Raw genomic sequence first — 139508 nt, 5'->3', positions numbered from 1 at the left:
ATCTCGCGGTTCGTGGGTTCGATCCCCAGGTCGGGCTCCATGGTGACAGCTTGGAGCCTGGAGCAAACTAAAGAAATTACTAACGAGCTATTTCCCTTCATTTTTTTTTTTGTGCCAAGTCTTCAAAAATCCGATGTGCATTTACTCACTCACTGTACACGTCTTCTCAGTCCCGTCACCCCTCCGGGCTCTGTAGTGGCCGTTCCCATGGCTGCTGCCTCGGACAGAGCAGACCCGAGCATTTCACAAAAAGGACGTGTCTATCGCGTGTGAACTATGAAAACCCTGTATGAATAACACGCATGCAGATAACATCCCATCCTTCCCAGCACACCGACAAACCAACAGAAGTGTAGTTCATCCGTATTATGAATTTGCACACGGCGTTAAAATGAACGACGTGTCCCCTATTTCCGACAGGAAGAGATGCCTCTGGGATATTAAAGCAAATTAGGGTACAGTGTGTCCATCATAGGATCTCAAACTCTGTGTGGGGGGGGGGGCGGGAAGGAAGAGACTCACAGGTCAAACAATACGGTCACAGGGGTGACCTCTCGAATGTAGGAACGGGAGGGACGGACAGGAGGAAAGATTCTCACTCTTTATTCTGTTTATGTGCACATCACTTAATCTTTTCTGCTCGTTTCTGTTGTTTATGCTGATCGAAGGAAAATCACGGTGAATTCCTTAAGGTCATCCAGACTCTGTCTCTCGCGCCCCCTCCCCCTGCAAGACAGCAGGTTCCGTGGGCCTGGCTGGGACAGTGGACAGCCAAGCTCGTGGGGACAGGTTCCCGGTCTCCTGCTCAGCCATCCCCCACCCCCGTCCCCACACCACCCCAGGAATTGGGTTCCTTTTGGAGCCAGCCAGACAACTGAGAGCCACAGACACCTAAAAAATTCAGATAATTCTTCTCTGAGGGTCACCTAAATATCAGACACCAAGCCGGCATAGAGAAAGAAAAGTGGGGTGATACAGTTCCTGCCGAGGGGAGCCAGCTCTGGACACGGTACAGGAGGGGCGCGGAAGACCCCCGCTTTCGCACAGACGGTGGGGAGGACGAGGGAGAGCGAGACCCGGGGGGGGAGGGGCTCTGTGATCTGCAGAGAAAGGCTGGGCTCGGTGCTCCAGGCTCCGTACTGGGTGACCTTGGGCGTGTCCCCCCCCTCCAGGTCTCCGTTCTCTCCTCTGAAAATGAGAACAGCTCCTGGAAAGGATGGGGCTGAAGGGAAGGAAGAAGGCAGAGCACGGGGCACAGCGACGGAGTCTGTCCTGAGGCCGCCACGAGAAGCCACCTGTCCGGGGCCAGCAGCAGCCCCCACAGGAAGAAACTCGGACAGGACTCCAACCCCCCTGCGACTGCAGCCCCCCAGAGCCTGAGTGACAGGCACCTGGTTGAGCCCAGCCAGCCCCCAGAAAGGATTTTTGTTGTCTTCCGCCCCATCGTTTTGGATGGTTGATTACAGGATAAGGGATGTAGCTTTAAATACACACTGGAAAGAAAATGTGACAACGCAGAGATGTAAGTAGGGGTGGGGGACAGCAGCGGACAATTACAACAGGGACGTAGGGAGAGGTGGGGGGGGGTGCTGAGGACCCGGTTGTTAATGAGCAGCCCCCGTTGGGCTCCAGCCACGTTCCCGTGTGAGAACACAGGGCCCAATGTTCCCGCAGTTCGACATTTTTCAGGTGAAAACAGAAACGCAGGGGTGCCTGGGTGGCTCAGTCCGTTGAGCGTCCGACTTCAGCTCAGGTCACGATCTCACAGTTCGTGGGTTCCAGCCCCGCATCGGGCTCTGTGCGGACAGCTCAGAGCCAGGAGCCTGCTTTGGATTCTGTGTCTCCCTCTCTCTCTGCACCCCCCCTTGCTCTCTCTCTTACTCTCTCTCTCAAAAATAAACATTAAAAAAAAAAACACAGAAATCCAGACATTTATGAAAAATATCCACATTTTGAAATGTTAACAAATGGTTTCAAACCATTCTAAACCTGACCGAGACAATACTGCGTGTTTGAATTTGGCCTTCAGGCCACCAGCTGTCAGTCTCTCGTGAGGCAAACTGGAATGACTACTGTCTGCCTGGCACCTTCTTTTCTGGGGGACCCCCCCTCACCCCACCCACATGGCCGTAATACAGCTCCCGGACCTCTCGTTCACTGTTGGTGGGTCCAGGAGGGCGCCTCTGACCCACGATGGTTTCATCAGAGTTCTTACCTGCAATGTCTTAAGCAAAACTGAGAAGATCCTTCGTCCCCACCGTGGAAGAAAACACAAGAAAGGCAGGTCGGGAAACACTGTAGTGGTGACCTCCACGTGCCAGAAGTCACTTTCCTACGACAAAGATGTCCCAAACAGAAGCAGAGAGAGTCCGAAGGGCAGCTGAGTCCTGCCCGGGGTTGGGGGCTGATTCTTCTCCTTGTTGGGGAGAAACCCCCATACGTGGGGGAGGAGACCCTACGTAGCCCACAGGAGAATGTCATCACAGGTGCTCTGTGCAAACTTGCCGGAAGGAGCAAGCCAGGCGCCCCCCCAGAGTGTTCTTTTTGTCTGTTTGTTTAATGTTGATTTATATTTGAGAGAGAGAGACAGAGAGAGCGCGCGAGCAGGGGAGGGGCAGAGAGAGAGGGAGACACAGAATCCAAAGCGGGCTCCAGGCTCTGAGCTGTCAGCACAGAGCCCGACGCGGGGCTAGAACTCACGGACCGCGAGATCATGACCTGAGCCGAAGTCAGACGCTTAACCGACCGAGCCACCCAGGCGCCCCCGGTGGTATTTTCGATAGCCGCCAACCTTACCGGGCATAGCTTTCGGGCTGTGAATCAGCATCGGCCTTCAAGGCAGGTTCTTGTTGGTGCAAATTAGCTATACCTGGTTTGTTATACCCGACCGCATGGCGGCTTCCAACTTTCTTCTCCTGAAGCTTATAGGAAATAATTGTTGTTCTGTTTACCGATTGGGGGAGGGGGAGTGGCAGCTGTTTTGTGGACAGACTGAATGCTTCCAAGTAAATACGATCCGTTATTAGGGTTTTTTAAACCTAGCTTTATGGAGCATTATAGTAAGGAGGAAACAATGTTTATGAACGCCTTTTGTAAAGAACGAAAATCTATTTAAGCGTGAAGGAATGTTATTATGAAACAGTCTGTGTAGAGGACATGCCAAGTGAGGGATTCGTTCATTCACTCACTCATTCATTCATTCAACAAATATCTGTGAGTGCATGGCACCACTCAGCAAAATAGGGGCGCCTGGGTGGCTCAGTCGGTTAAGCTTCGTCCGACTTCGGCTCAGGTCATGATCTCATGCTCCATGAGTCCGAGCCCCTGCGAGGCGCCGGGAAGTGACCCTGCGACACCACCCCCCCTCAGAGCCAGGGGGTGGCAGCCGGAGAGGCCGGGAGGACAGAGCCTCCCCTCTCCCTATGCAGCTGAGAAGGTAGAGAGTGGGAGGCAGCAGGGGCACGGGTATCGGAACGGGTAGCGGGAGAACCGGGGCCTCATCCTGAGTGGGCTGCTCTTGGACATCACTGGAGAAGCACGTTAAGACATCCAAGCCAAAACGCTGAGCAAGCAGTCGGATGTGGCTCGCTCTCCTTTGGGCCCCAGGACAGGAATTCCTGACCTTCGAGGGCGCCCAGGAGCCCTACACGGCCCAGCGAAGACCACGGGCACCGCTATCGGGGGAGCTATCCCGGAAGTCACGGGAGAGAAAGCCACACAAACCAAAGTAAGACGCTTGAGCTACGGGGTTCCTTGAATCAACTTGAAACGCCTGATTTAACCTTCCTGCAGAAAGAGCCTCAAGACCGGGTAGATCACACACACAGAGTCCAGCAAGGCAGGCGAGCACGCCATCTGAACCTGGGTCATGCAGTGTGGGTATGTTACTCTTCCCGCTGCATCAGCCAGCCAGGCAGTGGGGTTACGAATCCCGGGGCTGAGAATGCTCAAAGCCCCTCCACGGAGAGCCTGGAGCCCACTCACAGAGACACGGACAAGCGCGGCGGGTCACAAGTAGCCTGCTGAACAGACAAGCGTTTTACCTGCAATTCTTGGGCAGCGCCGATGGGGCCACAACGGGAGCATGTGAGCACCAAGGGGCAAACCCGGAAATGGAACGATCACGTCTTTCGATTTGGTTACTCTCTAATTATTTGACTTGTTCCATCACAGAGCCCAGTTATTCTATTTACCTTCGCCATACCTAAGATTCTCCCCTATGCCTCGCAACCTACCTGCCTGCTCAACGTCAAGTGTCTTAAGCTACTAGCTTGCTTCTTCTCCATGCGGACCACGCTTCATGAGTTTCATCGGTCCTGTTCATTTTTCGCGTCCGCCCTACCAGAACTGAGTATTCTCAGATACAGCACGTAGGACTACAATGTTTTATTTTTATTATTTATGTTTTTAAGTAGGCTCCACGCCCACGTGGGGCTCGAACTCACGCCCCTGAGGTCAAGCGTCCCACGCTCTTCCAATCCAGCCAGCCAGGTGCCCCAGCTACTGTGATGTTTTATATGGCTACAATAAAATGCATAGGATTATAATAAAATAAAATGAAACTAAAATATAAAATAAGATAAAATACAAAGTAAAATAAAATCACAAAATAGGATTGAAACAGAAACGTAAAAACAGTTCTATAGCAGCAGGTCCTCTAATGATGGCAACTTCGAGCGGCGAGGAGCCTACCTGCCAGGTGCGCGAAAACACCTGCGAGGTGAATCCGTGCACCCGATTCGCGATGCGGTGCTGGCGCCGGTCCGCTTGGGCCCCGGAGCTCGGGGACAGTCCCCAGGGCACTGGGGAGCTCTTACTAGCAGGGGGACCGGGGCAGAGCTCGCGGCGGAAGCAGGCCAGCCCCTCCACCCCGGGGGCGGACGTCCTGGAAGGCGGAGCGAGCTCCACGCCCCGCCCCTTGCCCGCAGCCTCCGCCCTCCGGGCAGGCGCAGCCGCCGGCGCAGGGGAAACACCGCCCCTCCCGCCCGCAGAGGGCGCGCGCGGCGGGGAGGGGGAGGGGGGGGGGAAGGCGTGCCCCGAAGACGCGTGCGCGGCGGCCCCGCCCCGAGGACGCGTGCGCGGGGAGGCGTGCCCGAGGAAGCGCGCGCGTTGGCCCCGCCCCGAGGACGCGTGCGCGGGGGGCGTGCCCGTGGCGCGGCGTCAGCAGTCCGGCGGGGAGCGGCGGAGGCGGCGTGGTCGGCGGCGGCTCGGGGCGCTCGGGCGCCTGCGGGGAGCGGGGAGCGGGCGGCGGCGGGTGTAGGTCGCGGCGCGGGGCTCCCGGAGCGGCGGCGGCGGTGCGCGGGGACGATGGCGGCGTCCTCGGACAAGCTCTACCGGGTCGAGTACGCCAAGAGCGGGCGCGCGTCCTGCAAGAAATGCAGCGAGAGCATCCCCAAGGACTCGCTGCGCATGGCCATCATGGTGCAGGTGCGCGCGGCGCTTTGTGCGCGCCGTTGGGGGGGCTCCGGAGGGGGAGGGGGACCCGAGGGGGAGGGGCTGCCCGCAGGGGCCCGCCCGCCCGCGAAAGCCTGCCCCGGGGCGGGGCAGGCGGTGCCCTCCGCTCTGCAGAGCTGGGGGCCGCGGTAGCTCTGCTTCGGGGTCGTGGGGGGGGGGGGGGGGGTTCCTCGTCTCCCTGCCATCCGCCGGGGGAATGCACGCGTGGGCTTTTGGAGCCGGTTCGGTTCTGACCCACCTCGTGCTGGAAGGTTTTTGTCCTCCGTTGGTGACGGCGACTGGCGTGTAAGGATTCGTTTAATCTGGTTTTCGGTGTCGTTTCAACACTCGCTCACTCTCGGTTTTTTTCTTAATTGTGCAAAACTATGCGAGTCCGTGTCCTTTCCGGAAACTGCATTCACTTTTGGCCTCATTCGTGGTTTGAAATCGTATTTCCCCCAAACTTTCCACGTTCACAGGCGCGCTCTCTTTCTGAGGCCTTTCCAGCTGTTTCGTTTGAGTAAGAGTGGCTGCAGGGGTGCCCCTAGCCCCTCGAGGCTTCTGGGCACGTGGGGGATGCCCCCGGGGTGTATGACCTAAGGCCCCTGCCACGGCGTGGTTGGGTGGGGGAGCTCCCAAGTCCCCCGGCCCCCAATATGCTGGTTGTCCCTGCCCTCCTCCCCTTCTCCCCTCCAACATGAACCTTCTGGTAGCTGTATTCAGTGCTCACGGTCCAGGTAACTTGATTTTCCTTCCCTGCAGTGAGGCGGCAGCGTGTTTTAGGAACAACCAGATAGTCTTCACTGGGTTTTCAGTACTTAACCAGTTGGAGAAGGGTGGGTACGTCCTGATAGAGGCTGTGTTGTCATCGGACCCTCAGGGCCTGCCGCCCCACGCGTAAGCATTCAGTGAACACGGAGCATCACCGGGTTAGGTCCTAGGGGCAAAGGGAGAGACCCCCACCCCACCCCCTTCCTTGGCAGTCACCAGTTTGGTTAAGCCAAAGATGACTGGTAAACAAACAGTGCCTCGTTGGGGCGCGTACCACCCCAGAGGGCTGTGCACCAGCATGGAGTGCCTGGGTCGGAGCTTGGTCAGCATTTCTTACGCACAGAAGGGGCAGGAAGTTGAGACTGAAAAAGCAGACGAGGCCTGCTGTTTGGAAAGCATTATCTCCCACGGCGGCTCTCTGATCTTAAACCTGAATGTAGGGGCTGCCTGATCTTAAGCTTCCTCCCATAACGGTGTTAACTACATGGGAATTAACATTTTACAAACAATCAAAAGAAGAAGCTCCCTCACAAGCAAAGGGGCTCTTGGGAGATCTGGGGGTTTGAAGAAGAAATTTACATCTCCGGAAGAAATTTACATCTCTAGCGGTTACTAAGGCTAGATAAGATTCCTTATTTCCTAATTGTGTATATAAGCAGCAAAGTAAAAGTAAAATCTGTACCTGTGGGTTTTTGTCACCAGCAGTAATACTAACATAGATATTTTTATATCACTTTACGTTTGTTGGGGATCTCTCAAAATAACCCGTTATGCTCATCAGTATTCAAAGTTACTGCAGTTGGGAGAGTAGGTGCTAAGTCTTGTTATTTAATGCTTTAAAGCTCACTGTATCCCACTGAATTTCTGTGTTTTGATGATTACTTCAGCCTAATCGGTTTCTCTTGTGAGCCCGTGTGGTCCATTTTGCGTGTTTAAATTTCACTCCGAGAAAAGGACATTCGTAGGCTTCTCTAGTCAGCCAGAGAGGACCCTGTCCTATGGGAAGGACAGACCGAAGACCTTAGGACAGCCAGTGTAAAGCTTGAGCAACGCTGTTGGGTACAAAGGAGGGTTCCTGCGTCTGGGGGAGTGGGGCGTGGCCCTGCGGAGGAACTGATTCCTGGACCAAATAAAATTTAGCATTCTGGGCCCTTGATGGCGAAAGAAATAATTATTAAATGTAAGTGGTTTTCTGGGACTGTAACTGGGGGTGGAGTTTTAATTCAGAATGGAAAGTCTGGTCTAGTAGGCCGAGCTGGTGGAGGTCAGAAAGAAAGAAGTCATTCTTCTCCCACTTGGATTTCAATACTTTTCTTTTCCATTTGTATGGGAGGATTGTTATCAGATACCCGATACCTTAGGTGGTGGGCCCTGAGACGAGCTCCCGGGGATCCACTGGGCCTCTCAGCCATCGGGGAGGGGGGGGTGCTTTGGGCAGGGAAAGGGCTGTGCCGGGCTCCTCGTCCTGCGTTGGGCTGGAGCAAACCGCGGGTCACACACGCTGTGTCGTTCTGTGCTGTGCGTGGGGTGGCGGGCAGCACTCTGGCCTGCAATGTGCAGATGGAAGCAGAGGGGCCCGGTGAGGACCTTGGTACTCGGGAGGTGCTCAGTGTTTTCTGGGTACACAGATGCTGCCTCTCAGGGCTGCCAAGTGGAAGCACCGTCTGGTGACCTTGTTCTGGTTCCCTTCCTGCCGTGTCCTCATCAGTCCCAAGTTCTAGGGTGAAGCCTTGCTTAGATTAGGGGTCCTTTCTCTCAGGGGAGAATGGGAGCCCCCACAAACCCCCTCTCCCCTCAAGCTAGTGCTGTGAGCACACCCTTGGGCTGCACCTCTCGGTCACTCCACACTGCGTCGGTAGTTGGGACACGGCCCCCAGACCAAGGTTAGGGGGCAGGTGTGGGGCCCCACCAGAGCCGGGGAAAAAATGCCACGCGTGTTCCGGTGCGGGGCGAAGGCACTGGGCCACCTGCCTCTTTTGCGTGAATGTGACCCAGCATTGCAGGGGAGGATAGACAAGGGGCCCCAGGGCCCGAGGAGCTACGCGGAAGCCACTGCGATGTGCAGGCACGGTGGCCGGACGCTTCTGGGTGTGTCGGCTACTTTGGTGGAGCCTTGAGACCCAGAACACAACACAAGTCCGTTCTCCAGGGCCTTTTGTTGGGTTTGGAGGCCGTCTCTTCCTTAGCAGGAATTCTCCCTGCCCTCCTCGGTCTCCCCTCCGGACGTGAGGTGTTCCTACCTGGTGCAGGACAGGGGCATTGACCGAATACTCACCCTGACCTGCGGGGAGCTGGGGAGAAGCCTTCTGGGGGCCTGAGGAGGTGGGGGCCTACCGAGTAGGGCCGTGGGGCATCTGGGCCCAGAGGACAGCGATGTGCTGCACACAAGGCTGCTTGCTCCAGAGCCCTTGGCGTGCCCTGGTGAGAACCTTCTGTCTGAATCTGTGACGCTGTGAGGCCACTCCCCCGGGGTGGGGGGTGGGGGGCTGCTTGGGAGAACTTGTCTCTGCTTTTCCAGAATATTTCCCCTGTCCGACAGCTTCATCCGAAAATTTCTACGTGGTATTTATTTTTGATGCTGTTTCATTTTTTTTTTTTCCACCCGCATGGCATTTGGCTTTATCTTCTATAAGAGCAGGTGGTTGGGGCCTCCCTCACTTTGGTCAGAACCGTTTGTGCGTTTTTAGGTAGCTCTTCCTGCCGAGCGAATGGCGTGGCGGGAGGACCTTAGTGTCGGGTTCGAGCGGGGCTGAGGCACTTGCCACCTGTGTGCCGCTCCCCCCAGACATCTGCGAGACAGGGGTGCCGCCTCTACCCAGAGGACGACAGCCTGTGCACGGCGCCAGGGACCCAGTAAATGCCAGCGTTAGTCCCGCTCTGCCTGGCCCCCGTCCACACCCGCTCCGTCAGGCCGGACAGCTCGGGCTCCGGGGCAGGGGGCCTGATGCTGTCGCGTCGCTCTGGGACGCCCGGAGCCCGAAGCATCGGGAAGCCACCGCGAGCAGGGAAGCGGTTTCCCCGTGACCGGATCTGCAGTTCCCTCATACTGAAGGCCGGGGGGGGGGGGGGGGGGGCGGGGGCAGGGGCTTCTGTCCCCTGATCCTCCCTCAGAGAAGTCCGTTCATTCCACTCCCCTCGCTGCGCCTGCTGGCAGCCTGACACTGTTTCCTGACACATTTTCCCTCCTTTGCGCACGATCTGCGACTTGTTCTCATTATTCCAACTGCAGAGGTGCTAGAAGAGCCCTTTCTGGGCCACACGGGCCCTTTGAGTCCAGGCCTGAGTGGGGTGGCAGCTGGCTTCCCCGGCAGGCACGGAGAGGTGGGGTCAGGTCGCAGAGCGGGGTCCCTCATCCAGAGAGTACAGCCTCAGCACCGAAAGGCAGCAGTCTTCCAGGCGGTTCGGGAGCACCTCCAGAGATGCCGCGTTTCCCACTTTGTGTGTGATGTGGAGAACGTGGCACGGCTGTCCTCCTTTTTAAGAACAGGAGCCTCGGCTGCTGAGGCCTGGGCGTCGGCGGGGTCGGCTGCTGGCTCACCTCCCTCTCTGCTTCTCTCCTAGTCGCCCATGTTCGATGGAAAAGTCCCCCACTGGTACCACTTCTCCTGCTTCTGGAAGGTCGGCCACTCCATCCGGCACCCTGACGTAGAGGTGGATGGGTTCTCCGAGCTCAGGTGGGACGACCAGCAGAAAGTCAAGAAGACCGCAGAGGCTGGAGGGGTGACAGGTGCGTACGGACCAGGAAGGCAGCGGGTCTGGTCCCCCAGCCCCAACTCAGGAGCTTCCCCGGGACCTTTTCTGAGAGAGGAAAGAATTGAGCCCTTTAGCTGCTCCCCACCCCACCCCCGCCCCCCCTCCTTTTCAGACGTGCGTGTGTGGAGAACAGGATGCCAGTGTGTTATTTCAGGGGCACTTTGGTGACTTGGGATTGTCCTGTGACGGGGTATTTAACTTTTCACGATGCTGGAAATGGAGCTTTTCTTTTTGGGGTGTGTGTGTGTGTGTGTTTAAGATTTTAAGTAATCTGTATATCCATCATGGGTCCCGAACCCACCCACAACCTCGAGGTCAAGAGTCACATGCTTGGCGACTGAGCCAGCCAGCCTCCCGGGAAAGGTAGCTTTTTCTTTTCTCGTTGCCATTTTGTTTCTCATCGGCCTTTTTTTTTAGCGCGGGTTTAGGTTTGCAGCAAAGTTACGCAGGGGTGCAGAGCGTTCCCGTTGACCTCTTGTGCCCGCGTGTTGGCCACAGCCTCTCCCTCTGTCTCCTCCAGAGTGGTGCTTCCGTTACAACTGGTGACCCTACGTTGACACCTCGCTATCACCCAAAGTCCATAGTCTACATCAAGAGCTCACTCACTGGTGATGTGCATTTTATGGGTCTGGACGGTGTACAGTTGGCCCTTAGCATGGGTTTGAACCGTGCAGGCCCACTTGTACGTGGATCTTTCTCGATACATTTAGTATGGTACCATAAACGTTTTTCCTTTTCCGTAACCGCTTCCTTTTTTTTTTTTTTTTTTTTTTTTTTTTTTTTTTTAAATTATTTTTGAGAGAGAACTCATGACCCGGGGAGGGGCAGAGAGAGATGGGGAGAGAGAATCCCAAGCAGGCTCCTCCCTGTCAGCCCCGGGCTTGAATTCAGGAGCCGTCACTATGAAATCACGACAGGAGCCGAAATCAAGAGTCGAATCTCAACCGACTGAGCTGCCCAGGCACCCCCTGTATGGTTTTCTTAATAACGTGCTCTCGTGTGTGGTTTACTTTATTGTGAGGACGGTATTTAATAGGCACAAATCCGCGGAAGACTAGGTGTTGATCAACTGTTGGCTAGGAGCAGTAGGCTGTTGGTAGTTACCTTTCGGGGAGAATCAAAAGTTACGGGTTTTCAGTGCACGAGGAGGTCCGCGCCCCAACTCCCGCGTTGTTCAAGTGTAAGTGTTGGAATCACACAGTATGTAGTCTTTTCAGGTTGGCCTCTTTCACTCTGAAACGTGCATTTCAGGGGTGCCTGGGTGGCTCAGTGGTTAAACGCCTGCCTTTGGCTCAGGTCGTGATCTCACGGTTCGTGGGTTCGATGCCCACCTTGGGCTCTGTGCTGACAGCTGGGAGCCCGGAGCCTGCTTCAGATTCTGTGTCTCCCTCTCTCTCTGCCCCGCCCCTGCTCGTGCTTTGTCCCTCTGTCTCAAAAACAAATAAACGTTTCAAAAAGAGAAAGAAAAGTATGTTTCAGGGGCACCTGGGTGGCCCAGTCGTTAAGCGTCAAGCGCTTGATTTTTGGCTCGTGTGCCCACGCGTGCGCACGCTTTCTCTAAGTAAACATTAAAAAAAATGTGCGTTTCAGATTCTGCCATGTCTCTTCATGGCTTGATAGCCCATTTCTTCTTAGCGCTGGATAATACTCTGTTGTCTGCACGGACCGTGGGTTGTCCGCTCGCCTGCACAAGGACATCTTGGTTGTTTCCAGGTTTGAGAAACCACAAAACCACTGTAAACGTCCACGTGCAGTTGTCTGTGCGGACGTGTCTTCAGCTCGTTTGGGTAAATAACCAGGGAGCGTGATTCCTGCATGATACGGTGAAAGTCTGTTTACTTTTGTAAGAAGCCAGCAAGCCCTCCCGGGGCGGCTGCAGCATTCTGCATGCCACCGGCAGCGAGGGGGTGACTCCTCCCCAGTCCTCAGGGGTGTCCCTGCTGTGGGTCAGGCCCGTTCTGATGGGTGCGGAGAGGGGTCCTGTTTTAATTTGCAGTCCCCTGGCTCCGTGACGCAGAGCATGTCATCCTGAGCTCCTTGCTATCTGCAGCTCTGCTCCCGTGAGGACGCTGGATATTTCCCCCTTTGTCATTTGTCCTGTGATCATTGGGTTTTAGAGTTCTTCGTAGATCCAGGAGAGCCGTCATCTGTCAGCGGTCTTCTGCAGACCTCTCGTCCCGGCTTGCCTTCTCTCATCCTCTTGACGTTGTCACAGGGCAGAAGTTTCCGGTTTTAGGAAGTCCGGCTAGTTAACGATTCTTTCTTTTCCGGGTCGTGTTATGGTGTTGCATGGGAACGCCATCGCCATGCCAAGGTCAGCTAGATTTCTCTCCCGTGTCCTGTGCTGGGACAGAACAATCCTGCCCTGATTCGTGTCTGTTCTCCGGGTACGTCTTTTACACTTCAGTCTGCGGTCCGTTTTAGGTTAAGTTTTGTAAAGGGTGCAGAGTGCCTGCATGGATTTTCGTGTGCTGCTGTCCGTTATTCCAGCACCACTCGTTGAAAATTCTTTTTTTGTTTGGTTTTGTGTTTTTTTATTTTGAGGTGGGGGAGGGGGAGGTGTGAGAGGGAGAGAGAGATCCAAGCAGGCTGTCGCTGACGGGGCAGGTGCGGGGCTTGAACTCATGAGCCGCGAGGTGATGACCTGAGCCGAAATCAAGAGCCAGACGCTTCAGCAACTGAGCCACCCAGGCGCCCTGAAGATTGGTTTTTCTCCCGTATGTCACCTTTGCCCCTTGGTCAGACATCAGTCGACGGCGGATGTGTTGCTGATCTGTGTGCTGCTCTGTTTAGCGGTCTGTCCTCCCAGCCCCACGCCGTCTCCGTGGCCGTAGCTGGACCCTAAGTCCTGAGGTCAGATGCTGTCTGTCCTCTGACTTTTTCACCTCCAGGATCGTGTGGGCCGTTCCGGGTCTTCCGCGTAAACTCGAGTCTGCTTGTTGATACCACAAACCTAACTTGCTTCAGACGCCTTTGAACCTGAAATCGTTTCCCATCACTTGTCGGAAGTCTCCCCCGACTGCGCTCTTCTGTCTCTGCTTTCCTAACCCGGCCCTTCTCCGTTGAACCCGGTCTTGTGACTCTGGGCCTCGGCGGACGCCGGCCACCTTCCTCTCCCCGCGCCGGTGCCGGGCTCTCCCGTCCTTCCCGCGCCGCAGCCCGTGTGTCTCCAGTTGGCACTGGTCTGCGGGAAGCTGGGAGGCCCGGGACCCGGCTCAGACTCCAGAATGAGAGTAACGGCAAGTTTACGTGATTTGGTAATAGGAAAGGGCACAGTAAGTTTGTTATAAATGTGTTTCGCTTGTGAAGTCATCAAGCCCCACGTTGGGCTCTGCTCTGACAGCACGGAGCCTGCTTGGGATTCTCTCTCAAAATAAACTTAAGAAAAACCAAAAAGACAAGCCTACAGTCTGACAAAACATCTTTAAAAAGGAGGAAAGAAAAGTTTCTGTTCAAATGTCGATTCATGTGTGTTAACGTTATTTCTTCCCTGCAGAAATGGGATTCTCCCCCAAGTGCATCCGTATTAAATGCTTAGTTTTGTGTGTGTGGTGACACACACACGGCATAATATCTACATCTTAGCGACCCGTAAGGGTCCGTTTCGGCAACGTCGGTATATTCACGCAGTGGTTCGGTCATCACCCCCCGTGGCCTCCAGAACTAATTTATCTTCCCAAACCGAAACTCCATACCCATCTGCAGCACCTGCCGTGTCCCCCCTCCCCCCCACAGCCTCTGGCAACCGCGGTTCTTTCTGTCTGAATTTGGCCACTCCGGTGCCTCGTGGGAGTGGAACCACACACTTGGCGTGTGTCCTCAGAGTCCACGTTGTAGCAGGGGTCAGAACTGCCCGCCTTTTTAAGGCCGCATCCGTACTGTGGACGGACCACGTTTTGTGAATCTGTTCACCCACCGATGGACATTTCGGTCGTTTTCACCCTTTGGCGGTCGTGACTCACGTTGAGGCAAACATCGGTGCACAAATACCTGTTCCAGACCCCGCTTGCTGTTCTCTCAGTACGTGCCCAGAAGCGGGTTTGCGGGGTCACACAGTAATTCTGTGTTAGATTTTTGTGTAACTGCCACACTGTCTTCCACACGGGCCGCGCGATTCTACAGCCTTGCCAGCAGCACACGGGTTTCCAATTTCCCGACACCCTCACCAGCACTTTGTTGTCCGGGGTTTTGTGTCTGTGTGTATGGTTTTTGTTTCTCCTGATCATCCTAAGGCATGAAGTGTTATCTCCTGCGGTTTTGATCTGCATTTTCCTAGTGATCAGTGATGACCTACGTTTTATTTATTTAAAAAAAAATTTTTTTAATGTTTATTCTCGAGAGAGAGAGAGAGAGCGCGCGTGCGAGTGGGGGAGGGCGGGGGGGGGGGCGGGTCACAGAGATTTCGAAGCAGGCTCCAGGCTCCGAGCGGTCAGCACAGAGCCAGTCACGGGCCTCGAACCCGTGAGATCATGACCTGAGCCGAAGTCGGACGCTTAACCGACTGAGCCACCCAGGCGTCCCTAATGACCTACATTTTATAATTCGGCATTTATTTTCCATGTTGAGAGTCATAAGGTTCCATCGTTATTTTGTGAAGGTGTGCGGTATTTGTTTATTGAAGGTTTGCTAAAGTTTGTGCACCGTTCAAGACCCTTGACACGTTGACGTCATGGCACCCTCACAGCAGCCCCGAGTCAGTTTTCATAGACGAGGCACTGAGAGGTGAGGTAACTGGGCTAAGGTCATGCCAAGAGTGCAAGAACCAGGTTCAAGTCCAGCCACGGGTTTTCAGCCGTCGCGCTGCATTGCGGATTGAGCCGCTGCGAGTTCTCGTACAGCCGGGGCACCTGTCCGGTTCTCTCATTCTGACAAGTGGGATTCCCGCTCGAAGCAGTGACCTGATCTGAGGCCCTGGACGCCCGCATCGCTTAGACACGTGCATTTGTGTGCCTGCCTCCACCTCCTCACCCTCGAGGATTTCATTGCTTTGTGCTCCTGGTAGGGGTGGGACACCTTGTCGTGCGTGTTTATCAGCAGTTTCGTTAACTTGGTGTCTGTGTCCTTGCCTCGTCTTTTAGGGCATTTTGTCTTTTTTTAAGTGAAACGGAATGTACTAATTCTTTATCAAGATCTTTTTAAGACAAAGATTTCCTTTTTTAGTTTATTTATTTTGAGAGAGAGCACGTCACGACTAGGGGAGGGGCAGAGAGGGCAAAGAGAATCCCAAGCAGGCTCCGGGCTGTCAGCCCAAAGCCCAATGTGGGGCTCAAACTCATGACCCGTAGGATCGTGACCTGAGCCAAAACCAAGAGCCAGATGCTTAACTGACTGCGCCCCCCCCCCAGGCGCCCCACAAAGATTTTTTTTAAGTACGCTCTACCCCTGACGTGGGGCTCGAACTCATGACCCTGTGATCAAGCCAGCTGGGTGCTCCTGGACGTTTCTCTTTGAAGCATATTTCTGTGTTTTGCCACATGGAAGCCTCATCCTGTTTGAAATGTCCTGTAGCCCTGTCTGCTCAGTCTCTGGTTTTGGTCTTATTCTTCACTTATTCACCTGGAATTTTTAAAATAATTTACATGCAGTTCAGGGAGTTTTGACAGATGCGTGCCCCTTGTAACATACACCCCATCGAGGTCGGGAACATTTCTGTTCCCCCAGAAAGTTCCCCTGTGCCCTCTCTCACCCTCCCCACCTGGGTAACCACTGCTCTGATCTCAGTCCCCACGGATGAAGTTTGTGTGACTTAGGATGTCCGAAGAAGGGGGAGAGAACGTGCTCCCAGAAGCCCCTTCCCCACAGCATGGCACCTGTGAGCCTCCTCGGGTTGGCCGTGTGGTCAGTTCGTGCCCCGGATTGCCCAGGGGTGCTCCCAGGAAGGAGCACCGTCTGTTCCGCATTCTTTTGTTGCGGGCTTTGGGCTGTTGCAGGTACGGCTGCCGTTAACATTTGTGTCCAGGTGTCTGTGTAACACAAGCTTCTGTTTCTCCGGGCGACGACCTGGGAGTGGAGCGGGGGTTCACTCAGTAGGTGTGGGCGACGGTCCTCCCGAGTTGGCCCCCCCTCCCCCCGCCCGAGGGATGTGAGCGTTTTGGCTCGTCCACGGCCTCGCCCACACTTGGCCCCATCATTCTCTGGGGTCTTAGCCACTGACGGGTGTATAGTGAGACCTTGTGGTTTTAACTCGCCTTTGTCTCTTTGCTGAGTTGTAAGAGTTCTTAGAATATTCTAGAGGCAGGTCCTTTATTAGATGGAAATAACACGTGAATACCTTTTTCCATTCTGGGGCCTGGCTTTTTGTTTAATCACTGACGTTTTATGAAGAGCAGTCGTTGATTTTCTTCTTTTTTGGTTTGTGCTTTTGCCTCCTGAGACACGTTTACCTGTTCACAGATCGCGAAGATAACTCCGTTAAGTTTCTTGGGAAATTCCGTAGCTCTAGCGTTCACACTTGGTTTCTTGATCCGTGCGAACCGAACGTTCGTGTCGGGTGTGAGGAAGGGGTGGTTTTGTGCGTGTTCCGTGTGGATACTGTTTTGTGCCCACGCCAGTTGTGAAAAGTCTTCTTTGTTAAAACCAGCTGGCTGCGTAACTGTAGGTCCGTCTGGACTCGGGCCCCTCGGCGGGGTGTCTTCATCCGCGGCCTCAATTCCTAGTTTCACGGGACGTCGTGAAATCGCAAAGTGAGTCCTGCAGCTTTGTCCTTTTTCAATACTGTGTTCACCTCTCTGGGTCCTTTGTAGTCCCTTACAAATTTTGTGGCAAACGGGTCGATTTCTTGCCCAAGGACACTTGCTAGGATTTTGAGTAGCATCACTTGGAATCTGTGGATCGAATTGGATTGACGTCCTGGTATATTAATAAATTGAGCCAGTCCGTAAACGTGAGGTATCTCTCCGTTTACTTGAGTCCTCGTTCATTTCGGCAGCCTCCTAATGCTTTCAGCGTAGAGGGTTTGGGTGTCTTGTAAATCCGTGTTTAAGCATTTTATGTGTTTAAATGCCACTTAAACAGACGCGTGGCTTACTTTTCTTCTCTAATAGGTTTATGTGTATTTAGAAACGTTTTATATACTGGCCTTCGGTTTTGCAAATTTGCTCAATCCACTTAATGGTAGGAGTCGTTTTTTTGTATATTCCCAAGGATATCGTGCACGTGCAATCACGTCACGTACAGGTAGAGGTGGCTTTACTGGTGCACCTTCTGGCTCTTTCTTTTGCGCGAACGCACTCGCTAGAGCCTCCGGTTCAATGCTGCTTAGACGTGGTGGGAGAAGACAGCCCGTCTTGTTCTCGGTCTTAGGAGAGAAACATCCAGTCTTGGAATTCCTCTTAAGGAAGAATCTGCCTTGGTCCCGCATCCCTGGCCGTTTATCCCCGAGACTTCTTACTGCGCGATGGCAGCTTGCCCCGTGACTCCGAAATGCCGCCTTCACTGTGTTTCTTACATGTCCTTGTGTCCTTCTGTGTCGAGAGACTCCCTTTAATCCCAGCACGTAATTCTGATAAACAGAAGTGTAACGGAAACCAGAAGGTGGGCCTGGAATTTAGCACGCCGTGTGGCTTTCCTGATAAGCGCGCAGGAAGCGCTTTGCCGCTTGCGGGAGGGCCCAGAGGCGCCAGGGCCGGGAGGTGAGCCGGCACCAGCCGGAGAGCCCGTCCGGGGAAGGGCTGCGTCTCTTGCCAGAAAAGCCGCTCTGTTCGCCAGCCGCCGCTGGAAGCAGACGTGGGTGGGGGGGCCGGTCGTCCCGCCCGAAGCCCGAGGTGGCCCGTGGACGAGGCCCCCCTGAGGCTGACGGGAGCGTGGCTGTGTTCCATCCTCCAGGCAAAGGCCAGGATGCAGGCGGCGGCAAGGCGGAGAAGACGCTGGCCGACTTCGCGGCAGAATACGCCAAGTCCAGCAGAAGCACGTGCAAGGGCTGCATGGAGAAGATCGAGAAGGTGGGCACCGGGGCTGGGGCCGCCCGGGTTCTGGCGTCGGCGTGGCGTGGGGCTCGAGGAAGTGTCGAGAAAGCGTGGGGTTCGGCGCAAGCTCGGCCCTGGCGGTCGGACGTGCCGCGGAGACCGCACGGGCGTGGGCTCGTAAGCCCGGCCCGCGCGGCCACGTGGCATTCCGGCTCGTGGGTTTATTGCCAGTCCCGCGGGCCCTTCCTGGGGACGGACACGGTCCGGGGTGGGCGGAATTGCTGGGAGGTGCTCCGAGGCCCGCTCTGCTCGCGTCTGCTCCGGGCCGGGAGGACGTTCTTGGCGTCAGCATGTCCTCCAGGGCCCGGGTGGGTGGGCAGGGAGACGGCCGGCGGGAGCTGGCCCCATTTGAGACGGGACTGCTGAGGGCGCCTGGGTGGCTCCGTCGGGTGAGCGCCTGACTTCGGCTCAGGTCGTGACCTAGCAGTTTGAAAGTTGGAGTCCTGCGTCGGGCTCTGTGCTGACAGCTGGAGCCTGGAGCCTGCTTCGGATTCTCTCTCTCTCTCTCTCTCTCTCTCTGTCTCTCTCTCTCTCCCTCCCTCTCTCTCTCTCTCTCTCTCTCCCTCCCTCCCTCTCTCTCTCTCCCTCTCTCTCTCTCCCTCTCACTCTCTCCCTCTCCCTCTCTCCCTCTCCCTCTCTCCCTCTCCCTCTCTCCCTCTCCCTCTCTCCCTCTCCCTCTCTCCCTCTCCCTCTCTCCCTCTCCCTCTCTCCCTCTCCCTCTCTCCCTCTCCCTCTCTCCCTCTCCCTCTCTCCCTCTCCCTCTCTCCCTCTCCCTCTCTCTCTCTCTCTCTCCCTCCCTCTCTCCCTCTCTCTCTCTCTCTCCCTCTCCCCTTCTCTTTCTCTCCGTCTCTCTCTCTCCCTCTCTCTCTCCCTCTCTTTCTCTCCCTCTCTCCCTCTCCCTCTCTCCTTCCCTCCCCCTTCTTTGCTCACACTTGTTTCCCTTCCTCTCTCAAAAATTAATAAACATTAAAAAAAATTTTTTTTAATAAATAAAAATAAAATGGGGCTGCCGAGGCTCGGGGTAACGCACAGTCCTCGGTGGCAGAAAGCATTCAGACCTCACAGCGCCCCTGGCGTGGACCCGAGGCCCCGCCGGCCCTCGTCACCCCAGGCCCCTGGGTCACCGTCCCTCTTCTTGGGGACGTGTGCGGTTTTTCCTGCAGGGCCAGATTCGCTTGTCCAAGAAGATGCTGGACCCGGAGAAGCCCCAGCTGGGCATGATCGACCGCTGGTACCACCCAGACTGCTTTGTCAAGAACAGGGAGGAGCTGGGCTTCCGGCCCGAGTTCAGTGCTGGCCAGCTGAAGGGCTTCGGCCTCCTCACCCCGGAGGATAAAGAGACCCTGAAGAAGCAGCTCCCGGGAGTGAAGAGTGAAGGGTGGGTGTGGGGCCGTGGGAGGCGCAGGGGAGGGGGGCTCGGGATGATGGGCGGGGGCAGAGGACACGGGACGTGCAGGGCGCGCCTCGCACGGGTCTGCTCCACAGACACCTGGGACCCTCTAGCCCTCCGCCCCCGCCCCGGCCCAAGAGAGGAAGGCTCTCCCGCCTAGGCCAGCCACCACGTTTCCTGTGACCCTCGCACGGCCCGCTCCCCGTCCCCGCGGCATCTGCGCCTGTGGACGTGGCCCAGCGTGTCTGGGTCTGATGATGGTGCCGGGAGGGGGGAGCAGATGGCACGTCCTGGTTCCGCGCCGGGAGCGGTGTGGGCTTCCCGTGGTGCCGGCGTCGGGACGGTAAGCCTGTCCCTGCCGACCCTGGTGGCGCTCGCCCTTGCCCGTTCCCTCTGCTGGTCCCTGGCCGTGGCTGTGAGGATGGGGGTGACCCTGACCTCCCGTCATCGAGCCGCTGTCCTGCGCCGTCTGGGGTCGTAACACACAAGTTCGTTGGGCAGCACATGCAGCCGTGGAGTGTGTGAGAAAGGTGGGAAATCGGGGGTCAGTAGTCCTCAGGACAGGGGCGCCTGGGGGGCTCGGTCACTTGAGCATCTGACTTCCGCTCGGGTCACGATCTCACAGTTCGTGGGTTCGAGCCCCGCGTCGGGCTCTGGGCTGACAGCTCGGAGCCTGGAGCCTGCTTCCGATTCTGGGTCTCCCTCCCTCTCTCTGCCCTCCCCCCTCTTATGCTCTGCCCTTCTCTCAAAAATAAACATTAAAAAAAAAAAAAGTTAGGGGCGCCTGGGTGGCGCAGTCGGTTAAGCGTCCGACTTCAGCCAGGTCACGATCTCGCGGTCCGTGAGTTCGAGCCCCGCGTCGGGCTCTGGGCTGATGGCTCAGAGCCTGGAGCCTGTTTCCGATTCTGTGTCTCCCTCTCTCTCTGCCCCTCCCCCGTTCATGCTCTGTCTCTCTCTGTCCCAAAAATAAATAAACGTTAAAAAAAAAAAAAAGTTAAAGGACAGAATATCCACCTTGAAAGCTTTCCTACTAAAAAAGTCTGGTACAGGGGCGCCTGGGTGGCTCAGTCAGTTAAGCGTCCGACTTCAGCCAGGTCACGATCTCGCGTTCCGTGGGTTCGAGCCCTGTGTCAGGCTCTGGGCTGATGGCTCAGAGCCTGGAGCCTGTTTCCGATTCTGTGTCTCCCTCTCTCTCTGCCCCTCCCCCGTTCATGCTCTGTCTCTCTCTGTCCCACAAATAAACGTTGAAAAAAAGTTTTTTTTAAAGAAAAAAAAAAAGTCTGGTACAGGGGCGCCTGGGTGGCTCGGTCAGTTAAGCGTTCGACTTTGGCTCAGGTCGTGATTTCATAGTTTGTGGGTTCGAGCTCCTCAGGTCACGATCTCCCAGTTCAGAGGTTCGAGCCCCGTGTCAGGGTGTGTGCTGACAGCTCAGAGCCTGGAGGCTGCTTCGGATTCTGTGTCTCCCTCTCTCTCTGCCCCGCCCCCACTCACACTCTGTCTCTCTCCCTCAAAAACGAACAAAACAAAAATTAAAGAAGTTCTCAGGACAGTGCAGCTCGTGGTGTGGGCAGGGATGCCAAGCTCACATTTACTCTGTATCGCCACCTGGCCTCGACCGAGCCCTTTTGGTTCATCAGGCACTGTGCTGGGCGGGGGGGGGAGGGGGGTCGTGTAGCCATCAGCACAGCCCCGGGAGTGGGTGGTATCCCCTGCTTCGTAGATGACAGAAAGTGCAAGGCTTTGAACTCAGGTCTGGGACAGCTGAAACTTAGCCACTGGGACTGCTCTGTTTTAGGGGGCTGATGGCGACCCCCTGTGCCTCCTTCAAGTCCGGTGACTGGTGACCAGCCACGATGGACCAGTTAGCGGTGCCGAGACCCCATTTGGGGTTTGAGTGGCAGTGCAGTCCCACCTCTGAGAACAACCTGATGGCCTTAGGAGCAGCCCTAAGGCTCAGCCCCTGGCACAAGACATCAGATGGGGCCTGAGCCCTGGGTCCTTTACCAGCTGTTCCCAGGCCCTGGGGTACTTGCAGCAGCAGAGTTCACCGTAAGGTGCATGAGGCCAGTTGCCAGTACCCCCCGGGCCTCCTGCGAGCGCCCGAGGGCAGTGAGTGAGCTGTGCTGTGATCGCGGCCGGCACGTGGCGTTACAGGGACGTGGAGGTCCCGCGTCCCCCGAGTTGCTGGGTTCCAGGGCTCTGATGGCTCTCCTTCGTCCCGTGTCTCTTTCAGAAAGAGGAAAGGCGACGAGGTGGATGGGATGGATGAAGTGGCCAAGAAGAAATCTAAAAAGGAAAAGGACAAAGATAGTAAGCTCGAGAAGGCCCTCAAGGTGAGCTCCGAGCCGGGCGCCCGCACTCATCATTCTCCATTCTCTTCCCTCGTTCCAGGGATGTGTGCGTCCCGCTTCACGAGACCGCCAGGATTCCGCCACCCCTCACAGTTGTTAACAGCACGGCTTCCCCCCGGGGTCTCTTCCCTCCCCGCGCGGGACACGGCGCTGTGCGCACTGGACCCGGGGCCGCTGGCGAACGTTGCGGGTCGAGCGCCCGGCCCGGACAAGTGGCTGGAAGAGACACTCGCTCCCTGGTTCTTGAATGAACACCTCTTGTGTACGAGAGGGGTAGAAGGCGTGCCGTGAAAGGGGCAGGAACCACCTGTTAACTCCGTAGCCGTTGGCAGATTTAGCTCTGTGTTGATTATGCGTGTGTTGAATCAGAGTAAAAATTATTGATGAGAAAATGCTGGGTGTTCGGGGAAACCAGGGGGAACTGTCAGTCCCGTTGTGGGAACGTGATTTCATGAGCTGTCCGCTCAGCTCTGCTCCGCGCGTTTTTCCGTCCTGCCGGTGCGAGAAAGATTAGAAGCGGCGTCTGATCTGGTTCCAGCCGCTTGATGAAAATCACCGGTTCGGTGCGATTGTCGATCGGTGAAACGATGTCTGTCGTGCGTGCATCCGGACGCGGTAGAGTTGGTTTTATTTCGCATTTGCCCCCGGTGGGTTTGGCGCTTTCTTGAGTGCAGTCAGAGGGAAATCCGAACGTTCCCCAGCAGCCCCAGCCTCCGCGTCCTGGGCCAAGGAGGTGACGCAGTTCCTGCTTCCTCTGATGACGCTCATGCCCTCGTGTCCGTGGCTGGAGACACCGTTCTGGTGGCGCAGGGAGGGCAGGGACGGGAAAGCTGAGAGCAGGCGCTGATGTGTGTGGGAACACTTTGCCGGTTGAATTAAAATCTTCCTCGCTTGGGGGGGCGCCTGGCTGGCTCGGGAGAGCATGTGATCTCGGGGTCGTGAGTTTGAGCCCCGCGTTGGATGGAGAGATTGCTTAAAGATAAAATCTTAAAAGGGGGGAGAAAAAGACAGTTAAAGTTCTCACTTGGTGCAGAGAGCGTCCCCGTGGGGCGGGAGGGGCCGGCATTTTCACCTCTGGTTTGCAGGGGTGCGGTCTGCGGCCAAGAGGTGAACAGTTTGCCCGTGGCCCTAGCAGGGAGGAGGCTCGCCCCGAGCGCCCTGATGTAGGTAGGCTGGTGCCATCCTGGGCAGGGTGGTGGTGAGGATAAGCGAGATGTGGAGCGTAGGCACTGCGTGAATACGGCCCCTGAGACTGAAAACTCCATCTCCCGAGCATAGGTCTGTTCTGTGCGATCCACTCGCCATCAAGGTGAGCGGGGGTGCTCGTCCCTACTCACCTCCGGGTGGGAGAACACCCACCCCCGTCGTCCCTGAGGCGTGAATGTCGAGGCGGGGGGTGAGCCTGCCGCGCCCCGGCTCTTCCCCAAGGGAGTCGGTCCACGGGGGGCTGGTTCCAGGGACGGCTCCGGGTAGAAGCTGGATTCTCGGAGCGGGGCCGGGGCACTCCCCTGTTGCTGACGCCCGCTTGGAGGCGCGGCTCCGCTGATGCGCCAGGATGCCGCCGAGACCGAGCAGGGTGGGGGCCCCCGGTTGGGTCTCTGGATGGAGCCGGTCGCTCAGCCGCCTGGCTGTCGTCCGCAGGCCCAGAACGAGCTGATCTGGAACATCAAGGACGAGCTAAAGAAAGCGTGTTCGACAAATGACTTAAAAGAGCTGCTCATCTTCAACAAGCAGCAAGTGCCCTCCGGGGAGTCGGCGGTGAGCTGCGCTCTGCTGAGTGACCTCGGGGCAGCGGGGGGGGGGGGGGGGGGGGGGGGGGGTGGCCACCGTCCACATGGCCACCGTTTCCAGGGCCGTGAAGACTTCTATACGTCACTCCGCATCTAGGGTTTTGGGGAGACTGGAGTGGCCGTGTGTCTGTCTGCCTTGTGCATTCACACCACACACTTTGGCCCAGGTGCCCGGGGCCTCCAGGTGTTGGGGGAGTGGAGCCGCTTCGTTCCCCTGGTTTCCCCGCTGGCCCTGGGGACGCCCTGGCCCTCCCTTTACTCCTCAGCCACCCAGGGGCGGGGACTGCGGCACGTCACGTGGACACAGCAGTCCGAGCTCCGCCGGGAGCCGGGGGGGGGGGGGGGGGGGGGGAGCCCTCCTCTCTGACCCGCTTCTTGCCGGCTTCAGATCTTGGACCGAGTGGCCGACGGCATGGTGTTCGGGGCCCTCCTTCCCTGCGAGGAATGCTCGGGCCAGCTGGTCTTCAAGAGCGACGCCTACTACTGTACCGGGGACGTCACTGCCTGGACCAAGTGTATGGTCAAGACACAGACACCCAGCCGGAAGGAGTGGGTGACTCCAAAGGTAAGGGGGGTGGTTCCAGGAGCTTAGCCAGAAAAACAGCCTCACCCCCGTCTGGGCTTGTCCACACCACACGTCCCCACGACTGGAGTACAGCGTTCCCCAGGCTCCCTCACGGCAAGGTCGTCCTCGCGGTCTGAACGCAAGATGGCATTGTCAGGTCCATACGTTTGCAGACTCCCAAGTCTTCTAACGGGAGGACAGTTCTGTCCGATAGTGTAAAACCCTCCTGCCAAGATACCTGCCGATGCGGTGCTGCCTCTTTGCTGGGCGCTGTTCTGGACACGGGGGGGGGGGGGGGGCGGGGGGGATGGCAGATGCGTGGACGAGAGTTCCTTTTCCCGAGGCCACGTTCTTGTCTTAGTGCTGGGGGGGGGGGGGGGGTTGGGTCCAGAGTTCAAGTATCTCCTCTCGGTCTTGGTTGGTTGTTTGTTTTAATGGAGCTGCATGTCCTCGATGCAAAAAACTCATCTGGGGCCCTCGGCTGGGACTCCCTATACCCGCAGACCCGCGCGAGCTGGCGCCCGGCCGCTGGGGCAGAGCAGTGGCGCCGCCTCTGCCGGGGACTGGGCTTCGAGCCAGGTCGGCTCATCTCGCTGCTGTGCGCACAGAGGCCCGTGGGTGGACTCCGGAACCGTCCCCCGCACCCACGGCCCCCCGAGCGCCGCTCGCCCCTCCCCTGCCGTGGTTACAGCCCCGCCCCGCCCCGCTCTGTCCTGTGTACTCGCTCTCGAGCGATTGCTCGAAATCAACTCTGACCTCATCGTTTCTTGCACCCTTAAAACCTTCCGGTGACTCCACAGGTCACGTGAAGCATTTTCCCGGTTTTTCTGAGTGTGCAAGTACCGCACACCCGCCTGTGGTCTTCGTGTTCCCTTCGCCGTCTTTGAGGAAACAATAAGGCCGTAAGGGCAGGAACTAGTTTGTGCTTTATATGCCAGTTGCGCGGCATTTGTGTATTTCTTTTAAGTTTATTTAATTCGGGAGAGACAGAGACCCCTTGAGTGGAGGAGGGGCAGAGAGAGAGAATCCCGGGCAGACTCCACACTGTCAGCACAGAGCCGCTGCGGGACCTGAACTTGGAGCCGTGAGGTCACGACCGGAGCCAAAATCCCGTGTCTTACTCTTAACTAAAAATCCAGTGTCTTACTCTTAACTAACGGAGGCGCCCCTCTGTCTCTATTTTTGGAGGGTTAGTTTTCGAAGCCACCTGCACGTGTAAGACGTGTTTTCAGGCCGACGGTACCTGCCGCCTGTGCGGAGTCACAGAGTCACGGAGCCGAGTGAGACCGCAGCCCGAGGGCCGCGGCCAGAGTCGAGGGCACCTCCGTAGCTCGGCCCTCCGGGGTTGCCCAGGACCCGCCTGGCTCCGTGGGCCTTCTGCGGCCTCTCCGCTGCCCTTGTCCCCCTCGAGTACCGTTCCCCCCGCCCCCGCACACACACGCGCTTCCACGAAGTCTTCAGCCCCCGGCAGTGGGGAACCGAGCACGCCACGTTCCCCGAGCCCCACAGCGCGCCGGCCACGAGGCTTTGCGTGCGCCCTGCTTTCTCGGCCCTGGCTGCCTAAGCGGGTCACTGCCTCCGAGGAGCCCGCCCTCCCAGAGCTCCTGTGTGGGTCACGTTGGCCTCGGTGGTAGAGCTCAGCTCCTGTGTTAAAGTTCCCCTTCAGGCATCTGGCCCAGTCAAGACCGACCTTCTTGCTCGGCGGGAGAAACGGTCTTTAGAACGTCGCTGTGAGACGTGGCATGCCGGGTGCCCAGTGTGTGGGAGGCGGTCTGCGTCCTCTCTTGTCCGCGGGCGTTCACTGAACCCGGGGGTAGCAGGGACGGGCCTTGAGCGAGTGACGCAGGAGCACGGCCGCTGTAAGTCGCCCGGGATGGAGACGGACCTTGCTTGGGACAGGATCCGTGGGGACACCGTCATCGGGCTCTCTGTGGCCACGGTCCCTTCTCTTGTTTTTTAGTATGTATTTTGAGAGAGTGCGCGGGGGAGGGGCACAGAGAGAGTCCCAAGCAGGCTCCGTACTGTCAGCTCGGTGCCCGACTCAGAGCTCGATACCGCGAACCGTGAGATTGATCATGACCTGAGCCAACGTCAAAAGTCCAATGCTCAACCCCCTGAGCCCCCCCTCCCCGGGTGCCCCGGCCTCGTTCCTTCCTAGGAAGGGAGAGGAATTGCCTGATTTCCTCTCGGGAAGTAATCTCTTTCCCAGTGTGGACAGTCCCCATAGGCTTTCCGTCGGGAGAGGGGCATGTGACCCTTGAGGGGCCACTTGAGGGTGAGGCTCCAGCAGTGGGCCCCCCCACCACATGGTCAGCTGACGGGGGAGGGGTTCGTGTTTCGTGTTTTATTTAAGGAAACCGCTTACGGCGTCCACGTGGCAGCTTTATCATCCACGTGGAAGCGCCAGAAACCAGTGCCATATTTGCCATAACTGTGTACTTCGTGCCGGAAGCCTCACGGCTCCTAGGTTGCTCCTTGCTGCGAGAGGGGGAAAAAAAATTGCTTTGTTTAGACGAACCGAATCCCCTTTGTTCTGTCGGGTGGTTGTTTCAACGTTTATTTATTTTTGGGACAGAGAGAGACAGAGCATGAACGGGGGAGGGGCAGAGAGAGAGGGAGACACAGAATCGGAAACAGGCTCCAGGCTCCGAGCCATCAGCCCAGAGCCTGACGCGGGGCTCGAACTCCCGGACCGCGAGATCGTGACCTGGCTGAAGTTGGACGCTTAACCGACTGCGCCACCCAGGCGCCCGTCGGGTGGTTGTTTCAAGGGAGAACCGGTTTCTTAGCTGAACCTTACGTGATTTCAGGAATTCCGAGAAATCTCTTATCTCAAAAAACTGAAGATCAAAAAACAGGACCGAATATTTCCACCCGAGACCGGAGCCCCGGCACCGGCACCCCCACCCTCTGCGGCCTCGGCGCCCACTGGCGTGAACAGCTCCGCCCCGTCAGGTACAGCCGGGGCAGCCTCGGGGAGGGTCCCCGGGTCCCCTGGGTACCGTGCCGGCCTGCTCCCCTTCGCCCAAGGGGGACGCTCGGGAGGGGCACCCTAGGGAGGGCCGGGCCAGCACCGCCTTGCACAACCACCCCAACCCTGTTGGGGCTTCCCGTTCTGGGGTCCGTGCCGGATACCCGAAGCGTGGGAGGGTTACTTCCCTCGGTGTCGCGCGGGCCGAGCTTTGAGTGACCATCCTTGACGGGGCTGCTTCGTCCCATGGGGTTAGTGAGTGTCGTGTAAGAAGCTGCGGTTTCAGACATGAGGTGGGAAAAGCAGAAAAGTAGTTGGGGGCCCACGTGGTCCCACCGCCAGCCTCCTGGGCCCTTGTCCCCGCACAGCCTCGCCAGTCTGCCCGGGGGGGGGGGGGGGGGGTGCCAGTGTCCTGTGGCTGCCCCCCTTGCCTTGTGTTCTATCCTCTGCTTCCCTGCCGGCCCTGGGCCTCTGCCTTCATGGACTCTGCCCTTGGGGGATGCTGACCAGAGGGGAGCCCGGGCTGTCCTGTCCCGTCCCCCCCGTCCCCCCGTCCCCCCCCTGGGACCTTGCCGCCTGACGACAGCATCCCTTCCAGATAAGCCGCTGTCCAACATGAAGATCTTGACTCTGGGGAAGCTGTCCCGGAACAAGGATGAGATGAAGGCCATGATCGAGAAACTCGGGGGAAAGCTGACGGGCACGGCCAGCAAGGCATCCCTGTGCATCAGCACCAAAAGTGAGTTCGATCCTGATGTGGGACGGGTGTGCACGCACCTCCTGAGGCTTTGGGAACGGTGGTGAGGTGGCGCGGGGAGCAGGGAGGGGTGAGGTGCAGGGCCGCATGGGGCACTCCGAGTTGGCTCTTTTTGCTCAGCACTGTTGTCGAGGTGCTTTGTGGAGGGAAGCCAGCCTGGGTACTTGGCGAAGCTGGCATGGGGTCATGTGCATGTTTGCGGGCCTTCTGTCCCGGCCGTGGGCTGCCGGCTGCTCTTTGCCGGCCTGGGACCCTCCCCTGGGGGACTCTGATGGCCTCGGTGCAGCCCCGGCCGCTGTCAGCTCCTAGTAATGACCGCTCAGATAGGCTCGGATTTGAGAGCGAGGCTGGGACGGCGCTGAACGACGGGGGCTGCCCCTCGAGAGCAGGAGAGGTTCTCGTCCGTCCACCGGCTGGAAGCCCGGGGAAATGGGGTGTCCTGAGTGAAAGAACGAGGTAAAGGCTCGGAAGTCTCGACGAAAGGGAGGCGAGCAATTCGCCTGGTCAGCGGTTCAAGATTAGGGTCTAAGGTGCTCGCTGAACTGGGAGAAGAGTGGGTGAAGAAGGGATAACGCTCGAAAGTACTGAACGGAAGTCACCGAACTGCAGGAGGCCATATCTGAACAGAAAGGTAGCTCGCGGGCTCGACGTCTGAGTCCGTGAAGCAGACAGGACCGTGGAGCTCAGAGCGGCGGAAAGAAAGGAAAACCAGGAAAGATGGCGTGAGGGACGGCAGAGTGGCATCAGAGGGACTCAGTGCACATTAGAGGCTCCCAGAAGGAGACCGAGAGAAAGGGACAGAGATCTTTTTGTGAGTAGGCTTCTTGCCCAGCGCGGAGCCCAGTGTGGGGCTTGGATTCGAGAGCCGGATGCGTAACTGGCTAATTCGCCCAGATGCCCCGAAAGAGGGGGAAATCTTTCTCGAAGGAATAATGGCTGAAAACTTCTCCGATCAGGGGAAGGAAACCGACATCCAGACCAGAGGGTCCAGAGACGAATCCAGAGAGACCCACACCGAGACTCATTCTAGTTAACGTGGCAGAAGTTAAAGACAGGATGCTAGAAGCTTCCAGAGAGAGCATTTGGTGTGCAGGGGAGCCCCGTGGGATCCTCAGCTCCTACCTAGGGCAGTACAGACGCACGGGTTCCCTGTCGAAACCCGAGGGGTGTTTTTCGCAGAAATGGAGCAGATGGTCCTAAAATTTGTGTGGAACCACCAAGGACCCCAGAGAGCCAGAGCAGTCTTGAGAGAAGGACGAAACTGGAGGCATCGCGCTCCTCGCTTTCCGGCTGTCCCGCGTGGTACGGAGCTGGAGGAAGCAAAACCACGCAGGGCCGGCCTGAAACCTCACAGAGGTCGGTCAGCGGAGCAGACCGGGGAGCCAAGCGGTAAACCTGGCGTAAAGGGTCGATTCACCTACAGCAGAGGAGCCGAGACGACCCAGCGGGAAAGCTGGATCCCTAGCTCGCCCCGCTCACAAAAATCTCCGAGTGGATTACAGATCCGGCTTCCCTCACCTCCGTCTTGTTCGATTGCCCGTCTTCTCCACTTCTCTGTTCAAGTCGGGAGAAACGGCCGAGGCGTTAGCGGGACGCAGACGGCAGCGCGTTTTTACGGTGTCGTGAGGCCCGAGGCCATAAAAGTCTTCGAAGAAAACCCAGGCGGTGAGCTCGGGTCTTGGCTCGGCCTTGGCGACGGTTCTCTCCCACCTGACACCAAACGCAGAAACGAACCAGCGGGACTAGTGGAACTGAAAGGCCCCTGTGGGTACGGGAAACCGGGACGGAATACGGGGGCCCCCGCGGAACAGGGGAAGTGACCCGAGTCCCGCGTGCGGCCCGGTGCGTGGCGGTGCGCTGGGTGATGCGCTGGGGGAGGGCGGCCCGGCAGAGGCGGGCTCGGGGTTCCTTGCCCGGTTGTGGCGCTGCCGACCGCGCAGCAGGCGGCCCCGGCCCCGAGCGCTAGGCGACGAGGACGGGGCCACGGTGCCCGTGTCGGAGGCTCGGGCTCCGTCGACCGTGGCGTCGTGCGTGTCCCCGCTGACGCCTCGGCTGTCTCTCCCCCGACTTGAACAGAGGAGGTGGAGAAGATGAGCAAGAAGATGGAGGAGGTGAGGGAAGCCGGCGTCCGCGTGGTATCTGAGGACTTCCTCCAGGACGCATCCGCCTCCACCAGCAGCCTGCAGGATTTGCTCTTGGCCCACGTCCTGGCCCCCTGGGGGGCCGACGTGAAGGCGGAGCCCGTGGAGGCCGCGGCCCCCAAAGGGAAGTCGGGGGTCGCACTGCCCAAGAAGAGCAAGGGCCCCGCCAAGGAGGAAGGTGAGGCTTCCCCGGCCCCTGGGTGCCCTCGCCCCCATCCCCGCCCCCACCCCTCGCCCCGCCCCGCCCTGCCCCTGCCGCCTCCCAGGCACTTTTTATTCGTGCTTGAACCTGTATGTCCCTTTCCAAGGCGTCAACAAATCTGAGAAGAGAATGAAGTTAACCCTTAAAGGTGGCGCCGCCGTCGATCCCGATTCTGGTGAGCGTGAGCGAGCAGGCGGGAGGCCGGGAGGCCGGGCTGGGCCACGTGGCGCCTGGGCCCTCCTGTCTCCTCGGGCTCCCCCGATCCTGAGGACACCTGTGTTTCACGGGGAGCCTCCTGAAGGCGGTGGGTGTGAACCCCACACCCGCAGACCCTCTTCTCCCCGCGCGCTTCAGCCCCTCGGAGAGAAAAGCAGGCGCCTCCCCTCCATGACAGGTCTGGAACATTCTGCGCACGTCCTGGAGAAAGGCGGGAAGGTGTTCAGCGCCACCCTTGGCCTGGTGGACATCGTGAAGGGAACCAACTCCTATTACAAGCTGCAGCTGTTGGAGGACGACAAGGAAAGCAGGTGTGTCCCGGGGACGGGACAGAGGCCCTGCGGGGGCTGCGGAGCCAGCCTCCTCGCCGAGAGCGCTGGTGTGGCTGGGCCTTCGGTGGGAGGGAAGCCACCTTCGCCCCAGACGGCCTGGCCCCCCAGCGTCCGGCCCCCGACTTCGGGGCACGAGCTGGCACTGCATCTCCCAAGACTTCTCACAGCCCCCCAAAGATTCCCGAGTCCTGATCCCTTCACGTGCGCTTGAAGGCTTCTTGAAGCAGGTGAGGTTGGGCAAGAACCGAACCCGCTCCTTTTTTTTTTTTTCTCAAGGTTCATTTATTTTGAGAGAAAGAGCCGGGTGCGTGCAGGGGAGGGGCAGAGAGGGACAGAGAGAGGCCCAGGCAGCGTCCTTGCTGTCCACGCAGAGCCTGACAAGGGGCTCGAACTCACGAACTGTGCGATCGCGACCCGAGCCGAAACCAAGGTTCGGACGTGCAACCGGCTGAGCCCCCAGGCGCCCCGCGAACTTCCTTGTATCGTGTTCCTTGAAACCCCTGGTTCCTCTCGGGGGTCAGCTTCACCGTCCTTGCTGGCACATGGACGCCGTTGACCCCCGGCGCTCCAGGGGGCCTGGAAGCTTTGCTGGTTGGGAGGCAGGCCCTGTGATCACAGCGACCCCGGGCCAGTTCAGCCAGCCCCTAGTGCATCTTGGCCGGCATCTGTCTGGCGGCCCGAGGGCTCGGCGTCTCCCCGTCGTTCCCGCTTTCATCAGAGCGCTCACCCACCAAGTGAATCCCAAAGTGACCCTGAGAGAGACCAGTGGGCTCCTTAGATTTTCTGAAGAGATGAGCCCCACGTCACGTGGCTTCCCACCTCCCCTGGTGGACGTGTTTTCTGGTGGCCCAGATTCACTGGGGCTCACAGTGAAGGGGCCACGTGGGCTGTTGGGTCGGGACGGCTTTTCAGGACAGCTCAGTATAGCGCCTCCCAAGCGTTTCCAGGGAAAGAAACGGAGCAGAGGATGAATTTCTCTGCCTTTGGGCCACAGCCCAGAAAACTGCCGGGAAGCCCCAAGTTTTCTTTGAATTCTTTGGTTTTACTTTGAAAGCGCATACAAATCTGGCGTTTGGGGTTCTGATTACGTCTTTGTATGTCGTGAAGTAAAAGTTAGGTCACGTGTTCTTTCCCCTGAGGATAGTTAAGTCCCCCAGAGGTAAGCGGCGCACCTAGGGGACCCAGTGCCGTGTACCCCGGTTGACGTGGAAACGGAGAGGGGTGGTCAGGTCTGTAGGCTCGGCCGGCTTGCCCCCGTCATCCCCACGTGCCGTCCCATCCGAGCCCAGCGGTCCCAGTGTCTCGGGCGCGTCGGCAGCGGTTGCATCTGTCGAGCCGCAGGACTCCCCGACAGAGCTTGTTGTGTTTCTCTCAGGAGCAAAACCGGGCGTTTTATGTAAACGTTGGTAAAGCCCGGGGCTTGCTCCACAAGCTTGGCTGCCAGATGCAAGTGTTTAGACTTCTGATTCTCAGTTGCATACAACATAAAGGTGCTCTGTTGTAATAGTTCCCTTTACTTCTCCGTGTCGTTTTGCGCCCAAGCAGGACGGACGGCAGGGAAGGGGAGACCCCTGAGTGTGAGTGGCTGACCCACAGGTCTGTCTGATTTCCCCCCCACCCCCCACCCCCGCCCCAGGTACTGGATATTCAGGTCCTGGGGCCGCGTGGGCACCGTGATTGGCAGCAACAAGCTGGAGCAGGTGCCGTCCAAGGACGGTGCCATCGAGCACTTTATGAAATTATACGAGGAGAAGACCGGCAACGCCTGGCAGGCCAAAACCTTCACGAAGTTTCCCAAAAAGTTCTACCCTCTGGAGATCGACTACGGCCAGGTAATTGCGGAAGGTCCGGCGCCGTCTGGTTGTAGCGAGAGGGAGGGACGCCCCGGGCGGGTGGCATCGTCACTGGGGAGTGCTGCTGGACGCTCAGAGTGAACACCGGCCCTTCCCAAACGATCAAGAGGGGGGAGCGCTCCCCAACGGAACGACGCGGCCAACGTCACGTGGAGAGCAGAACCACACGAAGTCGTCGCCAGGAAACGCCAAAAGCCTTACGAGCGTGAGCGCAGCACGCTTACCAGCGCGGAGGGCTTGTGCGGCACCCCGAGTGGGACCGGCCCCCAGGAACGGGAGGTCGGGGCAGCGCGCGCAGACGGGCGGACCGCAGAGGAATCGGACGGGTCGGGGCATGCGGTCGAGTTAGTAGACACGGAAGAAGCATCTGCTAAAACCTAGCAGCCGTTCACAGGTGAAATGCACGCCCTCGAGGGTGAGGTGGAGCTTAGGTGAGGACCCTGTGCCACCGTGGAGATTGCGGGTGTGGCTTCTGTCGCGTGACCTGGCTTAGGTTCCAGGTAGAGTTAAAGTGACAGTGACTTGGGCTCTGCTGGGTCACGGTTTGGGCCCCACGTTATCTCCTGACGGTTTCTGTCGTGTGTTGGTAGCTCACCTGTTCGGTCACCGGAGAGTCTTCTGTTGTGCCTTGCTGGGTAGTTTGTGGACATCTGGACCTTCGTTCTGGCAAAATGCCTTACCCTGTTTTTTATGCAGAAATCTGTTACGCTTGACCCTTGGCCAGCGTGGGGGTCGGGGGGCACAGCGCAGTCTGCCAGTGCGGTCATGGATCCACGTGAAGTTTGTTTGTGTTTATTTTGAGAGAGAGAGAGAGAACCTGCCCTCGCACGCGGGGGAGGGGTAGAGGGGGGAGACAATCCCAAGCAGGCTCCGCTCTGTCAGCGCACGCAGAGCCCAGCATGGGGTCCGAACCCACAAACTGTGAGATCGTGACCCGAGCTGAGATCAGGCGTCAGACACTTGACCGACTTGACCACCCAGGCACCCCAAGGGTCAGCTGCACTTTTAAAGGAAAGACGTTTCTTTTCACAGAAGGAAAGATTTATGGATAAGTAGAGATTTTGATTCCCAGCCTTTGAGGCCTGAAGTGTCTCAGATGGGAGCTCTCTAGCTTAGAGAGTGCCGTGAGCTCTCACCATTAAAAATAGAATTTATCGAAGCCTGGCAGGCTCAGTCTGTGGGGCATGTGACTCTTGGGGTTATGAGTTCGAGCCTCACGTTGAGTGTGGAGATTACAATCAAATATCTTTATTAGAATTAAACTGGTGTGTCGCGTTGAGGTTGAGATCGCAGAGATCGTCTGGCTCGGCAGTGCCCCCTACTGGTTAATTTTCCTGGTTTCAAAAATACATTTTAGAAATTTTTGAGAATGACGAAGATACAAAAAAAATCACGATCGCCCAGAATTAAGTGCAGTTAAGATCACGGTGTATGTCTTCCGTGCTCCCCTCCCTCCATGGGCACTTGTCCCCACCAGAAAATTGGAGCCTTGCCTTGCCAGCTGTGCTGAGACCACCCGCTCCTTCCCTGGACAGACCTGGAGCGTTTCCCCGCTGTCCAGATGCGCGACCACGTTGTACCTGTCTCAGTAGCTGCGTTTTGTTTGTTTCATTTAGAGAGAAAGGGAAGGTCGCATGGGGGAAGGGGGGGGGGCAGGGAGAGCAAGCGGGGGAGGACAAAGAGAGAGAGGGGATCCCAAGAGAGAGAATCCCAAGCAGGCTCCAGGCTGGCAGCGTAGAGCCCAGTGTGGGGCTGAATCCCACGACCTTGAGATCATGACCTGAGCAGAGATCAAGAGTCAGACGCTTCACCGACTGAGCCACCCAGGCACACTGCCCCCCACCCCCGCCAGTAGCGACGTTTTAAAAAGCAAAAAGAAACTGTAAAACTAATTTTAGTGCTTTATTTTCCTTTTGTTTTTCTTCCTTTTTTCTTTTGAAACTAAAGTTCTGAAATTCGCTGTATTTTTAGCCCTTGCAGCCTGTCTCAGCTCCGACTGAGTACATTTCAGAGCCAGCAGCTACTGAACGAGGCCGCGCTGATCTAGAGCAGCATCTGTTGAGGCCGCGCAGGTGGTCAGAGGTCACGGTTCATAGGCTGCGAATCGCCTGTAACTGCGCGAACGTTTACATAAACGTTTCTGTGGTTGTTCCCGTCGGTGGCGGAGGCACCGGGTTACGGAGTAAATGCAGATAAATAAGGCTTCTAACGCGTGGCCGGTTTGCTTTCTGGTGAAGTTAACGAGTGCACGAAGCGTGGATCCGCCGTGTGTGGACAGCAGCGGCCGGGAGCAGGAACACGACGCGGATGACGCGGATTCCAGGATCCGTGTCCGGTGCCAGTTAGGCTCACTCAGATACTAGGGACACCGTGACGGACAGGGCGCGGTCCCTGCCCTCATTCGAAAGCGCCGAGCGTTCAGGCGCTCTCCGTGCAGCGTGGTGTTGACTTAGCCCGGGTCCTCCAGGCTTTGTGCGGGAGTAAAGCTTTGTGCCCTTAGCTTCTCGGGAAGTGCGATCCCAGGGAGCGGGGGTGAGGCGGGGAGGGCGGAGGGTTCATGCAGGAGTGGGTCTGCGAGCGTGATCCTCTGGGACTGCGTGGGAGGCTGTAGGCGCTCAGCCCTGGGGTTCGGCAGCGTAAGGGGGGGAGGAGCACTGGTCCGGTGTCCCCTTGGTCTGTGGCGGGCCCTGGGCAGGTTCTCGGGTAGGAGGTGACGAGTAGGAAGGGGTGAGGGCACCAGGGGGGCGCGTGTGCCTGCGGGTCAGGGTGCGCGGAGCTGGGTGCCGCCGCGGGGGTCGGAGGAAGGGTCTAGAGCGGCCGTAGGGACTTAGGGGCGCTTGGGGGGCGTCCGATCGCAGTGCTCCCGCTGCGGCCCTCCCCACGCCGTGGTTTCCGTGCCCTTGGTGCTTGGATCCCGCCACCTCTCTCTGCGGCTCGGGCGCCACCGCCGCTCCTCTTGGCTTGTCGCCTGGGATCTCTCACCGGTCCTCTTCCCTCCAGGACGAAGAGGCGGTAAAGAAGCTGACGGTGAACCCCGGCACCAAGTCCAAGCTCCCCAAGCCGGTGCAGGACCTCATTACGATGATCTTCGACGTGGAGAGCATGAAGAAAGCCATGGTGGAATACGAGGTGACCGCGCCTTTCTTTGATCTGCGCTTTGCCCCTGGCGCTGGGAGTGTGACGCCCGGTCGGAGCTCGCAGGCTGGTACGCAGGGGCTGGCGCGGGGCCCCGGAGCGTTCGTGTCGGGAGCCCGATCCTCAGCCCGAGGCCGACACGGGGCCGCTGGCGCTCCTGAGAAGATGGTTGACTTGCTGTGAGGCCTGTGGTATGTAGGGAGCCGGCCCTGGGCCCCGTCCCCTCGCGCCAGGCCCCTCGATGCCGAGCACGCTTGTCCTGCAAGCCCGGGGTGCGTCTGCTTACGGCGAAAGAATCGGGCAGTACTGAGGAGGCTGGAGAACTTTCTGCGGGGGCCACGGGACAGAGCTCCTCCTGTTTTCAAGAAGAGGGCAGGGGTGGGTTTGCCGTGTTCCCGCTGCCCGGGGCAGGGCCGGGGGCTCTGAGGGTGCGGCCGGGTGTCCCCGTTCGTTCTCCAGCCTGGCTCTGCTTTGCCCCGGGGGTGAGCGCGGATCCCCTTGTGGGGCTCGGCCCAGCGGCTGTTCGAGAACGCGTCTCGTTCTCCTGGAGGTTCCTTGGTGGGTTTGCCAGCGGCCGGGCTGTGCCATCCCGTTCCCGTAGACCCCCGAGCCGCCTTCTGTCAGGATGGCCAGCCAGCGTGGGGCTTGGGGACAGGCTCACGGGGTCGGGGGTGCATGAGGAGTAGCGAGGAGGCGCCCAGGGAAGAGGGTCTTGTCTCCGTTTGTTTAATGTTTTAAAAGAAGCGCCCCGTGGGTCATTTCTGGCTCCCTGTGCTCTGGTTCGTGGGATTTCTCGACTCCGGGCGGAACAGGCGTCTCCCTGGGCAAAGCCGGTTTGGGGCTGGCTTTCTCTCACACGGGAGACTCAGTTTCTCAGGAAGAGCAGGGCCCCTGGTGGGGAGAGAGCCCGTGGGGAGTGTGTGGGGAGTGGGGGGCCCGCACGGGATAGGGTCTCAGGTAGATGGGAAAACGTGGCGGCCTGGGAGCTCTGTCCCGGCGGGCCCGCCTTCGTGTCCCCTGTGGCTCGCTGTCCCGGCCGGGTCGGTAGGGCTGGGCCCCTGGTTTCTCTCGTCCCCACGGCCGGGGTGGAGGTTTTGAGGGGTGCAGGCCAGGAGACCGGTCTCTTCAGATGAGCACCAGGGCCCCACGGTCGGGGTGCCGCTCGCTTCAGAGAACCGGCCCCCCTCGGAGCCACTTTCCTCAGCGGCTTCCAGCCCCCGTTTCTGGTCGGACCGGAGATGCTGCGTTCAGTCCCATGCCCTGTGCTGGCCTCGGGGTAGATCGCCCACCTTCTCCCCCAGACCCAGCTCCGGCTGCTCAACCTCCCGGAAACTGGCCCCACCCCTACCAGGGTGGAGGGGAGAGAAGCGTGTGCCACGGGGGAAGGCCATTACTGGCCGCCGTGGCCGCCGCCCCACTTGTGCCTGGCACGTCCTCGTACCCCGTTAGTCACCGCGGGGGCTCCGTTCCTGGGATGCCCGCTCGGCCCCACGGGCTCAGGTGGGACCTGGGGACTCGGAAGGGTTCGGGACGCGGGAGCAAGGAGCACGGGCCCAGTGTCTCACAGGCGGGGGGGGGGGGGTGCCCTCTGAGGAGTGTGGTCCCTCATACAGACGGGAGAGCGGGGCCAAGGGCAGGTGCGTCCCTAGATGTGGGCCCTGTGGAGCCGCGTCCCCGGTCTTTCCACGACAGCTCAACACCTGTCGGTCATTCCCAAGGCGGTGTGAGCGGGAGTGGTATTGCTGGAAAAGCGTGTGACCTTTCGGGGTAACTGACGAAAAGGGACAGCGTCAATTCGAACATAAACGCGTATGCTCAGAAGCATGTGCTTTGGGAAAAACATCTTCGCCGCTTTACGTTCCCACTCAGCTGGGAGCAGCCTTAGCCGTGCGGGGGGACCTCCTCCTCCCGACGGGGATTGGTGGGGGTCGCGGGGGCCGGGGGCACCTCATGCGGGCTCTGCCTGCAGCGAGCGAGATCCTTCTCACACGCAGACCCCGGGTGCGGGCGGGGCCGCGAGCTGTAGCGCTGGGTCCCCGATCTCCCGGGAAGACGGGGCGCTTGCCCACCGTCCCGTCTCCACCGCTGAGCGGCTTTCGGAGGGAAAACGCCCCCTGTGTCCTCAGATTGACCTTCAGAAGATGCCCTTGGGGAAGCTGAGCAAGAGGCAGATCCAGGCGGCCTATTCCATCCTCGGCGAGGTCCAGCAGGTAGGCAGGGCCTCCCAGGCCTCTGCACCCCGCCTAGCAACGTCCCACGCCGCGGCGCACGGGGCTTAGGTTTCTTCAGATAAGCGTCACAAGCGTCTGCTACGTGCCAGAGGTGGGTGCGAGACTAATGAGTTAGCCGTGTTTTCAGTGATGGCATACGTAAGTCTAGAAACCGGATTAGGTGTTTGGTTCTCCCGCCTCATAAAAATGACCTGATTTTGTGTGCGCTTCGGAGTCAGGCTGAAATTGGGGGCGCCTGGCTGGCTCAGTCGTGGAGCGTGCGACTCTTGATCTCGGGGTCGTGAGTAGAAGCGCCAGGTTGGGTATAGAGATCACGAGGTCGCTGAAAATCCTAAAAAGAAACGAGAAGTTGAAATTGTTTTGCGGTTGCTAGGAAACCATCAACCAGAGAGCGAAATGTTTTCTCCGTTTCGTTCGTGCTCATTGGACATCACCCCTCCTGGTCCCCGGTCCCTCCCTGTGTGCCCTGATGGGCCGGGTGCAGGCCTGGCCTGTGAGGGAAGAGCACCGGGAAGCTCAAGTCGGACCCCAAGGGCGGAAAGTGCTGGAAAAGAGCCCTTGAACCGGAGCCCGTCAATCCAGCTAGCAGCTGCGCCTTAGCCCTGCTAAGGGCTTTCCTTGTCGCCCGCCGGCTGGGACGTGAAAGCGTTTGCTGTTCCAGAACCCCCGGTGGAAAGGCTGGGATGCCCTGCCCCCCCCCTCCCCCCCCCCCCCCCCCCCCCCCCCCCCCCCCCCCCCCCAAGCAGAGCGAACTACAGACAGAAACATTAGGAATCGGGGAAGCCTGTGTCCCAGTGAGAAGCACACGTGCGGCCTGGGGCCTTGCGGGGGCCACATCGTCGCCCCTTTGCCGCCCGTGCCCCCCCTGCCGTGTCTGCCGAGTGTCCCAGTGGTCCAGCTCCTCCGTGTCTGCATTTATTGAGCACTTCCTGCATACGGGGCTCTAGTTGGCATTGCGGCAGTAGGGGAGCTAAGCCTTTCTGCATCTGGACCTCCGGGTGTGATAGAAACGAGTCCCTGCCTTAAAGCTGAAGGTCGGTGGGTAACAGGTTTGCCAGAGTTCATAGCGGTGGGGTCTTTCCCTTCAGCGTTTTATAGTGTAAAAATCCCAGGCGTTTCAGAAAGAGGAGTGTCTCGGGGGTGCCCGTGAGGTCGTCACCTGGCCGCTCCCGTTGACATCTCACGTGACGGTGGGGTGTGACAGGTCCACGGGTGCACAGTTCTTCCTAGAAACGGAAATTCACGTGGGGAGGGGTCCTGTGCTCAGGGTGGAGTGGCACCAACTCTAGCTGGTCTTGGAAATTTCCGGGCCACTCCGGAGCCGGCTCGGACCTGCCGCATGCGGGGCCCTGCCAGCTGCCGCCTCAGTCCGTGTCCCCTCTGTTCCGTCCCCTGAAGGCGGTGTCCCAGGGCAGCAGTGATTCCCAGATCCTGGATCTCTCCAATCGCTTCTACACCCTGATCCCCCACGACTTTGGGATGAAGAAGCCTCCGCTCCTGAACAACGCGGACAGCGTGCAGGTAGCTCGCGGGTCCCGGCGGGGGCCCCGGGTCCGCTGGGCGCGGATGCACCTGGGTGTCACTCCCTGCCGCCGCTCCTCCGTGTCGTGACCCCTGAGGGCCGGGGGCAGTGCCGGGAGGACCTCGGGGCCCTCGCTTCAAAGTGGGATTTCTTCCCACGTCAGTGGAGACAGACCCCAGGCAAAACAGATGGGCTTTCTGCCCTGGCTGCGCCACGCGGGGCTGGCGGCAGGAGCCGCGGGGCAGGACAGCCTCTCCTGACAGCATCGCTCCCCTGCTTTCCCTCCCTGCCTCAGGGAGCCGGCCCCCGGTCCCCACCTGTCCCCACCTGTCCCCACCTGTCCCCACCTGTCCCCACCTGTCCCCACCTGTCCCCACCTGTCCGTGTGCGGGGTTGGAAATGCGTTCTCACCGCAGGCTTGTAGCTTCCGGCCGTCCCCTCCCCCGGGGAGCAAGCCGCCCCCACCCCACCCCCGGCATCCCGGAGGGTCCTCGGTAGTGTTCACTGAGCGGCGGGTGGGTGACAGGCTGTCCCCCCACACACACACCCAGCTGGAAGGTCCCCCCACCCTGGTGCCAGCCCGACGTGTGCCTTCTGTTCCTCCAGGCCAAGGTGGAGATGCTGGACAACCTGCTGGACATCGAAGTGGCCTACAGCCTGCTCAGGGGTGGCTCGGACGATAGCAGCAAGGACCCCATCGATGTCAACTATGAGAAGCTCAAGACTGACATCAAGGTAACAGCCCCCCTCTGGCACACCTGACCGCTGTCCCCGGGGAGCGGCGGGCCCTGAAGCAGATGGCCGGTGGCCCGTACGGAACCGTGGGGCAGCTCACCTGTAAACAGGCACCTTGGTGGCCGGGCAGCCTTCCCGGCCAGGGCCTCTGCTATAGGATTTTGAGGGGCCTTCCAGAAAGTTCCTTCTTCCTCAGTCTAGAGAGGATCTGTTTTGGACGTTTGCGTGGTGTGAATCCCAGAAGGTGCAGAAGGTGACGGCAGCCGTGACAAACGTACGGTGCCGGGTCCGTGCTCTGGGGCCGAGGGACTGTGCCGCAGGCCCCTCAACTTTCGGGGGGCCGGGGCTTGGGCAGAAGAAGTCCCCCTGCCTCGGGCCCGGCAGGGTTGTAAGTGTGAGCCTGGAACAGGGTGTTTACGTCCCTGAAAAGAGCGTTTGCTTCCCGCTTGGGACAAAACGCGTCTGTAGGGCCAGGTAGAACAAGCCACCAAACGCCCCTCGATGGGTCCCGGGGGCACCTTCTTGACCGTAATGCTGTGGGCCTGGTTCTTGGTGTGGGACTCGTTCTCTATTTTAATTAAGCGGAGGGAACCAGAGTTCCTAGAACACCCAGCCTTTCCCACGGCGCGTGTTTGAAGCCGTGTGTGGCGCCTCGTATGTGGCCGTTACTCCGTCGGGGGCTCTCCGGGGTCTCCCTCGCTCTGATTCCAAGACACGACGTTCTAGGTGGTGGACAGAGACTCCGAGGAAGCGGAGACCATCAGGAAATACGTGAAGAACACTCACGCGACCACGCACAACGCCTACGACCTGGAAGTTGTTGACGTAAGAACCTCTCCCTCCCCCGCCACTCCCTCCAGCGTGGGCCTGGGTGGGAAAGAATCGTTGACTTCGCCTCGAGTAACGGGAGGAAGCGACTCGTTTGTCGAGCAGGGACAGTAGTGGTCTCACGGTTGAGGGTGGCTTCTTCCTCTTTTCCTGTTTTGTTTCTTTTTTTATTCGTTTTCTGTCCCAAAGCCAAGTTTGGGAATCGGGAAGTTGTATCAGACACGCATGGAGGGTCCGCTGTGGGCTCCCGTGCCGCCCGTCCCCACCCCACCGAACCACCTGTCCTGCCGGAACGGGCCGCGCCCTCCGGCGGGGGGGAGGGGGGGGAGACAGTGGCCGGTAGATGTGTGTTAGGCGGAGTAACAAGTGGCGTCCGTCTCCTCGGGCAGATTTTTAAGATCGAGCGTGAAGGCGAGAGCCAGCGCTATAAGCCGTTCAAGCAGCTGCGGAACCGGCGGCTGCTGTGGCACGGATCCAGGACCACCAACTTCGCCGGGATCCTGTCGCAGGGGCTCCGCATCGCCCCGCCTGAAGCGCCCGTGGTACGTGCCTGGCCCGGGGCGCGGGGGCGGGGCCTCGTTGAAGGGTGGGCTCGGGCTCCGCCACGGCCGACAGGTGGCCATTGCCAGACCCTGAGCCCCGCGTTTGACTCTCGGGAGGAGGTGAGAGTAACGGCCGACGTTATGAGGCGTTGACACGCGCCAGGCACTGAGCTGAACGCGCACAGACTCGTTGGGCTTTCACGAGAGCCCCGTGAGGTTCTTGCCCGGTTCAGAGGAGAGGAGAGGGGAGTCCCGAGGATATGTAGCGGCCCCGTGTCCCTGGTGCCTGGCCCCGGTCGGCGGTGCTCCGGATGTCGGCTGGCAGGTTTCAGTGTCCCTTTTCCAACCCTCCAGACCGGCTACATGTTTGGTAAAGGGATCTACTTCGCCGACATGGTGTCCAAGAGCGCCAACTACTGCCACACGTCCCAGGGAGACCCCATAGGCCTGATCCTGCTGGGAGAAGTTGCCCTTGGAAACATGTGAGTGAGCCTGGCCTCGGGCGGGTCTCAGAACTCCCTTGGCCACCGCGACGGGGGGACCGGTTCTGGCCGAGTGAACTAGGGAGGCCCAGGAGCGCCTCACAAAACCCAGGATCGGGGATCCAGCCTGGCCTCGGGAACCGGCAGCGCCCACCTTCCTGTGCCCCGAGAAGCCGGGCCGGCTCGCACAGACGATGGTCACCCCGTAGCGCGCACACGCCCCACCGGTGTTTAGATTTTCCGTCCAAGTCCATCCCAGTTTCAAGTTCCCCGCAGAGAAAATCTGGTGGGTCCCGTGTGGGTCGGGCGTCAGCCTTGATCCTGCGATGTCACACGGAAAGCAGGGTTCGGTAATGAGCTGGGGGCCTGGGGATCGTGGCCCGGGCAGAGAAGCCTCGAGAGCGGCCGGCCGCGGCTCTAGACAGACCCTCTCCTTCGTAGTGGCCCCGGAGCCGTGGTCGCGGACGCAGTCGATGCACGAAGAGCACACCCTCGCTTTCTGAAGCCGGGCTGGGAGGGAGCTCCGGCGGCGAGGGCGCGCTGGGTTCTCGGGGCGCTTGTCGGTTCTCACGTGGCTTCCCGCCGGTCAGACTGTTGGGGTGGGAGCCCTCGGGCCGTGGAGGCCGCTGACACTGACCTCTCCTGAACAGGTACGAGCTGAAGCATGCCGCGCATATCAGCAAGTTACCCAAGGGCAAGCACAGCGTCAAAGGTAGGGTGGCTCAGAAACTGCCCCAGGCGCCTGGGACACCACCGGGAGGGCGCTTTCTCCCCCCAGAAGGCTGTGTTCCCGTAGCTTGTTGTAGAAACTCCGCTCATGCTCTGTGGCTGGCGTCGCAGACGGCAAAGGAGGGTCTTGGCGCGGGCCGCAGCAGGCAGGGGCATTGGGTTCTGACCTGGCTCCGCTGCGGCTCGAGAGCGTCTCGTGACCTCTCCACGCAGTGGGGCTTGGGGCGTCTTGGATCGCGCGGCTCACGGCCCCTGATGATTTGGGGGCTCCACCTGCCAGGCGGAAGTGACTGCAGTTCTGCTCAGCAGAAAGAGGATCCCGGGGGGTGGGGGGGCTGTTCTTGAACTCAGTAAGGCTCGGGCCCCGGGAACGTGGCGTGTAACCTACAGGCTTCTCTATCCAGAAGAAGGACAGAGCGCGGAATTTGCCTGTGGCTTTAAAACGGACGCGTAGACCCAACATAACACGGACCGCCTCTCCTGGAAACATTTTCCGCCTCTGTCCTCACAATCCGTATCACTCCGGCCTTCTCTGCAGGTTTGGGCAAGACGACCCCCGACCCTTCAGCCAGCATCACCATGGATGGCGTAGAAGTTCCCCTTGGGACGGGGATCCCGTCGGGCGTTAATGATACCTGTCTGCTGTATAACGAGTATCCTTTTCCGCGTGGGCCGTGGGCCACGCTGTCCACGCAGGGGCAGCAGTCCCTCGCGCGCCCAGCGTCCCGGGCGCAGCCTGACGGAGACCCCGGCCGACATGCCTTCGGCGGCCTGCCCTGGGGGAGAGAGCGGGCGCTCCGCGTCCGGGGGGCCTGGTCTGCGGGGTGTGACCTTGGCGGCCGCGGGTGCTCGCTCCGTCGTGAGACCGTGTGCTCCTTGACGCGCCCCCTCCAGGTACATTGTGTACGACGTCGCTCAGGTAAATCTGAAGTACCTGCTGAAGCTCAAGTTCAACTTCAAGACGTCCCTGTGGTGAGCCCGGGGACGTGTGGCCGAGGCGCAGCCGGGGGCGGGGGCCGGTGCGCCCCCGCTCGGCGGCCGAGAGCGCGAACCTTCCTAAATCCCCTCAGAAAGGATTCTCTGTGAGCGTTTGGTCACGTGTGAAACGATGTTCCTAGCTTTTCAAACCCCTTGTTTGTGTGGGTCTGGGGGTGGGACGGGCGGTGGGGTCCTGCCAGCCAGAAGCCGGGTGGCGACAGCTGACGAGACACGAGAGGCTGGGGCCGGGTGTTCGTCCAGACTAGTCCCGCGGGAAGAGCCAGGCCCGGTCAGAACGTCTGCCTTACTGGTTTCCCCAGGGGAGGAAAGAATAATCTTCCGTCACTTCTAAGCGTCTGCCTTTAGTTCGGGTTTTGGAAAAATGTTAAGCGTTTATTTTGAGGTAAAAATAAAAACTAATTTCATACTACTTAGATTTTCTTTATTTTGCATCAATTCCCTTTTTTTTTTTTAGACCTTTCTCCCCCCTTCCCCGCCCCCCCCGTGTGTGAGTTCTGTGGGGAGACCAGGAGGAGGGAGATCAACGATTTCTTCTTATACTTAGACCAAAAAAAAAAAAAAAAGTGCTTTCCTTTTCTAGAGACACGCGGACAGGGAAGCTCTTAGAATCTGTAGCGTAGAGGGGCCTGGGGGGCTCGGTCGGTGAAGCGTCCGCCTTCAGCTCAGGTCATGATCTCACCGTTCGTGAGTTTGAGCCCCATGTGGGGCTCTGTGCGGACAGCTCGGAGCCTGGAACCTGCTTCGGATTCTGCGTCTCCTCCTCTCTCCGTCCCTCCCCTGTTCGTGCTCTCTCTCTCTCTCTCTCTCTCTCTCTCTCTCAAAAATAAATAAACATTAAAAATAGAGCGTAGCGACTTAACAGCTGCATTTGAAATTCCCAAGCCTCCCGCAACAGCCCGTCTGGCGAGTGGAGACTATCGCTGACACCCCCAAGGGCTCGTCGTAACTCTCAAAGCGGGACCAGCTTCTGCGTTTGTGTCCGCGCGTTTGGTCTCATTCTGGCTACAGTCTGGTTACTGTTCACGGTACAAGGTCCGCGAAGACCGGAGGGGACTTGGTGCCTGTGTCCGTGGGACCCCGGAACGGCCCGGGCGGTGCCCCATCCAAGTGGCCGAAGAGCAAACCCCAGACGTCGGAAGGCGGCTTGCTTTCTCTGGCGGTGGACCCGTCGCGGGGCGGGATGTGCTGGCGGCTTGAGGCTCCGACCCGAGGGGCGTGCGGAAGTGATGCGGGGGAGGCGGAGGGCCGTGACACGCGGACCTCCGACGGAAGGAGAACGGGGAGTGGGCGGCGCGGGGACCGCGGTCTGAAACCTTGGGTCAGACACGGGGTCTGGTGAGGGAGACCATGCAGGGGTCCCCCGGTGTCCTCCGCGACGGCAGAGACGCGAAGCAGGTGTTCCCGGAGCTGAGCTACACGGAGCCACGGTAATGGGCTGGGTGTGGCCGGGGCTGTGTCCCACGGTAGCCGCGGTCGTGACTCCACACGGTTACCTGAGGGCCACGTGAACAAGTCAACTTGATAACAGTAGAGTCCTCGACCAGCCGAAAGCCCTCGGCGCCTTTGACCAGAGGCCCGCTGCCGATGAGAGCCATTCAGTCAGGCCCGGCTTCCTGGATCCCGACTGTTCTGTGTCCTCGGCACCCCGGGCGGCCCAGGGAAAGGCAGCTTTACCCTCAGCCCTTGATGGGACAAAGTAGTTTCAGGCTGGAGTGACTGCTCAAGGGGTTCCCTGTAATCAGCACTGGTGGTTTGTTGTTTTTTTTTTTAAGGGGACGTTAGGTCTGATAGGATTTATTTATTTTTAACGTTTGGGAGAGACAGAGCAGAAGCAGGAGAGAGGCAGAGAGAGGGAGACCCAGAATCCGAAGCAGGCTCCAGGCTCCGAGCTGTCGGCACAGAGCCCGACGCGGGGCTCGAACTCACGAACTGTGAGATCGTGACCTGAGCCGAAGTCGGACGTTAACCCACGGAGCCCCCCAGGCGCCCCGGTCATAACTGACGTCTTCAAGAGATTTGCGTTTCGGAATTCACGTTTTTTTCTGCAAGGGAACCTGCTGTGTTCTCCGCTATTTATAGTTTGGGTGTCTTTCCTCCCTTAGAAAACAGGTCCCAACCCAGGGTGGAGCTAAGTGCATCCCGGTGGTTAAGCCTTTCACAGAAACCCAAGCGAACAGGTGCGGCGCCGGGCCTCTGCCCTCTGCGCTGCCCTCTGCCTGCAGCGGGGAGCCGTGCACACGAGCTCGGCTCACCGGCCCGACCACGCCGGTCCACCCGGTGGCGTGTGCACGCACGCTCTGGCCCTCGAGGCCTGTCCCTGCAGGGTGTCGGCCGGTGGATTCGCGGTGGCGGTTCTGCCTTGCTGCACTTGGGGGGTCGCCCCGCCGGCGTCCCAGAGCCCAAGGACCGTCCCCTGAGGGAGAGGACACCCTCCCGCCAAGTCTGCCAACCCTCACGCTGCAGCCCGCCCCCGCCGCCTCCTCCCCACATCGAGTGTCGCCGTTGAGGCTTTCGTCTCGGGAGTGGCTTCTCTTGCACCTGCCAGGTTCGTCCCGTTAACACTGCGGCATCACCCACGTTCCTGAGGGGCTTCTGTTCCCAAGGCCCCTTCCCTTAAATTCTCTGTCAATTCTCAAAAGGTTAGAGTTTGCACGTTTTCTTAAGCAATGGTATTTCCACCATTTGCAGGCAAGACCTTCAAATGGCAGGTTTAGGGAGGTCTGCCAATTAACCGCACCCCACAGTTTGCCCTTTTTCCTGGCTGAGGACCAGTCTGTAAAGTGGGTAATCTGGGGGCACCTGGGTGGCTCCGTCGGTAAGGCGTCCGACTCTTGGTTTCGGCTCAGGTCATGATCTCACGGTTCGTGGGATCGAGCCCCACGTCGGGCTCTGTGCTGACGGTGCAGAGCCTGCTTGGGATTCTCTCCCTCTCTGCCCTTCCCCTGCCCATGCTCTCTCCCTCTCTGTCCCCCCCCTCTCTCTCACACACACACTCTCAAATACACTTAAAAAAAAAAAAGTGATGGGGCGCCTGGGTAGCTCAGCTGCTTAAGTGTCTGACTTCGGCTGAGGTCATGATCTCCCAGTTTGTGGGTTTGAGCCCCACGTCGGGCTCTGCGCTGACAGCTCGGAGCCTGGAGCCTGCTTCGGATTCTGTGTCTCCCTCTCTGTGCCCCTCCCCCACTCATGCTCTGTCTCTCTCAAAACTAAACATGAAAAAAAATGAATAACAATAAAAACGGGCTCCTGTCTGTTGGTATCTATAAATGTTTAGGTAGGTCTGTCTGTAACCCCGGATTCCTCACCTCCTAGCTCAATGCATTTTCAACTCAGGACCTTTGGAGAACCAGTGACAGGTTCCATGTGGGGAAACGGAGGCAGGACTCCAGGTGCACTCCTGGGGGTCGCCTGAGCCATGGCCCCAGTCTGGCCCTTTAACCAAGTCTTTCTCCCTCATTGACCAAAAAAGATGACTCGAGCCATTCAGAATCCCTGAACTTTTTTGGTACCTACCTCTTCGAGTTGTTTAAGATTTTATTAAAAAAAAAAAAAATTTTTCTTTTTAAGTTGACTCTACACCCAACGTGAGGCTCGAACTCACAACCCTGAGGTCAAAAGTCTGACGCTCCACCGACACAGCCAGCCGGGCGCCCCCTTTGAGTTGTTTTGAGAATGGGTGTGCTGATCCCTGCGAAAGATTCGGTGTGGTTCCTGACCCTGATGCGCCCTCAGTGCGTCTCCGCCGTTACCGCTGAAATCCCAGCCCAGGTCTGGCCGCGGCGAGTCCACGCAGGAAGCTCCGGAGGGAAGAGGGGAAGCCGGGGACCAGGACAAAGACACCAGCCCTTGTGCTTCGTAGGGGGGACTTGGACGGTCTTGGGAGGAAGAGCCCAAGGCTGTGAAGGGGCCACGGGCGCCCCTTCCATCCGTCACGAAGCCTCGCCGTGACCCTGGCCCTCCCGCTCCGCGTGGCCGCGACCCCGGCCTTCCCGCTCCGCCTGGCACCGTCCCCGTCTGCCTCCCCGCATCCACCTTGACTGACGGGACCAGTCCCCGCCACTGGCCTCACCAGGCCGGCCCCGCTTCCAGGAGGCAGGCCCTGCCAGGGCTCAGAATAGCCCAGCCGCCGCCTCAGCAGATGGCCGGGCTAATTTTAGCCGTGTGGTGCTCACCCGGGGACCCGGCCGGGCTTTGGAGATTTGAATAAGCCGGCGCGCCGCTTTGCTCTGCAGACGGCAGCAAAGCTTTGAGTTGTTGTGACCCGCGTGTCCGCCCAGCACTTTCCCGGCATCCCAGAAAGACGGTCTTTGCGGGATTCTGTTTGCTCTGAGCCAACAAGAGCCCGAACTACAGAGCCAGCGGGCAGGGAGGCCCGTGGGGCGCTGGGGACGAGCCTGGAGCCCGAGCGCCGGTGGGGGCGCGGGGGTGGGAAGCAGGGTCCTGCCTCGCTGTGCCCGCTAACAGGCAGGCGGCGGGGTCCTCGGTCGGTGTCCTGGGCGCGCAGGCTCTCTCGGCCAAAGGAAAGAAGAAAGCCGATTCTCTAGCCCCCCACCCCCACCCCCTACCCCCGGTTCCTTCTCTGGGCCACATCTGGCCGATGGGCTGCGTTTTCCGGCCGCGGAAGGACCGACCAGGAAGAAATCGGCCACAGGTGGCAGCAAGGACCCGGTGACAACCTAGTGTGGAGTCGGCAGCTGTGGAAACTGAGGCTCAAGGAAGTAGCAGACTCTGCCCGGGGTCCCCACGCAGGTCAGAACGGAGCTGTTTTGGGGCACCTGCGGGGGCTCAGTCGGTTAAGCGTCCGGCTCTTGATTTCGGCTCAGGTCACGATCCCACGGTTCGTGGGTTCGAGGCCCGCGTTAGCGCGGAGCCTGCTTGAGATCGTCTCTCTCCCTCTCCACCCCTCCCCCTGCCCAAGATAAGTAAACGTAAAAAAAAAGAATTGAGCTGGTTTTTCCAGCATGATGTTCCTCACAAGTCCCCTTCGGACGGACCCCCTGCCCCCCCACCCCCCACTCCCAGAGGGTGAAGAGCCAGCCCCGTGTGGCCTGGAGGCCTGCGTCGCGGCTGCCTCGGCCCCTCTCTCGGCCGATGACTAGCCGCTGGAGAACGGTGAGGACAGAGCCAATGACAGGAGAGTGAGGAGCCCGGGATCTGGTCCGCGGCCTCCTCCGCTGGGTCCGTGAGCTCCTAGAAGGTGCTTCGCGGTCATCGGTGCTGGGGTTCTAATTCGGCTCTGTTCTCTGGGCTTTCCCTTCACGCTGGCCACGCGGCCGACAGCAGGGAAGGAGACAGTCGCCCCCTCATCGTTCTCTTTCTCCCGAAAAAAGGAAAAAAGAGACTTTTTTCCCTTGGTCCCCGGGGACTGATAGGCCAGGTCGGGCCACACGCCCGAGCCCCAGCCGCAAGGGAGGTGGATGTGGGGTGTCGGGCATCAGCAGCCTGTTTGGGCCGAGGCGGGCCCCTCCAGCAAGGACCAAGGCGGCGCACGGGGGCGGAGGGGGCGCAGAGGCGTGGGTTCGGGCCCACGTCCTCTGGGACTTCTCTGGACGTTCGAAACCACGGCTGCAGAGCATCACGAGGACATTCTGTGATTTTTTGTGAAGATGGAAACCACGGAGACAGAGCCCGCGCCCGGAACGGTTCAAGTGGCGGTACTCGGGCTAATCTCGCAGCCACCGTCCGGCTTCGGTGACGCTGCCCAGGTCACGGCCAGACGCTCCTGGGACAACTGAGCTCTTATTTTCCTCTTGGTGTTTTGCCGTGAACTTGCCCCGAGGAACTTGCCGTGTCCTCCCCTGCGTGTCTGGAGTGGGAAACCTTTGCCTGAGCAGTTCCTGGGTCCCGGATGTCCTACTGGTGGTGATTCGGTGCCACCGCGGTGCCCAGGACACCAGGGACAGTGTGACGGGCCGTGACAGGCGGTGAAGACCCCAGGGCGGGGCCGGCGGCCCTCTGCGGGCAGGGTGGGTGGTCCCGGCAGGGACTGGGCTCCGGGCAGCTGGCTAGTGGCAGACACCCGCCAAGCGAACACTTCACCCAGGACGTCTTATCTTCATCGTGTCCAACAAGCACAGCATGTGATCAAAACCATTTCGTTTTCTCCCGCTGCCCTTTGAAAGTTGTTCGGTGGGTGGGGGCGCCTGGCTGGTCGGTCGGTGGGGCGTGTGTCTCTTCGTCTTGGGAGTGTCAGTTCAAGCCCCGTGTTGGGTGTAGAGATTACTTAAAAATAAAACATTTTCCTTAAAGCTTATTTATTTTGAGAGAGAGAAACAGAGAGAGAGAGAGAGAGAGAGAGAGAATGGGCGAGGGGCAGAGAGAGGGAGACACAGAATCCCAAGCAGGCTCCAGGCTCCGAGCTGTCAGCCCAGAGCCCGACGTGGGGCTCGAACCCACGAACCACGAGATCATGACCTGAGCCAAAGTGGGACACTTAACTGACTGAGCCACCCAGGCGCCCCAAAACATTTTTTAAAAAATAGGGGCGCCTGGGTTAAGCATCCCACTTTGGCTCAGGTCATGACATCACAGTTCGTGAGTTCGAGCCCCGTGTCGGGCTCTGTGCTGACAGCTCGGAGCCTGGAACCTGCTTCGGATTCTGTGTCTCCCTCTCTGTCCACCCCTCCCCTGCTCATGCCCTGTCTCTCTCTCTGTCAAAAATAAACATTAAAATTTTTTTTAATGTTTTTTTTTTAAATAAATAAATATGGAGTGTCTGGTTGGCTCAGTCAGAACATGTAACTTGACCTCAGGGTTGTGAGTTCAAGCCCCATTTTGGGCGTGGAACCTACTTATAAAATAGAATAAGATAACATAAAAAATTAAATAGTTCAGCAAGGGAACCTTTCTCCTGCCCCCGGAAGAAAAGTCCGGGTCTCTTTCCTTCCATAAAAGACAAATGGCCTTTCACACCCCACGATGACCCTGAGATTCAATCACAGTTTCGGCTTCTCCCCAGGCACTGACCCCTGACCTGGCGGGAGGTTCTCAGAGGCCTGGGACTCTTCTCAGACTGTTTCCCCTGCACACGTGCTGTGTTTTGAGGTCTCCCTCCTAACTTCGATCTTAACACCCCATTGCACACCATTTCATTCCACCCTTGCTCCAACCCTGTGACGTAGACATTACTGTCCACAGTCTCCAGGTGGGAAACTGAGGCACAGCTGAGTCACTTGCCAAAGGCCGCACAGTCACATACACGACGGGGCTAAGTTCCGGACATGCCTTTCATTGCCCGAACCCTACAGGCAGTGCTGGACAGGCAGACCGAGCGACAACCCCCATCACCTACCCTGGCAGCCGATGAAAGTTGGGTTCAGTCTTTTGTACAAAGGAAGGATTATCGCACCTCCGAGCAATCTTCTGGGGCGGGGGGGGGGGGAGGGGGAATGCTCTGTATCTTGGTTGTGGTATCAGAGTCACTGAGTTGCTCATTTTAAGTAGATGCTTTTGGGGGCGCCTGTGTGGCTCAGTCGGTTGAGCGTCCGACTTCGGCAAAAGGTCATGCCTCTGGACGGAGCGAGCCCCGGGTTTGCCCTCTTCTGACCTCTTCGTAGCCTGCAGGGTGGGGGGCCCGACCCGGTGACCCCCGGGGGTGAGACTGTGGTCCCCGCCACACTGCCTGGACCTGGCTGGTCCAGCCGGGAGCCCCAGACAGCGTGCCGACCCGTGTCCCCCTTCTTCTTCATCTGTAAAGTGGGGCTCACGGCACCTGTTCATGGAGCTCTTCCACGGACTGGTGGGTGTTTTTCCTCTCCAGTTTTCGTGACTTAGTAGATACCAAGGACTCAGATCGGTGCCCGGTACGCAGTTACTGGCGTGGGGCCACGGCAGCCAGACCCACGTGGCTTCGGAAAGTCTCCCCGACACCCGGTCATCACGGAGCCCTTCCGGCCCCCCACGTACCCCTCTCGGCGGCCTCCGTCCGTGTCAAACGTTTCAACCGTTACACTTGCTCATCAGATCGTCTGCATGTATTAACTTTATTACAATTGGAGTTAGATGCAGAATTAGTTCAATACCGCGTCTTAGGTTTCCGAAAATCTGTGTGGTACAGCGCGATGCAATTCTGTGGGAAAAACATTTAACTGTACGTGCCTAGAAGAGAAAAAAAAAAAAAAAAAAAGATCAAGAAGACAACCCCCCCAAAATGTAAAAACGTCACTCTCCAGCGGGTGGACTGACGGGGGATTTTTAATCTTTGGGGTTTTTCACAACAAGGCTTTCGATTCAGGTCATAGAAACAAATGAATGTTTTGATTTTTTTTTTTTAAGCTTATTCATTTGTGAGAGACAGTGAGTGAACGGGGGAGGGGCAGAGAGAGAGGGAGACCCAGAATCCAAAGCGGGCTCCAGGCTCCGAGCTGTCAGTGCGGAGCCCGACGCGGGGCTCGAACTCACAGACCGCGAGATCACGACCTGAGCTGAAGTCGGCCGCTCCACCGACTGAGCCCCCCAGGCGCCCCAACAATGAATGGTTTTAATATGGTTGGGGAGTCTCCGTGTTCCGGCCATGCTCTCCTCGTCCCTGCACTTGGTCCCCGGTATCCCAGTCTCTCCTGAGTTTTCCCCAAGGCAGGCCTGAGACACAAGACACTGGCGGGGGCAGAGGGCACCACGGTGGCTCCCTGCCGGGGCCTCCTTCACCTGCTGCCCCCCCCCACCGGGGCCCATTAGCACCTGCGGGGCTTCATCCCCAAGAGGCTCCTGGCCCTTAGTCTCAGAACGCTGCCTGACAGAGGGCTGTGGCCTCGGTGCCCGAGACAACTCCTTCCGGGCCTTGCACCCGGACACCGCCCGCTGGAGAGACATTTTTCTGCACTTCCAAAGCACCGTCGTCTTTTCCGACTGGGAGGTTGGGTTTTACAGAGGGAAAGGCCCACCTGGTCGAGGGTGGACCCCGAGGCGGGGGAATCGGTGAGCCCTCTGGCTGATGGAGAATAAGGGACAGCGCAAGAGGGGCGAGTCCCCACTGTGAGACCCCGACAAGCTCCAGGAGCTGAGGCAACGTCCCCCAGATGGGCCCTGAGTGCTGACGCTTACCGGCTCGCGCGATGAAAACTCTCGAAACGAAAAAGCGTCGATTTGCTCGTCCTTAATAGGGGCAAGAAGGAGCGAAGCAGGGGTGTCCGGGCCCCTCCTCCGCTCCCCGAGGGGTGGAGGGGTGGAGGCCCCCGGGGAGGGGCGAAGCCTGCGCCCAGCCTGGCCAAGGGTGTGCTGGGCCTGGGCAGTGGGAAGTCCAGAACGGAGTCCCCAGCAGAGTCCCCTTCACCTTAGAAGTCCCCGTCCTGAGTGACCCCCGAAAAGGTGGATTGAAACCCAGGACGTCGCCCGTGAGGGTGCAGTGAACCCACCGGCCCCTGGGTGCCCACGCAGGGTGATGCATGGGCACAGAGGGACCAGTGGCTGAGCCTGAACGTTCTCTCCACACCCCCTGCCGGTGCCCAACGGGACTAAGGGGCGGCACGGGGTCAACCTGGCACCTCTTCCGGGCCCGGACAGACGCCCGGACCCAGTTTGGTTGGGTTTGATTTTGAATGTTTATTTACTTATTTTGACAGAATCCCAAGCAGGCTCTGTGCTGACTGACGCGGGGCTCGAACTCAGGAACCGTGAGATCATGACCTGAGCCGAAATGGAGAGCCGGATGCTTCGACTGAGCCGCTCGGGCCCCGGGCCCCAGTTTTTAAACACCTTGGCTCCGTTGATATTCTGCCCCAGGTGCTCAGCTGAGGCATTTCAAGGGCAAGGAACCACCTGTCTTAAGAGTTTTCCCCCCTTGATCTATGGAGCCACCGGACTGAGAAAGCCATTTTACATCCCGAAGCCTGTAAGCACTTCCTTCTCCGTTTCGAAGAGAAAACCGTTTCGAGAAATGATTTCAGGGGTGCCTGGCTGGCTCAGTCGGTGGAGCATGTGACTCTTGGTCTTGGGGTTGTGAGTTCGAGCCCCACATTCGGTGTGGAGATTACTTAAAGATAAAATCTTAAAAAAAAAGAAGAAGAAGAGGAAGAAGAAAAGGAAGAAATGATTTTATAGAAAATCTTTAAAAAGACCTAAGTCATATGTTTAAATATAGCCTGTTCTTTGTCATTCTGAGAAACCGTCTCGGAATCACCATCTTGGAAAGAGCTCGTATTTAATGAAATGGAAAGCAAATAAATTAAGGGACTGAAATGAAATAAGGCTTCTCAACCTTGACACTATGAACATTTGGGGCTAGATAATTTTTGTAACGGAGCGGGGGCTGTTAACAGCATTCCTGGCCTCCACTCACTGATGCCAAGGGCATACGTACACTGCCTTTGGTGACAGTCACAAATGTCCCCTGGGGGGACAAAGCCACTGCATCAGATGACTGCAGCCGCGGTCAAAGCCTCAACTTCCCTGTGAATCAAATCATGAGCCACAATCACCCAGTTAAGCTGCTTCAGAATCCCTGACCCACAGAAACGGTGAACTCATAGACTCTACACGATAGGTAAAATACATAATACACACTTGATACAATGTATAACGTGCATAAAGTTCTTGGGGGTGTTTATTGTGCTGCCATAAATAATCAACTCAGGGGCGCCTGGGTGGCGCAGTCGGTGAAGCGTCCGACTTCAGCCAGGTCACGATCTCGCGGTCTGTGAGTTCGAGCCCCGCGTCAGGCTCTGGGCTGATGGCTCGGAGCCTGGAGCCTGTTTCCGATTCTGTGTCTCCCTCTCTCTCTGCCCCTCCCCCGTTCATGCTCTGTCTCTCTCTGTCCCCAAAATAAATAAACGTTGAAAAAAAAATTAAAAAAATAATAATAATCAACTCAGCAGGCATATGAGCTGTTCAGAGGAAAAGCAGCATCCTCACGTTTCTTCAGGTTCTCAGGAGGCACCTGACCCCAAACCGTTTAAGAACCCCGATCTGGGCCAGCCTCCCTGCCAGTGTAAAAATCCTTTGCACAACACGCCTGAGCGCTGGTCAGCCTCGCGGTGCTTGAATAGTCCACTGCCTCGTAAGGTCACTCCGTTCACCGTTAAAAAATGCGGCTGTACTGAACCGAGCCAAAGTCTGCTGCCTGAGCTCCCGGCCCTGAGGCTGACCAGTTTTTTTCAGGTTTCCTTACCAGTTCCTGGAGCCCTATCAAAACTTAGCTTCTCTGTGCCCTCCTCCCCCTCTCTCTCTTCTCCCTCCCCCCACCCCAACCCCTACTCACCTGTTGATCTGCCTTTCCTGGACTGTTTCCTTCAAGGCCCCTTTAGTGTCCGTTGAAATCCAACAGGATACTTCCCTTGGCTCCTCTGAAACAGGTCCGGCCCCACTACTTCCAAAGCCGGCCACCGTGGCTCGGAAACAAAACAGACGCAGAAGGAGAAAGCACAGGGCAACGAACCTCTTCCCAGAACGCGCGCAACCAGGTGGACGCGGGATTTTCATTGGCCGAGAGCTCGTGCAGTAGGAGGTGCCTGCTGGCGCTCATTGGCTCAGGTGGCACGGCCCGGCCCACTCTCACTGGCTAACTGCACGGCCCGCTCTCATTGGCTCACCGCACGACCCGCTCTCATTGGCTCAGGTGGCACCGCTCAGCCCGCTCTCATTGGCTCAGGTGGCACCGCTCAGCCCGCTCTCATTGGCTCACCGTGCCCGCCTGGTGGGCACTCTCCGAGCAGGGAAAGGAATGTTACGACAAAAATACTGTGCAAGTTGGGGGGGGGGGGGGGGGGCTGTGATTTAAAAGAAAAACGTTTCTTTCTTTTTTTTTTTTTAACGTTTATTTATCGAGAGACAGAGGGACACAGAGCGTGAGCAGGGGAGGGGTAGAGATAGGGGGAGACACAGGATCTGAAGTAGGATCTAGGCTCTGAGCTGTCAGCACAGAGCTCGACATGGGGCTGGAACTCAGGAACCATGAGATCATGACCTGAGCTGAAGTGGGACGCTTAAGGACTGAGCCACCCAGGCGCCCCGATGTTTATTTTTGAGAGAGAGAGGCTGCGAGCAGGGGGGGGGGGGGGGGGGGGGCGCGGGCAGATGATCCGGAGCAGGGTCTGCAGTGACAGCAGTGAGCTGGATGTGGGGCTCTAACTCATGAATCATGAGATCGTGACCTGAGCCAAAGTCAGATGCTCAACCTACTGAGCCACGCAGGTGCCCCCATAACAATTACTTGCCGATGCCTCGTGCTCTTTGGCCACCTCTGATAAACTTGATAAACCATCAAAAACAGTGGGTGTGCCTGCCTGTGTGTTTCTCCATTGCAGACTGAGATCCCAGCAGTCAGGACCCATGTTCTGTTTATCTTTATTCTTCGGGCCTCCATGTACGGTTAATGAGTTTGTACACTGCACAAGGGGGATGCCCAACCAGGGGGATGAATGAGGGCTGAAATCCAGCCTGCTCTTCCCTAATCAAGCTCCACGACTGGGGGTTGTGTCTACCCAGAGGAGTGTACTTCTTCTATTTTATCTGACCTATAAGTTCTCCTCATTCCCCAATAGTGCTCTGTGACTCCTCATCTCCTGCACATCGTGGGATCCCAATAAATGTTTGCTGAAACAGGGAATAAATCAAGGAAAGAATCAACGGACGGGGCGCCTGGGTGGCTCTGTCGGTTAAGCATCTGACTTCGGCCCAGGTCACTGTCTCGAAGTTCATGAGCGCATTGGGCTCGCTTCTGTCAGCATAGAGACCGCTTCAGATCCTCTGTCCCCCCCATCTCTCCCCCTCCCCCACTTGCCCTCTGTCTCTCAAAAATAAATAAACATTAAAGGAGGAGGAGGAGGAGGAGGAGGAGGAGGAGGAGGAGGAGGAGAAAATACAACATGAGAACAGAGGACGAGAGGGGAATAAAAAGCCAGAGCTAGCGGCAGCCCGGGTGGCTCAGCTGGTGGAGCATGAGACTCCTGATCTCGGGGTCATGTGTTCAAGCCCCACGTTGTGCAGAGAGCTTACGTTAAAGAAATTAAAATTGTTTTAATTAAAAAAATAGCCAGGGTGCCTGGCTGGCAGTGGAGCATGCGACTTTTTTTTTTTTTTCTTAATCTTTACTTATTTTGAGAGAGAGACAGAGTGTGAGCAGGGGAGAAACTGAGGGGAGGGAGACACAGAATCAGAAGCAGGCTCCAGGCCCCGAGCTGTCAGCAGAGAGCCCGACGCGGGGTTCGAACTCATGAACCGTGAGTTCATGACCTGAGCCAAAGTCGGACGCTTAACCGACTGAGCCACCCAGGTGCCCCTATCATGCGACTCTTGATCGCATTCAGGGTTGTGAGTTCGAGCCCCATGTTGGGTGTAGAGATCACTTACAAATAAAATCTTAAAAAAAAAAAAAAAGCCAAGAACTAAATATAGACAAAAATCCATATACCTCGTTGGGGAAGAAATTATGCTTTAGAAGAGGAATTCGAATAATGCAGGAAGAAATGAATAACTTTGAGAGGACAAAAATGCTGGTGGTCAACGGAGATGCAACGTGGTTCCTGGACACAGAGGCCCAAGGAAAGGATTAGAGCTAAAGGGCTAAGGTCACAGGAAGAAGACAAGTTCCAGGGCCGGGGGTGGGAGCCAGGGAATGCACAAATAGTTATTAAATACCCATGTGTTTGCTCATGCATGTGACACCATAAAGCCGAGAACGCTTGTAACCAAAGAACCAGGTAGGTCTCCTCTCTGGAAGTGCTCCGGAGAGCACTCTGTCCTGCACATAAGATCCATGCAATAAATATGGGTGGGATCAAGCAGGGCCAATACATGATCAAGGAGCCAACACAGCATGAGCGGGGGCAGGGCAGAGAGGGGGACAGAATCCGAAGCAGCTCCAGGCTCCGAGCCATCAGCACAGAGCCCAGTGCGCGGCTCGAACCCACGAACCAAGAGATCATGATCTGAGCTGAAGTCGGGTGCTCAATCGGCTGAGCCACCCAGGAGCCCCTTAGTATTATTTTTTTTAATGTTTATTTTTAAAAAATTTTTTTTTTCCATCGTTTATTTATTTTTGGGACAGAGAGAGACAGAGCATGAACGGGGGAGGGGCAGAGAGAGAGGCAGACACAGAATCGGAAACAGGCTTCAGGCTTCGAGCCATCAGCCCAGAGCCTGACGCGGGGCTCGAACTCACGGACCGCGAGATCGTGACCTGGCTGAAGTCGGACGCTTAACCGACTGCGCCACCCAGGCGCCCCTAATGTTTATTTTTTAGAGAGAGAGACAGAGAGAGACATAGCAGGAGCGGGGGAGGGGCAGAGGGAGAGGGAGACCCAGAATCCGAAGCAGGCTCCAGGCTCCGAGCTGTCGGCACACAGCCCAACGCCGGGCTCGAACTCATGGACTGTGAGATCGTGACCTGAGCCGAAATTGGACGCTCAACCGACTGAGCCACTCAAGTGCCCCTATATTTTTAAATTAATCAATGAGCACCGTGAAGAAGCTTTACTAGAAGAGAGACTTTGCAAAGCTTATGCTCCTTCTGTTGACAGACCGGAGCCATTCCAGCCACGCTGGGACGAGGAACATAAGTTTACTGGCTGTGGGATCCCAGAAAGTTCTGTAAACTCTTGGTACGTTAGTGAAACGAGGGATAATAACACCGCTGCTCTTGATGGGTTATACGAATTAAGCGAGAAAAGCGTAGGTAGCGTGAGCTAGTGACTAATGCGTAGCGGGTAATCTGTAAATGGTAACGGCTGGTGATTATATAAATGCAAAATAACCATTTCCACAGGCGCACAGAGAGTCTAAGGCTTAAAATCAAATGGGCCAGAAAAGAAGGAAACAAAATAACCAACAACTACCAAATAACAACGAAATAACCAAAGCGAGCTACTAGTAACATTTTGGTACATTTCTTTCTGGTCTGGTTTTTTTTTTTTTTTATGTTTATTTTTTTATTTTGAGAGAGACAGAGCACGCACGCATGCTCGAGTAGGGGAGGAGCAGACAGAGGGACAGAGGATCTGAAGCGGGCTCCGTGCTGACAGCACAGAGCCCAACATGAGGCTCGAACTCATGAACCGTGAGATCATGGTCTGAGCCAAAGTTGGCCGCTCAACCAACTGAGCCACCCAGGCGCTCCAGTTAGCAGTTTTTATGTTCCTTTTTAAATTTTTTTAATGTTTATTTATTTTTGAGAGAGACAGACAGACAGACTGCAAGAGGGGAGGGGCAGAGAGAGAGGGAGACCCAGAATCCGAAGCAGGCTCCAGGCTCCGAGCTGTCAGCACGGAGCCCGACGCGGGGCTCGAAACCGCAAACCGTGAGATCATGACCTGAGCCGAAGTCGGGCGCTTAAGCAGGCGCCCCTCTGGAAGGAATTCCTTAAAATCCACCTTTGATTCATTCTACAATATGTTTGGAGGTCTGTCCACGTACAGTCTCTGAGCTCTTTCTGTCATCTAGCCCTTGGGTCCTGCAGAAACGCCCATGTTGTTGGGGACTGAAGTGACCGTCTGCTCGGGCACTGTTCCTCTCCACCCTGTTCTGTGATCTGCAGGCCCGTGGGCACCGTCTGATTCACCTTTGCTCTCTTGGCTCCAAGCAAGTACCTGGCGTCGGGGCGGGACCCAGGACGTGCTGGCCGAATGTGTGACCGAGCGGGGATGCGGGTCTCAAAGACCAAGGAGGTCATTTTTTTTTTAATTTTTTTTTTAACGTTTATTTATTTTTGAGACAGAGAGAGACAGAGCATGAACGGGGGGAGGGGCAGAGAGAGAGGGAGACACAGAATCGGAAGCAGGCTCCAGGCTCTGAGCCATCAGCCCAGAGCCCGACATGGGGCTCGAACTCACAGACCGTGAGATCGTGACCTGAGCTGAAGTCAGAGGCTTAACCGACTGAGCCACCCAGGCGCCCCCCAAGGAGATCATTTTAACACCATTCGGCCAGCCTTGTTCTGAAGTGGACAGCTTCTCTCTTCTATTTTTGCTTGCGCACACACAGCAAAACTGAATCATGCCCAGATTATGCCATTCATTTCTACATGACCTTGGCTCATTTCCCCAGAGGGACGTTTTGGGTGCTAGACAGGTGCACACTAGGGATCAGATGGCCTGGTTAGGCATCCTAGGCCAACACTTACAGCCCATGCCCTTTCAAACCTCTTTGCCTTTTTTTTTTTTTTTTAATTTTTTTTCAACATTTTTATTTATTTTTGGGACAGAGAGAGACAGAGCATGAACGGGGGAGGGGCAGAGAGAGAGGGAGACACAGAATCGGAAACAGGCTCCAGGCTCCGAGCCATCAGCCCAGAGCCTGACGCGGGGCTCGAACTCCCGGACCATGAGATCGTGACCTGAGCTGAAGTCGGACGCTTAACTGACTGCGCCACCCAGGCGCCCCATCAAACCTCTTTGCCTCATACCGGAGTCCACATCCCACCTGCAGGGCCTAGAGAAGCCCCCTTTTCAGTTTCGACTCCAGCATCACCCCCTCCGAAGCCTTTCCCGACCCTAACTACGCCCCCCACCCCACACGGTGGGCATTGCGTCCTGTGTTTGCACATTCTGTTTGCTCCCGTCCCGCTCACTGGATGGGAAGCTTCCAGCAGACACGGCCTTTTCTGTCCTCCGTGCCTTGTACTTAGGACGCGCGCCATAAATGTGCCTTGAATGAAAACGGATGTGATCTGGGGCAAGTTACTTGACTTTTCTGGGCCTTGGCTCGTCCAGCTACAAAGTGGTGATAGTGACACGTGGGATGTGAGTGTCCTCCCTGAAAATGTATATTCGCTCATTCAACGTGAGGGCTTCCTTATGTCGTGCCCGCGTCATCCAGATCCAAAAATCACTGTCTTCCCTTCAGTCATATTTACTGAGGGGATAAGCATGTCAGGCAATCACCCAGAACCGATGAGGCCACCCAGGAGTCCTGCACGTTGGGTGATACCACCAGCCGGTCACTTAAGAGCATGCGAGACGCTCTAAGTATCTTACTTTTCTATTTTCCATTTCAATCCAACCAAGTAGGTTGAATTATAACCATCATTTAATACAAGGAAATGAGGCCTAGCGAGGTAAAGTCACCTGTCCGAGGTGTGGGAGTCGGTTACACTGAGGGCCCTCAATGAACTGTGCGTCCCAGGATGTACTCCCCTCGTCCGGCATCTGAGCTGACCCGTGGCTCGCCTTAACGAAGAGGATGTGGGCAGAAGCGACGCTGGGCCAGTCCCAGCCTCCCGGTAGCTTCTGCTGTTGTGTTCTTGGAAGCACTGAGGCACCAGTAAGAAATCTGGTGCTTCTGGGGCGCCTGGGGGGGGGGGGGGCTCCGTCGGTTAAGCGTCAGACTTCGGCTCAGGTCATCCTCTCACGGTTCGCGAGTTCGAGCCCCGCGTCGGGCTCTGTGCTGACAGCTCGGAGCCTGGAGCCTGCCTCGGATTCTGTGTCCACCTCTCTCTCTGCCCCTCCCCAGCTCCTGCTCTGTCTCTCTCTTGTTCTCTCTCTCAAAAGCAAACATTAAAAAAAGAATCTTTTTTTTTTTTCAAAGAAATCTGCCTCCTGCTGGAGAGGCCCAGTGTGGAGACAACCTGGAGGGGGAGAGGCCCTGAGCCTGAGCCTGCCTGGGAAGAGGGTGGGGGTCTCATAATTTGATAATCCAATGTACCGCAACATGATTTTACTTAACTCTACTAGAAACATCGACCAGAGAGCCTCAGCTATGAATTACAAGAAAACCCAGATGTAGGATCCTCATGCTACTAGATCAGTGAGCTGAGGACCACCCAGCGCCCCTGCTGATGTGACAGCACGTGTATCTTCCTGGGGGGCAGCAAATAACGGATACGGTCAGTGTTTACTCAGGAAGAACAGAATTATCCAAAAGCCAAGCGGAGACCTGACACATTCCGGGAAAGGTGATCTCAACAGAAACAAAGTCATGTTTACTGGAGTTGTTGTCTTTTTTTGTTTTGCTCACTGATCGAGGGTGTCCTTGCACGCCGGGGACACATACGTGACCTGAAGGGATAGTCCTTCTGGGTTAGAATCCAAAAGCCACTGGGTTGAGCCGTCCAGTCCTTCCGGTTTGGAAGCTGTGGTGACAAGAAACTCCTCCTTGGGTCGCTGTGGTCTCGTGGGCTCCCCTCGTGGATGTCCCCCCGATTCCTGTAGAAAATTCTGGACAATGACAGTGTGTTCGTGTGTGTGGAGGGAGTAGGTCTTTCCACTTTCCCTCCCTATGGGATAACCTATCATAACGTCTTCATAGTCTGTTACACGAGGTACCTGGTGGAAGAGATTGTGTTATTCCACGTTATTCCTTCGAGGAAGTGTTGTTTTTCCTTAGTCCGGGCTCCGTGTCACAGACTGAGAAACAGAGACCTTCATAAGTCCCCTGGGGTCCACTGAGCATAGTGTTTAGAAGTCGTGTCTCAGAAACACGGCAAACACCATGTGGCTCCTTCTGGGTACAATTTAGGGGAAGGGGACACAGGAGAGGGGGCAGGGGGCTGGTCTGCGTGCTGGGATGTGGGCCCGCTGTCTTACCTGTGTGGCCTCACGCAGAGCTCACTTCAGCCCTGGGAAATGGCTTCAACGATCCCTTCTCTGTTGTGTTTCATTTTGTTTGAACCAAACAACACTTGGGGTGCCTGGGGGGCTCTGTCGGTTGAGGGTCCGACTCTTGATTTCGGCTCAGGTCATGATCCCAGGGTCGTGGGATCGAGCCCTGAGTTGGGCTCTGCGCTGAGCCCGGAGCCTGCTTGGGATTCTCTCTCTCTCCTTCCCTCTGCGCCTGCCCCATTCACGCTCTCCGGTGAAATAAACTTAAAAAATAATAGTCAAATAAAGTTGCCCGGCAGAGTGTCTTTGACTTTGCATTTCCATTAAGTGGCTTAGAAAAGCATTCCGTAAAAAGTGACCACCAAAGATTTTCAATGGCAAAAAAAGCCAAAAAGTCCAAAATTAAGGTTTTTCTTCTAACAGCCTTATTGAGATAGAATTCGTATACAAGTCGCCTGTTTACGAGGTACAATTTTAAACAGTTCAATGGTTTTTGGTAGAGTTGTGCCAACATCACTACAATTTTAGACCCTCCCCGTCACTCCCAGAAGAAACCGTATTCCCTTTACCAGTTATTCTCAGTTCTACCTCCCCACCCCCGCCCAGCACCCATCCCATCAATGATCTGCTGTCTCCGTAGATTTACTTATTCTGGACATTTCTTATAAATGGAGTCATACAGGGACTCCTGGGTGGCTCAGTCCGTTAAGTGTCTGACTCTTGGTTTCGGCTCGGGTCACGATCTTGCGGTTTGTTGAGTTCGAGCCCCGTATCGGGCTCTCTGCTGTCAGCACAGAACCCGCTTTGGATCCTCTGTCCCTCTCTCTCTCGGCCCCTCCCCCACCCGTTCTCAATCAAAAATACCTAAATAAATTTAATATAAATAAATATATGGAGTCGTGCAATACGTGGTCTTTTGTGACTGCCTTCTTTCACTTAGCATGTTTTTAAGGTTCGGCTATGTTGTAGTACGTATTAGTACTGAATTTCTGAATAATATTCATTATACGGACACAGCTTTTAAAAATAGCTGCTTTTATTATAAAATAAGAATTTCACTGTAGAAAAGTGATAACAGATATAAAGAAAATAAAAATCACCCATAATTCCACCATCCAGGGATAACCACCATTGGACACCTGTTGTTCTGGATTTTAGTTTATGCATATATATTTGTAAATGGAATCATACTGCGTGCACTGTTTCTGCAACACGGTTTTTTTTTATCGTTGTAAAGTGTGCATAATCTACACTTTACCATTGTAACTTTTTAATTTGTTTTTTAAAAATGCTTATTTATTTACTTTTGAGAGACAGAGCATAAGCAAGGGGGATGGGGCAGAGAGAGAGAGAGAGAGAGAGAGAGAGAGAGAGAGAATCCCAAGCAGGCTCTACGTCATCAGCGCAGAGCCCGACATGGGGCTCGAACTCACGAACTGTGAGATCAAGACCCAAGCCGAAACCATCGACTGAGCCACCTGGGCGCCCATAAAGATTTTAAGTAATCTCTATGCCGAACGTGGGGTTCGAACTCACAACCCCCGAGACCAAGAGTCGCACATTCCACGGACTGAGCCCCCACTTGAACCACTTTTAGGCGCACGGCTCAGTGGCGTTCCGCACATTCACACTGCCCTGCGACCGTCACCACCGCCATCCACCTCCAGAACGTTCTCATCGTTCCAAACTCAGTACCCGCTGCACGCCAACCCCGATTCCTCCCTCCCCCTGGTAACCACTGTTCTCCCTCCTGTCTCTGTGAACGTGTCGACTCTAGGTACTTCGTAGAAGGAAATCCTCCAATATTTGTCTTTTCGCAACTGGCTTATTTTACGCAGCATAATGTCTTCAAAGTTCATCCCCGTGGTAGCATACTTGAGAACTTCTCTGCTTGTGGAGATCGATATTCCATTTTGTGTCCACACCACGTTGTTTATCCACTCGCCATCGACGGACCGTTGGCTCGCTTCTGCCTCCGGACTACTGTCTTGACTACTGTGAACAGAGCCGCTACGAACACGGCGTACAAGTACCTCCGGTCTTTTGGGGGTACGCCCAGGCGTGGAACTGCAGGATCATACGGAAATTGTGTGTGTAATCTTTTAAGCAACGACCACAGAAGCCGCGCCATTGTACATTCCCCTCCGCCGCGGACAGGAGTTCGAATTTCTCCACGACTTTGCCAGCGCGTTTTATCTTTTTGGTCCTAGTCACCCTGGGGGGTGTGGAGGGGTATCTCATTGTGATTTTGACTAGGCAGTTGAGCATCTTTTCATGTGCTTATTGGTCTGTTATATCTCTTTTTGGATCCTTTGCCAGTTTGGAATTGGGTTGTCATTTTATTATCAAGCTGTAAGGCTTCTTTATACATAGTTTGGATATACGATTTGCAATTATTATCTGCCACTCGGAGGATTGTCTTTTTGTATTCTTGATCCTGCCTTTTTTTAAGTTTTTATTTATTTATTGGCGGGGGAGGGGCAGAGAGAGAAGGCGAGAGACAGAATCCCAAGCAGGCTCTGCACTGTCAGAGCAGAGCCCAATGTGGGGCTCGATCCCAGGAATCATGAGACCATGACCTGAGCCGCAATCAAGAGTCGGACGCTCAACTCACTGAGCCCCTCGGGTGCCCCGCGATAGTGCCCTCTGATGCATACGAGTTTACACGGCAATCACTCAGTGTTTGATAAATGGGTGATGGGACTGGAAAGACTCAAACCCGGTATGTCTAAAACGTAGCTCTATTGACTTTTCTTGTGTTGTATTTTTACCCAGAGTTTTTGATGAGTTTAGTGTCCTTGTCCGAATGTTAGTTTTTCTGTTTCTAATGGAGGCAATGACAGCCTTGTGATGGGTGTGTTACCGTCACACCCCCGGGGGAGAAACTGAGGCAGGGAGAGAGTGGACCAGACTCCTGATTCCCTCACCTGGATGTTGTCCTTGAGCAACTTTCCAGCCGATGACTACAAACTCTCTTTCATAAATATCCAATACAGAAGCTCACTGAGAATAATAGTTTAGTGCCTTGCTTGTGGTCACGCAGCTAATACGGGTAAATCTGGGACTGGGATATAGCTTCAGGCTTCAGACTATGAGGAGACTCATTTACGGCTTTTGTTTAAAATGCAGATTATGGGGCGCCTGGGTGGCGCAGTCGGTTAAGCGTCCGACCTCAGCCAGGTCACGATCTCGCGGTCCGTGAGTTCGAGCCCCACGTCGGGCTCTGGGCTGATAGCTCAGAGCCTGGAGCCTGCTTCCGATTCTGTGTCTCCCTCTCTCTCTGCCCCTCCCCCGTTCATGCTCTGTCTCTCTCTGTCCCAAAAATAAAAAAAATAATAAAATAAAATAAAAAATAAAATGCAGATTATGGGGCGCCTGGGTGGCTCGGTCGGTTGAGCTTCCGACTTCGGCTCAGGTCATGATCCCACGGTCTGTGAGTTCAAGCCCCGCGTCGGGCTCTGTGCTGACGGCTCGGAGCCTGGAGCCTGCTTCGGATTCTGTGTCTCCCTCTCTCTCTGAACCTCCCCCGTTCATGCTCTCTGTCTCTCTCTGTCTCAAAAATAAATAAACATTTAAAAAAATTAAAAAAAAATAAAATGCAGATTATCAGCTCTATATAGAAAACCTGAAAGACTCCACCAAAAAACTTCTGGAACTGATAAATGAATTGAGTAAAATCGCAGGATAGAAAATCAATGTGCAGAAATCGGTTGCATTTCTATACACCGATAATGAAGCAGCAGGAAGAGAAAATAAGGAAACAATCCCACTTACAACTGCACCAAAAAGAATAAGATACCTAGGAATAAACCTAACCAAAGAGGGGAAAGACCTGTACTCTGAAAACTGTAAAATACGGATATGTCTCGGGGCGCCTGGGGGGCTCAGTCGGTTAAGCGTCCGACTTCCCCTCAGGTCCTGATCTCACGGCTCGTGAGTTCGAGCCCCACGTTGGGGGGGCTCTGCTCCTAACCCACTCGCATTCTGTCTCTGTCTCTCTCAAAAGTAAATACACATTAAAAATTTTTTTTAGGGGCGCCTGGGTGGCACAGTCGGTTAAGCGTCCGACTTCAGCCAGGTCACGATCTCGCGGCCCGTGAGTTTGAGCCCCGCGTCAGGCTCTGGGCTGACGGCTCGGAGCCTGGAGCCTGTTTCCGATTCTGTGTCTCCCTCTCTCTCTGCCCCTCCCCCGTTCATGCTGTCTCTCTCTGTCCCAAAAATAAATAAATGTTGAAAAAAAAAATTAAAAAAAATTTTTTTTTAAATAAATAAAATACAGATATGTCTTTATTGAAAACACAAAGAAACAGACTTTCCATGCTCATGGAAGAACAAATGTTGTTAAAATGTCTATACGTCCCAAAGCAATCTACACATTTCATGCTACCACGAAAATACCAGCAGCATTTTTCACAGAGCTAGAACTAACAATCCTGAACCTCGTGTGGAACCACAAAAGCCAAAGTAATGTAGGGAAAGAAGAGGAAAGCAGGAGGCATCACGATTTGGGACTTCGAGCTGTGTTACAAGGCTGTAGTCATCGAAACTGTATGGTACCGACACAAAAACAGACACAAGGAACAGGACAGAAAACCCAGAAGTAGACCCGCAACTATATGGTCAACTAATCTTCGACACAGCAGAGAAGAATATCCAGTGGGAAAAAGACCGACTCTTCAGCAAATGGTGCTGGGAAAACTGGACAGCGACACGCAGAAGAATGGATGTGGACCCAGTTTCTCACCCCACATACAAAAATAAATTCACAAGGGACTGAAGACCTAAACGTGAGACCCGAAACCATAACATCCTACCAGAGGACACAGGCAGTAATGTCTCTGCCGTCGGCTGTAGCAACGTTTTTCTAGATGTTTCCTGAAGCAAAAGAAATAAAAGCAAAAATAAGCTACGGGACTACGTCAAAATAAAGAGCTTCTGCACAGCGAAGGAAACAACAAAACTGAAAGGCAGCCTAGGGAACGGGAGAGGATATTTGCAAATGACATACGAGATAAAGGATATTCACATACACACACCAGGGAATATTATTCAGCCATAAATAAAGAATGAAGACTTACCATTTGCGATCACGTGGATGGAGCTAGAGTGTATTATGCTGAACAAGTCAGAGAAAAAAAAATACCATATGCTTTCGCTCATTTGTGCAATTTAAGAAGCAAAACAAACAGGAAAAGGGACAAACCAAGAAACAGACTCTTAACTACGGAGAGCATACTACTGGTCACCAGAGGGGAGGTGGTGCGGGACGGGGGAGATAGGACATGGGGATTAAGGAGGGCACTTGTTGTGATGAGCACTGGGTGATGTCCGGAAGTGTTGAATCACTATGCTGTACGTCTGAAACTATATAACACTGTACGTTCGCCATCCTGGAATTTTAAAAAATGATAGTAAATAAAGTTTGAAAAACAAGAAGTGGGGCGCCTGGGTGGCTCAGTCGGTTAAGCGCCGGACTTTGGCTCAGGTCCCGACCTCCAGGCTCGTGAGTTCGAGCCCCCTGTCGGGTTCTGTCCTGACAACCTAGAGCCTGCTTCGGATTCTGTGTCTCTGTCTCTCTCTGCCCCTTCCCCACTCTCGCTCTCCCTCTCAAAAATAAATTAAAAAACGAACACCAAACTGCAGATTATCAGAGGCAGGGCCTCAAGTTACTTAAACAGCAGCCTTGCGTTGGTCCAATGATACTCTGACCACAGGTTTACTTTCCCAAAGGTGGTTTCCCTCACTCCTCTACCTGCCTGCTCTTCCCTTCTCAGACCTGACCTCTTAAACTCCTCTCCACACTGACATGACTTTGACAAATAGGGATGCACGCCTTTCGACTTCTTAGAGGGCCCATCAGAACGTGTCTAAGAAGGCACAGGAGGGGTTAAATCAGTGACCTAAGGATTATTTTCTAAAACTGAATTTTTCACCCTGCCTGCTCACACTCTGCCCCCTTCCTACCCCCCCCCCCCCCCCCCCCGCCCCCGGCAAGCCGGCAGCACCCTGTTTCCAAGGCGCAGGCTGGTGGTGATACTCAAGCAAAGTGGCAGCGACAGCTAACATTGGCGTCAAAATGTGTCGCCAACTACCAGAACGCCTTTATCTACCGGCTCGTTTAATCCGCAAAGCAACCTTGTTATTATCTGCACTTGCCAGGGGCGAGTGTGACCGCACAGAGACTTAAGGTAAGGAACACAGCAGCCGGGGATTATACAACCAGCAGCCGGAACCCCAAGCAGGTTTTCAGGGCCCCGGAGCCCATCCTCTGAACCTCTAGCGGGACTCGTGCAGGCAGGCATCTCTCCCCTCTCTGGCCGGCCTGCCACCACCACCACCACCGCCCCAACGAGACTGGACTGGTTTCCAAGACTGCCACCTTGTCACAGGGCCATCCCTCGCCCCCATTTTCGTTCTCCAACACAAATGCAAGCATGTCACCCCTATCTTGGCCAAGCCCGCTCCCCCATTGCCCCCGGTGCAAGTCCGAGGGCTTCCTCGGCCCCGGCCTGTCGACCACGCCTCCGCTTCTAGTCCCTGGAAGTCACCCGTGTCGTCTTTCCATTACCCCTTCTGCCCACCCCTCCCCCACCCCCACGACCCCCGGAGGGAAAGGCTCGGGGCTCGTTGACTTCTGTCACATGCGCTGTGCACCGGCCACGGTGGCGTATCGCTGGACCGTGAGACGTGTCCCCCAGCGGCACGGGCTCTCTCATCGGTGTCCCGGGCACACTCCCGGGCAGGGGCCCCGCCACCCTGCCGCGCCGCCGCCTCGGGTCGCCGGGCCGGCGATGCCCTCCGCGCTCGCCGCGCGGTGTCGCGGCGAGCAGAGCAGCCGCCCTGCGGCGGCGGCGGCGGCGGCGGCGGCCCGAGCGCCCAACGTGGCCGCCCGGCCGGGGCTGTCCCGCGGGCCCCTCCGTCCGCAGCGGCGCCCGCGGCGGGGGCCCCGGGAGGGCCGGGCCGCGGCCGCCTCCTCCCCCCCCCGCCCCCCGCTCCCCAGGCCCGCGCCCGCCCGGCCGCACCCCTCCCCGGCCCGCCTCAGCCCGCCGCGCCGCGGGCAGCCGGCGCCGCATTCGAACCTCCCTCGCAAAGACAGTCTCCGCCCCACAATGCACCGCGGCGGGCAGCCTTTGAAAAAGCGGCGCGGCTCGTTCAAGATGGCGGAGCTCGACCAGTTGCCTGACGAGAGTGAGTAGCGCCTCCGAGCGCGCCCCTGCCTCCCGCCGGCCGCCGCCGCCCCCCCCGCCCCGGGCCGCGCCGGCCGGGGCGGGCGGCCGTGCCCTCCGCCGGGCCGGCGGGGCCGGCCGCCGGGCCCCGGCGCGCTCCCCCAGGGCTCCCGCCGCCGTGTTGCCGCCGCGTCGCCGCCTTTGTTATGGTGCCTGTGTGTGTGTGTGTGTGTGTGCGCGTGTGGGTTTCTGGGGTGGTGTGAGCGCCGGGCCCGGAAACCGAAAGCCCGGGGGCGGCGGCGGCGCGCGCCGGCCGGGGCGGGGGGTGGGGGCGGGGGCCGCACGCGGGCCGCGGGCCGCGGGCCGGGTGGGGGAGGAGCGGCCCCGGGCCGCGGGGGGCCGTCCTCGCCGCCCGCCCCGCTCGCCCGGCGGGGTTACGTAACTCGCCCGGCCGCGGCCGCGAGGGCCCGGGGCCGGGGAGGGGGCCGCCCCGGCCGGGCCGGGCCGGGCGTCCTGCCGCGGCTCCTGCCTCTGCGGGCGCCGCCGGGGGATCCCCCGCCGCCCGCCCCCCCTCCCCCCGCCTCCTCCGCCTCCGCCTCCTCCCCCTCCTCCGGCGTGTCCACCCCTGGAAGTGTTTCCGTGTCACAGCGCTGGCCCCTTCCCCCGGGACCACAGGTGGCCGTGGATCTTCCCGGGGGCGCGGGGCGGGGGGGGGGGGGGCGGGGAGGACCCGGGCCGCCCCCACCCCGCACACTGCCCCGTGCGCGCGCGTGCCCTCCTCCACGGCCGGGAGCATCGCGGCGCGCGCCGCCCTCCGCCCCCGTGACCCGGGTGGTGCTCGCCCGCGGCCAGCGCCGGAGGGCGCCAGGCCCGTGCTCGGGGCGCCGTGGGACGCGAGGTGGGAATCCGCGGCGCCGTCGTCTGAAGTCGGCGGGGGGTGGGGGATGGGGGGGGGAGGCGGTCGCTCGAGTCGGTCGCAGAAGGGCCCCCCCGCTCCCCGTCCGGTGCGCGCCCGCCCGCGAGTCGCGAGGGTCCCGGCGGAACGGAAGCGGGTCCCCGTCGCCGGGCGCGCGGGACACGTGGACGCTTGTCCCAGGAGGGCGGCGCGCAGCCTCCTCCGTGCTCTTCGTGGGGGTCGCGGCCTCCGACCGTGTCGCGGAGTTAGGAAAGTTGGAGTTGCCCCACTGGCGGAAAGTTGTGCGGGCAGAGTCGAAGTCGTGGGTTTGTTGTGGGCCCAGAACCGAGTGCCCGCGGGATCGTGGGGGTGCTGGCCCCCGCCACGGGGGGCTGGAGTGACTGGGGAGCGGGGTTTTCAATGGTAACGTTTGCTAATTGCAGCAGGTGGTCAGGTGTGGCTGTACCCCCCCGCCCCCCCCCCCCCCCCCCCCCGCTCCCCCCCGGTTGGACGTGGCGCAAGGGCAGACCTGCCCTGAGCGTTGTTTCCGGTTTGGAGAGGACAGGGATTGTGGCGACGGACGTCCCCAGGTGAGGGTGGGCCTGCCCGCCACGTGCCGGCCACCCGGGAGTCCCTTGCTCTCTTGGGGACCGGCGTGGTCAGCGCGTGTCAGGAGTCACCACCACCGGACCTGTGATTTTGAAGGCCGGTCCTTCTGTTGACATGAGACGAGGGGTGTTTGGGGCGGCTTTCTTGTAACTGTCATTTGGAATATTTGCTCGTCACCCTTAAGTATTTATTGAGGACCTACTAGGATTCTTGGTAGAGACTTGGGGGCCGTAGGTGCCAGGATTCAAACGCCAGCGACGCTCTCTGACTGCGTCACCGTCGTTCGTGTCACGTTGTGACCTCTCCGGGTCGCAGGGGTGCACATGGGCCGTGCACCTGTGTGCGCGCAGGGACGTCTTGTTTAGGGAGACCACAGCTTGCTGCAAGCAGGGACTGCCCCCCTCGTTGGTCGCACGCGGTGCCACGTGTCAGGTGGATGTGAACACTTGACTTACGTTGAATTGACGCGCTACTAACGAACCTGGAGAAGATTGGTGGGAAGTGATTTTCAGTTTGATGCTGGAAATAGCAGGTTTCTTTGCCAATTTGAGTCGAAGGGACTGGCCAATGCATTAGCCGGGAGCCAGTGTAACGTTACCAATAACGAAAGCTGCCATACGCGTACTTGCTGTGACCCAGATGCTCCTGAAGTGCTCGTTTCGGTTGACGGAAGTCCTCTCGCCAGTTCCTGTGTACGAGGAAAGCCAGGCCTCTCCTTGCAGCCGCTGCATATTTCACATCTGCTGTCGGATGTGAAATCCTCAACGTCAGGGGTTCAGGACCGACCTCATAGTCCCCCGCCCAGGACGAAGTCCTCCCAGTAGTTCCTGCCTTAATGAACAGCTCCCCCCAGCGCTCATGAAAACTTGGGCACTTGCGTCTTCCACCTCCCGTGACAAGGACCTGACCGCGTCTTGTAACTTTCACCTTCTCCCCATCACCCGACACGCCCGTGCACCAATCCCTTCGGCCTCCCGGCCTCCCATTAACCCACTGCCCGCCCCTACCCTGCAACCTCCAAGGGGTCAGAGCAGTCCTTCTAGAGGGCATGTGTCATCCTGCTGCTGGGGACACTATCACAGCCACGGGGGCCTTTGGACTCTGGCCACGCCCACCTCTCCAGCTTCGTTTGGTACCACTCTTCTTCTCCTACTGTCCCTTTTTTTTTTTTTTTAAGTTTATTTATTTTGAGAAAGAGAACGAATGGGAGAGGGGCAGAGAGAGAGAATCCCAAGCAGGCTCTGAACTGCCAGCTCGGAGCCTGTCTCAGGGCTTGAACCCGTGAACTGTGAGATCATGACCTGAGCCAAAATCAGGAGTCGGATGTTTAACCAGCTGAGTCACCCAGGAGCCCCTCATCCTGTCCCTTTGAGCTAAATTTGACCTTTTTCAGTCCCTGTACTCACCAGGCTTTCTTTTTTTTGCAAGGCCTTTGCACAGGCTCTTCTCACCATCTGGAATGTTCTTCCTTTCCCTCGCTTGCAGCTGATGTCTGTTTATCCTTTACATCCTTTACCCCCAAGCTTCTTGAGAAAGTTATTTTGCATCCTCCCGGACAAGGTGACACCTTCTTATGAAATCTTTTTATTCGGTCTTGTAACTTCTTGCTGGCAGTGGTCACAGCTGTGGCTTTGCGTCTGTCCATGAGATTGGTTGGAAGCCCCCTGGAGAAGGCACGGGTTCTGGTTTTCTTCCTGCTTGCCTTTCCGGTTCATGCCTGACACCTGCCTTACTTCTCTGACCCTTTCCCATGACCTGCTCCCTGAGCACAATGGCCTTTGCCCTGCTGCTCCTTGAATGCTCTAAACGCCCTATCTCAGGGTTTTTGTACCTGGTATTTCTTCTGCCCAGACCCACTGCTTTGACCTCCTGCTCCCTCAAGACTAGGCCTTTTTAGATGTTACCTCCTCAGAGAAGACTTCCCTCAGCACCCTATGTGAAGTACCCCCCCACACACACAGTGAGATCAGTTCGTGTGTTTCCTTTATGACAACTGCACATATCATTATCATTTCCTGTACTTGTTTATTGTGTGTCTCTTCCCACTAGACTGTAAGCGTGCTGAGAGCAGAGGCTCTGTCTCTTCCGGCAGCTGATGCCAGCCCCTGGAATGGTGCTGCAGGAGGCATTCGGTGAATACTTTGTTGAATGAACGAACGAACGAACGAACATATTCAGCACATATACACACGTACAGCCCGTGTCCTAAATTCTGTGCACCAGCCTGTAAAATCCATGTGCTTAGCCTAGAAGTTTTTTTTTTTTTTTCTAATTGATCAAAGTAATACTAATGATAAGCACGATATAAAAATTAGCCATGTGCTATGGGCACTGTTCTCTGAGCACTTTCACATACGGTAACTCGTTTAATCCCTGTTTCACAAATGAAGAATCGGCAGCACAGAGAGATTAAGTAAATTGCTTAAGGTAACACAGCAAAAAAGTGGCAGAACCAAGATTCAAATATAGCTAGTCTCGATGTGTGCCCTTAACCATTATGCTCTGTGGCCCCTCGAAAAAGAAAAAAAAGGCTAAAAGGGGTAGGACAGAGTCTTACCTTCACGGAGCAGGAATGGATGTCCTGGAGGCTCGCACCTCTTCCTTCAGATCTCTGCTCAGATACCACCTTCCAGAGCAGCTAACTGATCACGAGCACCTCATGGAAACAGTCTTCCCCCTCCCACCCCCTGCCCACGTTCCTGATATCCTGCCCCCCCCCTCCCCGCCCAGTGCTTATCACCACTCGATGTATCTGTTCATCTCCCCTCCTTAGAATGTGAAGTGCATGACAGTGGGGCCTTTGGCTCTTCTGCGTTGCTGTTGAAGCCCCCGTGCCTGGAGCAGGGCCCGGGGGGTGCAGTCAGCGCTCTGCGTATTCGCCGGGGGAGTGAATGCTCACTGCTCTTTCCAAAACCAACCAGATTCTCTTGGCAGCCAGGTGGATACGTGCCCTGTCCGCCAGCTGCTTCCCCGTCATGTTGTGCTGCATGAGGCTTTTTAGCTAGACTTTACGGCCTCGCTCCCTCACTTCTCCCCCATGCTTCTACTTCCGCTGTCATTAAACCCGGCTGCTGTTTGGAGGCTGTTAAGGTGTCCTGTTACCCACCCGTTCTCCACATCGAGGCGAGAGAGTCGAGTGAGAGCAAGAGTGGCTTTGGTGTTGATGGCTTGTCTGTTTCTACAAGCCTCTCTCGTCCTGCCTGCGGAGGAAAAGTCGGCTGAAGTTCGGGATCTGAGCTGCGTGAGAACGTTTCGTAGCCAGAACTGCCGTACCTTATCCGTGGCTTTTCATTTCAAGTCTGTTGTCCGTTCGTACGAGTTGTGAAACATGGCTGCTTCTTTCTGTTAAACAACAAGGAGAATGACTCTGCCTTCTCTGATTTTTTTTTTACCTAGTTCATAGTCCTCTTTCTTACTTTATCCCCCGAGATCATCCTGTATTTGTTTTTGTGTTTTAGGAAATGCCCTAACGGATCGGCTCCTTAAAGATGTTTATACACATTTTGACCATGCCATTTAAAATTTTGTCTTTTCTCAGTGCAGGTAAATGACCAAACTTTTGAATACCTTAACTGCTGCCTGATTGTAGATTATATTCCATCAAACCTAAATGGATGTCACAGTAACTGAGATGAGAAGTAGCTGGTTCTAAAATAAAACAGACTTATGGGCGCCTGGGTTGCTCAGTCGGTGAAGCGTCCGACTTCGGCTCAGGTCATGATCTCACGGTCCGTGAGTTCGAGCCCGGTGTCTGGCTCTGTGCTGACAGCTCAGAGCCTGGAGCCTGCTTTGGATTCTGTGGCTTCCTCTCTCTCTGTCCCTCCCCCACGCATGCTCTCTCTCTCTCTTTCAAAAATAAACATTAAAAAAAATTTTTTTTAATGAAACAGACTTAAAAATGAGGAATGATATGTAATAATTTGACTATGACTATAGTAACAGAAAAAAAAGGTGTTCTCAACAGTTTTGTTTTTGTTTTTAAAGTTAAAAGAGGGAGTTTTTGCTCATCCGGAATTCTGTGAAAAGTTTCTATTCTGGAGCAGAGAAAGGGTTTTCCTGTTGATTTTTCAACATTGAGATAAAATTGATACTTAACATTGTGTTAGTTTCAGGAGTGCAACATCATGACTTGATACATGTGAAGTGATCATCTCACGTGGGTTAGTCAACATCCATCACCACCCGTGGTTACGCTTTTCTCTCCTTCCACCAGCACTTTTCAGATCTGCTTTCTTAGCAGCGTTCATGTTGCTGTGCTGTGCATCACATCTCCAGCGTTTATTTCTCTTAGAGCCGGAAGTTAGTGCCTTTTTGATACTTCTGCCCATTTTGCCCACACCCCCAGCCCTCGCTTTTGGCAACCACCAAACTGTTGGCTGTGTCTGTGAGTTCGGGTGTGACTTTTTGTTTGTTTTTAATTTTTTTAATGTTTATTTATTTTTGAGAGGGGGGAGGGGCAGAGAGAGAGGGAGACACAGAATCCGAAGCAGGCTCCAGGCTCCAAGCCGTCAGCACAGAGCCCTATGCGGGGCTCGAACTCATAAGCTGTGAGATCATGACCTGAACCGAAGTCAGACACTCAACTGAGCCACCCAGGTGCCCCTATTATTTTGCAAGTGACCCGGACTTCTTTGCAATATACGCATCCAGTTCTGATACTTTCAATGTAGCGCGCTCCCTGCCTCATCAACATGTACTTCCCTGTGGTTTCTCCGCTTCCGCTCGCCCCCAGCGCCCGCAGGACAGCGACCAGAGCCTGGAGGCCGACTGTTTAGAGGGGGGCTGAGGGTTCCCCGCGACAGAGCCCCTCGGACCTTTAGTAACAACAGATTCTGGGTGTGTGAGGAGCCTCCGGGTTATTCAAATGCGCACGAAGGCGTGTTTTCGTCAGAGAGCCCTCCAGCTGTGTGCCAGCCCCTCTGGGCTGCTCTGACTCCAGCTGGGGAGTCCTGAAGGGTGCACACACCTGCATTCTAGACTCCCAGGGGACCCCCTGCCTGATTGACAGTCCCGCTGGATCCTTTTCACCTTCTCTTTTCTCCACTCCGCTGCCACTGCTGATCTTTGCTTCAGTAAATGGCCGTGTTCCTTTCTCTTTTCCTTCTCCAGCACCAGGACGCTTCCGGGTGAGGATCCCAAATCCCTCTGTGCCGAAGCTTCCCTGCCTTCCCTCCCCCAACTCTCACAACTTCCACAGGACTCCCGATAGCTCTCTCTAGCTTGTCCTTACTTTGCCTGAGTTCTGGCCTGCAGCTGGGATGGCCCGCTGGTTCTTTCTTTCTATTTTTTTAATGTGTGTTTATTTTCAAGAGAGAGGAGTGCAAATGGAGGAGGGACAGAGAGGGAGGGAGGGGGGAAGAGAGAGAATCCCAAGCAGGCTCTGAGCTGTCAGCGCAAAGCCTGCCGCGGGGCTCCATCCCAGGAGCCATGAGATCACGACCTGAGCTGAAATTGAGAGTCAGACGCTTACCCGACTGAGCCCCCCAGCTGCCCCAGCTCTGGTTACCTCTGATTGCACACCCCCCTGCCACTTCAGTCTCTACGCCCCTAAAACCAGATGGGCCACTTTCGCCCTGTAGCCAAGTTCTGTTTCTCTCCTGTCGATTCTGAAATAACACTGATTTGTTTTCCTTGCAGGCTCTTCAGCAAAAGCCCTTGTCAGTTTAAAAGGTAAGATCATAGCGCGATCCTTCAGGTATGGCATAAGGTGGAAATTTAATTCATTAAATTAATGGGGATACAATGTTTCTCTTTTCTTTCTAAATTAGGCTTCATTCTAACTTTTAAGTATTGGTTTTCACTGATGAAATTTTAAATTCATAGACTGTTATAGGAGAATTGGTCCTTGGTTGTTGGAAATTACTAAGAAATTTTTTCCCCTGGGGTGCCCGGCTGGCTCAGTCGGTAGAGCATGTGACTCTTGATCTCAGGGTTGTGAGTTTGAGCCCCACAGTGGGTGTAGAGATTACTTATGAATAATAAAATCTTAAAAAGACATAGAAAAATTTTCTCTAGAATTATTGATTAAATAACTTTTTTATAATTTGCAGGTAATCTCTACCCCCAATGTGGGGCCCAAACTTATGACCCCCCAGATCAGGAATCACACACTCTACCGACTGAGCCAGCCAGGTGCCCCAAACCCCAAGAACTTTTTAACTAAACATTGCAGACATCATAGTAGAGTGAAAGCATTTTTTAATTAAGGCTTTTAAAAAATGCTTATTTATTTTTGAGAGAGAGAGAGCACAAGTGGGGTAGGGTCAGGGAGAGGGAGACAGAGAATCCAAAGCAGGCCCTGAGTTGTCACCACAAAGCCTGACAAGGGGCTTGAACCCACGAACTGTGAGATCATGACCCCAGCAAAAGTCGGGTGCTCAACCCATTGAGCCACCCAGGCGCCCCTAGAGTGAAAGCATTTTATTGAACAACTGTGCTCAGCTGTATTTTTGCATGAGTTTATTTTTTAGGAATCTTGCCTTAAAAGTAATAACGTAAGTCTCTTGAAATAAAAGAATGATAGTACTTTTCCCAGAAGAAAAGTTGTACATGTTCCTTGGTCTTGCTCTTTCTTTCTGCACGTACACTGGCCACCCCTCTTACTGTAGTTTGTTTCGAGATTTTGCTTGAGCAGGATTCTGCCGGGTAAGTAAATCCTGAACCAGGCTATGCTCAGAGTACTTTTAGTACTTGTTCAGTACTTTTAGTCTTTAGAGCTACTGTGTTGTGTGTTGTGTCGGTGATTTTCCACATTAAGCCCCGGCTTGAGAACGCTTGTGTCTACGACTACCCTGATGTGTTTGCCTGGCAGGGTCAGCCCCACTCTGCCTTTTTTGTGCTTCTTAAAATGTACATCTGAAAAAAGTATTCCGTTATTCTTTTCCTCCCAATATTAAAACCATTTCGCTTTCAAAAAGTACATGTACAAGTGATATATTTCTTACAGAAAACGGTTAGAAAATGCTGATGAGCACCTAGAAGGAAATAAAAATAACTGTCTCGTGTGTATTCATCCTAGTTTTCTGTGTCTTTATATAAACATATCCTTTTTATAAAAATTGAACTCGCTGTCTTTATTTTCATAATCTCTCTCATCAGTTACCTGATCGGATTGTTTCCGGTTGCAGATAGCTCTGAAGACATTTCTTTGAATCAAGGAAAACAGAAACACCCACACGTTTTATTTTTGTATATCCAGGGTTTCACGTATCGAAGCAGGAAACGTTTAGAAATATACTCTAAATTCAAACTCAGAAGCTTTTTCCATTTTTCCACTGCCTGTTTGCAATCAGATTGTGCTTCTTATTCTTAGCAAATTAGAATGAAGGCATTACTGAAACACAAAGAAAGAAACCACACATATTTTAATAGGAGAATTTAATACTTTCAAGATTCAGTGCCTTGTCCAATTATGTAGCGCTTGACAAAAAAAAATACGGAAGAGATCTTTCATTTGTAATAAACCAAAATTACTATGCTCAGTATATTTTTTCCATATTGGTAAATATTTCAGATATATTGCTGTTAATAAAAAGGCAATGTTTGTAGTATAAAATCCTTTGAACTTAAATCTTATTAGTAATAATTACTTATTACAGAGGGAAGCTTATCTAACACACGGAATGAAAAGTACAGCTCTTTACAAAAAACACCTGTTTGGAAAGGCAGGAACACGGGGTCTACTGTGGAAATGGTAAGGAATTAGTGTTTCTTACTCTTTAGAATATGATAGCTAAATTGTCTGTATTATTGTCATGTGCAGATTCTTACAGGACAGCAAGAGTTTCCCAAGGTTTTCCCCATCTCCAGGCATTTGAGTCTTTAAGTGTCATTGAGTAGTATACAATCATACTCCATCAGTAGCCTTTGATAATCTGGTCATCAGGCGTTTATTAAGCAATTGCATTGTCTTTAGTAGGCAAGACGAAAAACGAACAAACAAAAAACCACACACACCAACCTCTGATCACTCCAAATCATACTTTATTTAGAATACAGAAAATTTCACATGCTCCCTGCAAAAAGATATAGAAGTAAGTGGTAAGCTCTCAAAATCTCACGTAGGTCAAGGGTAAGTACAGGTATGATAGAAGGGACTTCCTGCCAGGGCTATGGAGTGTTAAGACTCTCGGTGGGTTTAATCTCAAGGCCCGGCACCTCTAGCCTTGACTCTGTTGGATGCTGGCCATATGCTGTGAACCCTCTGTGCCTACCTCCCTTCCAGCTGGGCGGGAGACCGTGTCCAGTGCTGGGACAAGGATTTGAAACAGGATGTGGGTACGATCGGGATATTACTTCTGTTGTCCTTCTCTGTTGCTGAGGCCTCCGAACCCAGGGTGGACTGTAAAATTGTTCGTATTACTGACCCTTAAGCGTATGGTGTCTTTTGGGCACTTAAGCCAGTTAGTTCTGGTTCTGTGGTCTAGTTCGGTTCTCCGGGCACTTATCAGATACCCGAGATAGGAATCTTGTGCTTTTGTTCACAAATGGAAATTCGGGTAACAGTTCTCGACAGAGTGTCTAGTATGTTATTACACGTTTCAGTTGAGTCTCTCGCGTGATCTAGTAACTTTGTCCAGCCCAGCCCTGTGCGGCGGACGCCGTATGATACACCCCCTGCTGTCAATCTGAGCACTGGCACGACGAGGTCTGGAATTGTCAGAGCTTACTTTCCTCTTGCACGTTCAAGGCTTCTAAGGCCACTTGGGTTCCAATTTTACTCATCAGCTAGGTGTTTGAATTGTAAACAGATTGCGTCAGTATGCACGTCACTGCTTTGTAAATCTAAGATCAGTCACGTCTGACTTTGAGCGCTTGGTATCACCGACACTCCATCCTTCCAGCCTCAGCTGGATCACCCAGGTACAGGATTAGATTTTGGAAGAAAAATGAGAAGTGTTCGGTCTTTTTATTAAAGAAACAAATTTCTGTCCTAGCCTTTCAGAAACTCAAAGCGAAGTCGACTCTTTTCTGACGAAGACGACAGACAAATAAATACCAGGTCCCCTAAAAGAAACCAGAGAGTGGCGATGGTCCCGCAGGTACGTGTGTCACGAGCATTTTGTTCACGGGAAGGGAGGCGAGCAAGTACTCACGTGATCAGGTTTATTTTTATCATTCTGTTACGTCTCAAGCAACAAGTTCTTCTTCTTAAGTCAGCGCTCCAACTCGGCTCCTGTATTAGTGACCTAGAAAGGCCATTCTTTTTATTGGTGGACTTTTTCCCAGCGTAGAAAGCCAGACCTGTCTCACAAACGCACACTTGCAAGCATGGAGAGGAGAGTGGACTGAAAACAAGTAGGATTTGGTACTAGGGTGTCAGTTCGGAGTTTTGTAAGGCAATGAGAGGGGAGAAAACATTTTACTTAATGACTGGAAAGTACGTTTTGTGTGTGTGTGTGTGTTTAAACGTTTATTTTTGAGAGAGAGAGCACTCACAGGCAAAGGGCAGAGAGAGAGAATCCCAAGCAGGCTCCACGCTGTCAGCCCAGAGCCTGATGTGGGGCTCAGTCTCACGAACCATGAGCTCATGACCTGAGCTGAAACCAAGAGTCAGGTGATGAACCGACTGAGCCACCCAGGCACCCCAAAAAGTTCAGTTTTTGAAGTATGATGTGCTATCCCGAATTGGATTCTGGGACAGGAAAAGGACATTAGTGGTAAAGTCTGTAGTTTAGTTAATACTGTTGTGCCACTACTAATGTCTTAGTTTTGACAAACCATGGTTATGGAAGGTGTTAACATTAGAGCTGGGTGAGGGGCATATCTTTGCAGCTTTTCTATAAATTCACAATTTTTCCAATTGTTAATTTTTACCTCTACCCGTTCCCTAGGTCTGCTTCCCACAGTAACTAGTGACTGCTGTCATGAGTTTGATTATCCTTTTAGGTCTTTATAGGGCTTTTCTAAAACTTTAAATAGGTGTTCACAGAAAATATGTGGTATTCTTTAATGTTTCTGGTTTTAAAATTCTATTTGTAGTATTATTTTCATGATAACATACACATCATTCTGTAATTTAGTTTTTCATTTAAAAGTCTGTTTTGGGGGTGCGTAGGTGGCTCAGTCAGTAAAGCGTCTGACATTGGCTCCGTTCATGCTCTCGTGGTTCGCGAGTTCAAGCCCCTGCATCGGCTCGCTGATGTCAGCACAGAGCCTGCTTTGGATCCTCTGACCCTCTCTCTTTGCCCCTCCCCGACTTGTGTGCGCTCCCTCTCTCTCTTTCTCTCTGAAAAATAAACAAACGTTTAAAAAAAAATTGGGGCACCTGGGTGGTTCAGTCAGTTAACCATCTGACTTCGGCTCAGGTTGTGATCTCACCATCCGTGAGTTCAAGCCCCACATGGGGCTCTGTGCTGACAGCTTGGAGCCTGGAGCCTGCTTCGGATTCTGTGTCTCCCTCTCTCTGCCCCTCCCTTGCTCACACTCTGTCTCTCTCTCTCTGTCTCTCTCTCTCAAAAATAAATAAAGATTAAAACAAATTTTTTTTTAATTAAGTCTGTTTTTGAGATTTGGCCATGCTGATTGATTGAGGTAGATGATAGGTAGACTTCAGTGTTTGGTTTCTTTTTACCGTTACATATTATTGAGCCTTACGATACCGTAGTTTATATGTTCTCTGGCTTACGGGCATTTAATTGGTTTCTAAGTTTTCACTAGTACAGATAATGGTGTCGTGAACACCCCAGGCCTGTCTGTATAAACTTGCAGGTGTTTTTCTAGGACAGATGCCTGACATGTGAAACTGCCAGATCACAGGATGTGCACATTTAAACGTTTTGTTTGGTTTTATTTGCTTTTAATTTATCTCCAAGTTACTTAGCATCTAGTGCAATAATGATTTCAGGAGTAGATTCCAGTGATTCACCCCCCACGTATAACACCCAGTGCTCATGCCAGCAAGTGCCCTCCCTAATGCCCCTTCCCCGTTTAGCCCACCCCCCGGCCACAGCCCCTCCAGCAGCCCTCAGTTTGTTCTCCGAATTTAAGAGTCTCTTCTGTTTTGTCCCCCTCCATTTTTATATTCTTTTTGCTTCCCTTCCCTTATGTTCATCTGTTTTGTCTCTTAAAGGCCTCATATGAGTGAAGTCATACGGTATCTGTCTTTCTCTGACTAATTTCACTTAGCATGACACCCTCCAGCCCCATCCCCGTGGTTGCAGCAGTTAAACATCGCACAGCTGTCCCACCTCGTTCTCAGAGGCCCCGTGCTGGCTGGTGTGCTCTCCCCACAGCCCGTCCCGGTGCCTGTTTCCCCAGCGCTTGCTGCTCCGCACGGATCCAAGCGTCTGATTTTTGCCGATCCGATGATAGCATCTTCCTGGTTTTCGTTGGCATTTCATCTGTGAGTGACCTCGAGTACTTTTCACATAGGTTTAAAAATGATTTCTTGGGGCCTCCTGGGTGGCTCAGTTGGTTAAGCATCCGACTCTTGATCTCAGCTCAGGTCTTGATCCCAGGGTCACGATCCCCGTGCGGAGCTTGGTGCTGGATGTGAAACCTACTTTTAAAGATAAATAGGGGCGCCTGGGTGGCGCAGTCGGTTGGGCGTCCGACTTCAGCTCAGGTCACGATCTCGCGGTCCGTGAGTTCGAGCCCCGCGTCGGGCTCTGGGCTGATGGCTCAGGGCCTGGATCCTGCTTCCGATTCTGTGTCTCCTTCTCTCTCTGCCCCTCTCCCCTGCATGCTCTGTCTCTCTCTGTCTCAAAAATAAAAAAATTAAAAAAACGTTAAAAAAAAATTAAAAAAAAAGAAGATAAATAAATGAATAATCAAAGAAGAGAAGAGGAAAACGATTTCTTTCCCGTAAACTGTTTGTCTTTTTTCCTATTTTCTGGTAGACTGTTGATCATTTTCTTATTCGTTCATAAGAATTTTTTTTTTTTTTTAACGTTTATTTATTCTTGAGACAGAGAGAGACAGAGCATGAACGGGGGAGGGTCAGACAGAGAGGGAGACACAGAATCCGAAACAGGCTCCAGGCCCTGAGCCATCAGCACAGAGCCCGACGCGGGGCTCGAACTCACGAACTGCGAGATCATGACCTGAACCGAAGTCAGACGCTTAACCGACTGAGCCACCCAGGCGCCCCTCATAAGAATTTTTTATATGCTAAGAATATTAGCCATTTGGCCTTTTTATATTGATTGTAATTTTTCTCAGTTTGTAGCTTATTTTTTTGACTCTGTTTCTGCATTTTTTACCATGCAGGACTGAAAAAAATTGAAGGGTCAAATACAACTCTTTCCTTTTAGCACTCCCTGGGTTTATACTTACTCGGAAAGATCTTCCTTAGTCTGACATTTATAGTTTTTGAATTCACGTGTATTTAATTCATTTTTTTTTTTAATGCTTAAATTTTCACTTCATCTGGGATTTATTTTGGAGTAAGGGATTAGGTGAGACTGCAACCTTGATTTTTTCCAGAGGACTACTTAGTGGTCCTGGTCTCGTTGACTGAGTGGTCCATCACGATTTAAAATGCTGCCTGCATCCGGCTCTTGGCCGGCTCAGGTCATGATCTCGAGGTCGCGTGATCCAGCCCCCTGTCGGGCTCCTCGCTGGGTGTGTTGGGATTCTCTTTTCTTCCTGTGCCCCTTCCCTGCTCGCGCTCACTCTCAAAATAAATAAATAGGGGCGCCTGGGTGGCGCAGTCTGTTAAGCGTCTGACTTCAGCCAGGTCACGATCTCGCGGTCTGTGAGTTCGAGCCCCGCGTCAGGCTCTGGGCTGACGGCTCGGAGCCTGGAGCCTGTTTCCAATTCTGTGTCTCCCTCTCTCTCTGCCCCTCCCCCGTTCATGCTCTGTCTCTCTCTGTCCCAAAAATAAATAAACGTTGAAAAAAAATTTTTTTTAAATAAAAATAAATAAATAAATATATGTTAAAAAATTAAAAAAAAAATTAAGATGCTGCCTGCATCACAAGCTACGTTCCTATACATATTTGGGATTATTTCTAGACTTTGCATCTCTTTCTGTCTAGTATGTCCCTGTATGTGCCAGTGTCAAATTGTTTAATATGCTTTTACATAGTGTTTTCGTATCTGGTAAGATATTATTACATATCCTTTTCTTAGGTTCTCAAAAGTATCCTTGCACGTTTTTTTTTTTTAAGTTTGCTTATTTTGTGAGAGAGAGAGAGGGAGAGCATGAGTGGGGGAGGGGCAGAGAGAGAGAGGGAGAGAGAATCCCAAGCAGGCACTGCACTGTCAGCGTGGAGCCCGATGTGGGGCTCGAACTCACGAACCGGGAGACCATGACCGGAGCCGAAATCAAGAGTCGGACGCTTAACCAATCGAGCCACCCAGGTGCCCCTTCTTGCACAATTATTTTTCCATAGGAACTTTAGAATCACCCCGACTAGGAGAAAAATTTTGTTGGGATTTTTATTGGTTTCACACTAACATGAATTACTTTATGTCCTGTGACGTGTTTGTAACACTGAGACCGTCCGTCCTAGAACTGCTGGTAGGTTCCACTTATACGGGCCGTGGTGTTCCTCTGTAGACTTTAGACTTTTCCATGTTGATCTTGTACATTTCTTCATGGTATTCCTAAGTATTTAATACTGTTGTGCTGGTCATTTTTGCTTTCATAAACAGGATATTTCCCCTGTTTTATTATCTAACTGATTCTCACTTATGCAGAGAAAAGTACTGATTTTTTTTTTTAAGATACTGATTTTTCAGAAATGTTTATTCAGAGAGAGAGAGCGAGTGAGCACAAGCATGAGTGGGGGAGGGGCAGAGAGAGGAAGAGCGAGAATCCCAAGCAGGCTCCGCACTGTCAGCGCAGAGCCCAACACAGGGCTTGAATCCACGAACTGTGACATCATGACCTGAGCCAAGACCAAGAGCCAGTTTTTTTAACCTACCGAGTCACCCAGGCACCCCTTGTTTTGTTTTTCTGTTTATCTATTTTGAGAGAGAGCCGCAAGCGGGGGAGGGAGAGAGAGAGAATCCCAAACAGGCACCGTGTTACCAGTGCCAAGCCCAGAAACTGTGAGATCATGACCTGAGCCAAAGTCAAGAGTTGGACGCTTAACCGACCGAGCCAGCCAGCCCCCCAGGCGCCCCTAGGATACTGATTTTTGCACGTCAACTTTGTATTCGCCCGCTTCGTTAGATTCTCTTACTATTGTCAGTGACTACAGTTGATTTTCTTGAGTTTGCTAGGACAGCCATATCACCTACAAATATCAATTTTTGTCTTCTCCTTTACAGTTTTTATTCCTCTTACTGGGTAATTCCATCAAAACAACGTTAAAAAATAGTGATAGTCAATACCTTGGTCTTATCTCCCATGTTAGTGACCGTGGTTTTAGCACTTTGACTTTGACTATGATGATGACTTTTGGGTTGGAATGAGGAGAAATAAGTTTTACAGGTTCAGAAGGTGTCCATCTGTGTTTATTTTCTTGGTCAGTAGAGCCAAAGGTTTGTCCGTTTTGTTGATCTGTTCAAAGAACTTTTGGTTTCATCATTTGGTCTCTTATTTTTCTATTACATTTCTTTCTGCTCTAATCTTTTTGTTCCTTGTTTTTTTTTAACTTGTTTTATTTTTTATTTTTTAAAATTTACATCCAAATTCGTTCGCATATCGTGCAACAATGGTATCAGGAGTAGATTCCTTAGTGCCCTGACCCATTTAGCCCATCCCCCCTCCCATAACCCTCCCATAACCCTCAGTTCTCCATATTTATGAGTCTCTTGTGTTTTGTCCCCCTGCCTGTTTTTATATTACTTTTGTTTCCCTTCCCTATGTTTATCTGTTTTGCCTCTTAAATTCCTCGTATGAGTGAAGTCATAGAATTTTTGTCTTTCTCTAATTTCACTTAGCATAATACCCTCCAGTTCCACCCACATAGTTGCAAATGGGAAGATTTCGTTCTTTTTGATTGCCGAGCAATACTCCATTGTATATATATATATACCACGTCTTCTTTATCCATTCATCCATCGATGGACATTCGGGCTCTTTCCATACTTTGGCTCTTGTCGATAGTGTTGCTGTAAACATGGGGGTGCATGTGTCCCTTTGAAACAGCACCCCTGTATCCCTTGGATAAATGCCTAGTAGTGCAATTGCTGGGTCGTAGGGTAGTTCTACTTTTAGTTTTTTGAGGAGCCTCCATCCTGTTTTCCAGAGTGGCTGCACCAGCTTGCATTCCCATAATCTTTTTTTTAAATCTTTTTTTCATGTTTATTTATTTTTGAGAGAGAGAGACAGAGTGTGAGCAGGGGAGGGGCATAGAAAGAGGGAGACACAGAATCTGAAGCAGGCTTCAGGCTCCGAGCTGTCTAGCACAGAGCCCGACGTGGGGCTTGAACCCACAAACTGTGACATCATGACCTGAGCTAAAGTCAGACGCTTAACCGACCGAGGCACCCAGGCGCCCCTCTGTTCTAATCTTTATTTAATTTTTTTCTTTCTGCCTGCTTTCGGTTTTCTTTGCTCTTCTTTTTCTAGCCTAAGGTAGGTGGAAGAATAGGTTATTATTATTATTTTTTTAGACCTTTGTTCTCTTCTAATATAGGCATTTATTCTATAAATTAACCCCCCAACCACTGCTTTAGCTGTATCACTTATTTAACTATTGGTACGTTGTGTATTTTCATTCTGTCTGCTTCTACGGAGATTTTTTTTTAGCGAATGTTGAATTTTATCAAATGTCTTTAGCACCAATAGAGGTGATCATATGATTTTTATTGTTTTGATTCATTAATAATGGCAGGCTGTGTTAATAGTTTTCTTATACTGGACCGTCCCCACATTCCACTTGATTGTGTTGTTCCATTCTTTTGATATTGTGATGTCGTATCTGGCAACTTTTTTTTTTTACGCTTTGAGAAAATTGAGATGTCATTGGTGTATAATGTTATATAAGTTTCAGGCACACAACATAATGATTTGATATTTGTGTACATGGCAAAACAATTACCACAATAAGAATAGTTAACACATCTGTCACTGTAGTTCCAAATTTTGTTTCTTGTGATGAGAACTTTTGTTTAAGTTTTATTTATTTATTTTGAGAGAAGGAGAGTACTTGTGTATGTGTGTGCATGGGAAGGGCAGGGGCCGAGAGAGAATCCCAAGCAGGCTCCGTGTTGTCAGCACAGAGCCTGATGTGGGGCTCGACCTCACGAACCAGGAGATCACGACCTGAGCCGAAATCGAGAGTCAGGCACTTAACCGACTGAGCCACCCAGGCGCCCCTCTTGTGATGAGAACTTTTCAAATCTCTTCTGTTAGAACCTTTCAATACTCAGGACACTATTTACCACAGTCACCACACTGTACGTACATGCCCATGAGCACTGACTTCATAACTGGAAGCTTGTGTCTTTTGACCCCTCTCCCCTATTTCAGTCCCCCCCGCCCCTCCCAGGAACCACCAGTCTTTCTGTATTTATGAGTTTGGTTTTTGTTTTTTTTTGTGGTTTTTTTGGTCTGTTTTGTTTTTCAGGGAGTTTTTTTTAGATTTCACATATGCGTGAGATCATACGGTGTTTGTCTTTCTCTGACTTACTTCACTGAGCATAATTCCCTCAAGGCCCATACGTGTTATTGCAGGTGGCAAAGTTTCATTCTGTTTTTTATGCCTGAGTAATATTCCTCTGTGTGTGTGTGTGTGTGTGTGTGTGTGTGTGCGCACGTGTGCACATGTGCATGTGAATGTGCATACCCACCACATCTTCATTACCCTTCATCCATTGGTGGACACTTAGGTAGCTTCTGTGTTTTGGCTGTTATAAATAATACTACAGTGAGCATCGGTGCAAATATCTTTTCAAGGTAGTGTTTTCATTTTCTTCAGATAAATACCCAGAAGTGGAATTACTGAATCAGGTTCTATTTTTTTTTAATTTTTTTAATGTTTATTTACTTTTGAGAGAGAGAGAGAGAGAGAGAGAGAGAGAGGGAAACAGAACACAACTGGATGAGGGGCAGAGAGAGAGAGGGAGACATAGAATCGGAAGCAGGCTCCAGGCTCCGAGCTGTCAGCACAGAGCCCGACGCGGGGCTCGAACTCACACACCGCGAGATCATGACCTGAGCCGAAGTTGGACGCTCAACCGACTGAGCCCCCCACGCGCCCCAAGGTTGTTCTACTTTCAAATTTTTTGAGGAACCTCCGTGTTTCCCATAGTGGCCACACCAGTTCGCATTCCCACCCACAGTGCAAGAGGGTTCCTTTCTCTCCACATCCTCGCCAGCACCTGTTGTTTCTTGTCTTTTTTATAATATTGGCCACTTTGATAGATGGGAGGTGATGCCCCACTGTGGATCTGCCTTTCCCTGACAATGACTCCTGTTGACCTTTTTGTGTACCTGTTGGCCATCTGTATGTCTCTGGGAAAATGTCTCTTCATATCGTCTGCTCATTTTTTTTTTTTAATTTTTTTTAACGTTTTATTTATTTTTGAGACAGAGAGAGACAGAGCATGAATGGGGGAGGGGCAGAGAGAGAGGGAGACACAGAATCGGAAGCAGGCTCCAGGCTCCGAGCCGTCAGCCCAGAGCCCGACGCGGGGCTCGAACTCACGGACCGCGAGATCGTGACCTGAGCTGAAGTCGGATGCTTAACCGACTGAGCCACCCAGGCGCCCCACGTCTGCTCATTTTTTAGTTGGATTGGTTTTTTCTGCCGTTGAGTTGCATGAACTTTTTATATATTTTGGATATTGACCCTTGATCAGATACACAATTTGCAAATATTTGCACCCATTCTGCAGACTGCCTTTTCGTTTTGTTGATGGTTTCCTTTGCTGTAAGGAAGCTTTTTAGTCTGATGTGGTCCCACTTGTTAATTTTTGCTTTTGCTGCCTTTGCTTTTGGTATTAAATTAAAAAAAAAAAAAAAATCCTCACCAAGACCAAGCTCGAGGAGCTTACCGCTGACGTGTTTTCCTAGGAATTTTATGGTTTCAAATCTTACATTCAAGTCTTTAATCTGTTTTGAGTTTATTTTTGTGTGTGGTGTAAGAAAGACAGTGGTCCAGATTCATTCTTTGACATGTGGCCGTCTCGTTTTCCCAACACCATTTGTTGAAGAGACTGTCCTTTCCGCATTGTGCATTCTTGCCTCCTTTGTTGTAAATTAATTGGCCATATGTGCACGCATTTATTTCCGGGCTCTCTATTCTGTTTTATTGATCTACGTGCTTTTATGCCAGTATGATACTGTTTTGATTACTGTAGCTCATAGTATAGTGTGAAATTAGGGAACGTGAGGTCTCCAGCTTTGTTTTTGTTCTTCCTTCTCAAGATTGCTTTGGCTACTCTGGATCTTTTGTGATTCCATAACATTTTCAGATTGTTATACTTCTGGGGAAAATGCCATGGGAGTTTTCATAGGGATTGCATTGAATTTTAGATTGCTTTAGATACAATGGACATCTTTTTTAAGTTTATTTATCTTGGGGAGAGAACGAGTCAGGGAGGGGCGGAGAGCGAGAATCCCAAGCAGGCCCCTCGTTGACAGCATGGCGCCCGATGCAGGGCTTGCTCCCATGAACCGTGAGGTCATGACCTGAGCCGAAACCAAGAGTCGACACATAAATTGACTGAGCCACCCAGGTGCCCCCATAGTATGGACGTTTCAACAAATATTAATTCTCCCAGTCCATGAGCACGGAAGGTCTTTCCAAGCATTTTTAACATTCTTGCAAATGAGTGATATTTTTTGAGATTTCCTTTTACTATACTTTGGCAGATTTTATTGTTACGCTGTCTACATAAAAATAGTTGGGAAGCTCTTTCTTCCTTGAGTTGAAGCATTTTGATAGCACTGGTGCTGTGGTTTGATCGAGATTCACCGGTGAACCTTCCGGGCCTAGTGCTGTGTGCTTGCATTTTCTCTCTGTGTCACACTTCTCTTCTTCCTGTATGTAGCGCAGTGCTAACATGATGGGGACGATCACGTCACCGTCCTTACCAGAATAGGTTATGAAACTGGAGGTTTTACCTTTGTAAGAAATAATCAGAGTGCTTATTTTATTAAGTAATAACAGAAAATGTTGTTGTTGAACCTTTTCGAGTACTTAACCATAATCTGCCTTCTTACATGTGTCTTTGATGTTACAGATGTTCATTTTTATTCGATGGGCCTGTAATTAATCTCTTTTTATTGTGTAGAAATTTACAGCAACAATGTCAACACCAGATAAGAAAGCCTCACAGAAGATTGGTTTTCGATTACGTAACCTACTCAAGCTTCCCAAAGCACATAAATGGTGCATATATGAATGGTTCTACTCAAATATAGATAAGTATGTATCCGGCTTACATCGTGAATATCACTTGAACCAGAAATTGAACTTTTTCAAATGTTATAAGCCATCCTCTTTCCTATAGGTCTGTTTTGATTCTATTTTTTCTGATTTCCTTTTTCTATTCTCCATTCTAGTTTTCCCCTCCCCCCTTTTGCAGAAGTTGTTACACATTTTTATGAAAAGTCAAATGAAAGTATAATTTCTGTATCATAATTTACAAAGACTGTGGAGTGGATACCCTAAAACAGAGCTCCTTTATTTGTAATGAGCCAGATGTGGTTTATAAATCTTGAGATTTTTTCTTTTTTTAGAGAGTGAGAGAGAGAGAAAGAGAGAGCAGGAGAGGGTGAGAGAGAGAGAGAAAGAGAGAGAGAGAGACAGAGACAGAGACAGAGACAGACAGAGAGAATGAATCCCAAGCAGGCTCTGTGCCCAGCTCAGAGCCCAATGCGGGGCTCATCCCACAACTGTGGGATCATGACCTGAGCTGAAATCAAGAGTTGACACTTAACTGACTGTGCCACTCAGGCGCCCCAGATCTTGAGATTTTTAAATGCTAGTATATTGGGGCACTCCCGCCTGACTCAGTCAGGAGAGCATCCGACTCTTGATCTCACGGTCGTGAGTTGAAGCCCCATTGGGCGTGCTACTTAAAAAACATGCTAGTATATTGGTAGAGAAGCAGTTACTAATGGTAGAAATGATTCAGTGAGATTTTTAAGATAAGCTTTTTATTTGGGACATAGTATTTATATACTTTAATTATACATAAATGTTTCAATAGAACATAGAGATCCGGGCAAAATCCAATTATTCAACAATAGTAACAATAGAAACAATTCTGAATTCTTATCCATCCTAATCGAATCAGACCTGTGCTAATCACTGATGCTTGCTCTGCTGGCTACTTATCTTGACTTCCCCTTCCTGGTTTCTAAACCAGTTGCCTACACTGCAGTGACTCTCGTGGATGGTCATATCTGACCCTGAAACTCCCGTGTGATTTGATTGCTAAGTCTGGTTCCTGGTTTCCCAAACTCACGAATGATTGTTTTAGTTTTGGCCACAGCTTTTTCCATAGGCTTATGACACTCCCAGGGTGTCCTGGTGTGATCGGAGTTCTTCTGGAATTTCCAGGAACTGGTCTGACCCTCTCGAGTCCTCCAGTTTTCTAAAAATGATTTAATATCTAAGAGGACTCCTTGGTGTTGGCATTGCCTTTGGGGCGGAGATACTTCGTAGCCGACGTTCATCCTCCCAAGATATAATGACAAATGCTAGGCTGCTTCCCAAAGGATACGCTCTCATGTGAGATCTCACAAAAAGCAGTGTCTCCTAGAACCTCAGGCACAGACCTGTTTCACAAGTAGCTTATAGCACTCGTGGTTTCCCAGACTTTCACAAACACCACTTTTGGTTTAGCGCTTTGAATCGGTGCCCATTTTATACGTGTTCTGGGTAGAAGCGTAAGATGACACTTGGTGATTAGTATAATGTTGAAAATTGGAAAGCATATTTTGAAATTTATGCGTCTGAAGCAGCTTGTTGTATATTAACCTTTAAAATACCATTTCTGTTTTACAGACCACTTTTTGAAGGTGATAATGACTTCTGTGTATGTCTGAAGGAATCTTTTCCCAATCTAAAAACAAGAAAGTTAACAAGAGTAGAATGGGGAAAAATCAGGCGGCTTATGGGAAAACCACGGAGGTAAAAATAACATTTTTATTTAAAATAAAATCAATAAATCACTCGATAGTATCATTACACATTGGTTTTTTTTCATCTTCACAAGGACTGATACTGGAAACCTAACTTTTCAGAATAATTGTGTGTTAAATATATCCTGTTAACCAGCCTTTGTTCAGATGACAGGCTTTGAACATACTTTTTTTTTTTTTTTTTTTTTTTGATTTGATTATTTTCTTAACTATTTGGCAGGGGGCCTGTTATTCGGGGAGCGAGCTCTAGTGGGGGAGGGGCAAAGAGACAGGGACACAGAGGATCCAAAGCAGGCTCTTTGCTGACAGCAGAGAACCCGATGTGGGGCTTGAACTCCAAAGCCATGAGATCATGACCTGAGCTGAAGTCTGATGCTTAACCAACTGAGCCGCCCAGGTGCCCCTAATTTTTTTGCTTTTTAAAAAACATTTGAGAGAACACAAGGGCGGGAGAGGGGCAGAAAGAGAGGGAGGGAGGGAGGGAGGGAGGGAGGGAGGGAGGGAGGGAGAGAGAGAGAGAGAGAGAGAGAGAGAGAGAGAGAGAGAGAGAGAGAGAGAGAGAGGGAATCCCAAGTAGGCTCTGGGTGCCCGACTCGGGGCTCGATCTCAGGAACACTGAGATCATGACCTGAGCTGAAATCAAGAGCTGGATGCTTAACCAACTAAGCCACCCAGGTGCCCCCATCTGACTCTTGATCTCTGCCCAGGTTGTGATCTCAGGGTCATGAGTTCGAGCCCCATGATGTTGGGCTGCCCACAGTAGGGAAAAAAAAAAAAAAATTGCTGACACATCTTAAGAGTTCTCTTCAACAAGAAAAAATTTTAACTGTATATGGTGACAGATGTTGACTAGGTTTATTGTGGTGATATTTTTTGCAATATATACAAATATCGAAGAATTCTGAGAGCACCCCCGAGCGGGGGGGGGGGGGGGGGCAGAGAGAGAGAGAGAGAGAGAGAGAGAGGGAGGGAGGGAGAGAGAATCCCAAGCAGGTTCTGTGCTGTGCTGTGCCTGATGTGGGGCTCTATCTCATGAACTGTGAGATCATGACCTGACATCAAGTGTCAGACATTTAACCACCTGAGCCATGCAGGTGCCCCAAATTCCCGCTTTCTGTACAAAATTTGAAATAATGTGGTTCTCCCAATTTTTCCCTTGTACACCTAAAAGTTATATAAGGTGTTATATGTCTGTTATACCTCAATAAAGTAAGTGAAAGCACATTCTATCTCAAAAAAACAAAACCCCAGAAAGAAAAATCAAGTGAATCTATCTGTTATTTTCTGAAAATTGCTTAAAAAACATTTTTTTTTTAGGGGCGCCTGGGTGGCTCAGTCGGTTAAGCATCCAACTTCAGCTCAGGTCATGATCTGATGGTCTGTGAGTTCCAGCCCCACGTTGGGCTCTGAGCTGGCAGCACAGAGCCCTACATGGGGCTTGGACTCCAGAACTGAGAGATCATGACCTGAGCCAAAGTTGGACACTTAACTGACTGAGCCACCCCATCACCCTCAAACTTACTTTTCATGTGACATTACTTCTCTTCCAGTTTTATCTTTCTTTCTAACACATTGGAAAACCTTGTATTACTTTTTTTTTTTAAGTTTATTTATTTTTGAGAGGGGGAGAGAGCACGAGCCGTGGCGGGGCAGAGAGAGAGGGAGACACAGAATCCGAAGCAACTCCAGGCTCCGAGCTGTTAGCACAGACCCCGACATGGGGCTGGAACTCACGAACCGTGAGATCATGACCTGAGCCAAAGTCAGACGCTCAACCGACTGAGCCACTCAGGCGCCCCGGAAAACCTTATATTACTTTTGAGTGAAATTTTGAAATTTGGGGCACCTGGCTGGCTTAGAGGAGCACGTGGCTCTTGATCTTGAGGTGGTAAGTTCGAGCCCCTGATGTAGTGTAGAGATTACTTAAATAAATGAAACTTTAAAAATTTTTTTGAAATGTTAGGTGATGAGTTCTGATATTCTCTGCCTATTAGAGGCACATACAAGATTTTTTTCACTTTTTAAGTTTATGTATTTTGAGACAGAATGAGAGGACATGTGTGCATACGCAGGGGAGGGGCAGAGAGAGAGGGAGAAAGAGAGAATCCCAAGCAGGCTCCTCACTGGCAGTGTGGAGCCCACCGCGGGGCTCGAACCCACTAACTGCGAGATCATGACCTGAACCGAAGTCAGACACTTAACCAACTGAGCCACCCAGGCGCCCCAAGACTTTTTCACCTTAAATGGTGGGAAAGTTCAGGGAAGGCATGGAAATATAAAGTGACTTGGGCAAGTAGAAACAGAATTTAGCTTCAATGATTTTTTAAAAAAATTTTTTAATGTTTATTTTTGAGAGAGAGAGAGAGACACAGTGCAAGCAGGGGAAGAACAGAGAGAGAGGGCGACACAGAATCCAAAGCAGGCTCCAGGCTCTGAGCTGTCCGCACAGAGCCCGACGTGGGGCTCAAATTCATGAACTGTGAGATCGTAACCTGAGCCAAAGTTGGGCACTTAACCGACTGAGCTACCCAGGTGCCCCAGTTTTAATGATTTCTATAGTTAGCGATGAAACACAAGGAGAACTTTTAATGGAACTGGTAGTATTTTATCTATGTATTGAAAGGTCACATTGCTGATGTGTCTTTAATATTTCCCTCCTTTGTAAGAACAGAATTAAAATGAAATGGACCCGTGTGTTTCATCCTGGTAGTTTTTGGTCTTTGGTAATTAATTCCTTTAGGCCATTTTGGTACAAAACTGTGACTTTACATGTTTGCGTAAATTGAGGTTCTCGTTTCTAATTATTGTCCATCAGGATCATATGTTAGTCACTTTTTCATTGTCTTCTTATAATTCTGTAGCTTAAGAGTGTCGTTGAAATATTTCTCATTAACTTATTCCGTTACCTTTCTATAACATTGCTTAATGGTTTAGTTCTTTACTTCATCAAAGTTAATTTACAGTTGAAATGAAGTCTTTATTTTCAACAAAAGTTTGTAGTTTTTCTTTTCTCTGAGGAAGTCAAGGTACAATACATATTATTGCTACAATATACTTCTTAAAATACCCTAAAAAAATGATAAAATGCCAGGAAGAAAATGTGCAATATACAGATGGTGAAATGGGAAGATGTGTTTGAGGTTTGATAAGAAGACTTAAGGTTCTAAGTGAATCTGTAAATTCGAATCAGTGTCAATAAAAATATCAGTAGAACTGGGGTGCCCAGGTGGCTCAGTCGGTTGAGCGTCCGACTTTGGCTCCGCTCCTGATCTCAGAGGTCGTGAGTTCGAGCCCCACGTCGGGCTCTGTGCTGGCAGCTCAGCCTGGAGCCTGTTTCGGATTCTGTGTCTCCCTCTCTCTCTGACCCTAACCCACTCGCATTCTATCTCTGTCTCTCTCAAAAATAAATAAACATTAAAACAAACAAAATCATTGGGACTTTTTTTTTTAAACTAGATGAACTAATTCTCAAATTCAGATTTAAGAGAGGTGAAATCAAGCAAAAAGATCTAGGAAAAATCTGAAGCAGCAAAGTAACTATGCTTACCAGATACTGAAGTCGATTACAAAGTGATCATCATTAACAAAGTATAGTAATGGCATGTAAATAGACGGGTTAAGAAAAGAGAATCCAGATAGTGTCACAGATGTCTCTGGGAATTTAATGCAGAATAGCAGTGGTTGCCTCTCAAATACATGGAGGGAGGAAGAGGCTAAATTATTTACTTCATGGATATTGAGACCACTCTAGCAACCTAGAGAGAAAAGAAGCCGGTTTCATAATTTTTATTTTATTTTATTTTTTGAGAGAGACAGAGCATGAGCAGGGGCGGGGCAGAGAGAGAGGGAGACACAGAATCCGAAGCAGACTCAGGGCCCCGAGGTGTCAGCACAGAGCTGGACGCGGAGCTCGAACCCATGAAGCGCGGGATCATCCCCGGGGCTGAAGTCGGATGCTCAACCGACTGAGCCACCCAGGCGTCCCTAGATGATTTAAATATTTTTAAAATGAGGGGCGCCTGGCTGGCTCAGTCAGTAGAGCATGCGACTCTGGATCTTGGAGTTGTAAGTTCAAGCCCCAGCTTGGGTGTACACATGACTAAAAAATTAAAAAATCTTAATAAATGAAACAGTAAAACTGGTAGAGAAATTTATGGGAGAGTTTTGCTTAATCTTGAGTGGGAAAGGACTTTCTAAGAGTCCACAAAGCTAGGCATCATAAAGGAAAATATCAACAAATTTAGCTGCATAAAAATAACATTTCAGGGCCGCCTTGGTGGCTCAGTCGGTTAGGCGTCTGACTTCGGCTCAGGTCATGATTTCATGTTTCCGTGAGTTCGAGTCCCGTGTCAGGCTCTGTGCCGACAGCTCAGATCCCGGAGCCCGCTTCGGATTCTGTGTCTCCCTCTCTCTCTGCCCCTCCCCGACTCATGCGTGCACACACTCTGTCTCTCTCTCTCCCTCTCTCAAAAATAAACATTAAAAATAATAATAACATTTTGCATTACCCTCTCCAAAAGAAACATGAAATCAAAAGACAATGACAAATATTTATAACTCTTATCACAAAGCCCAGTTTCCTAATATGTAAATAACTCCTGTGAGTCCATAAGAAAAAGTCAAAAAATCCATGATAAAAATGATTATAAACAGTACACAGGAAAGAAGAAAAAATAGATCTTGTAAACACATGAAAAGAGGTCAGTCTTACTCATAGTAAGAAATGGAAAAATCAGAGTATGCCAGGATACTGGTTTTTAGTTCGTAAAGCTTTAATATGTTATGTTGGCAGGGGTATGGTGAGTGGTCACGCTTGCTGGTGAGAGTAAATTTAGACAACCTCTGTGGAGGGCAGTTTGATCATCTCTCTCAGGTTTACAAAGGTCCATGCCCTTTGACCTAGTAATTCTACAACGTTAGGTTACAGAAAAGTCTGTACCTGGGTGTTACCAATTACGGTATTGCTTCCTGTAGCAAAAGATTGGCAAAACGTGAGTGTCCAATAATAGGGGAATGATTCATTCAAATGTGGTATCTCAATATAGTAAACAACTTGGAAACCGCTTAACGTAAACCAAAATAAAATCAGAGATCATTCCTTGTGTGCTGACTTGGAACAGATTGCTAAGATACATTAAGAAAAGAAGGCAGAGGGGCGCCTGGGTGGCTCCGTCGGTTGAGTGCCCGACTTCGGCCCAGGTCACGATCTCACGGTTTGTGGGTTCGAGCCCCCGCGTGGGGCTCGGTGCTGACGGCTCGGAGCCGGGAGCCCGCTTCGGATTCTGGGTCTCCCTCTCTCTCCGCCCCTCCCCGCTCATGTTCTGTCTCTCTCTGTCAGAAATAAATAAACATTAAAAAAAAATTTTTTTTAAACTTACGAGATTAAGCTTACCAAGTATTGGTGAGGCTCTGGGGAAACTTGGAATCCTCTGTGCTATTGATGGGAACATAAAATGGTGCAACCACTTTGGAAAACCGTCTGATAGTTTGAAGACCTCTTTAGAGAATTTAGGTTCACAGCCGAATCAGGAGGAAGGTATAGAGATTTTCCCATATACCCCCGGCCCCCACAGAGATGCAGCCTCCCCCGTCCCCAGTATCTCCCACCAGAGTGGGTTGATGGGTTCACTCCCGGTTTTGTACAGTCTACGGGTTCTGAAAAACGTACACTGACATATCTACCATCAGGATGTCGGAGAGTATTTGCTCTGCTCTAAAAATCTCTCGCACTTCAATTAGTCATTCCTCCCCCCACAGTCCCGGCTACTGGCAACTGACCTTTTTATTGTCTCCAGAAGTCTCCATTTTCCAGAGTGTCATATATTGGAATCACACGGCACGTAGCCTTTTCAGATTGGCTGCTTTCACTTAGTGGTATGCATTTCAGGTCCCTCCGTATCTTTTCTTGGCTTGCCAGTTCATGCTTTTTGTTGGTTTATTTTTTAATTATTAAATCAAAAAAATTTTTTGAGAGTGCACGGGTGGGGGAGGGGCAAAGGGAGAGGGAGGGAAAGAATCTTAAGCAGGCTCCACGGTCAGCGCAGAGCCCAATGTGGGCCTCGATCTCCCGCCTGAGATCGTGACCCGAGCCGAAATCCAGAGTCTGACGCTTCACCGGCTGAGCCACCCAGGTGCCCCAATCGTTCATCCTTGTTAGGACGTCTCGGTTGCTTCGAGTTCTGGCAGTTGTGAGTAAAGCTGCCATAAGCGTCTGTGTTGAAGTTTTGGTGCGGACGGAAGTTTCCACCTCATCCGGGTAGATACGAAGGAGTGTGGTTACTCGAGGGTATGGTAAGAGGGTGCGTCGTTTCGCGAGAAACCATCTAACCGTCTTCCAAAGCGGCCGTGCCGTTTTGCGTCCCCACCTGAAGGAAGGAGGGTTTCTGTTCCCCATCCTTGCCGGCGTTGGGTGTTGTCTGCGTTCCAGGTCTTGGTCGTTCTAATAGGTGTGTACTAGTGTCTCATTTAATTTGCATTTCCCCGATGACACACGATGTGGAGCATCCAATAGGCTTATTTGTCATCTGTATGTCTTCTTGGGTGATAGTTGGCTTCTTTTGTTTCTCGTTTCTTTCTTTTTTTTTTTTTTTTTAACGTTTATTTCTTTTTGAGACAGAGAGAGACAGAGCATGAACGGGGGAGGGTCAGAGAGAGGGAGACACAGAATCCGAAACAGGCTCCAGGCTCTGAGCTGTCAGCACCGAGCCCGACGCGGGGCTCGAACTCACGGACCGCGAGATCGTGACCTGAGTTGAAGTCGGACGCTTAACCGACTGAGCCACCCAGGCGCCCCATGGTTTTCGTTTCTTGAAAAGTTAAGCAGACACTGACCATCTGACCCAGCCATTCCACTCCTAGGTATTTAGTGAAGAGAAATTAAAGCAAAAATGTATACAAAAACCTATCCACAGATGTTCGTGTCACCTAAGTTGTCATCGCCCCAAAGTGGAAACAGCCCGACTGTCCACCACTAGGTGAACAGATAAACGAGTTATGACACACTCGTGGAGCAGGATACTGTTCTCCAGTAAAAAGAACGAACCATCGACGCCTGCAACAACATGGATTACTCTTGGGGTAATTAGGCTGAGTGAAGGAAGCCTGACAAAAAGAGTTGGTACCAGATGATTTCATTTATATGAAATTTTAGAAGATAGAAACTACAATGACAGAAAGCAACTTGGTGATTGCTTGAGAAGCGCGGTGTAGACGGAGAGAGAGTAAAGTACCACGAGGAGACTTTGGGGAGTGATTGACGTCTGGAAATGTTCGTTATCCTGTCTGTGGTGATGGTTTCGTGGATCTGTATTTTGTGGCATGAAAGCTGTGCTGAAGTCACTTTGGTTCATCCCAGTATTTGAGAATAGAAGTATGGCAGGCCTGGGGGGCTCTGTTGGTTGAGCGCCCGACCCCTGATTTCGGCTCAGGTCGTGTTCTCGTGGTCATGGGACTGAGCCCCGTGTTGAACTCTGCGCCGACAGCAGGGAGCCTGCTTGGGATTCTGTCTCCCTCTCTCTCTGCCCCTCCCCTGCTCGTGCATGCGTGTGATCCCTCTTTCTCTCTCTCTCTCTCTCTCTCTCTCTCTCTCTCAAAATAAATAAACATTAAAAAAAAAAAGAAGAGGAAGTAAGGCCCTAAAGATAAGAGTAAACTCAGTGTTTATGCTTCAAGGCAGGAAGTATGATTAAACATTTACACAGTGGTAAGCCTCATCTTTAATTCTGTATTGGTACGCTCACTGGGTCACAAGGAAGATATCTTGTTCTGCTGAATAGAATATTGTCATTGAATTTGGTCCCAGGAGGAGACCTGGGATCCAGATGCCGTGGTGTCAAAGGATAGTGAACCAATCCTCCTCCTTTGTAGGAAAGGACGGTCTAGACTCGCTCGTATGTCTTTGAGTCTTGCAAGGTCCTGTTTTTAAAAAGATCTAGATAATTTACTTTGAAGAGAAACAATGACTATTTCTAAGAGCCTGTTTTTGAACAAATTCCTCAAGAGAGGAAAAGAGGGCACGGTGAGGTGGATGGTCTGATGTCAAGTTTCCCTATAGGATGGTTATCAGTTTATATGGTTTTTGTAATTTATTCTAGATGTTCTTCTGCATTTTTTGAGGAAGAGAGATCAGCATTAAAACAGAAACGGCAGAAAATAAGACTCTTACAACAAAGGAAAGTTGCAGACGTTTCCCAGTTCAAAGATCTCCCAGACGAAATCCCTTTGCCCCTGGTTATCGGAACCAAAGTTACAGGTGAGTGAGCACAAGTTCATTACTGGTTTGATTTGTAAGGTTTCACCGTGCCGACTGCTGGCCGCTAGACACGTGGCTTTTAAATTGAGAAGCTTACGCTGTAGCTCCGTAGTAACATGCGGCACAAGGTACTGTTTGTTCGTCTATGACGTCCCGTTTTAAACCACTTGGGGAAAAGCGTACCGGTTCGAAGCAACGTCTACTACGACGTAAGGCGGAGCAAACTGACACGAAGACGAAATCGACAGTTCACTGGGGTCCCTGCAGCTGTACGTTGTTTACATTTTGAATTTTTACATTATTCCGTCTTTGGCTTTCACATCATCTACTTGCCTTTCTAACCGCTCTTCAGTGGTTAGCTCACAAACACGTTGTTCTTGCGCTCTTTGGCTTTGGGGATAGTCCATTTCTAAGGACTGAATAAACGAAATTATTCAGTAGGTAGTTGGTTCAAAGTTTTATTTAAGGATCTAAATTCTGTCAGTTGGCGGATATGATTCTGTGTATTCTTTTTGGTTACAACGTGGAAGGAAAGTAGCACCGAAGCCTCAAGTTTAAGGTAATTCTTCATAATGTGGTAAACTAAAATCATAACTTATGTAATATAAAAAATAACAAGGTGTTGAGTGGGTAGACAGATCAGTGACTGTACTGAAAGGGTTTTAAAAATGGTTGGATTTATCAAGGAACGTTTTCTGGAGGAAACGTAACCTCGAGTTACGTTAATATCACTTTTTCTAGTCGTAGAGGTGGTACGTATTTCCATGACGCTGTAGAGAGGAGTAATTCCGAGGAAAGGTGGATAATAGAGAAGAGCCTATGTGGTGCATATGAGATGCATACAAGGAGGTGAACGGATTTGGTCACGACTTGCCACGACAACTCACCACATACAAAACTTACCAATGACCTCTCTCCCGACAAAATTGGTCTGGGGGTGAGGCTGGCAATGAAGTGAGGGATCTCGAAAAGTCTTGAAAAGATGCATTAGTTCTAGGGGCGCTTGGGTGGCTCAGGCAATCGAGCGTCCGACTTTGGCTCAGGTCGCGATCTCGTGGTCCGTGAGTTCGAGCCCCGCGTCGGGCTCTGTGCTGACAGTTCAGAGCCTGGGGCCGGCTCCGGATTCTGTGTCTCCCTCTCTCTCTGACCCTCCCCGTTCATGCTCTGTCTCTCTCTGTCTCAAAAATAAACAAACATTAAAAAGCTGCTTCAATAAAAAAAAAAGAAAAAGAAAAGATACATTGGTTCTAAAAACCCCATATAAAAAAGCACAGATACAAATTCTACAGGGTAACTACAAATCAGAGAAGCGTTGAAAAGAATAGAGTAACACAGAAACACAGGACTTTTTTTTTTTCAGTGTATTTATTTCTTTAGAGAGAGAGTGTGCACACACGTGTGCAAGCAGAGGAGGAGCAGAGGGAAGAAGGGAGAGAGAGAATCCTGAGCGGGCTGTGTGCTGAGAGCAAAGAGCCCAGTGTGGGACTTGATCTCACACATAAACCAGGAGAACATGACCTGAGCTGAAACTAAGAGTCAGATGGACACTCACCCCAGCCACCCAGGTGCCCCCCAGTTAGGAAATCTATAAAAGTCAGTTGTTTCAAAATTTTAAGGACTGGCAGAATTATTTGAAGAGACTGAGAATTTTATAGAGGGTCTGTGGGTAGGTGTTGTCATGACAGTGGAGAATAGGTTGGACTGGATGTATGAAGATACGAGAAAAGTGTGTAGGAATCCATTGCTGGGGCTCTTTTTTTTAATGTTTATTTTTTATTTGAGAGAGAGAGAGAGAGAGACATGTACACAGGTGGGGGAGGAGCAGAGAGACGGAGAGAGAGAGAGGATCCGAGGCAGGCTCTGCACAGATCCTCTCTCTCCCCGCCTCTCTCCCACTTGAGCGCACACTCATTCTCTCTCTCTCTCTGCCCCTCCCCTGTGTGCTCTCTTTCTCCCTTTCCCTCAAAATAAATAAACTAAAAAAAAATAAAAACTGCTAAAAGGCATACCTGAAAAACCAATAAAGAAGTTAGTTTGGGGAGTGCCTGGGTGGCTCATTTGGTTAAGCGTCCGACTTCGGCTCGGGTCGTGATCTCGCGGTTCGTGGGTTCGAGCCCCGCGTCAGGCTCTGTGCTGACAGCTCGGAGCCTGGAGCCTGCTTCCGATTCGGTGTCTCCCCCTCTCTCTCTGCCCCTCCCCGGCTCACACTCTCTCTCAAAAATAAACAAACATTAAAAAATTTTTTTAAAAGAGGTTAATTTTGAAATTGTAACAAGTAATTGAAAAGACGACGGGAAAGAAAGGACAGGGAAAGAAAAAACACGGGATAACTAGAAAATAAAGAGCAAGATGTCAGACTCAAGTCTCGTCCTGTTTTCATTATTTTAAATGTCAATGAACTGAACACTATACTTAAAAAGTAGAGACTATCAAACTGGGTTTAAAAAAAAGAAATGCCCGGGGCGCCTGGGTGGCTCGGTCAGTTAAGCGTCTGACTTCACCTCAGGTCATGATCTCACAGTTCATGGGTTTGAGCCCCGCATCGGGCTCGAGCCTGCTTGGGATTCTCTCTCTCCTTCTCTCTCTGCCCCTCCCCTGCTCACTCTCTGTCTCTGTCTCGTTCTCTCTCTCTCTCAAAATAACTAAATAAACATTAAGAGAAAGAAAGAAAACAAGAAAGAGACTCAGCAGTCACCGTGACCAAGGGTTTACATAGGTGCCAGCTACCTAGCATGTTCTGGAACTGGACCCCCCGAACGAAAGGAGGTATGCCACATCAACCACGTTGTTGGCGCACACGGTGTAGGTCCAGTAAACCGTCTTTGTTAGTGTGGGAACAGTGGGAACGCTGGACATTCAAGTTCCCGGATGCTAACCTTGCAGACAGGCCTTTCTAAGGAGAGCAGTCTTAGGCCTGGTGGATTCATCTTTTCTGAACAGCATCGTTGTCTTTTTTTTTTTTTTTTTTAGTTAAAGGGCTCCAAGTGTTTCACTTGTGTATAATAACCAAAGTTCTTCTGTTGACCTTTTTTTTTTTTTTAATTTGGGGTTCAAAGCAAGACTTAACAATATTTCCCCCTCGTAGGGGCACCCGGCTGGCTCAGTCGGTACAGCATGTGACTCTTGGTCTTGGGGTCGTGAGTTTGAGCCCCACGTTAGGGGTAGAGATTATATACATACATACATACATACATTTTCCCCTGGTAGATCTAGGATTTCGTTCATGTATCAAATTAGTGATCATCATTATAGGTGTTCTTTAAAATTTTTTTGTTTCTCTCAACCTAAAATAAAGTGCATGCTTTGTGTGATACTATAATAGACAATAATACTATACTTCCTACGTTAAAAAAAATTTTTTTTAAGTTTATTTATTTTTGAGAGCGAGAGAGACAGAGCATAAGCTGGGGAGGGGCAGAGAGAGAGGGAAACACAGAATCTGAAGCAGCTCCAGGCTCCGAGCTGTCAGCATAGAGCCCGACGCAGGGCTCGAACCCACGAACCACGAGACCATGGCCTGAGCCGAAGTTGGACGCTTTACCGACTGAGCCCCCCAGGCACCCCCCTGTACACTTCCTACATTTTAAATCCCATGTTTAGAGCAGTTTTGTATTTGACAGTTTGTTGTATCCTTCCAAACAGTGTGATGCCTTTTCGTCTCTTTTCCCAGCACGATTACGTGGTGTTCATGATGGTCTCTTCACTGGACAAATAGATGCCGTGGATACTTTCAATGCCACTTATCGAGTCACTTTTGATAGGGCAGGGCTCGGGACCCACACCGTCCCTGACTACGAAGTCCTGGTGAGTATTTCATAATACACGCACGTTTATGCCTTTAAGGGCGCTCTGTAGAATCTTCTTATAGGCCGTTTTGTGAGGGACTCCAGATTCCAGGTTACAGAGGAAGAGATCCCGGGGGGTTTGGCCCCCGGAGCAGAACGATATCAAAGTCTTTGACGTTCCCGGAGCTAACGTCCTTCCCCACGCGGCATTCGAGTGTGACAGCACTAGTCACTCCTCGCTGAACAGTCTCGGCCACAGAGCACTCTTGGTCCGGCTGCTTCACTAAAGTCTACTCCTCTTGCAAGAAGATTTGAAAAACACGAAGTAACATCTTGCACTTTAACATTTGTTCTCCTCTTTTAGCCTCAGAATTGTGCACTTTTTGTATGGTGAAATTAAGACGGAAGTACGTGAAGTAACTTATTCAAGAGCCTAGAGTGGGCCCCGCCAGGCTGAGACCAGGATCCAGGCCTTTTGAATTCGTGATACAGTCCTTTCTACTACTAGACCATTACTTCCTGATCGTGCTTGATTTAGCAATGCCTTGAGAGTTCTACACCTTTCTGATGAGTCAACATAATTTTAAGAACTCAGACAACTCTGCAATCTGATAAAGTTTTTATAAAGTGAATAATTAACTGTTCATAACAGTTGGTTTCCTCTGAGCCTCATGGGAATTAAATTATTCACTCTTGACCTCCCTTTTTTCATTTCTTTTTTTTTTTTTTTTTTTTAATTTTTTTTTTCAATGTTTATTTATTTTTGGGACAGAGAGAGACAGAGCATGAACGGGGGAGGGGTAGAGAGAGAGGGAGACACAGAATCGGAAACAGGCTCCAGGCTCCGAGCCATCAGCCCAGAGCCTGACGCGGGGCTCGAACTCACGGACCGCGAGATCGTGACCTGGCTGAAGTCGGACGCTTAACCGACTGCGCCACCCAGGCGCCCCTCCCTTTTTTCATTTCTATTATAAATGTGATTTTTAGGGGTTATGAACTTAAATTTCAGAGCACCTGAGTGGCTCAGTCATGTGAGCGTCTGACTGTTGATTTTGGCCCAGGTCAGGATCTCACAGTCATGGATTGAGCCCCATGTTACTTCTGTGCTGAGCTTGGAGCCTGTTTGGGATTCTCTCTCTCTCTCTCTCTCTCTGTCTCTCTCTGTCTCTCTCTGTCTCTGTGTCTCTCTCTGTCTCTCTCTCTCTCTGTCTCCCTCCCCCTTCCCGTCTGCCCCCTCCTCTGTTTGTGCACTCTACCTCTCTTTCTCTAAAATTAAAAAAAAAAAAAAAAATCAAAATTTCTTTGTCTCCTTAGTGCAAAGAGAGAAGAATCTTCCTTTTCTGATTTTTACTTTTTTTAAAAATTATGACTGTTTATCCTGAGGACTTCCTTATCAAACATACTTTTTAGAAAGGAGAAATACGAGAGAGAGAAAGTTTGGACTATCCATAGAGCGACGTGCCCCAGCCTTCAGGTTTTTGTTTTTGTTTTTGTTTTTTTCTTTAAAGGATGCAATCTTTCAACCTGTCCTTTCAAAAAAGGGAAATTGCCTGTCTGGTTCATTAATGTAATTTGTAATGTGCTTTATGAGATCACCCACACATTTCTCCCTGGCCAGATAAGAGGGGACTGGACTGGCAGTGGGTGGCAGGGAGACCGCCTGTGGCACTCAGCAAGCACAGGTGGCCACAGGACACTTTCATATTAATCTGGGATTTTCTGTTTTGATCCTTTGGTCTTTTCCTTAATTGTTTTTTCCATTCAGCCTTTTGATAGCAAAGTAGTTTGGTTTTGTTTTTTTTTTTAATGTTTTTATTTATTTTTGAGGCAGAGACAGAGCACAACTGGGGGAGGAGCAGAGGGGGGAGGAGGGAGGGAGGGAGGGAGGGAGGGAGAGAAAGAGAGAGAGAGAGAGAGAGAGAGAGAGAGAGAGAGAGAGAGAGAATCCCAAGCAGGCTCCTTGCTGTCAGTACAGAGCCCAACGCGGGGCTTGAACTTACAAAGGGTGAGATCATGACCTGAGCTGATCTGAGCCACCCAGGTGCCCCAGCAACGTAGTATTTTCACACTATGACTTAAGGTTTAGCCCCCTGACCTCTGTAGGATAAAATATTCTGTGATGAATCCTGGCATATGGGCTAGTGCGTGTCTCCAGCTGAAACGTAATGTTTATAAAGCCGAAACAATTGGTAAAGTTATTCGAGTCTTGTGTACTCTCTTTTCTCAAAGAGTAATGAGCCCCACGAGACGATGCCAATTGCTGCCTTTGGACAAAAACAGCGGCCTTCTCGGTTTTTTATGACGCCACCACGGTTACATTATACTCCTCCTCTCCAGTCACCGATTACGGTAAATATTTTTTAAATGGCATCTGTAAGTGATGCCATCATAAATGATTCTTACGCACGTGAGTTGCATTTGTATGAAATACACATCTGTGACGGCACCTTCAGGAGGTGGCCGCGTTATCTTAAGTCGTCAGTTAAATGAGTACATAGTCGCTTCAACTCTGTGCTTCAGCTCTGTATTTTCCTTTTTGTAAGATTTGTAACGTAATATCCATTAAAATAGGAATTACTTTTATCTAAAAATAAAATGCTTTCTTTTGAACCGTCAGTGGTTAAATGATTCCCTTTTGTTCCCGTAGGATAATGACCCTTTACTAGGACAGTCACCGTGGAGAAGTAAAATTTCTGGCTCTGACACTGAGACGTTAGGCGGTTTCCCCGTGGAGTTCCTGATCCAAGTGGTAAGAACTGCTCAGAGTAGCTTGGCGTGCTTCTGAAAAACACTCAGTGTCTTCTGTGTTGTTAAAGCTGAAAATTTGTCGATGACCAAATAGTTTTCCTTTTTTTTTTTTTTTTAAATCATTGTGTTGTTTTTAAGAACTCTTGTTATTTCCAACAAAGCTGGAAAGTAAAAGTCACAACAGGCAAAAAAAGACTTAGAAGTCGTCTTTGTTGAGCTTTTCTTAGGTTTGGTTCTTCCTATTTTGCTGTGTTAGGGCCTCTAACATTACAGCATATGCTCTGTCACATTCTGAATGGTTAACTTAATAACTGGTTAAGTGTGAGGGGGTTTTTTGTTGTTGTTTATTTATTTTGAGAGAGAAAGAGTGCAAACGGGGTAGGGGCGGAGAGAGCGGGAGAGGGAGGGAGAGAATCCCAAGCAGCCTCCGTGCTGTCAGCACGCAGCCCGACACGGGGCTCGATCCCATGAACCAAGAGATTCATGATCTGAGCCGAAATCAAGAGTTGGACACTTAACTGCCTGAGCCACCCAGGCACCCCAGAAGAAGAGGGGTGCCTGACTCTTGATCTCAGGGTTGTGAGTTACAAGCCCCATGTGGGGCATAGAGATTACTGAAAAATAAAATCTTAAAAAAAAAATGATAAAAGAAGCGGTTAGGAAACCAAGAGTCCGACGCTTAACCACTGGGCCATCCAGGTGCTCCTGAAGGCTTGTATTTAGTGACCTCAGCGCATCCCGCCGCCATCAGCTGAGCTGTCCTGATGCATCAGGTTGCTAAGTAGCGATCAGACACTGAGACATGCAAGCCCCACCTGAAGCAAGTGTAGAATCTTCTGTAGAACAAGATTCCCGAAGAGCCTGAGTCAGAAGAATGCAATGAGCTGTTTTCTTTGAATATGCCATTAAATAAATGATTTACTTGTAATCATAGTCTAATAATGTTTGATTTGTTTCTCTTCCTTTTTTGAAAAGAAAAACCACTTTGGCTGGGTGGGGGTAGAGTAAAAAAACAAAACAAAACAAAACAAATGTCCATAACATAATTCGTTAAAATATTCAGTGTTCCCACTTGCAAAATTGATGTTATTTTAAGGGAAAATTGTGTCATTTATGTGGGTATGTATAACAGTTAGTATTCCTTGATCATATGTTCACAAATAGGACACGTCATTTTTTAAAGAACTTCTTTCTTTTAAATAGTGGAAGTAAAAACAAAGCTAATATGTCCTATTTGGACGTGTGTGTGTGAGAGAGAGAGAGAGACAGAGAGAGAGACAGAAGAGAGACAGAGAGAGAGAGAGACAGAGAGAGAGAGACTGGCCAGCGGAGGGAGCCAGAAGCTAAGTACTACTGCACTACTTCTAAAGCATTGATATTTTTAGTAATGCTTAGATGTTTGGTTTCAGTGCTTAATCTTAAAATTCAAAAACTAGGTGTAAACCTCCATTAAGACACTAATTTCATTATTATTTTAAGCTATCTAAAAGGTAAAAGTTCTTTTATGTACTAGTCTTTTGTGGTTCCATGAGACGCAGGTTGCTCCTGTTAATATTAAGCTTTGAAATATATACATATTTAAGTGATCTCTCTGCCCAGAGTGGGGCTTGAACTCATGACCTGGAGAGTAAGAGTTGCACCCTCTACTGACTGAGTCAGCCAGACACCTCTGAAGTAGATCTGTTTTTATCTTCTTCTGTTCTGAATATTTTTTCTTATGACAAAATAAATACTAAAAAATTTGGCAAGTTTTCATAATTCATAGTTTACAATGAATTTTCTTTTCGAGGGAACTTTTTTAATGTTTATTTTTGAGAGACAGAGCATGAGCGGGGGAGGGGTAGACAGAGAAGGAGACACAGAATCCAAAGCAGGTTCCAGGCTCCGAGCCGTCAGCACAGAGCCCGAAGTGAGGCTCAAACCCACAGTGAGATCATGAGCTGAGCTGAAGTCGGGCACTTAACCGACTGAGCCCCCCAGGCGTCCCTCGAGGAGACTTTTTATTTCCTGGGGTTAGGGACTTTGAGGAATCTAAAGAGACTGGTCTGCTTTTTCAGAGAAGACTCAGTTTTGAAAAGAATTCAAAGGAAACGTCATGATTTTCTATCAAAAGCAAACACCACAAAACTGAAATAGAAACAAAAAAGGGACCCTTGCCATCTTTTACTGCTTCCAACTCTAAAGAATCACACGTATGGGGCGCCTGGGTGGCGCAGTCGGTTAAGCGTCCGACTTCAGCCAGGTCACGATCTTGCGGTCTGTGAGTTCGAGCCCCGCGTCAGGCTCTGGGCTGATGGCTCAGAGCCTGGAGCCTGTTTCCGATTCTGTGTCTCCCTCTCTCTCTGCCCCTCCCCCGTTCATGCTCTGTCTCTCTCTGTCCCAAAAATAAAATAAAAACGTTGAAAAAAAAAAAAAAAAAAAAGAATCACACATAGTTCCATGAAAATCCAGCACCTTGGCGGAGAAGGGAGGCCTGTCCAGAGATCTAAATACAGTCACTAAATACAGTCTGTCCCATGACAGTCCTGGGGCATGTCTTACCAGCACCTCTGCCCGGATCAACTTAGAGGCCAATTTCTTAGGGCGCCTTAATGTTGAAAATGTACAGACTTAAAAGAAGTAGCTTCGTTTACTACGTCTCCGTGCCCGTCCACCAGCTGGCTGGTCCGATATCATTGCTGCTCCCACCCTCGTCTCCCTTTTGCATTATTGAGAAGCGGACACTAAATATCGTATCCTTTATATGTAAATGGATTCGTTTATCTCTAAGAGATAAGGGCTCTTTTTTTCTTTTTTTTATAAAAAAAATTTTTTTAACATTTATTTGTTATTGAGAGACAGCATGAGCAGGGGAAGGGCAGAGAGAGAGAGGGAGACACAGAATCTGAAGCAGGCTCCAGCTTCTGAGCGGTCAGCACAGAGCCCGACTCGGGGCTGGAACTCACAAGCCACGAGATCATGACCTGAGCCGAAGTCGGACGCTCACCCGACTGAGCCACCCAGGCGCCCCGTTGTTTTCTTTTTTTAAAAGAAACACAGCTAAGTTGTGTGAGCTCAGTTGGGTGACCGACCAACTTCGGCTCAAGTCGTGATCTCATGGTTTGTGAGTTCGAGCCCCGTGTCAGGCTCACTGCTGTCAGAGCAGAGTCCACTTCGGATCCCCTGTCCCTCTCTCTCTCTCTCTGCCCCCGCCCCCTCTCGCATGCACGCACATGCTCTCCCTCTTTCAAAAATAAACATTAAAAAAATAATAATAATAATAATAACAATTAAAAGACAGAAAAAGAGGGGCGCCTGGGCTGCTCGGTCAGTGAAGTGTCTGACATCGGCTCAGGCCGTGATCTCACGGTTTGTGGGTTTGAGCCCCGCATCAGACCCTGTGCTGACAGCCCGGAGCCTGCTTGAGATTCTCTCTCCGCTTTGTCCTTGCGTGCGCCTGTGTTCTCTCTCTCTCAAAATAAATACACTTTAAGGTCGTCGAATGTTCTTTTTCCCATACGACTTGTTGAAGAAACTACTTTTGTGGGAATTTTTTGTTCTGACAGGACACCCGCACATTTTCTATGTTCCTTCATGTGACGTGGCCGCGGTGACGATCAGTGCCTCGATGTAACCGTTCATTAGCATCGCAGCGTGGCACTGCTCTCGTTCTGTCCGTCCATTTTTGTTTATTAACTGAAATAGCTTTGTAAAGAAAAACTTCCCCTAACCTATTATCCGGTTACCCGATGATCTGGTTTATATGGTTTGTATAGGAAGACAGGGTAAACACAGGATTCTTTCTCTTTGTCTTCCAGCTTATAAAATGATGAGTTTGGTCACTAGCATTCTCCAGTAATGATTAATGGTTTTACGGCATCGGTTTGAACTCCTAAGTTTCAACATATTTGTGCTTCCATCCATTGAAGGGGTTGTTCTTATTAGTCCCTGAATTGTCCCGTGTTGGGCCAATGAAAGCTTGTTCAGGCTGACTGCTTAGTCCTTTTGACATGTCCTGGTTACAGTGGATTTTTTTTTTTTTTAATATTTTGCTGCCAGCCAATCAGATTTATAAAATAAAAACGCCTGTGCTACATTTATTTATTTTGAAATGCCAAAATCTGCTAAAATACCATAGTTGAGAAATTGGTAATTTGATGTCTCTTTTACTTAAATGCTGCTGTTTATTCCAAAACATGTCTTTGTCTTTGTCCGTAGACCAAATTATCGAAAATCCTCATGATTAAAAAGGAACATATCAAAAAATTAAGGGAAATGAACACCGAAGCAGAAAAATTGGTAAGGATGTTTCTCTTTTTTGTTTGCTTGTTTAATTTTCAAATGGTGGGGACTTCTGTTATCTGAGGATGTACAGATTTTTTACAGACGAAAACCTTGAGGTAAATGTTATTGTTAAATCCTCATTTGCTATCTTTATCTCTCGTTGTACGGAACACAGCCGAGCAAATTGTCAGTGCAATGCGGTTCATTACCCCAGACCTCATTATGCCACCGAGTGTCCAGCTGGACGGGATTAATGGGTTTGCTGGGTTCGTTGACAGTTTGCGTGAAGGTAGGCCCCCTAGCGTTGGCACCTCTGACTAAGGAAGTCGTGTTAACGGTGGTTATGAAAAGTGATCCAGAATGAATAAAATCCAGAAATACATAAATTGGCATATTCAGATTATCTTCACAGTGTTTATATCCTGTTCTGTTCATCTAATCGGTCCAAAAATGTGAGAGTCCCCATTTTATTCATAGGAGAGAATTATCAGAGTTTCTTTAAAAATGTAAACACTTCGCTAGGAAAGTGTTTGAAGTATACTGGAAGTCATAACTTGCTTATGGATTTATAGGGTGGCAAATAGATTTCATCCCAAGTGCTGTCTCCACGTGATTGCACATGGTCTTGTGGGAATTTGGACGTAACGGCGAACTCGTGACCGGCCTGGGCGAGCACTGTAGCTAGTTACCCAGCTCTGCAGGAGAGGGAGTCAGCGTCACCCATCCGTCTCTAGTGTGTGCGGGCAAACGCATGGACAAGCGATACCCGAGTGAGAGGGGAACAGTCTTCTTTTAGGATGATGGGATTTTTTTATCTGAACTTGACTTCGAATTTTCTAAGTTGAACCTCCGTTTTATGGAATTGGAAACTGAAGACCGAAGACGTCAAGGGATTTCAGTCTAAGATCATCTGCTGCTTGGTAGTACAAATACCAAAACGGGCTTCTGGGTCCCAGCTTAACTCACTTAGGTGCAATATGACGTTAGTATCGACAGAGACAGGGCTTATCAAAGAGAGCAGAAAATTAACCGTAGCATTTTGCCGTGACACGTCCTAACCATAAACTTATGTGCACCTGCTTCTTTCCTGCTGGACTCTTAATTCTTAGTCTTGGTTTCCAGCAGCTCTACCCCTGCCCTTTTCGCTACGCTCCCCCACTGCACCTCCTCTGATCACTTCGTCATCTCTTCCGTCTTTATGCACAATCAAGTCACTTCACTTCCGTGTCACCAGCTAGGACTTTCCCTGCGTCTGCGCTCCACACCTTGAACTGACTACTGGGCTCGCCTTAGCCTGCTTAGCGCTCCCTACTTCGAATGGAGGCCCGATTGGATGTCGGCTTGCTTCTTGGCATGAGAGAACTTTTTAGAAGTCGAGATGGCTTGATATGTTTTATCGTTAGTTTTGTTTGATTTATGATTAAAAACAGTTCCCATTATAAAAATCCAGTTATTGTAAGACTGATGACAAAAACCGTGGTTCTTTTATTAAAAAATTTTTTTAATGTTTATTTTTGAGATACAAAGAAACAGAGCATGAGAAGGGACAGGGCAGAGAGAGAGGGAGACACAGAATCCGAAGCAGGCTTCAGGCTCTGAGCTGTCAGCACAGAGCCCGACTTGGGGCTCGAACTCACAAACTATGAGATCATATCCCGAGCCGAAGTTGGACACTTAACCAACTGAGCCACCCAAGTGCTCCAAGATTTTATTGTTTTATTCCCCCCCCCCAAGATTTTATTGTTTTAAATGATGTCTCCACCCAATGTGGGGTTTGAACATACAACCCCAAGATCAAGAGTTGAATACTCTACCGATGGAGCCAGCCAGGTGCCCCACATCAGTAGTTATATTTAACATTAATAAAGTTCAAGCCCTGCATCAGGCTCACTGCTGTCAGCGTGGAGCCCACTTCGGGCTCTTTTGAATAAAAGGCAAAGATTGCCAAACTGGATGAAAAATAAAACCCCAACTCTATGATGAACGCAAGAGACACATTTAATATTAAAGGATCCTGAAAATATAAAGTTTTAAATGTATGAAAAGATATACAGGGCAAAGTTTTAAAATAACAGAAGGTCTGACAGCTATATTAATATCTGACAATAAAATTCAGGGCAACAGATATTGGATATAAAGAAGTTTACTTCTTGATGAAAAGTTATAATTTCAAGATAATAATTTGAAACTTATATGTACCTGATGATGACTTCCAAGTACATAAAGAAAAAATTGACAAAATTCAAAGGAAAAGATAATCCCACTCTATAGAAGGACAGTTTCCATAGCCCTCTTAGTAACTAATAAAACAAGTAGTCAAAAAATCTATTCAGGAGGGGTTCCTGGCTGACTCAGTTGATAGACCATGTGACTCTTGATCTTGGCTTGTGAGTTCAGGCCCCACATTGGGCATAGAGCTTACCCTGCATCGGGCTCTCTGCTGTCAGCTTTAAAATGTATCTAATAAGGATATAGATTTTAACAACACAGTTAACAGACTCGATCATGCTGGCATGTATAGAATATTATACCTACCAGCTATAGGGTACCTATTATTTTCAAGTTCACATAGAATATTTACAAAATCTCGGGACTTCTGGGTGGCTCAGTCGGTTAAGCATCCACCTTTGGCTCAGGTCACAGTTCTTTGTGTTCGAGCCCCGCGTCGGGCTCTGTGCTGACGGCTCAGAGCCTGGAACCTGCTTCGGATTCTGTGTCTCCCTCTCTTTCTGCCCCTCCCCAGCTTGTGCTTGCTTGCTCTCTCTCTCTCTCTCTCAAAAATAAACACTAAAAAAACTTTTAAAAAATCATTAAAACTAAATTCTGTTTCTACTTGCCCAAGTCACTTTATATTTCCACGCCTTCCCTGAACTTTCCCACCATTTAAAGTGAAAAAGTCTTGGGACACCTGGGTGGCTCCATCAGTCTGACTTCGGTTCAGGTTATGATCTCATAGTTAGTGGGTTCGAGCCCCGCGTCGAGCTTCACTCTGCCAGTGAGGAGCCTGCTTGGGATTCTCTCTCTCCCCTTTCTCTTTGCCCCTCTCCCACTCTCGCTCACTCTCCTGCCTCAAAATAAATAAATAAACTTTTTAATTTTATTTATTTATTTATTTTAAAGTTTATTTATTTTTGACAGAGAGAGAGGCAGAGAATGAGCAGGAGAGAGGCAGAGAGAGATGGAGACACAGACTCGGAAGCAGGCTCCAGGCTCTGAATTGTCAGCACAGAGCCTGACGTGGGGCTCGAACTCACAAACTGCGAGATCGTGACCTGAGCCGAAGTCGGATGCTCAACCGAGCCACCCAGGCGCCCCGATAAACTTTTTTTAAAAAGTTCTTGAAAAAAAGCCCAGAAGCTCGAATTGTTACCAAGAGGCAGATGGGAAAGGAAAGAGGCCTCGGTTCTTTTCTCTGCCACAATGAAGAATTGGAGGACAGCAGAGCGCAGGTAGAGCAGACAAGGTTTTATGAAAGTCCGTTCGTCGGGGGGAGCGCGCCAGTCCGCAGAGCCCACAGCCTGACAGGCCCTGATAATGTAATAACCAGCCGACTCCTCCTGTCCTTTCCCGGGATGTGCTCGAGGGGCACCTGGGTGGCTCAGGTTAAGCATCCGACTTCAGCTCAAGTCGTGATCTCACGGTTCGGGAGTCCGAGCCCCTCATCGGGCCTGCTGCCGTGAGCGTGGAGCCCACTTCGGATCCTCTGTCCCGCTTTCTGCCCGTCGCCTGCTTGCGCTCTCTCAAAAATAAATTCAAAAACCAAAGCCAAACCCAAGATGTAGGGGAAGTGCCTGCATGGAGTAGGAAACCACGTCATTTCTATTCTAGAGGCGCAGGTCAGGTAAGGACAAGCGCTGCTCTCTGCACAAGGGCAAGACGCTTAACAGACAGCTCTTCCTCTGCTGGGATGTTGTGACCGCACACCGACTCCTAGGTGGCTGCGCTGCGGTGCTCCCTGTCAGGGACGTCTGAGGCCCGCCCTCCCGTCGCCCGTGCCTCCCTTCCTGCCTCACGGAATGAACTACATATCCAGAGGCTCCTCCATTACGTATCCAAGAAAATTTAATACGGATACGATATTAACGACATACCAGAGTTGACAAAATGGCAAAACTCCTCAGACATTAAAACATTCCTCGAAGGGGTGTCTGGGTGGCCCAGTTGGTTTAGTGTCCGACTTCAGCTCAGGTCATGATCTCACAGTCTGTGGGTTCACGCCCCATGTCTGGGCTCTCTGCTGTCAGTACGGAGCCTGCTTCGGATCCTCTGTCACCCTCTCTCTGCCCCTCCCCTGTTCTCGTGCTTGCTCGCTCGCTCTCTCAAAACAAAATTAAAAGAAATAAAAAAAAAAAAAAAGAACATTACTCAGACACCCTGGAAGTCTGATGATGTCCAAAGAAAATATGGCACTTCCATGGGCATAAAAAGATGAAGCAGACAGTGACTGATTTTAGGGGATCTCCAAGTGGTAACAGATCGACAGTCTACTCACGTTAATATCTTGATTGAGTCTCACAATGCAAAACTCTCAGAACATTTAGTAAAATCATTCCAACTGGTAAACATAACCTGGGCATTGGTAATAATATGTTTCAAACACACTCACTCGGGATTCCGGGCTGGCCCGGTCTGTGGAGCGTTCGGCTCTTAATCTCAGAGTCGTGAGTTTGAGCCCCACGTTGGGCATAGAGATTACTTAAAAATAAAATCTTCAAAAATAAATAAAACGTATTCACTCATTATGTTAATGTTACAAAAGCACTAGCATTTAAACATAAACCTGGCATTCAGGTTCATGGGATAAGATCAAGGCACGACGTATCAGATTACTGTAGAATGATACGTTTCCCAAGGAAGGAAAAGCCTAAATCACGTGTTTACTTAGAGAATCGAATCTTAAATTGTTTAGGGGCGCTTGGGTGGCTCTGTCGGTTAAGCATCCGACTTCGGCTCAGGTCATGATCTTGCAATTCATGGGTTCGAGACCCACGTCGGGCTCTGTGCTGACAGCTCAGAGCCTGGAGCCTGTTTCGGATTCTGTGTCTCCCTCTCTCTCTGCTCCTCCCCCGCTCGTGCTCTGTCTCTCAAAAGTAAACATTTAAAAAAAAATGTTTATAAAGAAAAACTTAAATGAATGCTATTGCAAATTGTGTTGATTTTTGGAGAGATGCGAACTATAAATAGTATCAGAAGTATGTTCGGGAGTGTTTTTGATACCCGTCTTTGTCACAGACAGATGGATTTATACGCAAAGTACCTCCTTTGTGGGGTGCCTGGGTGGCTCAGTCAGTTAAGCTTCCAGCTTTGGCTCAGGTCATGATCTCATGGGTCTTGAGTTCAAGCCCCGCTGTCATTAGCACAGGCTCGCTGTCATCAGCACAGAGACCGCTTCAGATCCTCTGTCCCCCCCCCGCCCCTCCCCCACGTGCATGCTCTTTCTCTGTGAATCTCAAAAAGCAGTAAATAAAACAGAAGAGCTGTTCTTTAAAAGAAAGGGAATATAGCAATTTTTCCAGAATTATGAATTACAAATTTTCTGAGTATACGTTCCATTTATGCCATGTAACTTTTTTCTTTATTTTTCTCTAAAGCTTCAAGTTAACAACGTTAAACTAACTGAACATTTGCTAACCCCTCCTGTTTTTAGCACCAGTGATGGGTGATTTTATCTTCCCTATCCCCACCCATCCTCCACCTTAACAAATATTTAATTTCATTAATTTAATTTGGAAGTTGAAAGCTAACTTAAGTTTTATTTTTACCAAAATATCCCGAGTAGCTTCCTGTTTCTCACCTCAAAGGACTGGACGTGCTATTTTGTTCAAAGTATATTTTCTTATGGAATTTACAAGGAAAATAGAATATTGGTCTGAGAAAGTCTCCTTTGATGTTGGAAAGCTTAATCTTTTATCTCAGACTTTACTCGGCAAAAATATGAACTCAGAAGTTCAAACTTTCTATTTGTAAAGTGATTGAGATTATTATTTTTATTACTTTATTTTTGTTATTTATTTTAGATTATAATAAGATATTTAGTCACTTTTATTTTTTAATGTTTTATTATTTATTGTTGAGAGGGAGGAGGGATAGAGATGGACAGAGAGAGGATCCCAAGCAGGCTCCATGCTGTTAGCACAGAGCCTAATGTGGGGTTTGAACTCACAAACAGTGAGATCGTGGCTTGAGGTGAAATCAAGAATCCGACACTTAACTGACTGAGCCACCCAGGCGCCCCAAAATATTTAGTCACTTTCATAATCCAACAAGGACAAATTTCTCAATCATATACCTTGCTCAAATTATGTAGTATATTAACTCGGGGAAAATTTGTCTGAGGTGGTTCATTTCAATATGCCTTTTCTATTTTGGGTTCTTTGAATATCTTAAAAATGTACAGAGCATTCACAAGCTAATAGTGCACACGGAATTTATTAAAATAGGTTTGAATTGCTTCAGCATATATAAAAGTGGATGTTGAACCAACAGTCCCACTTTGAAAAGATGCCTTACCCTACATGAGTAAAGATGCGTAATAATCCAAGGAGGTCCAGGAAAAGGCGTCTGTCCCTGAGAATTCTGTCGGAACCGTAGTTAAAACCTTGTATCAGTGGTTCGCCGAGTGATACGCCCTCCGTGCTGCTTCCCGCTCTCTTTTCCACCAACTTTGGAAGTTGGTTTTCCTGCCCAGAATATGTTGTCGGAACTGTCTTGCCATGCTTTAGTCCTCTTTATTTGGGGGGTTGGGGACCTCTGCAGAAATCTGCTTCCCAGTTAACCAGCCTTCAAAGTATAATCCATTTTGCACATCACACCCAACCTGCGTGTGGCAGCCTGACTGATTGATTATGGGAGCCGGTGGTAGAAAACCATGTCTGATTATAGTAAATATTTAAAAGGTCAGGGTTTTGTTTTGTTTTTGTTTTTTTTAATGCAGCTTTACTGATACCTTGCATACACCCATTTATAGGAAGTGGACAACTGGTTTTCAGTTCATAGTTCAGTTCATGGCTTGTGCAGACATTCTCACAGTCCGTTTCAGAATATCTTCATCACTCCCGAAAGAAACCCCGTTTATTTTTTAGCAGTAACTCCTCATTTCCCCTCAAAAGCCGCACCCCCTGTACCTCGCAACCGCTAATCTGATTTCCGTCCACCCGTTCTGGACGTTGACGGTGAACGAATCATGCGACGTGTGGTCTTTGGGGACTGGATTCTTTGCTGTGGGCCCATGTTGTGAAGGCCCATCCGCCTGGTGTGTGCGTTACCGGTACCTCTTTTGTTGACAAATAACATTCCGTTGTGTAGACTCACCCCGTCTTCCTTATCTGTTCCTCGGTCGCTGCCACTCTCGGGCTGTTACGAGTAAGGCTGCCTGAAAGCTTATGTATAAGGTTTCACGTAGACGTGTGTTGTCGTTTCCATTGGGTCTTTGCCTAGAAGTGGAGTCGCTGAGCCACGCGGTAGCTCATTTAAGCTTTTGAGGAAGTGCCAGGCTACTTTCCAAAAAGAAGACCGATTGCGATGCAGTCTTCCTTTTATCTGTCCGGAAAGCGGACAAGGTTGTAAGAGTGTATGTTATCAACCTTTAAATTAGAAAGTCGCCTTAGATGTTTGTTGAAAAGACTAGCAGGTCCGACTCTTGAAGATCATCATTTATTCAGAAAAAAACTTAAATGTAATTCACCACATTAAGAGAGAAAACAGAATCCCTAAGAGCATCTCGATAGATGCCGAAAAGCTGTCTTACAAAATTAAACATCCCTCCCTGGGAGAAAAATAAATACTGTTATCAAACTGGGAATAGAAAGGATATCCCCAAATCTAACGGAGTATTTACCAAAAAAACTTAAAGCAGATATTATATTACCAGTGAAGTGTTAAAAACTTTCTCTTTGGGGAGAAAAAAAAACTTTGGTGTCTGGCTGGCTCAGTCTGTAGAGCACGTGACTCTTGATCTTGAGGTCATGAGTTCAAGCTCCACATGGGGCATAGAGACTACCTAAAAAAATAAACAAAAAACCTTTCTCTTTAAAACTGGTAAGGGGGTGGGGGGGGTGCCTGGGTGGCTCAGTTGGTTAAGCTTCCGACTTTGGCTCAGGTCATGATCTTGTGGTCTGTGGGTTCGAGCCCTGCATCAGGCTCTGTGCTGACAGCTCAGAGCCTGGAACCTGCTTCGGATTCTGTGTCTCCCTCTCTCTCTCTCTCTCTCTCTCTGCCCCTCCCCTGCTCGCTCTCTCTCTCTCTCTCTCTTTCTCTCTCTCTCAAAAATAAATAAACATTTAAAAAAAAAAAGATACAACTACAAGAAAATAAAAGGCAAGCCACAGAATGGAAAGAAATACTTACAGCACATATAATTGACCAAAAGCTTGCATCCAGAATATATGAAGAACTATAAGTCAATAAAAAAAGACAGAAATAGAAAACAGGAAAGAGAATTGAATAGAGAATATTCAAACTTACAAAAGATATTTGAAAAGGTAATAGAGAAAATGCAGATTAATACCACAAAGAGAGACGACTCACAACCTCTAAAGTGGCTAATATTCAAACACTTAAAATACCAAAGATCGGAAAATACGTGAAGCAACTAGAACTTTCTTATTCCATCACTTTGGGAAACTCTTCGGCTCTGTTTACGAAAACCAAACCTAGCAGCACTATTATCAGCCAAGAACTAGAAGCATCCCTTTTGCCCAGCACCAGATGGGACGAGTCGAACGGCTGAATGCCTCCTATTTCTACAAAGGAATACTGTGCCGCGGCGAACGAACTAACTAGGGAGATACACAGCCCGTGGATAAATCCCACGGTGTTGATGGAAAGAAGCTGGGAACAAAAGTATATACTGTGTAACTGTGTTTTCTATAAAGTTCAAAAGTCAAACTGTGATGTTTGCTGTCAAGGTTAGGTTGCTTTGGAGAGAAAAGAGAAGGGATTGTAAGGTGACGTGGGTCGGGGGCTTCTGGGGTGTTAGTGGTTTCTGTGGCCGATCTGGGTGGGTTTTTCCCATTACTTCCCCAACTTTGTTGAGGTACAATTAGCATACAGTGAGCTGTACCTGTTTAAAAAATGTGTGTTTGATCGGATATATGTGTGTGTGTGCATATACACACACACCCATGAAACCATCGCCACAGAGGGGATTACAACTCCCCTCCCACCAGATTTCCCCAAGTCCTTTGTGATCTATCCCTCCCGCTACCCCAGGCTCCAGGCAACCACCGGTCTGCCTTCTGTTACACAGATTAGGTTGCATTTTCTAGAATTGTACGTAAACAGAATCCTTCAGTATATGTGCTTTTCTTTTTCTTTTTTTGCCTGGCGTCTTTTATTGGGTGTAATGATCTTGATTCATCCACCTGGTTGTGTGTTCCATAGTTCGTGCAACATTCCGTAATTCTTTTTATTGCTAAGTAGGATCTCACTGTGTAGATACAGCACAATTGTTTCTCCATTTGCCTGTTGAGGGGTGTTTGGATAGTTTACATTTTTTAGCTATTACAAATTAAATTGAACCTTCTCGCGAACTGTGAGATCGAGCCCCCCAGCTATCAGCACAGAGCCTGCTTGGGAGTCTCCCTCTCTGCCCCTCCCCCACTCTCATATATTCATTCTCTCTCTTTCTCTCTCTCTCTCTCTCTCTCTCTCTCTCTCTCTCTCAAAATAAAATAAACTTGAGGGGCGCCTGGGTGGCGCAGTCGGTTAAGCGTCCGACTTCAGCCAGGTCACGATCTCGCGCTCCGTGAGTTCGAGCCCCGCATCAGGCTCTGGGCTGATGGCTCGGAGCCTAGAGCCTGTTTCCGATTCTGTGTCTCCCTCTCTCTCTGCCCCTCCCCCGTTCATGCTCTGTCTCTCTCTGTCCCAAAAATAAATAAACGTTGAAAAAACAAAAAAAAATTTAAAAAAATAAATAAATAAACTTGAAAAGAAATGCTGAGTTTTATATAGCATGAAGTTGTAACTGAAAGGTCTCATTCTGGCAGTCAGGGAGCCCTCAGCCTGCCGTACAATCTAACAGTTGATACATCTCGTTACATACACAGACTTGCAAAGTTATTTTCTGTTCCAAAAAGAATTTTAAATATTTTCAATAGACCGTTAAGAAGAAAAAGTTGAACTCTCCCACAGTGTGTGATTGAAAAATAGAGGTGCAGGGGCGCCTGGCTGGCTCAGTCGGTGGAGCACGTGACTCTTGACTCGAGTTCAGGCCCCGTGTTGGGCGTAGAGATTATGTAGAAATGAAATAAATATTTAAAAAAGAAAAACAGAGATGGAAAACACGAGAGAAAAATTAAGAGACGGCCAACCAGAAGGCCCGTGGAACATCAGAAGAGCACAGAGAACATGGCGGGTAGTGAGCTATCCACACAGGGACAGAAGAAGACTTCCCACCGTGGGGGAGGAAGACAGCCAACTCATTATGAGTTTTGTTTTTTTTTAAGTTTATTTACTTTGAGAGAGACTGAGAGTGTACAAGCAGTGGAGGAACAGAGAGAGAGGGAGAGAATGAATCCCACGCTGTCCGCGTAGAGCCCGACATGGGGCTCGATCCGACGAAACCAGGAGATCATGACCCGAGCTGAAAACAAGAGTCAGATGCCCACTCGACTGAGCCCGCCGGGCGCCCCTCGTCGTGAGGTCTTCACGTTGACTCTGTGGCTTTCCTCCCATAGCCGCAGTTGTAGGCTCAAAGATTCCGCATCTTCTGTGTGGTAACTGTTTCGATATTTGGAGGCAGCTTACACCTCTTCTGTCTTCCTGGTCCTTTGCAGACTGAAGAGTCTCCCATCAGATTTGTAAACACTTCACGTAAACGTTGGCAAATGTGTGCAGAAGTAGGCGGACCGCTCTACACCGTAGGTGGGGGCGTAAGTTCCAGTTCTGGGGCGTCATCGCGGAGGACAGTCAGGTGCACAGAGATGCGCATACAAGAGTGTTCTCCGAAGGATAGCTCGTAAGAGCAACAAAAGAAGAAAATGTAAATGCCCGTCTGAAGGCCATCTGTCAGATGAATCCTGACACGGTTTCCCTACCCGAGCACTGTGTAATTCCTAAAAGGAGCGAGTTAGATCTGCCTATATCCACATGGAAAGCTCTCCAAGACGCATTACATCGGACAGACTGTAGGACAATATTCCATTTTTATCGGATTCCGTTTTTGTAAAACTGTGCATATGTGTGTATGAAACGCCTCGAAAAAGTGACTGGAAAGCCACACGCCAAATTTGACGAGGTCCACCGCGGAGGGCAGGGTGGGGTGGGTGGGCACAGATAAGTGACGGGGTCTTTCTTATTACGTTCTATTTTTGTATTGTTCTGTTCTGTCCCAATGAGATGTATTGATGAGCTACTTGTGTAATAAATATTTGCCAGTTTAGTTTAAAAGATCCTTTTCCCGGGGCACCTGGGTGGCTCAGTCAGTTAAGCGTCTGACTTTGGCTCAGGCCATGATCTCCTGGTTCGCGAGTTTGAACCCTGCGTCAGGCTCTCCACTGTCAGGGCAGAGCCCACCTTAGACCCTCCGTCCCACTCTCCCCCCCCCCCCCCCCCACCTGCACACGCGCTCTCAAAAATAAGTAAAATGAAAAGATAATAAATAAAAGATCCCTTTCCCTTGAGCCTTTTTTTATACAATATGATTTTGGATTTTTTCACAATTCTGCTTCCTCTCCTCTGGATATTCCAGTTTGCCTTATGATGTGGGGCCCAGATAGGCTATAATATTCCAGATGAAGTCACACTGGTACCATATGCTTGCTGTGCAGGTTGACATTAGCCTTATCACAGGAGCGGCTTATATAAATTTATGGCCAAAACTCCCACACCCTTACACACGAACTGCTCTGTCTGCTATCTTATCCCCTAAAACATTCTGCGTCTCTAGACGGTTGCCTTGGGCCTCGGCTCAAAAGCCACACAAGAAAATCATTCATTACTTTGTTACCAGACCTTGTTTTTGACCAAAAGTTGCATTAGGTATTATGTTATATAGTTCAACTTAATATCTGACTCTATGCCTCACTTTATTCATGTAGACCTAACTCAGTGTCAAATTTGTGCTTAAAAAATTTTGCATTGTAGGAGGCACCTGGGTGGCTTAGTTGGTTAGGCGTCCAACTTGGGCTCAGGTCATGATCTCTCAGTTTGTGGGTTCGAGCCCCGCATCCGGCTCTGTGCTGACAGTTTGGAGCCTGGAGCCTGCTTGGGATTCTGTGTCTCCCTCTCTTTCTGCCCCTCCCCAGCTTGCGCGCTCGCTCTCTCTCAAAACTCAATAAACATTTAAAAAAAATTTTTTTAATTTGAATTGTATGTGTAAAACCTGAGTAAATGTATTCTATTTAAAAAATTACCACTCTTCTTGAATTTGATGTTTTTTCTTCTTTTTGTTTTTGTACATCTAAGCACATATAGTGTATATACTATTGAGCATTTGGGGGTGGGTATATTTCGAAATAACTGTTATACTGCATCGTATTCCGCTCTCACTTCATAATACCAGGGAATGTGGGCTGTCCTCTCCAATGCCAGCTATTGTAGGATTCTGACATCGATTCTTACATCGTTCAGTCTTTGTGGCTGAAACACAAATAGCTCATTGACTTCCAGCTCAGGTCACGAGCTAGCGGTTTGTGAATTTGAGCCCCGTGTCGGGCTCTGTGCTGGCAGCTCGGGGCCTGGAGCCTGCTTTGGATTCTGTGTCTCCCTCTCTCTCGGCCCCTCCCCTGCTCATGCTCTGTCTCTGTCTCTGTCTCAAAAATAAATAAAACATTAAAAAAAAATTTTTTTTTTAATTTTTTAAAGTAGGCTCCTGTCCAACGTGGAGCTTGAACTCATGGCCCTGAGACAAGAGTCACACGCTCTGTGGGCTGAGCCAGCCAGCCACTCCTGTGTACATTTTGGTGTATGTATGTAAAGTCCTCGTATGTCTGTATTTAAATGGCTCATAAATACACCGAACACCGAAGTTGAGGATCAAGGCCTTTGACATCCTGCAGTGAATTCTGTGCAAGAAGATACAGAGCCTTTAATAATTCTGACATAGATTAACTAGCTGAGTCTGCCAGAATACACTCTTCCCCTCAAGAAGAGACTGGGTCAGGTGCTTGGCGAAACCCCACACCGTGTCCTCGGTCACCCCCAGTCCACCCCGACAAGGAGATGCAGTTAAATTTACCGCGGCCCGTTGACCCTTGTATTCTGTCAAGTGCGGGTTCTGGGGGTCGTCCACTGGGCCTAACTACACAAAACCTGAAGCCGAGGAAGGCGACGCGGTTCAGGAGGCACCAGCGGTAAACTGAGTCGGAGGTCCTGCGGAGGCCTCGAAGCTCGCCTCCACAGTGCTCCCTTCCCTGCTCTCCCTGCAACATTCTCCCCCCGCCGCACAGGTCCTCTCTGGGGAGGGGGGGGGGCGGGGGGGTTCACCCCCACCCCCCAGTCGCCTTCGGGTCCCGCATGCTTGCCGCTTACTGGCTGTGCACACGGGGGGCGCAGATCCGTCCATCTGCGGGATGCGGCTAAGCACGGTGCCCCGCTCGGGGAGGGGGGGGGCGGGGGTTGTTGTGAGGATCCAGGGAGACCCCGTTGGACACCTAGGGCAGCGTCCGGCGCGTCGTCATGGTCACTACGCACACGTCACCATCTTCCGCGTCGCGTCACGTCACCTGCGCGTTACTCGCGTGGGCTTCCTTCCGCCTCGGGGCTCTCGTCGGTAAGGTGGCGGGGTCGCGCGGCTGGCCTCTGCGGTTTCTGTCTCCCAGACCATTGTAGTTCTGCGATCTGGGCCTCGTGGGCGGCCCGGGCCTGCTTCCCGCCTTCCCTGTGCTTCCGGGACGGGACGCGAGGTCCGCCCTCCGGGAAGTCCTGGAGGAGACGCGGCTGCCTCGGCCTGGCCGGAGGGGCCCGTCGAAGCACCTGCGGCCGGTCCAGCGGGCGGGGGACGGAGCAAAGGCCACGGCGGCTCACGCTTCCGGGTGGGGGGCAAACACGGACGAGGGCACGGCGATTGCACCTGCCGCCGCGAGCATTTTCTGTGTGCGAGGCGGTGCGCGGGCACGCGCTTTCCCGTCATCGCCGGGTCCTCCCGTTAGGTAAGTATTCGTATGGTCCCCGTTTGGCACACGAGGAAAACAGCACAGAGAGGTGAAGGAGCATGCCTGAGGCCGCACAGCGAGCAGGTGACAGTTGAGATTTGAACCTCTGTCGTGTGATTCCGGCTCCCGTGCTCTTAACCGGTGTGCTACATTCAGTTGATTCCAGATGGAGAAGAATGGAGTTCCCGTAACCAGAATACTTTAAATGAGTGTATGTGGGTTTTTTTTTTTTTTTTTTTTTTTTACCAACTTTTTTATTTTGAAAGGTGGCAAACTTAGGAGAAAATTGGAAGACTAATGAAATGAACAGGTATACAGATTCAACAGTTCTGCTTCATATAACTTATTCTCTGTCTTGGGGCACCTGGATGGCTCAGAAGGTTAAGCATCCAACACTTGATTTCGGCTCAGGGCATGATCTCTCAGTTTGTGAGTTCGAGCCCTGCGCCAGGCTCTGTGGTGATTAAAAAAAAAAAACAAAAAAACCTCTCTCTCTCTGTAAGATCTTTAAAAAAAAAAAAAAAGGTAAAATCTTGTCATTTGCAACAATGTGGATGGAACTAGAATGTATTATGCTAAGCAAAATAAGTCAGGCAGAGAAAGACCTACAGTTTTACTCATATGTGGAATTTAAGAAACATAACAGATGAACGTAGGGGAAGGGAAGGAAAAATTAGATAAAAACAGAGAAGGAGGCAAACCATAAGAGACTCTTAAATACAGAGAACAAAGTGAGGGCTGCGGGCAGGGTTTGCGGCGGGGAGGGATGGGCTAAATGGGTGCTGGGCAGGAGGGAGGACACGTGTTGGGATGAGCACTGGGCGTTGTATGCAAACTGATCAATCACTGGTTTCTATTCCTGAAATTAACACTACACTGTGTATTAACTAACTTGAATTTAAATAAGTAAAATTTTTAAAAAGTAAATGGCAGGGGAACCTGGTTGGCTCAGTTAGTTAAGCGTCTGACTCTTGGTTTCTGCTCAGGTCATGATCTCACAGTCGTGGGATCGGGTCGCGACTCCATGCAGAGCCTGTTTGAGATTCGCTCGCCCTCCCTCTCTCTCTGGCCCCTCCTGCGCGTGCTCTCTCATTCTCTCTCTCACAACAAACTTAAAAAAAGTAAAGGGCAGATTTACTCGTAAGAGGAGTCTCCTAAATAACGATAATGCCGCCGTCACACACGAGAGGTGCGATGTCAAGGAAAGAAAATGTTAATAAACCTTAGTTTGGGATCAGTCAGATCTCCTACTACATCAGCGAAACCGCGCTGCTCAGGGGCGCCCGGGTGGCTCCAGTCGGCCAAGTGTCCGACTCTCGATTTCGGCTCAGGGCCCAGCATCGGACTCCACACTGAGCAAGGAGCCAGCTTAAGATTCTCTCTCCCTCTCCCTCTGCCCCTACCCAGATCTCTCATTCTTTCTCGTGCCCCGCCCGCCCCCGCCCCCCCTTCTTGGAAAGGAAAGGAAAGGAAAGGAAGAAATTGCACCGCTCAAAAAAATCCTCACCAGAACCTGATTTTCGTTTCTTGCAGAAGTCCTACTCCATGCCCATCGGCATCGAGTTTCAGCGGCGGTACGCGACCATCGTCCTGGAGCTCGAGCAGCTGAACAAGGACCTCAACAAAGTCTTGCACAAAGTCCAGCAGTACTGCTATGAGGTGGGGACTTTGTAGGAAATCGCTGAGGGGCCCCCCTGCGCTCTTTTACTTGAAGCTTAACGCGGGTTACCTTCACATTTTCGAAAATTCAGACTAAGCCGTTACCTTTACGAGGCCCGTTAGCAAAACCACGTTTACGTACGTTTTTACTTGTTCCGGCGTCGGTTTGAAGAGTGCTCTACGCACAGGGAGCTATCAGTTCTGTTGGTTTTTGTTTGAGTCACAAATGTTAGAGCTCTTGAAAAAAAATTCAGGAAAATCAAGAAAAATGATTACTGAGTTCTGCTATCCCAATACTATATTTTGGTTTATTTCCCCTTCGTCTTGTATGTATACCTCTGCCTCTTCTCACAAGGTTATGGTCCTGCTGTGTGTACAATTTTGTTTCCTCGTCTCAGCTTCGCATTAGAACTGTGGATTCTCGAACTTCCAGTAGAGAGAGCGTAGGGTTATTTGTGAATTGTTACCACGTATGTAAATTCATGCATATGAAGGCAGTTCAACAGCGTCACCGAAAATTTGATTTTCTTTTAAAGACTCTTTTTAGAGTTTATTTATTTATTTTGAGAGAGAGCACACGAGCAGGAGGGGTGGAGAGAGGGAGAGAGAGAGAACCCCAAACAGACACCGAGCTGACAGCACGGGGCCGGATGCAGGGCTCGAACTCACAGACCATGAGATCATGACCTGAGCCGAAACCGAGAGCTGCTTAACACACTGAGCGCCCCAGGCGCTCCTTAATTTTGATTTTCTTACCATACGGTAGGAATTAGACGAGGTGAGTTTGGAATGCTCCCGCGCTCGCATTTTTTGCTTCCAGGGAGCCTCCTCCACTTGTGATGTGAGATTCTGCACCACTTAGCCCTTTATCATGCCGGCCTCCAGCGAAGTCCCACAGACCCGCCTCGGGCCATGTTACCAATCCCCCTGCACTGACCGTAGGGACGTGCTCAGTGGTTGCCTATAACCGACCTCAGTACATTTTGCTCGTTCCTCTGGCCCTACGTTACCATTTAGTTTGATTTTCCTGCTGGTTGTCGCCTATGTGACACCGCTCTTTGGTTTCGTGATGTGTGCCGGGCCTCTTGTGATAGGCTCGTGTTCCCAGGGAAGCAGACTGATTTAATTTTCACAAAGCTCTTGAGGACATACAGTATTGATTTTAAAATAAGAACAGAGAGCACTATGATTAAGCAATTCTGTTCCCAGTATATACCAAACAGATCTGTGAACTTGTATTTACCCAAAGATCTGCGCCGGAACGTTCAGAGCATCTAAAAACGTTAGAATTTTTTTTATTAGAGACAAGGTTACTCGTCGCGGCACTCCTGGTAATTGCCAAAGATTAGGAGAAAACGTAAATGCCCGTACACAGGGAATTGGCTGAAGGACTTAGGGCACGTCTGCACCGTGGAGTGCCTACCGTAAGAACAGACCGGGAAGCTTCCTGTTCACCCACATGGATGATTTCCAGGCTGGGCTCCGTGAAAAAAGGAAAGCACGTGGAAGTTACTAAGTGTTACCCTCGGAATCAGAAACACGCAGGAGTAGAATCTACGAGTAACGGCGTAGTTTTTCAAGAATAAATGCAGGAAGGACAGACCGGAAACCGATTTGGGGACGGGGTGGGGGTTGGGGAGGGAGGAGCGGTGACATTTCTTTGCGTGTCTGTTTCCTCAGCAAACACGGATGAGCTCGGCTCTAAAATGGACTAGAAAAAGAAATAAACGAACCTAACCATATTCCAGAGGAGAAACAGAAACACTGACGGGGGCCAGAACAAATCCACATAACCTGAACATAGTATTCTGACTATATATACTCTTAGGCTGAAGGTAAACCGAACTTTAAATACATACTGAACTCCAGTGAGTAAGGTTTGTTCTCGTGGCGGTATGGGTTCGCAGTTCTCAAACTCTGCATTCCAATGGGGCAGATGGGTCACGAGGTGTATTGTGGGTGACAGAAGCCCGCTGTCCCACCTGCAGAGAAAGGCTACGGCGAACCCTGTGGCGTTAAATCAGAAGAGGAAGAATCGGTCTGACTCCGTGGTTCCCTTTATTTATATGACATGGATGTAAGTGTGCGTGTGTGTGCGCACGCGCACTGAGAGAGCCCGGAGGCAGACACCCCGACAGCAGCGAGCACCCCCAGCACCCGATCTTGGGTTCCAAACGCTACTGTCCACAAATAGCGCTCCTTGAAAAAGAGCCTGCTTCCAGAGCGTGGGCAGAGAAGGTAGACGAGCCCGGACCATCTTAGCGGGCAGGGAAGTAAAATGCGCCCCCTGGGGTAAGGGAACATGTCCAGCGGAACCAGCCGGACAGGGTCCCCACTGGCCAAATCTGGGACAGTCTGGGCTTCGGCATAAGTAATTATACTGAAGAAAGTAAGAATCTGTGAGTCCATACTAATATTAACCAATTAACCAATTAACTTTTAAGGAAAAGTTCTTGTAGGCAAATGCCACCCGATAAATGTAGAAGGAACAGTGAGAGAAGGGTATCGCTCGGCAGCCGTCCTGGTAATAACCGGCAAAGGCGAGAATCGTCCGTAGACGCGAAAACTGGAGGGTGAAGGTTTGCCGAGGATCAGGGTCTTTACGTAGCCTCAGAATCCCCCTTCACAAGTACTTACTGATCACACGGGAAATCCTGTGCCGCGGGGAAGTCTGGCAGACCCCTAACTACCTTAGCCAAGTGTTCGGAGGTAACACCACCAGCGGTTGGACACACCCACGTCCAACCGTGACGCCCCCGAACCGTGACGCCCTGCGTGGGAACTCGGTGCCACTTTCGTGGTTCTCCTCCCCAAAGTGCGTAACTTCCGTCCAATCACGAGGAAACGGACAAACCCACGGCGAGGGACCGTGTACAAAATAATTGGCCGCTACTCTTCAAAAATGTCAAGGCCATGAGAGAGAAACTGGTCCAGAATAAAGGAACCTGCAGAGACATGACGACCACATGTCTTCGGGGGGGGGGGGGGGGGGGGACAGCCACATGTAGGACACTTGAGACAGTTGAAATTTGAATGCGTTCTGTTAGGAGTATGGCCTCGCATCGACATTGAATTTCCTGATTGTGGGGTGCCTGGAGGGCTCAGTCGGCTTAGCGTCTGACTCTTGATTTCAGCTCAGGTCAGGTTCTCACGGTTCGTGAGTTCGAGCCCTGTGTCGGGCTCTGCGCTGACAGCTCAGAGCCTCCTTGGGATACTCTCTCTGCTGTTCACCTGCTGCTGCTCTCTCTCAAAATAAATAAATAAACATTAAAAAAAAATTCCTGATAGTGATAGTTGCACTATGGGTATGTAATAGAATATCCTTTACTTACAAAATGCAAACTGGGAGTGCTTTGGGGCAAAGAGGCACAGTGTTTGCAGGTTATTCTCAAATAGTTACAGGGGGAAAAATTACACATTACACGGAGAGAGACCAAATAAATGTCACACGGAATAAACCACAAACAGCGTCTCTGGGTAAAAGGTTCTCAAGGGTTTTCTATTCTGTTCCTTCTTAGAAGTTTGAAATCAGGGGCGCCTGGGTGGCGCAGTCGGTTAAGCGTCCGACTTCAGCCAGGTCACGATCTCGCGGTCCGTGAGTTCGAGCCCCGTGTCGGGCTCTGGGCTGATGGCTCAGAGCCTGGAGCCTGTTTCCGATTCTGTGTCTCCCTCTCTCTCTGCCCCTCCCCCGTTCATGCTCTGTCTCTCTCTGTCCCCAAAATAAATAAATGTTGAAAAAAAAAATTAAAAAAAAAAAAAAAGAAGTTTGAAATCATATCAATTAACAGTTACCAAGAATATAAAAGAAATTGGGGGGGGGGGAACTGTTAGAGAAGAAAAATTTCTAAGGTAGGAGTAAGGACCATTTTCGTTATAAATGCTAGTTTTACAAAAATCCGAATCAGAGGGTGCCTGGGGGGCTCAGCTGGTTAAGCGTCCGACTCTTGATTTCAGCTCAGGTCGCGATCTCACGGTTCATGGGATCGAGCCCCACGTTGGGCTCCGCGCTGACGGCGTGGAGCCTGCTTGGGAGCCTCTCTCTCCCTCCCACTGCCCTTCTCCCACTCGTGTGCACGCCCTCTCTCTCAAGATAAATGAATAAAGTTTATAAAAAAAACCATCCGACTCTGAAAACGGCACAAACACAGATTACGGCCTTGTGAACAACGTCTTCTGTTTGAACCCTCGGTTCTCAGCTCGCTCCGGACCAGGGCCTCCAGCCCGCAGATCAGCCAACAGACATGCGGCGAAGGTGCGAGGAGGAAGCCCAGGAGATCGTGAGGCACGCCAACTCCGCTGCCGGACAGCCCTGTGTCGAAAATGAAAACCTGACGGACTTGATCTCCAGGCTGACGGCTATCTTATTACAAATTAAGGTAACTTTGGGAGAAGACATGTCCTAAATTTTGACAGCTACACAAACAACTCTGCTGATGTGTTGCTGAAAAATTATAACCTACAGATTATATCCGATGCCTATTTTTGTGTCTTCGAACCGTGATTCAATTAAATTTTGAAATATCTTTCCTTTTAGTGTCTAGCAGAAGGAGGAGACCTGAACTCCTTTGAATTCAAATCACTCACAGATTCACTAAACGACATCAAGAGGACAATAGATGCTTCTAATATCAGGTAATTCGTTAGGCCCGAATCCCTCTTGTAAGTGCACGGTGCCTCCCGGCGCAGGTTTTAAGAATCAGGCGTGTAAGTTTTGGCCTTTCAATAAATTACAAAAGAGCCGTCAGTTCTGTGCCATCTATTGACGGAACAGAAATGGGACGTGGCGTTTTGCGGAGGAAGGAATCCGAAGACGCGCACCGTGTGGACCTGGGCGGGGTGGAGGCGCCTCCGAGGCGATGGTCCCCAGAGAGAGCGCCTTCGCCCCCCCTTCCCCCCCTTCCCCCCCCTTCCCCCCTACCTTTTCACTTCGTCCTGCGGTGGGGGTGGGGCCGCTGGGGTCGTAGCCCGCGTCCCGGGGAGATTCAGGCCTTCCTCGGGGCCATGTCCACAGCCCGCTCTTCAACTCCAGTTCAGCCCTTCCTTCTCTCAGAAGTCTTGTCCCGACGTGGTGAGATGGCGCAGCTCACCGCGTTTCTTCCTTCCTCAGCTGCTTCCAGAACAACGTGGAGATCCACGTCGCGCACATCCAGAGCGGCCTCAGCCAGATGGGGAACCTGCACGCCTTCGCCGCCAATGACACCAACAGGGACTGAGCGGAAGACGGGGGACCCGCTTCGGAGTGTCCCCCCCCCTCCCCCGGCTCCCAACCCCGACTTACGAGTTACGGGTCCCGGGACCAGGGACGCGGGGGAGGCCGAAGCTCCAAACGAGGCACTTGAGGACCCTGGGCCGCCTGGCCCCGCGCCGCTGACCAGCTTCGTGCTTCTTTGCCTCTTCCCGTCCGGCTGCGGCAGCATCGCTTACGGCACCTGCTCGGGGGCGGGTATCTTTCGGCTGAAAACGTCCGAACGCTTTTTTTAACCGCATGAACTCAGCCCGACACACACGCAGGCGGCGCCCGCCGCGGAGAGCACGAGACACGGCCTTGAGGCGGGTGGCCCGTGGCCGTGTGGCGGCGCCAGCGGGGAAGCGACGGCCCCGGGCTCCCGCAGCAGCCGCGCACCCTTGGGTCGTTGACAGAGCGCGCCCTCGAGGCGCGGAGGCCCGGTCTGCAGGAAGCCGCTGGAACGCGGGTGGGAGACGCGGGCTGGGCCAGCAGACGGGATGGACGGAGCGCGACCTGGGCCTGCACGTCATTTTCTAGTAATAAATATTTTAATTTATCATAATTTATAAAAGAAACCTCTGTTGTTCGTCTGTCGAAAGAGAATGAAGGAGCAGGAAACAAAAGTGCTCGCAAAATGGCTACATTTCGGCAAGTGGATTTGGTAGGCCTTTCCCCGCCACGTCAGGGCAAAAAGTGCTGTGATGAAATGTATTTCAGAAGACTGACGACACACTATTTTCATATTTTGTTTATTTGCACAACTCGAACCAGATTCCTGGTTAAAATCCAACCGTACACGATTTATAAAGTCAAAAGATTTTATAAGGAAAACGCATATAATAACCAGTGCAACGAAATGCAGAAAAAAAAAAGGTTTGTATTCGGTCGTGGGGTTTTTTTGGTTGTTTTTTGTTGTTTTTAAAGGAAAACCCTGCCTACGATGTTAATCTTGTACGAAGTGTGTATTTGGGATTTTCTTTGTTTTAATATAGAATATTATAAAGTCAAAATATAATAAAATTGTTTTCAGATTTGGAGTTTAAGGTATAGCTGTAGAGGTGACTTTGATTCTTTTAGCTGTCCCATAAAATAGGACTTTTTATATGTTGATGTATAATAAGACTAAAACCAGATTATTTTCCATTTGAAAGTTTTGTATAGTTTAAAAATGCTTCCCTATTCTTTGTTGGTCTTGTGCCACTGCAAACCTTTAGTGCAGAGTTTATATTTAGCTAAACAGTTATGTTAATTAAGAAATGCATAAATCCTTTATTCTTAATATTTGTAATTCTAAATAAATTGATCTATGAAAAGTAGTATTGGCTACCATTTTCACTTAACTGATACAAGTTGATAAGTATTCCCTCTACTTAAAAAGTTTTGGGGCACCTGGGTGGCTGTCAGTTAAACAGCTGACTCTTGATTTCAGCTCATGATCTCCCGAGTCATGAGATCGAGCCCCGCATCGGGCTCTGTGATGACAGCTGGGAGCCCTGTTTGGGATTCTCTGTCTCCCTCTCTTTCTCTCTCTGCCCCTCCCCCACTCATTCTCTCTCTCTCTCTCTCTCTCTCTCTCTCTCAAAAATAAACATTTAATTTTTTTTAATGTTATTTATTTTTGACAGAGAGAGACACAGCATAAGCGGGGGAGGGGCAGAGAGAGAGGGAGACACAGAATCTGAAGCAGGCTCCAGGCTCCCAGCTGTCAGCACAGAGCTCGACGCGGGTCTCGAACTCACAGATGGCAAGATCGTGACCTGAGCCGAAGTCGGACACCCAACCGACTGAGCCCCGCCAGGAGCCCCTCAAAAATAAACATTTAAAAAATTTTTTAATAAAAATAAATTTTAAAGAATTGTAATTCCCACGAAGTTATATTTTAGGGGAACCAGTGCAGATTAATTACCAAGTCCTTTTGAATTGCGACTCTGTCCAATAAGACTTCAAGGGAGGGGTTTTTCCATCTCTGCAAATCTTTGAAAAACATTAAGCAAGCAAGTTCTTGGCTTTACTGTAGACCTAGTGAATGGTTGGTTTTAACCTATCCTGCCTAGAATTATGTAAAACATTTTTTACTTGTTTCCCCCGCGCTACCTAAGACTGGTCACACGTAAACCCCACCTGGTCGTAAACGCACGTATCTAGGGGCGCCTGGGTGGCTCAGTCGGTTAAGCATCCGCCTTTGGCTCAGATCATGATCTAGCGGTTCATGAGTTCGAGCCCCTCGTCGGGCTCTGTGCTGACAGCTCGGAGCCTGGAACCTGCTTTGGATTCTGTGTCTCCCTTTCTCTCTGCCCCTCCCCCACTTGTTCTCTCTCACGCTCGCTCTCTCTCCCTCTCAAAAATAAATAAATAAACATTAAAAAGACCGCACGTAACTAATTAAGCAGTGCCCAAGTTAAGCAGTGCCCAAGTGCCGGTGGCAGGAACTGTGCCTGAGATCGTATTTGAATTTGATTTCTGTTTCGGGAAGAAGAAACCTCAATCAGAGTAGTCATTTGGGGTCCGTTGTACGTGAATTTGCGCGACGCCACTGCCGCTGAGCACGAGTTCCAAAGAGAGCCGTGGAAGCCGGAGGGAGCTCACAAGCCCGCACACCGCGTGCTGGCGGGCTCGGTTCTGAGCTCCCCTCGGTTGAGTTCCGGAAACCACATTCCCTCGCTACCGTTGAGAATCTATCAAAAGATGCGCCCACTGAATCCTTTCTCTCGAGGGGCACCTGGGTGGCTCAGTCGCTTAAACGTCCAACTCTTGATCTCAGCTCGGGTCTCGATCTCGGGGTCACGAGTTCAAGCCCTGCACTGGGCTCCACGTGTAACACGGGGGCGGGGGGGGAGTCTTTCTCTCGAATGCACGCACTTTCTGAATCCTCGCCATTACCACTTGTCTCCCCCCGCCCAGCCACCGTCCCCACCAGCCCGGAACCGGGAGGTCACCCCCCACCTTCTCTAGCATTCCACTCTGCCCCCTCAACTGCAGCTTTCACCAGGTAAGAGTCTTAAAACACAGAACTGGTCATTTTCTCTCCATCTAAAGGCTCAGGGCTCTCTAGACAAACTCAGAACTCTTTTATAACCCACCAAAAGTCACCGTTGGTCTGACCTCTAACAACTTCTCCTGCTCCTTACCCCGCAGGGCCTTTGCACGTGCAGGTCCCCCTCCTCACCCTGCTAACTCCTGACCATCCTACACTTCAGTTTCTCACGGAAGCTTTCCTTGACCACCAGGCACCCGTCTCCGGGGCCCTCGCATTTCCAGGCCCTCATAAAGCGCCTGTTCGTAGCCAGCAAGTGTCTGTGCAGTGAACAGACAAGTTTCAAAAGCGCTCGAAACGACATGAGTGTCACTAGAGAATAAGCATACGGTTTTCCGTGAGGATGGCTTTGCAAGAGGAAACTACTCACTCAGAAGCAGAAATTCTGCATGGGCTGGGGGGGTGGGGGGGGGGGGCCTTTAAGCCTATCACGTGATCATTAGTCCTGACGGAAAAGGCCAGGCCAACACAGGAGGCATTATTCGGTGGTGGACAGATGGGTGGACTGAGTCCTGGCCCAGTTCCTTGCTCTTTCAAATACAGTCCCTACCAGGGTGCCTGGGGGGGGTGGGGAGGGGTGGGTGGCTCAGAGGGTTGAGCATCCGACTTCAGCTCAGGTCACCATCTCACGGTGCGTGGGTTCAAGCCCCGCGTCGGGCTCTGTGCGGACAGCTCGGAGCCTGCTTCGGATTCTGTGTCCCCTTCTCTCTCTGCCCCTCCCCTGCTCATGCTGTCTCTCTCTCAAAAATAAACATTAAAAATTGCTTTAAGTCATTTGAAAAAATAAAGTAAAATATAGTCCCTACCTTGCATGACAGTTGGAAGTCAGTCTCATAACGCCCATAACACAGCAGCTAGGGTCTCATAAGAGTTCGAGAGATATAGACTAACGTTCTTAGAAGTCCTAGGCTAAGCATCCGACTTCGGCTCGGGTCACGTTCTCCTGGTCGGTGACCGAGCCTCACATCGGGCTCTGCGCTGGTAGCATGGAGCCTGCTTCCGGTTCTCTGTCCCTCTCTGCCCCTCCCCTGCGCTCACTCGCTCGCTCTTAAAAAAAATAATAATAAACATTAAAAAAAAAAAACAACTCAAGTCTGCCACCAAAGCCTGAACTGTCTCCTGATTGCTTCTCGGAGGGGATGTGCTGCTCGGAAAAGCGCAAGTCATTTGAATAACACCTCTGAAAATTAGGGCAACTGGCATGGAGACGCTGAACACAGCTCAGACTATTCTAGTAACGTCGAGACTGCACAGCCTACACACAGACCTCACCCCCGGCCACCGCCTATACGGTCTCCATCGGCCCTCAGGAGGGTGCAAAGCCTCCACGTACCAAGACGAGATTTTGATTTATCTCAGGCTAACTTGCAAATGGTAATTTGCACGCATTTCTTTTAATATTTACTTATCTTTGAGAGAAAGAGAGACACAGCGTGGGGGCAGGAAGAGGTACAAAATCAAGATCAGGGGAAGGTTCAGACTTGGGGGGAGGAGGGAGCCTCGAGCGTTTAAGAGAGAGAGGGGGGCTCATTTGGTCCCCCACGGACAGGAGCGGCCCCGAGAAGGTCGCGCACTGTCCGGGGGTGACCTTCCGACCCGCACAACCGCCCTGCTGGCCAGAGACATCGCCTGCTAGTCTGGGAAGGTCAGCGGAAGGTCTTTCCCATCTGGTGGCCCCTGGAGGCTTCTCCAGGCTTCTAGGGAGAGTAAGGTGTGTCCCCTTTGCCTCCAGCCTCCAGCTCCTGTGGGCTCGGCCCGAGTCCGCCTGCGCTCAAGAGTTTCCAAAGGCAGAAAAGATGTGTTCCTCCCAGGAGTCCAGCTTTGAACCGGGGCCTTCAGAGAGGGGGCAATAGGTTTCAAAACGCTGACCCTGGCAGTGAGGGGCAGAGATGCCCTCTCCCAGCCTGTGGGGATCGGGCGGGCAGGTCCCATCGGTTTCAAGAGGCAGCTGGGGCTTTAGGCATTTCGCTTCGCTCCCCTGATCAGCGCGGAGGAGGAACAGCTCCGGCCTGGCCGAGGGGTGACAGGGTTTCCCGCTCTGACGCCGCGACTTGGCCCGTCTGTTCTGGAACCACACCTGGAAGCGGGGAGACAAGAGGGGCTTTGGGCTGGAGTCCTTGTGCCATGATGGCCTCCACCGTCCCCATGTTCCAGGGCGGCGGGCCCTAGCTCCCTGCTCCGGGACCCCCTGGGTTTCAGAAAGCACTGGGGCCAGCCGATGGGTCGGCGTTCAGAGCCCCCCGCTTTCCCTGACTCACCACTGCCGGGTGCCTGGGCACCCTACGGGGATATTTGCAATAAGAAATAGGGTCACGGAAACAGAAGGGCTCAGAATTTGAGGATAAAATGCTTCTAGGCTTAAACAGGAGAAGAATTGGGGGCCCCTGGGAGGCTCAGTGGGTTACGCCTACAACTCTTTGATTTCAGCTGCGGTCACGATCCCAGGGTCTCGGGATCGAACCTCACCTGGGACTCCGTGCTGAGCGTGGGGCCTGCTTAAGATTCTCTCTCTCTCTCTCTCTCTCTCTCTCTCTCTGCCCCCCTCCCCCCTTCATGCTCTGTCTCCCTCTCTCTCCCTCTCAAAATTAAAAAAATTTAAAGACAGGCATTAAAATAACTTAGCAAATCAATTCCTGAAAAGTACACCCCTCATCAAATCAATCAAGAAGGCACTTTGCTCTGCGGACTCCACCGCTGTGGACAAATTTGCTGCTCACGGTGTCCCAACCAATCCTGAGGGTGTCCTGCTTAGGAAGCCTCCGGGGCGAACTGCTGAGACCCACAGATCATTCCCACCCCCCCCCCACCCCCCCACCCCCACCCCCGGGGGATGCGCAAAAGCAAATCCGCTCCTCCCAGCGCTGAGATGAGGGCTCCCGCTTAGACCTGCGTTTGGACGCAGGCCGAAGGGCAGGGGCCTCATCACCCCCGAGCCCCCCGGGTTCTGATCTAAATGTCCAATAAACGCAGCCGGCTCCAGGGAGCCGCCCGGGCTTCAGGCTTTACCCCGAGATTCCAGACCCAGTACCGGCCCAGAGCGTGGCCTCGGGGCTCCTGGGGGTGACTCGGGGAGTCGCTTGGCCCCGTCCCAAGGACCCTTCTCCCAGCGGGGGAACCCCAGCCGGGCCTCATCGGTCTCTTCCCGGAGAACCGGAGAAAGAAAAAGTATCCAAGGGCTCCCTCTCCCCCTCCCGCTGAGGACTCGGCTTTGGCCGTTTCCAGGGGCCCCGAGCGTACCCGACGCCCGAGGCAGGCGCTCCGCCGCACGCCCGCCCCGGCTCGCCGCCCGGGACCCCGAGGCTCCCCGTCCCCAGCCCCCCCCCCTCACCTGGATCCGGGACTCGGGGAGCAGCGTGAGCGCGGCCAGGCGCTCGCGCAGGTGGATGTCGGGGTACATGGTCCGGCGGAACACGAGCTCCAGCAGCTGCAGCTGCTCGGCGCTGAACGACGTGCGCTTGCGGCGCTGCGACGGGGCGGGCGGCGCGGGGTCCCCGCCCGGGAAGCCCGCGAAGGGGCCGGGGCGCGGGGGCGGCGGGGCGGCGGGGCCGGGCGGGGGCGCGGGGAACGCGGCGCCCGCCCCGAAGCCGAGCTCCCGGGACCCCGCCGCGGCCATCGCTGCGCCAGCCTGTGCGCCGCCGGGGGGCGCGGGCCGCGGATATAGGGCGGGGGCCGGGGGAGGGGCGGCGGCGGCCTCAAAGGGCCGGGCGCGCGGAGGCCCGTGTCCCCCCGGGGGGGCGGCCCCGCCAGACGCCGTGGGAACCGCCGCTTCCGCCGCCGCGCGCGCGCGCGCGGGGGGAGGGGAGGCGCGAACTCGGGCCGGGACCCCCGGAGACCCCCGCCCGCCCTCCGGCCCGCCGCCCCTACCCCTGCGATCCCCGCCCGCTGGCCCCCCTCCACCCTGGCGACCCCCCCGCAGCCCTCTGGCCCGCCCCCCACTCCGGCGACTCCCACCCGCACCCCGGCGACCCCCGCCCCCCCCCAACCCTGCGACCCACCCCGCCGGCGACCCCCGCTCTCCCGCCCGTCGCCGCAATCCACATCCCCCGGGGCCGGCCTCCCACTCGACCCTTGGCCGCCGTCCGGCCCGCGGCCTGGGACGTGTTTATTTACCACCCCCCCCACCCCCCCGCCCGCGATGTGCGAGACCCTGTGCCTGGTGGGCCAAGCAGCCCGGCCCCTCGCTCCCCGACGCGCCCTGCATCCGCCGGGGGGGGGGGGTGGCGCGGATTAGGGGGCCGCACGCCCACCCCTTGGGCGGCGGGGGAACCAGGGACGCTGGTGGACGCGGGACCCCGCCTTCCCGGACGTGCCCGCGGGTGGGCCCCGTTAGAAGAGGCCGTTTCACCGGGACTTGCGCTGTGGTCGTGGGTGGGTGCCTCCCCTGCAGGGTGAGGGGCGCAGGGCCCCCGCGCTGGGCCAGGCGCTCCGCGAACTCAGGTCGCCCAGTGGGAAGAGACGGGCGTGGGCCCCGGGCCTCCTGCCCCCGCCGTGCGAGCCCTGATCCCACCAGGACCGCTCTCTGTGGGCAGGGTCCTTCAGGGCCCCGTGAGGCCACCCCCGGAAGACCTTGGGCGTCCCGGACCTTGGATGTCCCGGACGGGCTTTCCAGGTGTCCGGGCAGAAA

At 52.0% G+C, this 139508-nt stretch overlaps 3 protein-coding genes and 1 long non-coding RNA gene across 11 annotated transcripts; 2 read left to right on the top strand and 2 right to left on the bottom strand.

Moving 5' to 3' along the window:
- Positions 1–5162: 5162 nt before the first annotated feature.
- PARP1 (poly(ADP-ribose) polymerase 1) lies at positions 5163–44101 on the top strand. Of its 2 annotated transcripts, XM_043568929.1 has the most exons (23): positions 5163–5427; positions 9766–9931; positions 17782–17897; positions 19085–19299; positions 21545–21644; positions 23304–23420; positions 23841–24017; positions 26828–26972; positions 27587–27727; positions 29822–30064; positions 30195–30263; positions 30483–30615; positions 32273–32468; positions 35490–35618; positions 37751–37834; positions 39254–39376; positions 39984–40112; positions 40839–40937; positions 41330–41482; positions 41837–41964; positions 42615–42676; positions 43232–43346; positions 43588–44101. In XM_043568929.1, exons 1-23 carry the CDS (start codon positions 5308–5310, stop codon positions 43667–43669), a joined length of 3042 nt encoding a protein of 1013 aa, XP_043424864.1. In that variant the 5' UTR covers positions 5163–5307; the 3' UTR covers positions 43670–44101. The 2 variants fall into 2 exon arrangements, with proteins under 2 accessions (XP_043424864.1, XP_043424865.1); XM_043568930.1 differs by lacking the exon at positions 37751–37834 and having other exon boundaries at positions 5234–5427.
- A 7559-nt stretch (positions 44102–51660) lies between these two features.
- On the bottom strand, positions 51661–55118 carry LOC122475703. The gene is made up of 2 exons (XR_006295285.1): positions 54887–55118; positions 51661–51789 (listed from the first exon to the last, which is right to left on the bottom strand). It is a non-coding gene; the product is annotated as an uncharacterized LOC122475703 (long non-coding RNA).
- A 14081-nt stretch (positions 55119–69199) lies between these two features.
- Positions 69200–133166, top strand: LIN9 (lin-9 DREAM MuvB core complex component). 6 transcript variants are annotated; one of them, XM_043568575.1, is made up of 15 exons: positions 69200–69347; positions 76467–76499; positions 78428–78522; positions 79766–79870; positions 89967–90100; positions 91688–91813; positions 99918–100075; positions 103746–103879; positions 106090–106209; positions 106508–106609; positions 110806–110886; positions 126498–126623; positions 130820–130999; positions 131158–131255; positions 131731–133166. In XM_043568575.1, exons 1-15 carry the CDS (start codon positions 69269–69271, stop codon positions 131834–131836), a joined length of 1677 nt encoding a protein of 558 aa, XP_043424510.1. In that variant the 5' UTR covers positions 69200–69268; the 3' UTR covers positions 131837–133166. The 6 variants fall into 6 exon arrangements, with proteins under 6 accessions (XP_043424510.1, XP_043424514.1, XP_043424512.1 ...); XM_043568576.1 differs by lacking the exon at positions 69200–69347 and adding an exon at positions 69975–70223; XM_043568580.1 differs by lacking the exon at positions 69200–69347 and adding an exon at positions 70791–71961.
- A 3095-nt stretch (positions 133167–136261) lies between these two features.
- MIXL1 (Mix paired-like homeobox) lies at positions 136262–138497 on the bottom strand. Of its 2 annotated transcripts, none has more exons than XM_043568573.1 (2): positions 138213–138497; positions 136262–136985 (listed from the first exon to the last, which is right to left on the bottom strand). In XM_043568573.1, the coding sequence occupies exons 1-2, from the start codon at positions 138495–138497 to the stop codon at positions 136656–136658; spliced, it is 615 nt and encodes a 204-aa protein (XP_043424508.1). In that variant the 3' UTR covers positions 136262–136655. The 2 variants fall into 2 exon arrangements, with proteins under 2 accessions (XP_043424508.1, XP_043424509.1); XM_043568574.1 differs by having other exon boundaries at positions 136262–136961.
- Between the last annotated feature and the right edge of the window lie 1011 nt (positions 138498–139508).

The sequence above is a fragment of the Prionailurus bengalensis genome, chromosome E4 (genome assembly GCF_016509475.1).
Source record: "Prionailurus bengalensis isolate Pbe53 chromosome E4, Fcat_Pben_1.1_paternal_pri, whole genome shotgun sequence".
Lineage (NCBI taxonomy): Eukaryota > Metazoa > Chordata > Mammalia > Carnivora > Felidae > Prionailurus > Prionailurus bengalensis.
This window is presented reverse-complemented; position numbering and strand designations above follow the sequence as displayed.

Excerpts from the sequence above, each read along its gene's own strand:
- PARP1 (XM_043568929.1), top strand. The coding sequence starts at position 5,308 with ATGGCGGCGTCCTCGGACAAGCTCTACCGGGTCGAGTACGCCAAGAGC. Across the intron at positions 5,428-9,765 it reads GCATGGCCATCATGGTGCAG|TCGCCCATGTTCGATGGAAA; the intron begins GTGCGCGCGGCG and ends CTTCTCTCCTAG. Across the intron at positions 40,113-40,838 it reads AGCTCAAGACTGACATCAAG|GTGGTGGACAGAGACTCCGA; the intron begins GTAACAGCCCCC and ends ACGACGTTCTAG.
- LIN9 (XM_043568580.1), top strand. The coding sequence starts at position 71,688 with ATGAAAACTTGGGCACTTGCGTCTTCCACCTCCCGTGACAAGGACCTG. Across the intron at positions 126,624-130,819 it reads TCCAGCAGTACTGCTATGAG|CTCGCTCCGGACCAGGGCCT; the intron begins GTGGGGACTTTG and ends CTCGGTTCTCAG. Across the intron at positions 131,000-131,157 it reads CTATCTTATTACAAATTAAG|TGTCTAGCAGAAGGAGGAGA; the intron begins GTAACTTTGGGA and ends CTTTCCTTTTAG.
- MIXL1 (XM_043568573.1), bottom strand. The coding sequence starts at position 138,497 with ATGGCCGCGGCGGGGTCCCGGGAGCTCGGCTTCGGGGCGGGCGCCGCG. Across the intron at positions 136,986-138,212 it reads TCCCCGAGTCCCGGATCCAG|CCCCTCTTGTCTCCCCGCTT; the intron begins GTGAGGGGGGGG and ends TCCAGCCCAAAG.